At 44.1% G+C, this 117,500-nt stretch overlaps 1 protein-coding gene across 1 annotated transcript; it reads right to left on the bottom strand.

Moving 5' to 3' along the window:
* Positions 1–16,855: 16,855 nt before the first annotated feature.
* On the bottom strand, positions 16,856–93,486 carry LOC128703852 (uncharacterized). Its single transcript, XM_070079953.1, has 4 exons — positions 89,197–93,486; positions 65,900–66,075; positions 24,306–24,453; positions 16,856–17,048 (listed from the first exon to the last, which is right to left on the bottom strand). The coding sequence occupies exons 1-4, from the start codon at positions 91,815–91,817 to the stop codon at positions 16,856–16,858; spliced, it is 3,138 nt and encodes a 1,045-aa protein (XP_069936054.1). The 5' UTR covers positions 91,818–93,486.
* Between the last annotated feature and the right edge of the window lie 24,014 nt (positions 93,487–117,500).

The following is a 117,500-nucleotide window of genomic DNA, read 5'->3' as shown; positions in this document are numbered from 1 at the left end:
TTGCAGCCGTTTCAAGCTTCCTGGCTTAGTTTGTGTGCTAATTGCTTCAATCTCCGAGGGGTTGACCCGGATTTTGCAATTAAGCCAGTCAGTAAGCCAGACTGTGGAAGTGAACGCCAGTCAGCCTATCATCCAGCCTGTCTCCTGTCATCCAACTGCTCCTCCGTGCTTTGTGCATCGTTACACGTCTTCCAGTCATCCATTCTCGTGGGGTAAGACAGTCAGCCAACCCAGCTTCTAACCCAGCTGAGAGAGAGAAGTAAGCCACGCAGTAAGAAGTAAGCTAAGTTCCTCTGAGGTATTGTTTATATCGCTTTGTGCTCCCTGTTGGATGCTAAGAGTGGTTTTCACCATTCCTGTGGCATAGAGTGGGTTAAGCCACCTTCGTGGGTAGGGAGTGGAGTCCGCGCCAGTGAGCGCCAGCAGAGTCACACCCACCACCCCCCCTCTATTCACACCACCACCACCACCACTCTCTCCCACCACTAGACACCTCATCTACCTGTGGTTGTTTGCACCCTTGTACCGGGTCCTAGTACTGTTTTGGCTCACATAATTGGTCAAGAGATTGTAACTGGTTACTACTACTGAGTAGTAACCAGTTACCATTCTCAGTAGTAACCAGTTACTACTACTGAGACACTAACACCCAGGATGCCATGCACACCAGTATATTAACACCCAGGATGCCACGCACACCAGTCCACTAACACCCAGGATGCCACGCACACCAGTATATTAATGCCCAGGATGCCACGCACACCAGTCAACTAACACCCAGCATGCCACGCACACCAGTCCACTAACACCCAGGATGCCACCCACACCAGTCCATTAGCACCCAGGATGCCACCCACACCAGTCCACTAACACCCAGGATGCCACGCACACCAGTCCACTAACACCCAGGATGCCACCCACACCAGTCCACTAACACCCAGGATGCCACGCTCACCAGTCCATTAACACCCAGGATGCCACCCAAACCAGTCCATTAACACCCAGGATGCCACGCACACCAGTCCATTAACAACCAGGATGCCACCCAAACTAGTCCATTAACACACAGGATGCCACCCACACCAGTCCATTAACACCCAGGATGCCACCCACACCAGTCCACTAACACCCAGGATGCCACGCACACCAGTCCACTAACACCCAGGATGCCACCCACACCAGTCCACTAACACCCAGGATGCCACGCTCACCAGTCCATTAACACCCAGGATGCCACCCAAACCAGTCCATTAACACCCAGGATGCCACACACACCAGTCCATTAACAACCAGGATGCCACCCAAACTAGTCCATTAACACACAGGATGCCACCCACACCAGTCCATTAACACCCAGGATGCCACCCACACCAGTCCGTTAACACCCAGGATGCAACCCACACCAGTCCATTAACACCCAGGATGCCACCCACACCAGTCCACTAACACCCAGGATGCCACCCACACCAGTCCATTAACACCCAGGATGCCACCCAAACCAGTCCACTAACACCCAGGATGCCACCCACACCAGTCCACTAACACCCAGGATGCCATCCACACCAGTCCATTAACACCCAGGATGCCATCCACACCAGTCCATTAACTCCCAGGATGCCACCCACACCAGTCCACTAACACCCAGGATGCCACCCTCACCAGTCCACTAACACCCAGGATGCCACCCACGCCAGTCCACTAACACCCAGGATGCCACCCACACCAGTCCATTAACACCCAGGATGCCACCCACACCAGTCCATTAACACTTAGGATGCCACACACACCTGTCCATTAACACCCAGGTGGCATCCACACCAGTCCATTTACACCCAGGATGCCACGCACACCAGTCCATTTACACCCAGTATGCCACGCACACCAGTCCATTAACACCCAGGATGCCACCCACACCAGTCCATTAACACCCAGGATGCCACCCACACCAGTCCATTAACACCCAGGATGCCACCCACACTAGTCCACTAACACCCATGATGCCACACACACCAGTCCATTAACACCCAGGATGCCACCCACACCAGTCCATTAACACCCAGGATGCCACCCACACCAGTCCACTAACACCCAGGATGCCACCCACGCCAGTCCACTAACACCCAGGATGCCACCCACACCAGTCCATTAACACCCAGGATGCCACCCACACCAGTCCATTAACACTTAGGATGCCACACACACCAGTCCATTAACACCCAGGATGCCACCCACACCAGTCCATTTACACCCAGGATGCCACGCACACCAGTCCATTTACACCCAGTATGCCACGCACACCAGTCCATTAACACCCAGGATGCCACCCACACCAGTCCATTAACACCCAGGATGCCACCCACACCAGTCCATTAACACCCAGGATGCCACCCACACTAGTCCACTAACACCCATGATGCCACACACAACAGTCCATTAACACCCAGGATGCCACCCACACCAGTCCATTAACACCCAGGATGCCACCCACACCAGTCCAATAACACCCAGGATGCCACCCACACCAGTCCACTAACACCCAGGATGCCACCCACACCAGTCCACTAACACCCAGGATGCCACGCACACCAGTCGATTAACACCCAGGATGCCACCCACACCAGTCCATTAACACCCAGGATGCCTCCCACACCAGTCCACTAACACCCAGGATGCCATGCACACCAGTCCACTAACACCCAGGATGCCACCCACACCAGTCCACTATCACCCAGGATGCCACGCACACCAGTCCATTTACACCCAGGATGCCACCCACACCAGTCCATTAACACCCAGGATGCCACGCACACCAGTCCATTATCACCCAGGATGCCACCCACACCAGTCCATTAACACCCAGGATGCCACCCACACCAGTTCATTAACACCCAGGATGCCACGCACACCAATCCATTAACACCCAGGATGCCAACCACACCAGTCCATTAACACCCAGGATGCCTCCCACACCAGTCCATTAACACCCAGGATGCCACCCACACCAGTCCATTAACACCCAGGATGCCACGCACACCAGTCCATTAACACCTAGGATGCCACCCACACCAGTCCATTAACCCCTAGGATGCCACCCACACCAGTCCATTAACACCCAGAATGCCACGCACACCAGTCCATTAACACCCAGAATGCCTCCCACACCAGTCCATTAACACCCAGGATGCCACCCACACCAGTCCATTAACACCCAGGATGCCACCCACACCAGTCCATTAACACCCAGGATGCCACCCACACCAGTCGACTCACACCCAGGATGCCACACACACCAGTCAACTAACACCCAGGATGCCACCCACACCAGTCCATTAACACCCAGTATGCCACCCACACCAGTCCATTAACACCCAGGATGCCACCCACACCAGACCATTAACACCCAGGATGCCACCCACACCAGTCCATTAACACCCAGGATGCCACCCACACCAGTCCATTAACACCCAGGATGCCACCCACACCAGTCCATTAACACCCAGGATGCCACCCACACCAGTCCATTAACATCCAGGATGCCACCCACACCAGTCCATTAACACCCAGGATGCCACCCACTCCAGTCCATTAACACCCAGGATGCCACCCACACCAGACCATTAACACCCAGGATGCCACCCACACCAGTCCATTAACACCAAGGATGCCACCCACACCAGTCCATTAACACCCAGGATGCCACCCACACCAGTCCATTAACACCCAGGATGCCACCCACACCAGTCCATTAACATCCAGGATGCCACCCACACCAGTCCATTAACACCCAGGATGCCACCCACACCAGTCCATTAACACCCAGGATGCCACGCACACCAGTCCATTAACACCCAGGATGCCACCCACACCAGTCCATTAACACCCAGGATGCCACCCACACCAGTCCATTAACACCCAGGATGCCACCCACACCAGTCCATTAACACCCAGGATGCCACCCACACCAGTCCATTAACACCCAGGATGCCACCCACACCAGTCCATTAACAACCAGAATGCCACCCACACCTGTCCATTAACACCCAGGATGCCACCCACACCAGTCCATTAACACCCAGGATGCCATCCACACCAGTCCACTAACACCCAGGATGCCACCCACACCAGTCCATTAACACCCAGGATGCCATCCACACCAGTCCACTAACACCCAGGATGCCACGCACACCAGTCCACTAACACCCAGGATGCCACCCACACCAGTCCACTAACACCCAGGATGCCACGCACACAAGTCCACTAACACCCAGGATGCCACCCACACCAGTCCACTAACACCCAGGATGCCACGCACACAAGTCCACTAACACCCAGGATGCCACCCACAACAGTTTACCTGGAGTTTACCTGGAGAGACTTCCGGGGGTCAACGGCCCGGTCTGTGACCAGGCCTCATGGTGGAACAGGGCCTGATCAAGCAGGCTGTTACTGCTGGCTGCACGCAATCCAATGTACGAGCCACAGCCCGGCTGATCAGGTACCGACTTCAGGTGCTCGTCCAGTGCCTGCTTGAAGACAGCCAGGGGTCTATTGGTAATCCCCCTTATGTATGCTGGGAGGCAGTTGAACAGTCTCGTGCCCCTGACACTTATTGTATTGCCTCTTAACGTGCTAGTGACACCCCTGCTTTTCACTGGGGGATGTTGCATCGTCTGCCAAGTCTTTTGCTTTCGCTGTGAGTGATTTTCGTGTGCAAGTTTGGTACTAGTCCCTCTAGGATTTTCCAGATATATATAATCATGTATCTCTCCCGGCTGCATTCCAGGTAATACAGGTTCAGGAACTTAAAACGCTCCCGGTAATTGAGGTGTTTTATTTCCGTTATGCTTGCCGTGAAGCTTCTCTGTACATTTTCTAGGTCAGCAATTTCACCTGCCTTGAAGGGTGCTGTTAGTGTGCAGCAATATTCCAGCCTAGATAGAACAAGCGACCTGAAGAGTGTCATCATGGGCTTGGCATCCTTAGGTTTGAAGGTTCTCATTATCCATCCTGTCATTTTTCTAGCAGATGCGATTGATACAATGTTATGGTCCTTGAAGGTGAGATCCTCCGACATGATCACTCCCAGGTCTTTGACGTTAGTTTTTCGCTCTATTGTGTGGCTGGAATTTGTTTTACAATTTGATAAAGTTTTAATTTACTTTTGTTTACCATATCGGAGTAATTGAAATTTATCATCGTTGAACTTCATATTGTTTTCTGCAGCCCATTGATTGATATCTGCCTGGAGCCTTGCAGTGTCTGCAATGGAAGACACTGTCATGCAGATTCGGGTGTCATCTGCAAAGGAAGACACGGTGCTGTGGCTGACATCCTTGTCTATGTCAGATATGAGGGTGAGGATCAAGATGGGAGCGAGTACTGTACCTTGTGGAACAGAGCTTTTCACCGTAGCTGCCTCGGACTTTACTCTGTTGACTACTACTCTCTGTGTTCTGTTAGTGAAGAAATTATAGATCCATCGACCGACTTTTCCTGTTATTCCTTTAGCACGCATTTTGTGCGCTATTACGCCATGGTCACACTTGTCGAAGGCTTTTGCAAAGTCTGTGTATATTACATCTGCATTCTTTTCGTCTTCTAGTCCATCTAGGACCTTGTCGTAGTGGTCCAATAGTTGGGACAGACAGCAGCGACCTGTTCTAAACCCATGTTGCCCTGGGTTGTGTAATTGATGGGTATCTAGATGGGTGGCGATCTTGCTTCTTAGGACCCTTTCAAAGATTTTTAAGATATGTGATGTTAACGCTATCGGTTTGTAGTTCTTTGGTATTGCTTTACTGCACCCTTTGTGGAGTGGGGCTGTGTCTGTTGTTTTTAGTAACTGTGGGACGACCCCCGTGTTCATGCTCCCTCTCCATAGGATGGAAAAGGCTTGCAGTTCTTGATGAACACAGAGTTCCATGAGTCTGGCCCTGGGGCAGAGCACATTTGGCGTCAGGATAACATCAGATAGGCTTGTGTTAACCAAATTCTGTGGCTCTCTCATAAGAAATTCATTTAGATCTTCGACTTTCAATCTGGTTAGCGGCTTGCTAAAAACTGAGTCATACTGGGACTTGAGTAGCTAACTCATTTCTTTGCTGTCATCTGTGTAGGACCCATCTTGTTTAAGTAGGGGCCCAATACTGGATGTTATTCTCGACTTTGATTTGGCATAAGAAAAGAAATACTTTGGGTTTCTTTCGATTTCATTTATGGCTTTTAGTTGTTCCCAAGATTCCTGACTCCTATAAGATTCCTTTAGCTTAAGTTCGATGTTTGCTAATTCTCTGACCAGTGTTTCCCTACGCATTGTAGATATATTGACCTCTTTTAGCCGCTCTGTTATTCTTTTCCGTCGCCTGTAAAGGGAGCGCCTGTCTCTTTCTACTTTACATCTACTCCTTCTTTTTCTTAGAGGAATAAGCCTTGTGCATACATCGAGTGCCACCGAGTTAATCTGTTCCAGGCATAAGTTGGGGTCTATGTTGCTTAGTATATCTTCCCAGCTTATATCATTTAGGACTTGGTTTACTTGGTCCCTCTTTATGATCTTGTTATTGAAGTAGAATTTGGTGAAGGCTCCCTCGTGACTGATCCCATTTTGTCGGTCCGTGGCTCCGCGCATATATGTCTGAACCTCGATTATGTTGTGATGTACCCCACACCTGTCTACTGACATCCAGGATTTCACCCATACCAGTCTACTAACACCCAGGATGCAACTCACACCAGTCCACTAACACCCAGGATGTACCACACACCAGTCCACTAACATCCAGGATGTGAGCCCCACCAGTCCACTAACACCCACGATGTAACCCACACCGGTCCACTAGCACAGACTTGACCCACACCCGTCCACTAACACCCACTATGAGACCCACACCAGTCCACATAAACCCAGGATGTGACCCACACCAGTCCACTAACACCCAGGATGCCACCCGCTCCAGTCCACTAACAACCAGGATGTCACCCACACCAGTCCACTAACGGCCAGGATGCCACCCAATCCAGTCCACTAACACCCAGGATGTACCCCACACCAGTCCACTAACACCTAGGATGTGAGCCACACCCGTCCACTAACACCCACTATGAGATCCACACCAGTCCACGTAAACCCAGGATGTGACCCACACCAGTCCACTAACACCCAGTATGCCTCCCACACAAATCACTAACAGAAAGGATGTCACCCACACCAGTCCAATAGCACCCAGGATGCCACCCACACCAGTCCACTAACACCCAGGATGTACCCTACACCAGTCCACTATCTCAGAGGATGTGACTCACACCAGTCCACTAACTCAGAGGATGTGACTCACACCAGTCCACTAACTCAGAGGATGTGACTCACACTAGTCCACTAACTCAGAGGATGTGACTGACACCAGTCCACTAACTCAGATAATGTGACTCACACCAGTCCACTAACACCCAGGATGTGACCCACTCTAGTTCTCTAACACATTATGTGACCCCAGACTACTCCACTAACACCCAGTATGTGACCCACACCATTCAATTAACACCCATGATGGCACACTCACTAGTCCAATAACACCCAGTATGTGACCCACACCAATCCACTAACTCCCTGGATGCCACTCTCACTAGTCTACTAACACCCAGGATATGACCTACTCCAGTCACCTAACACCAGGGATGTGACCCACACCAATCCATTTGCACCCTGCAAGTGACCCACACAGACCACTAATACTCAGCATGTGACCAACACTAGTTCGTTAACACCTAGGATGTGACACACACCAGTCCATTAACACCCAGTAGTAAGTATACTGCTAGGTAAACATGGACAGCAGGTGTCTTAAGGAAACACGTCGTAATGTTCTCAGCAGCACCGGGGTCTGAACCGTGGACCTCATAATGCTAGCTGAGTGCGCTTCCAACCCTGGTAAAGATCACCCTGTATTCAGGGTCTGACTTCCACTGCTGGTAAACAAGTCTTGTAACCTGCCCTCTCAACTTCCAATACTGGAAGATAACTCTTGTAACCTGCCATCTCAACTTCCACTGCTGGAAGACAACTCTTGTAACCTGCCATCTTAACTTCCACTACTGGAAGACAACACTTGTAACCTGCCATCTTAACTTCACTGCTGGAAGACAACACTTATAACCTGTCATCTCGACTTCCTCTGCTGGAAGACATCTCTTGAAACCCGCCATCTCAACTTCCACTGCTGGAAGACAATACTTGTAACTTGCCATCTCAACTTCCACTGCTGGAAGACAACTCCTGTAACCTGCCATCTCGGCTTCCACTGCTGGAAGACAACACTTGTAACCTGCCATCTTAACTTCACTGCAGGAAGACAACACTTGTAATCTGCCATCTCAACTTCCATTGCTGGAATACAATACTTGTAACCTGCCATCTCAACTTCCACTGCTGGAAGACAACTCCTGTAACCTGCCATCTCAATTTCCACTGCTGAAAGACAACTCTTGCAACCCGCCATCTCGACTTCCACTGCCGGAAGACAACTCTTGTAACCTGCCATCTCAACTTCCACTGCTGGAAGACAACTCCTGTAACATGCCATCTCAACTTCCACTGCTGGAAGACAACACTTGTAATCTGCCATTTCAACTTCCACTGTTGGAAGACAACACTTGTAACATGCCACCTTAACTTCACTGCTGGAAGACAACTCCTGTAACATGCCATCTCAATTTCCACTGCTGAAAGACAACTCTTGCAACCCGCCATCTCGACTTCCACTGCCGGAAGACAACTCTTGTAACCTGCCATCTCAACTTCCACTGCTGGAAGACAACTCCTGTAACATGCCATCTCAACTTCCACTGCTGGAAGACAACACGTGTAATCTGCCATCTCAACTTACACTGTTGGAAGATAACTCCTATAACCTGCCATCTCAGCTTCCACTGCTGAGAGACAACACTTGTAACCTGCCATCTCAACTTGCACTGCTGGAAGACAACTCTTGTAACTTACCAACTCAACTTCCACTGCTGGAAAACAATGCTTTAACCGGCCATCTCAACTTCCACTGCTGGAAGACAACTCCTGTAACCTGCCATCTCAGCTTCCACTGCTGGAAGACAACACTGTAACCTACCATCTGAACTTCCACTGCTGGAAAACAACTTTTGTAACCTGCCATCTCAACTTCCACTGCTGGAAGACCACACTTGTAACTTGCCATTTCAACTTCCACTGCTGGAAGACAACACTTGTAATCTGCCATCTCAACTTCCACTGCTGGAAGGCAACACTGTAACCTGCTATCTCAACTTCCACTGCTGGAAGACAACTCTTGTAACCTGCCATCTCAACTTCCACTGCTGGAAGATAACACTTGTAACCTGCCATCTCAACTTCAACTGCTGGAATACAACACTGTAACCTGCCATCTCAACTTCGACTGCTGGAAGACAACTCTTGTAACCTGCCATCTTAACTTTCAATGCTGGAAGACAACTCTTGTAACCTGCCATCTCACCTTCCACTGCTGAAAGACATCTGTAACTTGCTGTGGCATGCAAAGAGTACATAACCTTTATTCGGCTCATGTACACGCCCTCATTTACAGGCTATCTCCCCCAACCAGCAAACCAGGGAACTGAGGGTTGACGATGGGGCCCCGTCGTTCAACCGGTACCCAGGTTCCAGCCAATAAGAAGATGGTTTTGGCAATTGCAGAGGTTATGTGGGTACCACTCTCCTGTCTGCCCTTGTCATTCCCATTCTAGAGCTGGTTGAAGCACGGTCTGCTCTCTAGTGGCTTCTATTCTGCCTTGCTTACCGTGGAGTGCACTAATACCTATCGCTGTACATAGTGTATATAGTGTACATACTTCTGTTCTAAATTGGTGAAGGATAATATAAGTCAAAACTTTTCTGCTGTGTTCATTTTGCTCCCTTTACACCCAGGATAACAGGCCATTTGGACTCCTGGGTTGTAATATGGGGGCCTGTCCGGGAGCTGGATCTGGACTTAGAGAAAGGGTTGAGCCTAGGGTGAAGTTGGTAGCAGGAACATTGTGTAGCTTGCTGTCAGGTATTGCATTAGCTTTGCCAATGCTTTACAAACTTTGCATGTCTGTTACTTTGCTATGGTCAGCCTTGCTATTGTGTGATCGTTCAACAGCTCGCTACTAGCTTGTTCAGTGTGCTCACTTCGCTATGGCCAATCTTGTGGAACAGTGTGTAGCTTTGTGTCTGGCATTGCATTAGCTTTGCCAACGCTTTACAAACTTTGCATGTCAGTTGCTTTATCATGGTCAGCCTCGCTATTGTGTGATTGTTTAACAGCTCGCTACTAGCTTGTTTGGTTTGAAGATTTTGCAGTCAGCTTTGCTATTGTGTATCCACCTTATATGCGTATTCTGCAATAGTACTGTGAATAGCTAAGCGTGTTCTGCAAATAACGTGTTATACTGGGGTATTCTGCAATTGTACTGTGCATAGCAAATAACTTATATATTTTGGAGTATGCCACCTAGACGATTCAGACGTCTGGTGTCGGCATATACCTTGTTTAACCTACCTAAATTGTCCCTACAGCATTGTTGGCAAATTGTTCGTTCCATTGGCATTGATTACGAATGCAGTCTCTCAGCTGCACAACTGCGTTCACTGATCACCAACAAACTTCGAGAAGAAGAGATGGCACATCAGACTCCTCCCTCTACGGGAGCTAGGGAAAAATCTCCTATGTTTTCGCAGGAGGAAAATGATATATCAATGGAGAAAAATCGTCAGTATAGTGCAGCAGGGTTGTCTCAAGGTGAATCAGCAGCATTGGCATTTGAGCTGGTAAAAATCAATCTTGAGCAGACTAGGAAACAGAGAGCATTTGCAAAAGAAGAATTTGATAGGGAAAAAGAAAGAAGACAGTTTTCGCATCTTGTAAATGATTTTAGTTTACAGAAAGCAGTACAGCTTGTTCCCTGCTTCAATGAGGCCGAACCAGAACAATTTTTCGAAAGCTTCGAAAATCCAGCTCGAGCCTTGAGGTGGCTGGAACAGCATTGGGCATCATTGGTTCACACAACATTGTTTGGTAAGGCACAGGAATTTATGTCAGTGTTAAATGACACTGATTTTTCCGATTATAAAGTAGTGAAGACCACAGTGTTGGGAGCATATACTTGTATCCCAGCTAAGTATCAGAAGCTTTTCAAGCTAGACAGATGACACCTTGGTCAATCCCTGGTTGATTTTTGTGTGACAGCAGACCAAAGCTTTTACCAGCTGGTATAAAGCAAGTGGTGTTGCTACCTTCGATGATCTTGTGCAGCTTATTCTGGTTGACAACCTGCTGGAGTCTGTGGGACTAGAGGTTCGAGTCTTTCTGCAGGATTGTGACTTAACCACTGCATTGGAGGCAGCCAGGTTGGCTGATACCTTTGAAACTAACTGCTCCTTGTCCGAGCAGTCCCATCCCTCTTTTCAATAGCCTGGCATGAGCAGAGATCGTCAACCTTGGAGGATGAAGTGCCAGCCGGAAGGAGAACGTCTACGTCAGCCAATTAAGTCACCTGGTGAGCCTCGCTTCTCAACTTGTGGTCCACCTGGTGAGAGACAAACCCCTCATCATGGTGCAACTCGACAACAGTATCCAGAGAGACACCAGCCAGAGCGACACCAGTTGCAACGTCAGCAGGGAGTAAAGGGCAAGCCTGTCATCTGCTACATGTGCAACCAAGTAGGTCACATCCGTCCCAACTGCCCCCAAAAACCCCAACCAATTGAGAAAATCTCTAATATCCCTAGTAACATGTCCTTGAAAGAAGTAGAAAAAGGGATGGCCCCTTACTACTGTCAGAGTCTTATTTCCCTTCAGGAAAACTCCAAAACAACTGAAGTCAAAACCTTTAGAGATACTGGAGCATATTGCTCACTTATAAGAGAGGGAATATTACCCCTTTCAAAAAATACCTCCTTAAATTCCTCTGTCTTGTTAGAAGCATTTGGAGGAGCTAAATGTTCTGTCACTTTGCATAAAATTTATGTACAGTGCAAATATTACACTGGGTACTTGACTGTGGGTGTATCCAAAGGATTCCCCATGAAAGATGCCATGTTATTACTGGGTAATAACATTACCACTGCTAGTGTATGTCCTGAACCCATAATGATTAACTCTTCTCCGGTGTTGGCCATAACTCAGGCAACATCCCAAGGGTTGTTTGGCGAGAATGTTGACCTATCCTTGGACAACTCCGATCTCTGAATAGCCACGTTGTTTTACGAGGAAAACCGGCTGGGGCCTCGTAGATTAAGTGAACAGACCCCGATCAAGCCTTCCTATTCAAAGGTTGCAGGATTGCCAGATATCTCTGTTTCCATGCCCGAGGGACTGTCCTTCCAGGAAGAACAACGAAAGGACCCTTCTTTAAATTTCGCTTTTCAGGCAGCCATGGATAAATCCTCTTTGGATCATCTGGCCAGGTATAAACTCAAAAACGACTATTTGATTTGTACTGAGACTGGTAAGGAGATAGAGGGCCGGCAATTGTCTGACAGGAATTACTAAAACATTATATAGAATTACAAAAGAATTTTATTGGCCAAAATTAAAGCAGGATGTGAAGAATCATATCAGGTGTTGCTGAGAATGTCAGCAAGTAGGGAAACCTGGATATTCCATTAAACCTGCACCTCTCCAACCTATACCTGCTGATGGAGAACCTTTTGCAGATTTAATTATAGATTGTGTAGGTCCACTACCTAGGTCAAAGTCGGGAAATCAGCATTTATTTACCATTATAGATGGAGTAACTAGATACCCTGAGGCAATTCCCATGCGCAGTATTAATACTAAAGCTATTCTCAAAGACATTATCCATCCTGTCATTTTTCTAGCAGATGCGATTGATACAATGTTATGGTCCTTGAAGGTGAGATCCTCCGACATAATCACTCCCAGGTCTTTGACGTTGGTGTTTCGCTCTATTTTGTGGCCAGAATTTGTTTTGTACTTTGATGAAGATTTAATTTCCTCATGTTTACCATATCTGAGTAATTGAAATTTCTCATCGTTGAACTTCATATTGTTTTCTGCAGCCCACTGAAAGATTTGGTTGATGTCCGCCTGGAGCTTTGCAGTGTCTGCAATGGAAGACACTGTCATGCAGTGTCTGCAATGGAAGACACTGTCATGCAGATTCGGGTGTCATCTGCAAAGGAAGACACGGTGCTGTGGCTGACATCCTTGTCTATGCGTGCAGCCAGCAGCAACAGCCTGGTTGATCAGGCTCTGATCCACCAGGAGGCCTGGTCACAGACCGGGCCGCGGGGGCGTTGACCCCCGGAACTCTCTCCAGGTAAACTCCAGGTAAAGCTTTAGCAAGATTTATTTCTTGTTTTGGCATTCCTAAAATTGCTCAAAGTGATCAAGGTACTAACTTCACTGCCAAAGCATTTAGAGAAGTATTAACTAGGCTAGGAATAATCCACAACTTATCCACTGCCTATCATCCTCAGTCCCAAGGCGCCTTGGAAAGATTCCATCAGACATTAAAAACCATGATGAGAACTTTTTGCATGCACTTTCCTACAGACTGGGATGAATCACTACCTTTGTTGCTGTTCTCAGTACGAGAGACGGTGCAAGAGTCTACAGGGTATAGTCCGTTTGAGCTGATCTTTGGGCACAATGTACGAGGTCCTCTTCGGGTGCTCAAAGAAGGATGGTTGGGAGAAAACGTTAGCTCAACACTCTACACCCCGTCTTCAAGGTTGCAGGTGGCACGTCAGTTAGCCAAGGCTAACCTAAAGACAGCTCAAAGTAAGATGAAACAGAGGTATGACAGAAGTGCACAATTCCGCTCCTTCCATCCAGGAGACAAGGTGTTGGTGCAGGAACCTATACCTGGCCACACCTTGAAAGCTAGATTTACGGGACCTATGCAGATTGTAAGTAGATTATCTGATGTAAATTATGTGGTAGCTCCCATTGATAAGACCTCAAAAACTAAAACTTACCACATTAATCAATTAAAATCTTTTCATACACCAGATAAAGTCCCAGTAATGACTCTGTCCTCTACCTCTGAGGACGACTCTGATTCTTTGCATTCTATCTCTGAAATTAATGTTAAACTTTCAAATTCTGTCCTCCTCAAGGATCCTAGCCCTTTAATGGAGGGACTATCTGAAACGCAAGCAACAAGTTTAACTGACTTTCTACAGTCATATCCTAATATTTTTTCGGATGTGCCGAAAAAATGTACGTTAGGTTATCATGATGTAGATGTGGGAAACTCTAACCCTATTAAACTCTTACCCCTACAGAGCTAATCCTGAAAAGCAGAAGGTACTTCAGCAGGAAGTAGAATTTGTGTTAGAGCATGGTTTAGTGGAGGAGTCATCTAGTCCATGGGCTTCACCGTGCATCCTTGTTAAGAAGGCTGATGGAGGGTTTCGTATGTGTACAGACTACCGTTAAGTGAACGAGGTCACAATTACAGATGCTTACCCTCTTCCTCGTCTGGATGACGTAATTGACTTTGTGAGTAAGGCTACTTTTGTGTCCAAGTTAGATCTCCTTAAAGGTTACTATCAGGTAACTTTGACGGATAAGGCGAAGGAAATCTCTGCCTTCGTAATTCCAGGCGGTCATTATCAATATACAGTTATTCCTTTGGAATGAAAAACTTCCCCTCTTCATTTCAGAAACTTATCCGTCAGGCTATTAAAGGACTTGAAGGCACGGCAGCGTGCCTGGATGATATTGTTGTGGTGTCTGATACTTGGGATCAACACCTATTTAGACTTAAGGCTCTTTTTGAGACCTTTCAGAATTCCCATTTAACTGTTAATTTATCTAAGTCTTCCTTTGGCCAGGCCACTGTTACTTTTCTAGGCCATGAAGTAGGTAGTGGTAAAGTTGCTCCTAAACTTGCTAAAGTTCTTGCCATTAAAGATTATCCAGTTCCACTTGATAGGAAATCTCTTCAACGTTTCCTAGGCATGAGAGGATTTTATAGAAGATTCTGTAAGAATTTTTCAGATATTGTAGCCCCTCTTACCTCTCTTACCAGTCACAAAGTTCTCTTTATTTGGACTTCAGTTGCTCAGAATGCATTTGACAAAGCAAAAAGATTATTGTGTACTGCACCCATTCTTTTGTCTCCAGACTTTTCCAAACCTTTCTCATTACAGGTTGATGCTTGTGAGTCTGGGGTTGCGGCAGTACTATTGCAAAACGGGGACGAGGAGTTGCAGCCTGTAGCCTACTTCTCTGCCAAGTTCCAGCCGCATCAGAGGGCTTACTCTACCATTGAAAAAGAAGCCATCGCGCTGGTACTGGCTTTGGAGCACTTTGATGAATACGTGGGGCAAACTTCGCAGGTGGTTACTGTCTACAGTAACCACAATCCTCTAGTATATCTCCAAACCATGAAGAACCACAACACAAGGCTCATGAGATGGGCGCTAAGACTGCAACCCTACTTTCTGAGAATTATACATATTGCCGGCAATGAAAATATGTTGGCAGACTCTTTATCTAGAGTCTAACAATATTATTTATAATTATATATTAGGGTTAGGATGTGTTAGGTTACTTGTGGTAACCCCTTCCAAGCTCTTTTTTTTAATCCCCTGGTGTGGGTTTTTTTTTAGTGAGGGGATGCGGGCTACCGTTTGCTGTGTTTATTTTGCTCTCTTTACACCCAGGATAACAGGCCATTTGGACTCCTGGGTTGTAATACCTGCCATCTCAACTTACACTGCTGGAAGACAACACTGCAACCTTCCATCTCAACTTCCACTGCTGGAAGACAACTCTTGTAACCTGCCATCTCAACTTCCTCTGCTGGAAAACAACACTTGTAACCTGCCATCTCAACTTCCACTGCTGGAAAACAACACTTGTAACCTGCCATTTCAACTTCCACTGCTGGAAGACAACTCTTGTAACCTGATGGTAAGTAACTGTTATAGCGTCTACCATGATGGAAGCTACAATGATGGCAGCTATCATGAATGTATTATTTACCATAAAGGTAGCTACCATGATGGTAGCTACCATGAACATAGAAACCACTATGAAAACGGATACCAAGATGGTAGGTATCATGAACATAGCAGCTACCATGGAGGTTGTTACCATGATGGTAGGTATCATGAATGTAGCAGCTACCATGATTTTACGTAAGATGATACTAGCTATCAGTAGTTACTGTGATGGTAGACATGTTGAATAGAGCAGTTACCATAATGGCAGCTATTATCAATATAACAGATACCGTGAAGACAGCTACCATAATGGTATTTATCATGAAGATAACGGCTACCACGAAGGTAATTACCATAATGGTAGCTATTTTGAATATAGCAGCTACCATGATTGTAGCTATCATAAATAAAACAGCTACCATGATGGTAGCGATCATGAATGCTATCATAAAGGTAATTCCCATGGTCATAGATATCATGAATGAAGGCGTTACCATGATGGTAGCTGTTATGAATATATAATTATATTATAATCATGGGGGAGCGCTAAGCCCGTAGGAACATACAGCGCCTGTGGGGGGGATGGAAGGTATTCAGGCTTAATTCAGGGAACTGGAGCACAGATCTAATTCCCTGGATCAAGAGCCCCTCATCAGCGTCAAGAAAAATCCCATGAGGGAGATTATGAATATAATAGCTACCATGAGGGTAGTTACCATAATGGCAGCTATCATTAATATCATTAATGGTAGCTACCATGAATATAGCTGCTACCATGCGATAATGGTAGCCACCATGAATACAGCTGCTACAATGCGATGATGGTAGCTACCATGAATACAGCTGCTACCATTAAGAGGATAGTAACACAAGTAACACAGACACTTACATTAATAAGCGACAGTTGAGTGTTGTCTTAGCCAGGGTGGCCAGTCGGTGATACTGTTGTTGTGTGATGCTGACGCTGGTCTCTACTGACATAATCTTCATCTTAACACTGTGGTGATGCAGGTGATGAATCATGTCTTGGATGCCCACCTCTGTTACTGTGCTGTTGTTACACGTGATCTCCCGGTACCTGTTGATAATGACACAACTGTTGTTGTCTGTTGATGATCTACAACATTACCACCAAAACTGTTGCAAGCACAACCATCTATGCTGCAATCACAGCCATCTATGCTGCAACCACCACCATCATTGCTGCAACTACTATCACTGCTGCAACCACCACCATCACTGTAGCAACCACCACCACTACTATTGCAACCACCACAACCAGCATCACTGCTGCAACCAGCACCATCACTGCGGCAACCACCACCACCACTGTTGCAACCACCACAACCACTATCACTGCTGCAACCACGAAAACCACTGCAGCAACCACCACAGCCACCATAACTGCTGCAACCACCACCATCACTGTTGCAACAACAACCACCATCACTGCTGCAACCACCACAATCTCTGCTACAACCACCACCATCACTGCTGCAACCACCACAATCACTGCTGCAACAACCACAGTCACCATCACTGCTGCAACCGACACAACCACCATCACTGCAACAACCACCACAACCATCACTACTGCAACCACCACAACCACCACCATTGCAGCAGCCACCACCACCACTGTTCCAACCAAAACAACCACCATCACTGCTGCAACCACCACCATAACTGCTGAAACCACCACAACCACCTTCACTACTGCAACCACCACAACAACTACCACTGTTGCAAAGAGAACCTCCACCATCACTGCTGCAACCACTACCATCACTGCTGCAACCACCACCATCACTGCTGCAACCACCACCATCACTGCTGCAACCACTACCACAACAATCAGTCAGGAATCTCACCATCAATACTGAAAGTAACACAATAACAACAGTGATGGACTCACCCTTCTGGTGGCTGTAGCTCCTGGACCATCTCAGTTACCCTCCTGGTGGTTGTAGCTCCTGGACCACTTCACTCACAATACAAGAACAACAGTGATGGACTCACCATCCTGGTGGTTGTAGCTCCTGGACCACTTCACTCACAATACAAGAACAACAGTGATGGACTCACCATCCTGGTGATTGTAGCTCCTGGACCACCTCACTCACAACACAAGAACAACAATGAAGCACTCACCCTCGTGGTGGTTGTAGTTCCTGGACCACCTCACAACACAAGAACAACAGTGATGGACTCACTCTCCTGGTGGTTGTAGCTCCTGGACCACCTCACACACACCACACACACACAGTGGAGTGGAGCAGTCACTCGCGATTGAACTCGTGATTGGCGGTAGTTTCTGACTGTACTATAGGGAATAGAGTGTGGGATATAGGCATGTGCAAGCATAAGAAGGCATATAATCACTTAAACCCCGCAAAAATGAAATATAAGTGATCACATAAGTAAAAACATAGATAATAGTGCCAAGTATTAAGTGCCGGCCTTGATCAAGGAAGGGGAATCGGTTGTGTACCAGGCCTAAATAGTGGTGCCACGCATTACATAGTGGAGTATTTGAAGAATTAGTGCGACTCAAGACTAGGGAGATACGATGTGTCAATAAATACAGTGAGTGCAGTGGAAAAGTTGGATGAGGTTGTGACTACAGTGCCTACTGGAAGGTAGTAAAAAAAATTTACCGAGAAGCATCAAGCATCTTCGACTACGTGGGACCCAGGTACTGGACGACGGACAACGTGACCACTCCACTGTCAGCTGCACGTAATATTCACCTAGTTGAGTTGCATGGGGTCAACAGTATCAGTCTCTAGCTGGAAATTGGAGGTTACTCTCCTGGAGCTATCAGAAATAGAATAAGCAGCATTTACTAGCATTTAATAGAATTTACTGAGGTGTAGGAGAGTAAAGCAGTTAATGAGAGGTAGCTAGTGTGGACACGCGGCTCCCCACACAGGCACACACACACATACATACACACACAGTAGGTGAGGCCTAGAGTTACAGAATTGAACATAATTTTAAGCACACAAGACAGTGCACAGTGGGAACCAAGCGATTCGGTACATATATAGTACCATACATGGATAATAAGGACTCTCTTACATAAACACACACACACACACACGCACAGGAACAAGTGATCAGGCACTTGTAAAAGCTGTAGTACACAAGCGCACACACATACATACACAGGATTTCACACATTCTTGTAAACTGACCTGACAACCCTCCCTTCCTCTAACATTCCACTATCCCTCTCTCTCTCTCTCTCTCTCTCTCTCTCTCTCTCTCTCTCTCTCTCTCTCTCTCTCTCTCTCTCTCTACCTATCTCCTTACCCATCTCTCCCACTACCTATCTCTCTCTCTACCTATCTGTCTCTCTACCTATCTTTCTCTCTACCTATCTCTCTCTCTACCTATCTCTCTCTCCCCTCTCACACCTCTCCCCTCTAACATCTCCCCCCTCTAACATCTCTCCCCATCTAACATCTCTCCCCCTCTCATTATCTCTCCCCTCTCCCATTTCCCATCTCTCTCTCTCCCCTCCTCCCCTCTCCCCCTCTCTCTTTCTTTCCATCTCCCCTCTCTCTCCCCCTCTTCTCTCTCTCTCCTCTCTCTCTTCCATCTCCCCCCTCTCTCCCCCTTCTCCCCTGTCTCTCCCCATGTCTCTTCCCTCTCTTTGCCCCTCTCTCTCTCCCCTTTCTTCTCTCTCTCTCTCTCTCTCTCTCTCTCTCTCTCTCTCTCTCTCTCTCTCTCTCTCTCTCTCTCTCTCTCTCTCTCTCTCTCTCTCCCCTCTTTTCCCTTCTCACTCTCCCCCTCTCTCTCCTTCTACCTTTCCCTTATCTCTCTCTCTCTCTCAGTGGAGAGAGCAGTGGAAAAAGATGGTTCTGGTAGGGAGGAGTGGATGGAAGAGCAGTGGAAAAGGATGGTTCTGGTAGGGAGGAGTGGATGGAGGAGCAGTGGAAAAGGATAGAACAAGAGTGGGAGAGAAATTAGGAGAGCTTTCTGAAAAAATGGAGACAGAGCTTCCTGTGAAATTAGAAAAGAAGTTGGAGAAGGAGAAGAAGAATTGGGAGGCACAAGTCAAAACTGCAGTAGCCAGTTACAGGGGCATTGACCAAAGAAGACACAACATATGAAGCTGAGAGGCCGAGCAGGAAGGAAGGAGATATGAATTATGCTAAGGTCATATCAGCCTGCCAAGAAGGGCCAAGGAGTGAAAGAGGAGAACAGCTGGGTGCAGATGGAGAGGGAGATAGGTCAAATGCTGAGGCACAACCATGCTACCAAGAGCCACTGGAAAAAATCAAGGGAGAAAATGACCACGTGCAGACAGGAACCAGAGTCACAGAGGGAGAGGCAATGGGAGGAGGAAATGGCAAAATCAGTATTTATCCATGGGCTTCAGGAGTGAGAGGAATGGACACACACTGAAAGATGGCAAGTGGAAACAAAGGAGACCGAGAACATCATCACAAAAATAGGTGAAGAAGACATGGATGAGATTGTACATTTTCAGAGAATAGGGGGTACTTGAAGGGGAGACAACGACCAATCAAGCTAATTCTTAGGGCAGAAACAGTGCAGAACAGGATCCTCCAAGAGAAAAAATGGTTGAAGTACTCGGCAGAGTACAAGAGGGTGTTCCTAGACAGAGACAGAACACAAACAGAATGACAGCAGCTGAGGGAGAGGACAAAAAAGCAAAAGGAGCTAGGAAAGGAGACAAGGACGGAGCCAGCAGAGGTCAATCAAAGCAGGACAGAGCAGCAAGGGCAAGCACACACACAACCATCCTCAGAACCCCTCAACCTATCACACCATCCCAACACAAACTACAATCCATACTCACGGCCTCCACCCAACACCCAGATATAGAATCCCATAGTACACTACCAGGTCTCCCACCCTCACAGACCCCCAACCCACAGTGCTGGAGAGGAAACTGAAGGTATGGTACACAAACACAAATGGAATAACAAATAAGTGGGAGGAGTGGCACAAAAGAGTCAAAGAGACATCACCAGACATTATAGCCCTCACAGAAACCAAGCTTACAGGTATGATAACAGATGTCATCTTTCCAACAGGGTACCAGATCCTGAGGAAAGACAGAGAGGAAGAGGGGGATGGAGGAGTGGCACTGCTGATCAAAAACCGATGGAATTTTGATGAGCTGGAGAGAGGAGACAGCAGAGAAACAAGCGATTACATAGCGGGAACGCTTCACTCTGGAGGTCCCAAAGTAGTAATTGCAGTGATGTATAACCTACCACAGAACAGCAGGAGGCCAAGGGAAGAGTATGATGAGAGCAGTAGAGTGATGGTTGATACACTGGCTGCAGTGGCCAGAAGAGTTCATGCATGGGGCAAAGCTCCTGATCATGGGTGACTTTAACCACAAGGAAATCGATTGGGAGAACTTGGAGCCACATGGGGGCCAAGATACATGGAGGGTTAAGATGATGGAGGTGCTACTGGAAAACTTCATGTACCAACACGTAAGGGACACTACAAGAGAGAGAGGAGAGGATGAACCAGCGAGACTGGACCTAGTATTCACCTTGAGTAGTGCAGATATTGAGGACATCACATATGAAACACCCCTTGGGGCCAGCGATCATGTGGTTTTAACGCTTCGAATACACAGTAGAGCTACAAGTGGAGGGGGAAGCAGGAAGGCCAGGGCAAATTAAGCCAAACTACAATAAAGGGGACTACATGGGAATGAGGAACTTCCTGAACAGGGTTCAGTGGGACAGAGAACTGGCAGGGAAGCCAGTTAATGAGATGATGGAATATGTAACAACAATGTGCTAGGAGGCTGAGGAGAGGTTTGTACCCAAGGGTAACAGGAATAATGAAAAGGCCAGGATGAGCCCATGGTTCACCCAAAGGTGCAGGGAGGCTAAAACCAAGTGTGCTAGGAATGAAAGAAATATAGAAGGCAAAGGACCCAGGAGAATAAGGAGAGCAGTCATAGAGCCAGAAAAAAATATGCACAGATAACAAGGGAGGCCCAACGACAATATAAAAACGACATAGCAGCGAAAACCAAATCTGACCCGAAGCAGTTATACAGCCACATCAGGAGGAAAACAACAGCCTAGGACCAGGTAATCAGGCTAAGGAAGGAAGGAGGAGAGACAACAAGAAATGACTGTGAAGCATGTGAGGAACTCAACAAGAGATTCAAAGAAGTGTTCACAGAGGAGACAGAGGGGGCTCCAAAAAGACGGAGAGGTGGGGTACACCACCAAGTGCTGGACACAGTACAAACAACCGAGGAAGAAGTGAAGAGGCTTATGATTGAGCTAGATACCTCAAAGGCAATGGAGCCGGATAACATCTCTCCATGGGTCCTGAAGGAGCAGAGGCGCTATGTGTACCCCTAACAACAATATTCAATACATCTATCGAAACAGGGAGATTGTCTGAGGCATGGAAGACAGCAAATGTAGTCCCAATCTTTAAAAAAGGAGACAGACATGAAGCACTAAACTACAGACCAGTGTCACTGACATGTATAGTATGCAAAGTCATGGAGAAGATTATCAGGAGAAGAGTGGTGGAACACCTAGAAAGGAATGATCTCATCAACAGCAGCCAACATGATTTCAGGGATGGAAAATTTTGTGTCACAAACCTACTGGAGTTCTATGACATGGTGACAGTAGTAAGACAAGAAAGAAAGAGGGGTGGGTGGATTGCATTTTCTTGGACTGCAAGAAGGTTTTTGACACAGTTCCACACAAAAGATTAGTGCAAAAACTGGAGGACCAAGCAGGGATAACAGGGAAGGCACTACAATGGATCAGGAAGATAGCAGCGAGTCATGGTACGTGGTGAGATGTCAGAGTGGGCGCCTGTGACCAGCAGGGTCCCACAGGGGTGAGTCTTAGGACCAGTGCGGTTTCTGGTATTTGTGAACGACATGACAGAAGGAATAGACTCCGAAGTGTCCCTGTTTACAGATGATGTGAAGTTGATGAGAAGAATTCATTCGATGGAAGACCAGGCAGAACTACAAAGGGATCTGGACAGGCTGCAGACCTGGTCCAGCAATTGGCTCCTGGAGTTCAACCCCACCAAGTGCAAAGTCATGAAGATTGGGGAAGGGCAAAGAAGACCGCAGACAGAGTGCAGTCTAGGGGAGCAGAGACTACAAACCTCACTCAAGGAAAAAGATCTTGGGGTGAGTATAACACCAGGCACATCTCCTGAAGCGTACATCAACCAAATAACTACTGCAGCACATGGGCGCCTAGCAAACCTCAGAATAGCATTCCGACATCTTTTAATAAGGAATTGTTCAGGACCTTGTACACCGTGTACGTTAGGCCCATATTGGAGTATGCGGCACCAGTTTGGAACCCACACATAGGCAAGCACGTAATGAAACCAGAGAAAGTGCAAAGGTTTGCAACAAGACTAGTTCCAGAGCTTAGAGGTATGTCCTACGAGGAGAGGTTAAGGGAAATCAACCTGACCACACTGGAGGACAGGAGAGATAGGGGGGATATGATAACGACATACAAAATACTAAGAGGAATTGAAAACGTGGACACACACAGGATCTTCCAGAGATGGGACACAGCAACAAGGGGACAGAGTTGGAAGTTGAAGACACAGATGAATCATAGGGATGTTAGGAAGTATTTCTTCAGCAGAGAGTAGTCAGGAAGTGGAATAATTTGGGAAGCGATGTAGTGGAGGCAGGATCCATACATAGTTTTAAGCAGAGGTATGATAAAGCTCATGGTTCAGGGAGAGTGACCTTATAACAACCAGTGAAGAGGCGGGGCCAGAAGCTAGGACTCAACCACTGCAACCTCAACTAGGTGAGTAAACTAGGTAGGTATTCACAACACTAGAACAACAATGATGAACTTACCCTCCTGGTAGTTGTAGCTCTGGGACCACCTCACTCACAACACAAGAACAACAGTGAAGGACTCACCCTCCTGGTGGTTGTAGCTCCTGGACCACCTCACTCACAACACAAGAACAACAGTGAAGGACTCACCCTCCTGGTGGTTGTAGCTCCTGGACCACCTCACTCACAACACAAGAACAACAGTGAAGGACTCACCCTCCTGGTGGTTGTAGCTCCTGGACCACCTCACTCACAACACAAGAACAACAGTGAAATACTTACCCTCCTGGTGGTTGTAGCTCCTGGACCACCTCACTCACAACACAAGAACACCAGTGATGGACTCACCATCGTGGTGGTTGTAGCTCCTGGACCACCTCACTCAAAACACTAGAACAACAGTGATGGACTCACCATCCTGGTGGTTGTAGCTCCTGGACCACCTCACTCACAACGCAAGAACAACAGTGATGGACTCACCCTCCTTGTGGGTGTAGCTCCTGGACCAGTTTGCAGGCACGACTCACTATATCATCACTCACATCAGTCAGTTCCAGCACTACCCACCGAGCGCTGGGTAGTGACGTCACGGCTGCTGCTGACATTACTGCTGCTGACATTTTCACTCCTGTAGTGATACACCATACTCTCACCATCACTACTGTATTGATACACCATACTGTCACTATCACTACTGTAGTGATACACCATACAGTCACTATCACTACTGTAGTGATACACCATACTGTCACCATCACTACTGTAGTGATACACCATACTGTCACCATCACTACTGTAGTGATACACCATACTGTCACTATCACTACTGTAGTGATACACCATACTGTCACTATCACTACTGTAGTGATACACCATACAGTCACTATCACTACTGTAGTGATACACCATACTGTCACCATCACTACTGTAGTGATACACCATACTGTCACCATCACTACTGTAGTGATACACCATACTGTCACTATCACTACTGTAGTGATACACCATACTGTCACTATCACTACTGTAGTGATACACCATACTGTCACCATCACTACTGTAGTGATACACCATACTGTCACCATCACTACTGTAGTGATACACCATACTGTCACTATCACTACTGTAGTGATACACCATACTGTCACTATCACTACTGTAGTGATACATCACACTGTCACCATCACTACTGTAGTGATACACCATACTGTCACTATCACTACTGTAGTGATACACCATACTGTCACTATCACTACTGTAGTGATACACCATAAGACACATGTGCAACATCTGGGTATCTTTATTGTAGACGTTTCGCCATCCAGTGGCTTTATCAATACAAATTCTAGGACATAACTTGAAGACAGTAGAACTATGTACAGAAGATGAGGTAATCAGTCCCTCAACCTAGGAGTAGGTGCGAACAGCACCATAGTCGTGGAGATTCTGAAGCAGAAGACAAACAACAACAAGCAAACAAGTTTAGGTAAGATCCCAATGGGATGAGCGGGGAAGACGGGACAGATGAAGAATAGCTTTGGAGAGGAGTGTTCTTAGTAAGAGAAATAGAGCCAGGGCTTAACCCAGCAGCTAAGGCGATCGTGGGGCAGACTTGAGAACAGGAATAGCAGGGACTGTTGCATTGAACTTGTGGTAGTTGAAGTCTTGAATCTTGAGTAGCTGGCAGCAGGCTAGGTCACATCAGAGGGTAGAACACATATGGGAGTTATAGGAGTAACTGAGGAGGCAGGTTAGCAATGGAGCCATTTTCGAACTTTTTGAAGCTGCTTCTAGATAGGTGGTATAATTTAGCCTTGTTGCTGAAGGTGAAACGTAGAGGCTTGATGAACTCAAGAACTTGGGTGAGTGTGAAGTGAAGCGGTGATTCACATGCATACTTGACTGTTCCAGCACCGAGGCTTTTGTAGAGTTCAGTACAGGTCATGGTGTCAGTATTTGAAGGAGAAGTGTAAAAGGTAAGGTTTTCCCATGAGGGTTTACTGGAGTCGTCGTTATCTTCCTCTTGAGGAGTGAATTCACTGGGAGAATCTACAATGGTGGTAGCAGGTGACTGAGGTTCGACAGGAGCAGCTGTGAGGTGTAATGGTTGTGTAACTGCAGGCTGGGAGAGGTGGGAGACGGTGGCTGAGGCAACTTGATCAACGTTGTCAGCGGTGGAAGTGGTTATAGAAGTTACAGGAGCAGTTGCTTGGGCAGGAGACAGGTCTGTAGGTGCAGTAAAGTTCAGGACGTTGGGAAGGATCTTGAGGATGTCTTCTGAAGGTGTGGAGTCCGGAAAATTGAAGGCAGGCATGTTGTTCAGACGGAATAGTTCGTTAATAGTGGTGTTGAAAGTGCCTGGGTTTGCTGCGTTTGCAAGGTGTGCATACACCATGCAGTACAACACCTTGGAAGGAGCACCGTCGGGGAGCGGAGAGAGGGAGTTGCTGGGCGATGGTGCCTGTAGATTAGCGTGTAGAGTCTTGATGGTGTCGGTTTGTGGTTTGGTTATTGCAGCATATGTCGGTGAATTGGAGGTCTTCTTCAGAACTTTAGTTTTCTTCAATATGATTTCTTTCCTGAGTGGGCACTTAGCTGCAAGGGTATGATGATTACCCTTGCAGTTAAGACATGTAGGTGCTGTAGTAATGGTGCAGGATCTGAAATCGTGTCCATCATTCCCACATTTTGAACAAAACTTCTTATTCTTGATGGGGCAGTCCTTGGTGGTGTGATTATAGGAGTAGCAGGTCCAGCAGTGGGAGATGTATGTGAAACGTTCTTGTTCTATATGACTTGGGTGAATGTGGTAATATGAGATGGCCAGACCGTCAGAGAGAGCGCTTGGGCAGCCATGGAGATGTCTGAGAATGTAATCTTTAGCATAGATGCGGCGTTGGGGATCTTTGAGATGCTGTCTACCGAGGCCCACGTGTTTTGTTCCTCAATAGATGTCTTCAGTGCTTCAGTAGAGAGAGAGGTGACGATATTGTCAAGTCTTTTCACAAAGACCGAACGTTTCGACTTCAAGAATGGAGACGGGGATAGAGTGAATTGTTGTGTTTGTAGGGTCCTGATTGAAGAGTCGTCCATTAGTTTTAGTGCTTCCGTGTCATCTGTGCAGACGACAATGAAGGAGTCTTTCAGAGAGTGGATTGCCGTAAATTTGACCTGCAGGCAGGTCCTAACGACGGTAGCTAAAGCTAACTTCGAGGAGTCATTTATTGCACCATTCACAGGCTTGATTTTCACACGATTCGACAGCATTGTGAAAAGGATATCACGTTTGTAGAATATAAATTCTACACCCCGACGGGGTCGAAGAGAGGCTTCTTGCGGTGTAGAGCAACTGTATGATCGGACTGTGTGATCAAGCGACAGTGAAGCAGAAGAACGAACGAACGAACGAAAGTTCAGGTAAGATCCCAAATGGGATGAGCGGGGAAGACAGGACAGACGAAGAACAGTGCTGGAGAGGAGTGTTCTTAGTCGTAGAAATAGAGCCAGGGCTTAACCCAGCAGCGAGACGATCGTGGGACAGATATTGAGAAGAGAACTTCAGGCTCTTCTGTTGGGACTCCGGTGGGGTGAGCTGGAAGGAAGGGACATGCGACGTTTAGAGCTAGAGAGGAGTGTAGAACTGAGCCATGTCTTAACTCAAAGGGTAAGGCGAACGTGGATCAGAGAATGGTACCTGTCATAGAAGGTACCTCTCGGAGAATCCAAGGTTTATTTGTAAATAGGGTTAGGAGCAGGATCATGCAAGGAGTAGAAAAGGTTGTGTTGGTTTGTGGGTCTGCGAATGTCTTCGTCAAGGAGAGAGGTCCAGTAGTCATGTCGTGTCACGAGTTTGTCAATCTGTCTGTCACTGAGCGTCTTCCAGTACAGATTCAGCGCAGGGATGCCTAATTGGGCATGGAGAGACTCGCTTGTGGCGAAGTCCTCCCATCTGACATCAAGCACCCAGCGCAGCGCCTTGTTCTGGACACGCTGCAGTTTAAGTAAGTTTGTTTTTGCTGCAAGAGAGAGGGCTAGAGGAGAGTAAGTTATCAGAGGACGTATAAGGGATTTGTAGAGGTGTAGTTTGGTGCGTTGAGAGGCATGTTTCAGCTTGTAGAGGCCCGCAAGGGCCTTACTAGCTATTGCATGCCCTGAGTGAATGTGTCCGTGTAAGCGTAGAAGGTAGTCAAGATTAACGCCAAGGACAGTGACAGATTGTGTCATGGGGATATAAGTGCGGGTGTCAGCTGTTCTGAGCTCGACAGGTAATGGAGGATCACGTTTTCTGTAGTTAAAATATGTAATGCTGGATTTAGCTGCATTGGTTTTGATCCTCCATTTTTGTTCCCAGATGGCTATCCTGTCGACCTCATTTTGTGTTTTGTGTGTGAGTGTATCTATATTGGCATGAGTGATAAGTTGTGTAATGTCGTCTGCATAGGCTAGTGTGATGGAGTTTTGGTATACAGGTGTTGGAATGTCGTTAGTGTATAAAATGTAGAGGGTAGGGGAGAGGACAGATCCCTGGGGTACGCCAGCATTTAGTGTGAAGTAGTCAGAGTAACAGCCTTGGAATTTGATTCTCATGGTACGGCCGTCTAGGAAGTTGCAGAGGAGTTTACGAGTAGTGAGAGGCAGGTTAAAGTTAGTGCAGAGTTTGTACTTGAGCCCTTGGTGCCAGACAGTGTCAAAAGCTTTTTCAACGTCTTTTGCAACCAGGGCTGTCCTGTTTCTTTGTTCTGTGTTTATGTGGATGTAGTTGAGAATGATGTTAATGGCATCTTGTGTGGATCTGTGTGTTCTGAAGCCAAACTGACCATCAGAAAGTAGAGAGTTGTGTTCCAGGTATCTGCGAAGGCGATGGTTGATGAGTTTTTCAAAGAGTTTACCTAAAGTTTCGAGGAGGCTGATAGGGCGATAGTTTCTAGGATCAGAGTGGTCTTTTTTGGGTTTAGGAAGGAGGATAGCAGTAGCAGCTTTGAAGAGGGAAGGGAAGTATCCAGAGGCAATGGAGGCATTGAGGAGGTTTGTGTAGGCAGTAATGATAGAGTCAGGAAGGTGTTTTAGGATAATATGGTTTAGGCCAGAGGCGCCAGGAGCCTTGGGAGGAAGGTGTCTGAGGAGAGTTTTAATGTCTGTGTTGGTGAAAGGAGTGTCGAGTTCTTGGGAGGAGGTAAGAGAGTCTAGATGAATGTGGCTATCTGGTGTTGTATCTTGTGTGTGTGCAGTGTTCCAATGTTCTATGTTCTGAATGTGTTGAATAACGTTAGGGTGAGGTCGGTGAGGGTGGAAGATGTTCTCCCAGATGTGTTTGAAGATGTTGGTAGCAGCCTGCGGGTCTGAGATGTGTGTGTTGTTGTGGGTGATGTGTTTGAATTTGTTGGTAGGAGTAGTGCCTCTTATTTTTTTGATAAAGTTCCAGAAGGCTTTAGTGTTTTTAATACGCTGTTTGTCAGCTTGTTGTATGAGTTGTGACCAGTGATTGTTGTGGTCTTGGTCTAGACTGTGTAGAATGTTGTTTCTAAGGTAAGTGAGATCTAATCGAACTTGATTAAATCTGTGTGTTGTAGAGGAAGCGGTTGTGGTAGCAGATAATTAGTCTTCTTGTTCTGAGTGACGGTTTGAAGGAATAACGAGTGGTGTGAGTTTTCTTTGGTATTGCGTTGTTGGCTGCTTGTGTAATGGTGTCCTGGATGAGATCAAGTTGAGTATCGATGTCAGAGATAGGTTTGTTGTTATAGTCGTAGGTGAGGTTAATATTGTCTATCTGTTGTTTGAAAGCATCCCAGTCAGCATTCTTGTAGGAGAAGGAAGGTGTGGTTGGAATGAGGATAGGGTTGGAGGAGATGTGCAAGATGACTGGGATGTGATCAGAGCCTGTAATAGGGACAGGTGAGATGTAGTGTTGAAATAGAGAACTGGCTCGGTTTGCCAGAATGATGTCTGGTTTGCCTTGGCCCGTGTGATTGAAGAAGGTATTGAAGTCTGGGCCGAGATGAATTAGGTGTTTATGGTTAGTGAAGTTGAGTAATTGGTGACCAAGTTGGTTGTTACTGGTGTGATGAAAGGCGGTGTGTTTGGCATTCATGTCAGCTAGTAGGTATGTTGGTGTGTTGGTGTAGTTGAAGACTAAGGAAAGGTCGTGTATGTTGAGAATAGTGTTTGGGCGAGCATAGGTGGTGAAAAAGATAAAGGGGCCAAGGTGGGTGTGTATTCTGACAGCAAGACAGTGTTGGTGAATAAAAGGGATTGGGAGAGATTCGTGTTTTATGCTGGATTTGACAAGGATGGCAACCCCATCGTGGGGATCATAGGGGGACTGTAGTGCAGTATAACCATAATGGCGGATACGTTGAGGGGCTTTGAGGCAGGCACTGTTTAGCAAAACAATATCTGGTCTCTCTGCTTCAAGGAGCTCGGCCAGTAGGTGTCTAATAGTAAAGTAAGAACGTACGTTGAACTGAATCACTTTAAACATGATTTAATGGTTTCGTCATAGCAAAGTTAATGTCGGAAGAGTTTGGATTAAAACCCGTGATAGTGATGCCATCAGTGGATGCGAGTTTGTAGGTGTTACGGACCCGTTTCCTGGAGGGGGAGGAAGAGATGGATCTGTTTTTATGTTCTTTTGTATGTCTGTCAGAAGTTGGGGCAGGTTTGGGTTTGAGTGGATTTTGTCTGGAGGAGGTGGAGTTGGACCTGGATGAAGTTTTGGTTGTGGTGGAGTGGGCGAAGGTAGATGCAGAGGAAGTGGAAGCTTTGGTAGGGGATGAGGAAGTGGAAGCTATGGTACTGGGTAAGGAAGCGGAAGCTTTGGTTGGGGATGAGGAAGTGGGTAAGGAGGTCGGGGGAGGGGTGGTCGTAGCAGCAGCAGTAGGGGTGTTGGTGGGAGGGGTGGAAGTAGTGAAGAGGGGTAGGGCGGGAGGAGAGCTGGTGGGTGTAGGAAGTGGGAGGGTGGGAGAGAGGGAGGAGGTAGAGGTTGTAGGGGGCTTAGAGGAGAAGCAGGAAGGAGGGATAATTAAAGAGGGAAGATTGTTAGCGGACAAGATTAGGTTAAGGACATGTGAGTAGTCTGATTGGTAGGCTTGAGAGATTACCATCGCAGAGTGGGCAGCAGTGGCGAGTTGGCAGTTAGTTTTGTAGTCTAGTGTGGGTGTAGGTGTAGAAGGAGAGAAGAAGTAGTTTGAATCCAGAGTTGGTTTTAAAGACTTTATACTGAGGAGCGCCAGTGATCTGGTACAGTAAATTTCCAGGACAGATAGTGGCATGATCAGATTTAGAGTATTTGAGGTTAAGCGAGAAAGAATTGGGCTTGGAAGAGGTGGGGGCAGGGTAGGCCTTAGAAGCAGGAGTAGACAGAGTAGAGGCAGGTGCTGGCAGTAGACGAGTGGTAAGGGGAAAGGAGGTGGAAGGCATTGCAGGCATCGTAAATTAGATGTGGGGGCCAATCCTGTGAGAAAAATTGGCTAGGCAAGTACGTGTGAAGTAGACACACGTACTTGCCTGGTTATAACTTTAAAGTTTCTTGTGGAGTCCGTCTCTGGAGGCACAGGACACTGAGGAGGTGAGCTGTAGCTTGGAGCACTGTATGCCCTGAACTGGCTGTAAGGCGTGCAGACCACACGTACAGGCTGAGGCGTGGAGACTTCAGACAGCAACAGGAGTGCAGAGGGAAGCTTCCTGCCCTTGGGTAGGCAGCCACCGACGCACCAATCCTGATGGTGAAGACGAAGGTCCAGTAACCACCACTCGGTGAAGAGAGCAACTCTGGCTGTGAGCGATGAGGAGAGCCAACACTAACTGAATGGCGAGCAGACTTCACAACTGGATGGCAAGGAGACTGGCGCTTATATAGGCGTCAGTGAGTAGGGACGTGTAGCAGACGAGGGCATAGTCACTGGTAGGCGGGATTCCCCAGTGGAAGCAGGTCCTTCCCAAAATGATGGGTTAGTTGTAGTAGCCGTGAAGAAGGTCTTGTAGATGTCCTCTGAACCAAGATTCCATGATGTTGCAGTGTCTGACAAGTTGTGCAAGACAGGTATACAAAACCGACAAGATGAAAGTTAAGACACATGTGCAACATCTGGTTATTTTTATTGAAGACGTTTCGCCAATACAGATTCTTTGGACATAAGAAAACTGAAGAACTATATACAAAAGATGAGGTAATCAGTCCCTCAGCCTTGGAGGTGGTGTTTAGAGCACCGTGGTCGTAGAGATTCTGAAGCAGAGGTGAACGAACGAACGAACGAACGAAAGTTCAGGTAAGATCCCAAATGGGACGAGCGGGGAAGACGGGACAGACGAAGAATAGAGCTGGAGAGGAGTGTTCTTAGTTGTAGAAATAGAGCCAGGGCTTAACCCAGCAGCTAAGTCGATCGTGGGACAGACATTAAGAACACACATAGCAGGCTATTCTGTTGGGACTCGGGTGGGTGAGTGGGGAGGTGTAGACAGACGAAGAATAGTCGGTGAGAGGAAGGTCTTGAGTTGTAGATGAAAGAGCCAGGGCTAAACCCAGCTGCGTGGCACTGCGAGGCAGTGTAGAGAGGGCATGTTGAGGACATAGAGGAGAGAGCAGACTGCAGACAGTGCTCGCTGGCTGATATGCTTCAGGCTGAGATAAAGAGCTGGTTTGGACGTCAGGTGTCGGGTGGCTCACGTTGTGTGTTGCGGAAGTGTGTTGTGTGTTTGGCTACACTTCGCTGGTGATGGAGCCACTCTTGAGTCTTTTGAAGTTTCTCTTGGACATGTGGAATAGTTGCATTCTGAAGTTGGAGCAGTTCAGATTCGTCAAGAGGTAAAATAGTGCGTTTTCAAAAGGAATTTGGTGAGGTTTGGTGCAGGTGTACTTAACAGCTCCTTCTTTCATTAAGTGGAGCATATCAGCTGCGCTCATTTCGGTTGGGAGGTTGGGGGTGGTGTAGAAGGTTAGAGACCCATTAAAGGCTTGGCTTAGGTAACAGTTGCCTGTGGTTTCTTCTTCGGTTACTTCTTCGACTACTACTTCGTCGTCGTCCGAGGTTTGTTCATAATGTTCTGTTTCTATTTCGTCTTCTGTGACTGTGTTGAGAGGAGGCAGGGAGTGTTGGTCGGTTGTGGTTTGTTGGGCTGGTGGTGGATGGTGAAAGGTGGCAGTAGACGGTGGTGTTGGTTCTGGAGCAGAGTCTTGGTCAGAGATACAAGTAGGACCAGGGGTTGAGGTGAAGTTAACAATGTCTGGAATTAGCTTGAGGAGGTCTTGTGATGGTGGCGAGTCTGGAAAGTTGAAGTTTGGCATGTTGTTAAGGCGAAACAGTTCATTGATTGTCTTGCTGAATGAGCCAGGGTTTGCAGCATTAGTAAGGTGTGCATACATCATACAGTATAGCACCTTGGATGGAACAGCGTCAGGAAGGGCAGAGAGGGACTGGCTGGGTGGGGATGACTGTTGTGTAGCTTGAAGGAGTTCGGTGGTATCTGATTGAATTTTTGCAATGGCGGCGTATGTTGGCGATTTAGGGTTGTTCTTGGTTTCTTCAATAATTTTCTTAGGCAGGACTTCTTTACGTAGAGGGCATTTTGCTGCAAGGGTGTGGTGAGTACCCTTGCAGTTGAGGCAGGTAGGAGAGGTAGTGGTAGTAGAACATTCCTTGAAGTCATGGCCGTCTTCCTCAGTTTGTGCAGTACTTCTTCCCTTTCAGAGTACAGCCAGGCGCTGAGTGGTGATAGGAGTAGCAGGTCCAGCATGGCGAGATGTGGGCGAAACGTTCGGGTTCTATGTGACTTGGATAGATATGATAGTAGGAGATAGCTAGGCCGTCAGACAGTGCTCTAGTAGCCATCTCGATGTTGGAGAAGGTTAGCTTGATCATTGCAGAGGCGTTGGGGATTTTTGTGATAAGTTCAATCGACGCCCAGGTATTTTGTTCCTCGATCGAGGTCTTGAGATCCTCAGTCGATAAAGAAGTGACGAGTTTGTCCAGCCGTTTGACGAAAACGGAACGTTTCGCCAGCAAAAAAGGTGAAGGGGAGATGGTGAACTGTCGGTCTCTGAGGGTTTTCATAGAGGTGTCGGCGATCAGCTTTGTGGCTTCATAATCGTCAGTACAGACGACGATGAATGAGTCTTTCGTCGAGTGGATGGCTGTAAATTTAACTTGTAGGCAAGTCTTTACAACGGCAGCAAGGGCAAGTTTAGTAGAGTCATTTATTACTCCACTGTTGGGTTTGATCCTTACACGGTTTGCAAGCATCATGAAGGAGTAAGACAGGCGCTGGTACGATGATTATAGGTTCCCTCCCCGACGGGGATCGAAGGAATACTTCTTAAGGTGAGGAGCGACTGTCTTGATAAGATCGTTAATGATCAATTTGTAGTGTCACTGTAGTGATGAATTAGACACATGTCGGTTCTCTGAACCATTCATCTACAAATACTGTAGTGATACACCATACTGTCACCATCACTACTGTAGTGATACACCATAGTCACTATCACTACTGTAGTGATACACCATACTGTCACCATCACTACAGTAGTGATACACCATAGTCACTATCACTACTGTAGTGATACACCATACTGTCACCATCACTACAGTAGTGATACACCATAGTCACTATCACTACTGTAGTGATACACCATACTGTCACCATCACTACAGTAGTGATACACCATACTGTCACCATCACTACTGTAGTGATACACCATACAGTCACTATCACTACTGTAGTGATACACCATACTGTCACCATCACTTCTGTAGTGATACACCATACAGTCACTATCACTACTGTAGTGATACACCATACTGTCACCATCACTTCTGTAGTGATACACCATACAGTCACTATCACTACTGTAGTGATACATCATGCCGTCACCATAACTACTGTAGTGATACACCATACTGTCACCATCACCACTGTAGTGATACACCATACTGTCACCATCACTACTGTAGTGATAGACCATACTGTCACCATCACTACTGTAGTGATACACCATACTGTCACCATCACTACTGCAGTGATACACCATACTGTCACTATCACTACTGTAGTGATACACCATACTGTCACCATCACTACTGTAGTGATACACCATACTGTCACTATCACTACTGTAGTGATACACCATACTGTCACCATCACTACTGTAGTGATACACCATACTGTCACCATCACTACTGCAGTGATACACCATACTGTCACTATCACTACTGTAGTGATACACTATACTATCGCCATCACTGTAGTGATACACCATGCTGTCACCATCACTACTGCAGTGATACACCATACCGTCACTATCACTACTGCAAAGATACACCATACTGTCACCGTCACTACTGTAGTGATACACCATGCTGTTTACCTGGAGTTTACCTGGAGAGAGTTCCGGGGGTCAACGCAACCGCGGCCCGGTCTGTGACCAGGCCTCCTGGTGGATCAGCGCCTGATCAACCAGGCTGTTGCTGCTGGCTGCACGCAAACCAACGTACGAGCCACAGCCCGGCTGATCAGGAACTGACTTTAGGTGCTTGTCCAGTGCCAGCTTGAAGACTGCCAGGGGTCTGTTGGTAATCCCCCTTATGTGTGCTGGGAGGCAGTTGAACAGTCTCGGGCCCCTGACACTTATTGTATGGTCTCTTAACGTGCTAGTGACACCCCTGCTTTTCATTGGGGGGATGGTGCATCGTCTGCCAAGTCTTTTGCTTTCGTAGTGAGTGATTTTCGTGTGCAAGTTCGGTACTAGTCCCTCTAGGATTTTCCAGGTGTATATAATCATGTATCTCTCCCTCCTGCGTTCCAGGGAATACAGGTTTAGAAACCTCAAGCGCTCCCAGTAATTGAGGTGTTTTATCTCCGTTATGCGCGCCATGAAAGTTCTCTGTACATTTTCTAGGTCGGCAATTTCACCTGCCTTGAAAGGTGCTGTTAGAGTGCAGCAATATTCCAGCCTAGATAGAACAAGTGACCTGAAGAGTGTCATCATGGGCTTGGCCTCCCTAGTTTTGAAGGTTCTCATTATCCATCCTGTCATTTTTCTAGCAGATGCGATTGATACAATGTTATGGTCCTTGAAGGTGAGATCCTCCGACATAATCACTCCCAGGTCTTTGACGTTGGTGTTTCGCTCTATTTTGTGGCCAGAATTTGTTTTGTACTCTGATGAAGATTTAATTTCCTCATGTTTACCATATCTGAGTAATTGAAATTTCTCATCGTTGAACTTCATATTGTTTTCTGCAGCCCACTGAAAGATTTGGTTGATGTCCGCCCGGAGCCTTGCAGTGTCTGCAATGGAAGACACTGTCATGCAGATTCGGGTGTCATCTGCAAAGGAAGACACGGTGCTGTGGCTGACATCCTTGTCTATGTCGGATATGAGGATGAGGAACAAGATGGGAGCTACTTTACCTGGAGTTTACCTGGAGAGAGTTCCGGGGGTCAACGCCCCCGCGGCCCGGTCTGAGACCAGGCCTCCTGGTGGATCAGAGCCTGATCAACCAGGCTGTTGCTGCTGGCTGCACGCAAACCAACATACGAGCTACAGCCCGGCTGATCCGGAACTGACTTTAGGTGCTTGTCCAGTGCCAGCTTGAAGACTGCCAGGGGTCTGTTGGTAATCCCCCTTATGTGTGCTGGGAGGCAGTTGAACAGTCTCGGGCCCCTGACACTTATTGTATGGTCTCTTAACGTGCTAGTGACACCCCTGCTTTTCATTGGGGGGATGGTGCATCGTCTGCCAAGTCTTTTGCTTTCGTAGTGAGTGATTTTCGTGTGCAAGTTCGGTACTAGTCCCTCTAGGATTTTCCAGGTGTATATAATCATGTATCTCTCCCTCCTGCGTTCCAGGGAATACAGGTTTAGGAACCTCAAGCGCTCCCAATAATTGAGGTGTTTTATCTCCGTTATGCGCGCCGTGAAAGTTCTCTGTACATTTTCTAGGTCGGCAATTTCACCTGCCTTGAAAGGTGCTGTTAGTGTGCAGCAATATTCCAGCCTAGATAGAACAAGTGACCTGAAGAGTGTCATCATGGGCTTGGCCTCCCTAGTTTTGAAGGTTCTCATTATCCATCCTGTCATTTTTCTAGCAGATGCGATTGATACAATGTTATGGTCCTTGAAGGTGAGATCCTCCGACATGATCACTCCCAGGTCTTTGACGTTGGTGTTTCGCTCTATTTTGTGGCCAGAATTTGTTTTGTACTCTGATGAAGATTTAATTTTCTCATGTTTACCATATCTGAGTAATTGAAATTTCTCATCGTTGAACTTCATATTGTTTTCTGCAGCCCACTGAAAGATTTGGTTGATGTCTGCCTGGAGCTTTGCAGTGTCTGCAATGGAAGACACTGTCATGCAGATTCGGGTGTCATCTGCAAAGGAAGACACGGTGCTGTGGCTGACATCCTTGTCTATGTCGGATATAAGGATGAGGAACAAGATGGGAGCGAGTACTGTGCCTTGTGGAACAGAGCTTTTCACCGTAGCTGCCTCGGACTTTACTCTGTTGACGACTACTCTCTGTGTTCTGTTAGTGAGGAAATTATAGATCCATCGACCGACTTTTCCTGTTATTCCTTTAGCACGCATTTTGTGCGCTATTACGCCATGGTCACACTTGTCGAAGGCTTTTGCAAAGTCTGTATATATTACATCTGCATTCTTTTTGTCTTCTAGTGCATTTAGGACCTTTTCGTAGTGGTCCAATAGTTGAGACAGACAGGAGCGACCTGTTCTAAACCCATGTTGCCCTGGGTTGTGTAACTGATGGGTTTCTAGATGCGTGGTGATCTTGCTTCTTAGGACCCTTTCAAAGATTTTTATGATATGGGATGTTAGTGCTATTGGTCTGTAGTTCTTTGCTGTTGCTTTACTGCCCCCTTTGTGGAGTGGGGCTATGTCTGTTGTTTTTAGTAACTGTGGGACGACCCCCGTGTCCATGCTCCCTCTCCATAGGATGGAAAAGGCTCGTGATAGGGGCTTCTTGCAGTTCTTGATGAACACAGAGTTCCATGAGTCTGGCCCTGGGGCAGAGTGCATGGGCATGTCATTTATCGCCTGTTCGAAGTCATTTGGCGTCAGGATAACATCGGATAGGCTTGTGTTAATCAAATTTTGTGGCTCTCTCATAAAAAAATCATTTTGATCTTCGACTCTCAGTCTGGTTAGCGGCTTGCTAAAAACTGAGTCATATTGGGACTTGAGTAGCTCACTCATTTCCTTGCTGTCATCTGTGTAGGACCCATCTTGTTTAAGTAGGGGCCCAATACTGGACGTTGTTCTCGATTTTGATTTGGCATAGGAGAAGAAATACTTTGGGTTTCTTTCGATTTCATTTATGGCTTTTAGTTCTTCCCGCGATTCCTGACTCCTAAAGGATTCTTTTAGCTTAAGTTCGATGCTTGCTATTTCTCTGACCAGTGTCTCCCTACGCATTTCAGATATATTGACCTCTTTTAGCTGCTCTGTTATTCTTTTCCGTCGCCTGTAAAGGGAGCGCCTGTCTCTTTCTGTTTTACATCTACTCCTCCTTTTTCTTAGAGGAATAAGCCTTGTGCATACATCGAGTGCCACCGAGTTAATCTGTTCTAGGCATAAGTTGGGGTCTGTGTTGCTTAGTATATCTTCCCAGCTTATATCGGTTAGGACTTGGTTTACTTGGTCCCACTTTATGTTTTTGTTATTGAAGTTGAATTTGGTGAATGCTCCCTCGTGACTAATCTCATTATGTCGGTCTGGGGCTCCGCGCATACATGACTGAACCTCAATTATGTTGTGATCTGAGTATGTTGTTTTTGATATGGTGATATTTCTTATCAGATCATCATTGTTAGTGAAGATGAGGTCTAGTGTATTCTCCAGTCTAGTAGGCTCTATTATTTGCTGGTTTAAATTGAATTTTGTGCAGAGATTTAAAAGCTCGCGTGAGTGTGAGTTTTCATCAGAGCTGCCTCCTGGTGTTATTACTGCAACAATATTATTTGCTATATTCCTCCATTTTATATGCCTTAAGTTGAAATCCCCCAGGAGCAAGATGTTGGGTGCAGGAGCTGGAAGGTTTTCCAGACAGTGGTCAATTTTTAACAGCTGTTCCTGGAATTGCTGGGATGTTGCATCCGGAGGCTTGTAGACTATCACAATGACTAGGTTTTGGTTCTCGACCTTTACTGCTAAAACTTCCACTACATCATTTGAGGCATTTAGCAGTTCTGTGCAAACAAGTGACTCTGCAATGTACAGGCCAACCCCCCCTTTTGCCTGTTCACTCTGTCACATCTGTATAGGTTGTAACCTGGGATCCATATTTCGTTGTTCAAGTGATCCTTTATGTGGGTCTCAGTGAAAGCCGCGAACATTGCCTTTGCCTCTGCAAGCAGTCCACGGATGAAAGGTATTTTGTTGTTTGTTGCTGGCTTTAGACCCTGTATATTTGCAAAGAAGAATGTTATCGGACTGGTGGTATTGTTGGTACTGGGGGGAATTTTTTTTCCGGCATTAGTATCTGTATCTGTTGGTTTGGAGTGGAGGCCATCGACTGTGGTTCCACTCCAGGAATGACTGGATTTGGTGTACGATTTCTGCCATTTCCTGCCAGTTTTTTTTCCTTCCTGGCACTAAAAAACCTCTCCCTCTTGAGTGGCTGTGGCTACCCAGGTTTTCCCATGGCCAGGATGTTTTGTATCTTTTTGTCCCCTTTAGATGGTATGCCTGGCAATTTAAGTTATAGCACAGTCTTTCCTGTACTGAAGAGGTACACAGTTCAGGGTGAAAAAGCTTACAGGAAGGGAGTTTGCATTTTCCTGTTGTCATATGGGCATGGCATTTCCTAGGGTGGTCATAGTTGCACGTCCCATCTGTTTTTCCAGATTTCCCATGCCAGCAGATACCGAGTGCATAGTATGTGCACAGGCTTGGTTTCCGTTTGCCTTGGGTTTCTGTGACTGTATTCCCTGTTGGTGCATGTTTCCCTGTTTTACTTCTATCCTCCCTAGCACCAACAATGGAGCTCCCACCAGTTGTTTTTGGTAATATATCCTCACTATTGCTAGTGGAGTCCTCTTGTTTGCTATTTCCTGCGGTATTTCTAGTTTGCAATATTGGTTTTATCTTATCTTTGACTACACTTGTTTCCCTACTATGGCTCCTGTCCCCTATGAGGTCATTTATATGTATTCCTTCCTGCGTATAATTCCCGACTACCTGGACAAAATCTCCAGCTTCACCATTACTGTCTCCCAGGACAGCATCTCCAGCTTCCCCATTACTGTCTCCCAGGACAGCATCTCCAGCTTCACCATTACTGTCTCCCAGGACAGCACCTCCAGCTTCACCATTACTGTCTCCCAGGACAGCACCTCCAGCTTCCCCATTACTGTCTCCCAGGACAGCACTATCAGCCCCCCATTTACTGACTACCAGGACATCATCTCCAGCCTTACAGTTTCTGACTACATGGCCAGTATCAAGGGCAGTACCATTCAGCCCGGACTTTTTATGTTCCCATCTGTTGTAGAAAGCTTCCAGGTTTTCTATGAAAGCAGCTTTGATGTTGACCTCTTTTAATACCCTTGTGATTTTAGTCCACAGATTTATCTCATTTGGGCATACCCAAAAACACTTCCCTGTTTTAATACTGCTTGTAGCTAGTTCTTGGATATCTGCACAAGGGGCGTGACACCAATTTCCACAGAAATGACAATTTATGCATGTGGAAGCCCGTTTGTTTGACTGACCACAGACTACACACAGCTTCATAATGATTTGAATGGTTGATTTACTGCATTTCTACTAGCAACCTCTTGAATATTCTATTAATAACCTGCTAGGTGGTGCACAACGAAACCGTTTGAAACCAGTCCAGGGTTCGGACCAGTCAAGGGTTCGGACCAGTCAAGGGTTCGGACCAGTCTATCTGATCTGATCAGTGGGTCACTTATTTAAACCATACTGGTCGGTGATTTGAGCTAACACATGAAGGATCTACTGGAAATTATCTACCCGAGTAATATGTGATTTGATTGATATAAAAGTATAACTTGCGTGTTGAAGAGCCGGTGACTGCTGGCACTCCTACAATGACGAACGGTCGAGCCTCCACCCTTGTTTATCAATCGCTGTATCTAGCTTCTCTATTTTTTTTTCCGTCTCCACCACAATAAATGCTATATTATCATTTTGTGATTTTACTAGTAAGCATAGGTCACCTTATGTGATTTTGTTATTTACTATTGTTCGCTTAAACATTAGCTGAATTGATACTTTCTCTGTCCATATTACTAACTCATATTTTTTTTTAAATACTATCAATTGATATTACTTACTAAAATTAATAAATATCATTTTTACTAAAATTTCAATTTACTCTTAACAATTTTGACATTTAATAACCATTACTTGTCTAATTACCTTTACCTGTTTTAATACCACATTTACTATCCTAGATTACTCTTAATTACCTTGTACTGCCATATAACCTCAAGTATAACTACCAGTGCAATATTGAATGAAATAAACATTACTTTTTCACTTTTTTGTAATCATTATTACTTACTAAAATTTTATTAAACACCATATTTACTACCAGTCAATTTTAATTTTGTACATTAAACATTATTTTATACTTCTCATAACATTTTGTAGCCAAATTTTCAAGTTTTTATATTCAACCCCAACCTTTATATTATCCCTTGTACCTGTGTACCTGTCTACCCTCTTACTATCATATTATAATCAAGACATTACCATTGTTATTTTTTTACTATTATTCTTTTGGTACTTTAATTGTGAATTTTATTTTGTCAATTTAAATCTAGGTATAATCTTGATCTTGTCAACAACCTATACCAGACTCTAGTGCAATTGCAAGTACCATTTCAAATTGTATTTTTATATTATAAGTTTATATTATAATTCCTACCATCTGCCCATTTAACTTTGCTTACCATTACTTAATTTTAGTCCCTTATATGTTTTCTCCTTTATTTTAGCTTTATATAACTATCCTAGTTTATATATTCACAATTGTTAAAATAATCAAGGTGCTATTCTTAGGTGCTAAAGTAGAATAAGTTCACAATTTTGCCATTATATTCCAAAGCTCATTTTTTTGATTACCACTTTATTGGTCACCACAACCTATATTAGTCCCTTTTATATTATAATTTTATACTATAATTCTAACTTTAAAAAATTACCTTTATAGTACTACCTACTATCATATTCCCAAGCTCCACTATTTGATCATCACTTTATTTGTATTAGTCACTTAGCTCATTATTTTACATTTGTTAAATAATCCAGGTGCTATTTTTTAGCTTAAGACTATTTACTTTGTTTTATACTTAATTCAAACTATAGATTCACTACAAATCTTATGATTACAAGCATTGATCCTGATACCAACCTCTTATTTAATGACTTAAATGAATCAAACAGTAACTGTAATTACTACACTGCAGAACAATCAAAGGCACTTCTCAGTACCAACAACAACATAACTATATTTAACTACAATATCAGATCTTTAAGCAAGCATTACGATGACCTCATAGCATTACTAAATTCCTTACATGCCAATATGTCCATCATTACACTAACTGAAACCTGGCTAAAGCCTGATAGTACAGATGTCTATGCCATTCCTGGTTACACAGCCACACACAACTGTAGGCCAGATCAACAAGGGGGTGGCACAGCCATATACTACTCAGACCAACTAGAATGTATCACTAATACTTGCACAAGGGATGAACATGGGGAATATATAATAGCTAAATTCAAATCAAAGTACCTACAAAAACCTCTCACATTGATAAACATCTACAGAGTTCCACAGTCAAACATTAGCCAATTTAGTCAAAATCTAGGAAGTATGATAACTGATGCACGCATGAACAAAGATCACTTACTACTCTCAGGTGACTTCAATATAAATCTCCTGCAAGACCAGGACCCACACGTTACTGAATTCACAAACACAATGAGTAACTGTATGTTACTACCAACAGTAACAAAACCTACAAGAGTTACAGAGACTAGTGTTTCCCTACTTGACCACATCTGGACCAACACCATATCCCCTTTAAAATCAGGCATAATTACAGATAATACCACAGACCAATACCCTACTTTCCTCATAACAACTCTTGGTAAACTACCCCAAGACACTACAAAAGTCACCTTCAGACTTCACAATGAGGCAGCCATTAATAACTTCACAACAGCAATAGCAAACATTGATTGGCACACTGAGCTAGAAACCTATACAGATATTGACGAATGTATTAATAATTTTCTAAAAAAAACCCAATACCTCTATAACAAGCACTGCCCTAAAAAAACTAAACAGATGACAGCAAAGAGACTGAACAGTCCCTGGCTAACACCCAGCATTCTCAAATCCATAAATACAAAACACCAATATGAAAAACAGTACAGAATGGGTCACATAACCAGAGACCAAACAAAACGTTACTCGTCAATCCTAACCAGCCTGATAAGAAGGGCAAAAAAATTGTATTATGAGAACAGATTATCCAACTTACGAGGTGATATAAAAAAGACCTGGAAAACCCTATCAGAAATTCTGGGAACAAAAAAGATATCACGAAATAGCGAAATAAAATTAGCAAAATCAGATGAACCCCAACTCCCACCAACAGAAACAGCAAACAGACTCAATGATTTCTAATCCACTATAGGACAAAACCTTGCCAATAAAATCCCAAGCTCAGATACCCCACCAAATGACTACCTCACCGGCAACTACCCGAACACACTGTTCCTAGCTCCGACTAACCCATACGAAGTCTCCCTTATTATCAACGCACTAAAAAACAAGGCAGGAGATTTAAATACCTTACCACCCCTTATATACAAAAAAGTGTCACAAGTGCTATCACCAATCATTGCAACACTCTTTAACAAATCCATTGAATCCTCCACCTTCCCTACAGTACTCAAAATAGCAAGGGTCACCCCGATCCACAAAGGAGGAGACCAAACAGAGTTGAATAACTATAGGCCAATATCCAACTTACACCCTCTCTCAAAAATCTTCGAAAAATTAATTCATAAACGAATCTACTCCTACCTTATCTCCCAAAACATACTCAACCCCTGCCAATTTGGATTCAGGCCTAATAAAAATACTAATGATGCTATTATACACATGCTAGAACATATATACACTGCAATAGAGAAAAAAGAAGTCCCACTGGGGATCTTCATTGACTTACGTAAAGCTTTTGATACAGTTGACCATGACTTGCTCCACGTAAAATTGTCACACTATGGTATAAGAGGGCACTCCCTCAACTACCTCAAGTCTTACCTCAGCAACAGAAGCCAATATGTGTACGCAAATGGGGCAAACTCTTCTGCACAACCAATTACAGTTGGTGTCCCACAGGGAAGTGTCCTTGGCCCTCTTCTCTTTCTCCTATACATAAATGACCTTCCAAATGCTTCGCAATTACTCAAACCCACACTATTTGCAGATGACACTACATACGTCTTCTCTCACCCGAGCCCAGTCACGCTAGCCAATACTGTAAATACCGAATTACAGAAAATATCTACCTGGATGAGGACTAACAAACTTACACTAAACATTGACAAAACCTACTTCATTCAGTTTGGTAACAGAGCTACAGATGTCCCTCTTAACATAATGATAAATGGATCACCTATCACAAAACTAACAGAGGGAAAATTCTTAGGAATCCACCTTGATAATAGACTCAAATTTCATACACATATACATCAAATTTCTAAGAAAATTTCCAAGACTGTAGGCATACTATCGAAGATACGGTACTATGTTCCACAGTCAGCCCTCCTGGCCCTATATCACTCTCTTATTTACCCCTATCTCACCTATGGAATTTGTGCATGGGGCTCAACAACAATTAACCATCTCAGACCACTAATTACCCAACAAAAGGCTGCAGTTAGAATGATAACAAATTCTCACTACAGGCAGCACACTCCACCAATATTCAATACACTAAACCTACTCACCATACAAAACATCCATACTTATTACTGCACCTATTACATACATAGAACACTTAACTCTGATATTAACCCTCCCCTCAAACATCTCCTTGCCAACCTCAACAGAACACATGACCATAACACAAGGCACAGATCACTCTTTGATGTTCCTCGTGTCCATCTCACACTATGCAAAAACTCAATGCACATAAAAGGCCCTAAAATCTGGAATTCATTACCTGTAAATATAAAAGAAACACAACCTGTTTATAAATTCAAGTCTCTTCTCAAAGATTACTTACTCACCCAAAACCAAATAAATACTGAATAACTGAACATTATAAATTGTATATCTTAAATGTTTCTCACAATTATATCACATAAATGTTAAACCTAAAACCCAATCTAACTTTATTATTTTTAAATACACTACCTAACAGAATCACTACCTAACTGAATGCAACCATATGACCTGTCTTTGTAATACTCACTTGTGCTTTATAGTTATCTGTTTACATTAATGTTTTATCACTGATTTCATCATTGCTTAGTAGCAGCGCTGTATAGTCCTTGTGGCTTAGCGCTTCTTTTTGATTATAATAATAATAATAATCATTGCTTAGTTAATCTTAAGTTAATTTTAAGCCAGCCCGTAATGCTATGCATAGTATAAGTGGCTTTGGCATACTGCTCTTATCTGTATTTTTTTTGTACCTCTGTATGTGTGCACAAATTGGAAATAAATAAATAAATAAATAAATAGTTGACTGGTGCAAATTTTGGAGGAAGGGCGCTTTTTCTGTAGTAATAATTGCTTCTCGTTGTGTATATTGCGACCGCTGGTAACTACAGGTTATATGAAATTCACAGTAACGTCTGGTATTTCAAGAAAAAGAAACTAATGAAAGTCACTCCACTCCACTAAGTACCATTATAATACTGGTTAGTTGCTACTACAACACTGTATTCTGCTATTCACTGGTATCACTAGATTATATGCGAGTACACTAGCAGGCCAGGAAGATTATTAAAAACAGCTGACCTGTGGTAAGTTTCTGGCGACTTCTGGCACCTGCCTCTATAGGCTTATCACTTCATTTACAAATTCACCTGTTTTCAAATGACACTTTAGCCTTTATCATCAATATACTAGGGAGCCACTGTAGTATACACTATACACTATGTATACTCAATGCTTTCAGGGAGACTTTCTTTCCTCTGACACAAAGTTCAATTATTATTATTTTTTTCACACGGGACACAGGCCTATGATTCCCCTCTGGCAGTAAACTCTGCTAGGTAGTGCACACAATTCTCCTTTTTTTACTCAGTATATAATGTTTTCCGCCCAAGATTGGTTCCAGGCGCTAGAGGGATGTATCGTATAGGATTGATGACACAAATTAAAGTTCTAGCACGTAAGAGCGACCGTGAAAACACCAGAAAACCGGGAGCACAACGAGGCACGCTGACACAGTAGTAGTAATATTACAAGCATAGTACTGTGCCTTGTGGAATAGAGCTTTTCACCGTAGCTGCCTCGGACTTTACTCTGTTGACGACTACTCTCTGTGTTCTGTTAGTGAGGAAATTATAGATCCATCGACCGACTTTTCCTGTTATTCCTTTAGCACGCATTTTGTGCGCTATTACGCCATGGTCACACTTGTCGAAGGCTTTTGCAAAGTCTGTATATATTACATCTGCATTGTTTTTGTCTTCTAGTGCATTTAGGACCTTGTCGTAGTGATCCAATAGTTGAGACAGACAGGAGCGACCTGTTCTAAACCCATGTTGCCCTGGGTTGTGTAACTGATGGGTTTCTAGATGGGTGGTGATCTTGCTTCTTAGGACCCTTTCAAAGATTTTTATGATATGGGATGTTAGTGCTATTGGTCTGTAGTTCTTTGCTGTTGCTTTACTGCCAACTTTGTGGAGTGGGGCTATGTCTGTTGTTTTTAGTAACTGTGGGACGACCCCCGTGTCCATGCTCCCTCTCCATAGGATGGAAAAGGCTCGTGATAGGGGCTTCTTGCAGTTCTTGATGAACACAGAGTTCCATGAGTCTGGCCCTGGGGCAGAGTGCATGGGCATGTCATTTATCGCCTGTTCGAAGTCATTTGGCGTCAGGATAACATCGGATAGGCTTGTGTTAATCAAATTTTGTGGCTCTCTCATAAAAAAATCATTTTGATCTTCGACTCTCAGTCTGGTTAGCGGCTTGCTAAAAACTGAGTCATATTGGGACTTGAGTAGCTCACTCATTTCCTTGCTGTCATCTGTGTAGGACCCATCTTGTTTAAGTAGGGGCCCAATACTGGGCGTTGTTCTCGACTTGGATTTGGCATAGGAGAAGAAATACTTTGGGTTTCTTTCGATTTCATTTATAGCTTTTAGTTCTTCCCGCGATTCCTGACTCCTAAAGGATTCTTATAGCTTAAGTTCGATGCTTGCTATTTCTCTGACCAGTGTCTCCCTGCGCATTTCAGATATATTGACCTCTTTTAGCCGCTCTGTTATTCTTTTCCGTCGCCTGTAAAGGGAGCGCCTGTCTCTTTCTATTTTACATCTACTCCTCCTTTTTCTTAAGAGGAATAAGCCTTGTGCATACATCGAGTGCCACCGAGTTAATCTGTTCTAGGCATAAGTTTGGGTCTGTGTTGCTTAGTATATCTTCCCAGCTTATATCGGTTAGGACTTGGTTTACTTGGTCCCACTTTATGTTTTTGTTATTGAAGTTGAATTTGGTGAATGCTCCCTCGTGACTAGTCTCATTTTGTCGGTCTGGGGCTCCTCGCATACATGTCTGAACCTCAATTATGTTGTGATCTGTTTTTGATATGGTGACATTTCTTTTCAGATCATCATTGTTAGTGAATATGAGGTCTAGTGTATTCTCCAGTCTAGTAGGCTCTATTATTTGCTGGTTTAAATTGAATTTTGTGCAGAGATTTAAAAGCTCGTGTGAGTGTGAGTTTTCATCAGAGCTGCCTCCTGGTGTTATTACTGCAACAATATTATTTGCTATATTCCTCCATTTTAGGTGCCTTAAGTTGAAATCCCCCAGGAGCAAGATGTTAGGTGCAGGAGCTGGAAGATTTTCCAGACAGTGGTCAATTTTTAACAGCTGTTCCTGGAATTGCTGGGATGTTGCATCCGGAGGCTTGTAGACTACCACAATGACTAGGTTTTGGTTCTCGACCTTTACTGCTAAAACTTCCACTACGTCATTTGAGGCATTAAGCAGTTCTGTGCAAACAAGTGACTCTGCAATGTACAGGCCAACCCCCCCCCCCTTTTGCCTGTTCACTCTGTCACATCTGTATAGGTTGTAACCTGGGATCCATATTTCATTGTCCAAGTGATCCTTTATGTGGGTCTCAGTGAAAGCCGCGAACATTGCCTTTGCCTCTGCAAGCAGTCCACGGATGAAAGGTATTTCGTTGTTTGTTGCTGGCTTTAGACCCTGTATATTTGCAAAGAAGAATGTTATCGGACTGGTGGTATTGTTGGTACTGGGGGGGGATTTTTTTTCCGGCATTAGTATCTGTATCTGTTGGTTTGGAGTGGAGGCCATCGACTGTGGTTCCACTCCAGGAATGACTGGATTTGGTGTACGATTTCTGCCATTTCCTGCCAGTTTTTTTCCCTTCCTGGCACTAAAAAACCTCTCCCTCTTGAGTGGCTGTGGCTACTCAGGTTTTCCCATGGCCTGTCACCATCACTACTGTAGTGATACACCATACAGTCACTATCACTACTGTAGTGATACACCATACTGTCACTATCACTACTGTAGTGATACACCTTACTGTCACTATCACTACTGTAGTGATACACCTTACTGTCACTATCACTACTGTAGTGATACACCTTACTGTCACTATCACTACTGTAGTGATACACCATACTGTAACCATCACTACTGTAGTGACACACCATACAGTCACTATCACTACTGTAGTGATACACCTTACTGTCACTATCACTACTGTAGTGATACACTATTACAACCCAGGATTCCAAATGGCCTGTTACCGCGGGTGTAATGGGAGCAAATAAACACAGTAGAAAAAGTTTAGACTTATATTATCCTTCATCAATTTATAACAGCAATATGTACACTATGTACAGTGATAAGTATAGTGCACTCCACGGTAAGCAAAGCAGAAATAGAAGCCACAAGATAGCAGACCGTGCTTCAACCAGCTCTAGAATGGGAATGACAAGGGCAGACAGGAGAGCGGTACCCACATAACCTCTGCGATTGCCAAAACCATCTTCTTATTGGCTAGAACCTGGTCACTAGTTGAATGACGGGGCCCCATCATCAACTCTTAGCAACCTGGTTCGCTGGTTGGGGGAGATAGCCTGTAAATGAGGGTGTGTACATGCGCCGAATAAAGGTTGCGCACTCTTTGCATGCCACATACACCTTACTGTCACTATCACTACTGTAGTGATACACCATACTGTCACTATCACTACTGTAGTGATACACCATACTGTCACTATCACTACTGTAGTGATACACCATACAGTCACTATCACTACTGTAGTGATACACCATACTGTCACTATCACTACTGTAGTGATACACCTTACTGTCACTATCACTACCGTAGTGATGCACCTTACTGTCACTATCACTACCGTAGTGATACACCTGTCACTATCACTACTGTAGTGATACACCTTACTGTCACTATCATTGCTGTAGTGATACACCTTACTGTCACTATCACTATTGTAGTGATACACCTTACTGTCACTATCACTACTGTAGTGATACACCTTACTGTCACTATCACTACTGTAGTGATACACCTTACTGTCACTATCACTACTGTAGTGATACACCTTACTGTCACTATCACTACTGTAGTGATACACCATACTGTCACTATCACTACTGTAGTGATACACCATACTGTCACTATCACTACCGTAGTGATACACCATACTGTCATCACTACTGTAGTGATACACCATATAGTCACTATCACTACTGTCGCGCCCCTCCTTCACACTCCATTATATACAAAAATAAAAGGCCTGGTTAAAATAAGTTCTGTAATAATATATCTCAAAGCAGTTTATTACTAGCTAGATAAAGCAGGTTTGACTATATTATCTGTTATGGTATAAATCATCAAAGGTACTCTCAAGTAACGTTGTATTCAATGTTATTCGTTATGCATTATTATATTAGGTTAGGTATTACAAATGTGTAACCGCTACTGGAGGGACCAAATGGTGGTTCCAGAACTGAATCCACGAGTCGCCTTCTGACCCAACTGAAGTCAGGCTGTTGAGTAGTTGAGTGAGTCAGCTTCTAGCTCTAACTCCATACGGGTCCTCAACCCGAAGCTCTTAGCTCGATCTAGAACTTTAAACCAAATTCATTGCCTTGCCTTGCCTTTAGTTCCATAAAGTTTGGTAATTCATTTAGTCACCTCAGACCTTCCTAAAACACTGAGTCACCTCAGACCTTCCTAAAACACTGAGTCTCCTCAGACCTTTCTAAAACATTGAGTCACCTCAGACCTTCCTAAAACACTGAGTCACCTCAGACCTTCCTAAAACATTGAGTCACCTCAGACCTTCCTAAAACACTTAGTCACCTCAGACCTTCCTAAAACACTGAGTCACCTCAGACCTTCCTAAAACATTGAGTCACCTCAGACCTTCCTAAAACACTGAGTCACCTCAGACCTTCCTAAAACATTGAGTCACCTCAGACCTTCCTAAAACACTGAGTCACCTCAGACCTTCCTAAAACACTGAGTCTCCTCAGACCTTTCTAAAACATTGAGTCACCTCAGACCTTCCTAAAACACTGAGTCACCTCAGACCTTCCTAAAACATTGAGTCACCTCAGACCTTCCTAAAACACTGAGTCACCTCAGACCTTCCTAAAACATTGAGTCACCTCAGACCTTCCTAAAACACTGAGTCACCTCAGACCTTCCTAAAACATTGAGTCACCTCAGACCTTCCTAAAACACTTAGTCACCTCAGACCTTCCTAAAACACTGAGTCACCTCAGACCTTCCTAAAACACTGAGTCACCTCAGACCTTCCTAAAACACTTAGTCACCTCAGACCTTCCTAAAACACTTAGTCACCTCAGACCTTCCTAAAACACTTAGTCACCTCAGACCTTCCTAAAACATTTAGTCACCTCAGACCTTCCTAAAACATTTAGTCACCTCAGACCTTCCTAAAACACTTAGTCACCTCAGACCTTCCTAAGACATTTAGTCACCTCAGACCTTCCTAAAACATTTAGTCACCTCAGACCTTCCTAAAACATTTAGTCACCTCAGACCTTCCTAAATCACTTAGTCACCTCAGACCTTCCTAAAACACTTAGTCACCTCAGACCTTCCTAAAACACTTAGTCACCTCAGACCTTCCTAAAACACTTAGTCACCTCAGACCTTCCTAAAACAGTCACCTCAGACCTTCCTAAAACACTTAGTCACCTCAGACCTTCCTAAAACACTGAGTCACCTCAGACCTTCCTAAAACACTGAGTCACCTCAGACCTTCCTAAAACACTTAGTCACCTCAGACCTTCCTAAAACACTTAGTCACCTCAGACCTTCCTAAAACACTGAGTCACCTCAGACCTTCCTAAAACACTGAGTCACCTCAGACCTTCCTAAAACACTTAGTCACCTCAGACCTTCCTAAAACACTTAGTCACCTCAGACCTTCCTAAAACACTGAGTCACCTCAGACCTTCCTAAAACACTGAGTCACCTCAGAGCTTCCTAAAACACTGAGTCACCTCAGACCTTCCTAAAACACTGAGTCATCTCAGAGCTTCCTAAAACACTGAGTCACCTCAGACCTTCCTAAAACACTGAGTCACCTCAGACCTTCCTAAAACACTTAGTCACCTCAGACCTTACTAAAACACTTAGTCACCTCAGACCTTCCTAAAACACTTAGTCACCTCAGACCTTCCTAAAACACTGAGTCACCTCAGACCTTCCTAAAACACTGAGTCACCTCAGACCTTCCTAAAACACTGAGTCACCTCAGACCTTCCTAAAACACTTAGTCACCTCAGACCTTCCTAAAACACTTAGTCACCTCAGACCTTCCTAAAACACTGAGTCACCTCAGACCTTCCTAAAACACTGAGTCACCTCAGAGCTTCCTAAAACACTTAGTCACCTCAGACCTTCCTAAAACACTGAGTCACCTCAGACCTTCCTAAAACACTGAGTCACCTCAGACCTTCCTAAAACACTGAGTCACCTCAGAGCTTCCTAAAACACTGAGTCACCTCAGAGCTTCCTAAAACACTGAGTCACCTCAGACCTTCCTAAAACACTGAGTCACCTCAGAGCTTCCTAAAACACTTAGTCACCTCAGACCTTCCTAAAACACTGAGTCACCTCAGAGCTTCCTAAAACACTGAGTCACCTCAGAGCTTCCTAAAACACTTAGTCACCTCAGACCTTCCTAAAACACTTAGTCACCTCAGACCTTCCTAAAACATTTAGTCACCTCTGACCTTCCTAAAACACTGAGTCACCTCAGACCTTCCTAAAACATTTAGTCACCTCAGACCTTCCTAAAACACTGAGTCACCTCAGACCTTCCTAAAACATTTAGTCACCTCAGACCTTCCTAAAACATTTAGTCACCTCAGACCTTCCTAAAACATTTAGTCACCTCAGACCTTCCTAAAACATTTAGTCACCTCAGACCTTCCTAAAACATTTAGTCACCTCAGACCTTCCTAAAACATTTAGTCACCTCAGACCTTCCTAAAACATTTAGTCACCTCAGACCTTCCTAAAACATTTAGTCACCTCAGACCTTCCTAAAACATTTAGTCACCTCAGACCTTCCTAAAACATTTAGTCACCTCAGACCTTCTTAAAACATTTAGTCACCTCAGACCTTCCTAAAACATTTAGTCACCTCAGACCTTCCTAAAACATTGAGTCACCTCAGACCTTCCTAAAACACTTAGTCACCTCAGACCTTCCTAAAACACTTAGTCACCTCAGACCTTCCTAAAACACTTAGTCACCTCAGACCTTCCTAAAACACTTAGTCACCTCAGACCTTCCTAAAACACTTAGTCACCTCAGACCTTCCTAAAACACTTAGTCACCTCAGACCTTCCTAAAACACTGAGTCACCTCAGACCTTCCTAAAACACTTAGTCACCTCAGACCTTCCTAAAACACTGAGTCACCTCAGACCTTCCTAAAACACTTAGTCACCTCAGACCTTCCTAAAACACTTAGTCACCTCAGACCTTCCTAAAACACTTAGTCACCTCAGACCTTCCTAAAACACTTAGTCACCTCAGACCTTCCTAAAACACTGAGTCACCTCAGACCTTCCTAAAACACTTAGTCACCTCAGACCTTCCTAAAACACTGAGTCACCTCAGACCTTCCTAAAACACTGAGTCACCTCAGACCTTCCTAAAACACTTAGTCACCTCAGACCTTCCTAAAACATTGGTGAGATTAATGTATTATCAGTTGAAATTATTGTATTATTCTGTGTTAATAAGAATTTAGAACTTATCATCACATTCCTCGTTGTATAGTATTATTTTATTTATAATTGTAAATGTTTATCTGTATTCACTAATCAGGTATTAGTAACACTAAGTGATTGGTCATAAATAAAACTAACTGATTGGTAATAAATAAAACTGATTGGTCATAAATAAAACTGATTGGTCATAAATAAAACTGATTGGTAATAAATAAAACTGATTGGTAATAAATAAAACTAACTCATTGGCAATAAATAAAACTGATTGGTCATAAATAAAACTGATTGGTCATAAATAAAACTGATTGGTCATAAATAAAACTGATTGGTAATAAATAAAACTAACTCATTGGCAATAAATAAAACTGATTGGTCATAAATAAAACTGATTGGTCATAAATAAAACTGATTGGTCATAAATAAAACTGATTGGTAATAAATAAAACTAACTTAATAATTGGAGAGATAATAATGCCCCTATTGTTACGGTGAAGATTGTTACGGTGAAGATTGTTACGGTGAAGAGTGTTACGGTGAAGATTGTTACGGTGAAGATTGTTACGGTGAAGATTAATACGGTGAAGATTGTTACGGTGAAGATTGTTACGGTGAACATTGTTACAGTGAAGATTGTTACTGTGAAGATTGTTACAGTGAAGATTGTTACTGTGAAGATTGTTACGGTGAAGATTGTTACGGTGAAGATTGTTACAGTGAAGATTGTTACGGTGAAGATTGTACAGTGAAGATTGTTACAGTGAAGATTGTTACGGTGAAGATTGTTACAGTGAAGATTGTTACGGTGAAGATTGTTACAGTGAAGATTGTTACAGTGAAGATTGTTACGGTGAAGATTGTTACAGTGAAGATTGTTACGGTGAAGATTGTTACAGTGAAGATTGTTACGGTGAAGATTGTTACGGTGAAGATTGTTACGGTGAAGATTGTTACGGTGAAGATTGTTACGGTGAAGATTGTTACGGTGAAGATTATGTCGGAACAATCCTCACAACATCAGTGTTGTCAAGGTGGTCAGTGTTGTTAGGTTAGACAGTGTTGTCAGGGTGGAGAGGGATGTCAGGGTGGAGAGTGATGTCAGGGAAGACAGTGTTCTCAGGATGAACAGTGTTGTCAGTGTGAACAGTGTTGTCAGGGTGGACAGATATGTCATAGTGGACAGTGTTGTCAGGGTTAACAGTGTTTTCAGGGAGGACATTGTTTTCAGGGTGGCCAGTGTTGTCAGGGTGGACAGTGTTGTCAGGATGGATAGTGTTGTCTGGGTGGACAGTGTTGTCAGGATGGACAGTGTTGTCAGGATGGACAGTGTTGTCAGGATGGACAGTGTTGTCAGGATGGACAGTGTTGTCAGGATGGACAGTGTTGTCAGGGTGGACAGTATTGTCAGGGTGGACAGTGTTGTCAGGATGGACAGTGTTGTCAGGGTGGACAGTGTTGTCAGGATGGACAGTGTTGTCAGGGTGGACAGTGTTGTCAGGATGGACAGTGTTGTCAGGGTGGACAGTGTTGTCAGGATGGACAGTGTTGTCAGGGTGTGAAGTGTTGTCAGGGTGGACAGTGTTGTCAGGGTGTGCAGTGTTGTCAGGGAGGACAGTGTTGTCAGAGAGGACAGTGTTGTCAGGGAGGATAATGTTGTCTGGGTGGACAGTGTTGTCAGGGAAGACAGTGTTCTCAGGGTGGCCAGTGTTGTCAGGGTGGACAGTGTTGTCAGGATGGACAGTGTTGTCAGGGTGGACAGTGTTGTCAGGATGGACAGTGTTGTCAGGGTGGACAGTGTTGTCAGGATGGACAGTGTTGTCAGGGTGTGAAGTGTTGTCAGGGTGGACAGTGTTGTCAGGGTGTGCATTGTTGTCAGGGAGGACAGTGTTGTCAGGGAGGATAGTGTTGTCAGGGTGGACAGTGTTATCAGGGAAGACAGTGTTCTCAGGGTGGACAGTGTTGTCAGAGTGGACGGTGTTGTCAGGGAGGACAATGTTGACAGGTGGACAGTGTTGTCATGGTGGCCAGTGTTGTCAGGGTGTGAAGTGTTGTCAGACTGGACAGAGTTATCAGGGAGGAAAGTGTTGTCAGGGTGGACAGCGTTGTCATGGTGGACAGTGTTATCAGGGTGGACAGTGTAGTCATGGTGGACAGTGTTGTCAGAGTGGACAGTGTTGCTAGGGTGGACAGTGTTGTTAGGGTGGACAGTGTTGTCAGGGTGGACAGTGTAGTCATGGTGGACAGTGTTGTCGGGGTGGACAGTGTTGTCAGGGTGTGCAGTGTTGTCAGAGTGGACAATGTTGTCAGGGATGACAATGCTGATAGGTGTACAGTGTTGTCAGGGTGGACAGTGTTGTCAGGGTGGACAGTGTTGCCAGGGTGGAAAGTGTTTTCAGGGAGGACACTGTTGTCAGGGTGGACAGTGTTGTCAGGGTGTGCAATGTTATCAGGGAGGACAGTGTTGTCAGGGTGGACAGTGTTTTCAGGGTGAACAGTGTTGTCAGGGTGGACAGTGTTGTCAGTGTGGACTGTGTTTCAGGGAAGACAGTGTTGTCAGGGTGGACTGTGCTGTCAGGGTGGACAGTGTTGTCAGAGTGGACAGTGTTGTCAGGGAGGAGAGTGATGACATGTGGGCAATGTTGTCAGGGTGGATAGTGTTGTCAGTGAAGACAGTGTTGTCAGGAAGGATTGTGTTTTCAGTGTGGACAGTGTTGACAGTGAGGACAGTGTTGTCAGGGTGGGCAGTGTTGCCACGGTGGAGAGTGTTATCAGGGAGGACAGTGTTGTCAGGGTTAACAGTATTGCCAGGGTGGACAGTGTTGACAGAGAGGACAGAGTTGTCTGGGTGGAATGGTTTTTTCAGGGAGGACAGTGTTGTCAGTGAGGACAGTGTTGTCAGATAGGACAGTCTTGTTAGGGAGGACAGTGTTGTCAGGGAGGACAGTGTTGTCAGGGAGGACAGTTTTGTCAAGGGTGTAGACAGCCCATACTGTCTGCACAGACAGCCTGTGCTGTCTGCCAGTTGAGTTCATATTTCGTGCCATGCTCGTGCTGCCACCTATAGGCCTACCACTTCAGTATGCTCACAACTGCCTCTGCCTCACTCAGACAACAGGCCTTACTCCTCTCTCCCTCGTGGGCATGGTCCTCCCGGGCCATGGGCACTTAACACACTGCCTGTGTACTCCACGATACTACAAATAAAGTAAGAAGCCTCCAAAGCCCTTTATCATTACCAGTCGACCCAATAAACTCATTCAGCTTTGGTGGAAGCGGTGGTCACAGCAAGTGTGTTTGCCCGGAGAGAGGAAGGATGAGGGATGAAGCCGTCTTCACTTCATCACCCCACACAAGAAGCATCCATCTCTCAACGAGTTATCCTGATGTTGTGTCTGCATGTTTCAGCATCCAGACACTGGTACAAGCAGGATTTGGCCCAAATTTACCGTATTCCTTCGAGACTTGTAAGTGGCCTCCCTGTGACTCCACGCCACAGCGTCCCACACTGTTTCTCAAGTCACATGTTCAGCATCACTTGTATGTTGCTGTTGTTTTTTGGCTCGGCACAGCTATTTCAGCAAGTCAGAGGTGAGTTTGTGGTGATTTCTGCGTCCAGCGTGAGTATCACACCATGTTTTAGGTGGGAGAGGAGGAAGTGGCCAGATCCTCCCTCGCCCTACAATCACCCATGCTCCTCGCCACCACACTACCATACACCACCATGCCATCACTTCCTCTGTTGTGTTTTCTGCTGTTTTTCGTGTGAATTCATTGACAGAGCTGTGTATCTGAGTGCCCGAGGCCTCTCGAAGCCACGTGGATCACTAAGCCAAGTGCGGACGAAGCCCTATGGCTCACCAAGCTATGTGGATCACCAAGCCACGTAGATCACCAAGCCACGTGGAGGAAGCCAAATGGAGTGTCGACGATGTCACGTGGATCTACAAGCCACGTGGGTTACCAAGCCAGACGTCCCAGGCCACATGCTGTGGTCTGCTGCTGCATCACACTGACGTCACCTTATGACGTCACCCACGATGCTGCCCGACTTCACACCACCAACGATGCTGCCCAACTTCATGACATCACCCACAATGCTGCCCGACTTCATGACGTCACAATGTCTGCCTGACGCCTCCTCGAGACGTCTGCTGACATCACCATGCTGCTGATGTCACCTTGCAATGTCACCCCATGACATCACCTCATGACGTCACGCCTGATCGGCAGTGTTAGTTTCACAGTGAGCAATATGTTGTGTTGTCGAGAAGACTGAGAGAAGATATATGTCATGTGTTAATTAATTTCTCTCAGTCAGTATTCTCACATGTTCATGTATAGCTTAGCGTCGATTTTTGCAGAGAAAAGTGTAATTTGCTAGTGTAAGCCATGTAGTACCGCATGTGCAGTGTGGGTGTGTGCAGTTTTCTGTGTGTCCTGTGTGGTCTTGAACCCAGCTGTGTGTGGACCACAGGTCTGCACCCAGACCACTGTGTAGCACCTCCTATTACTTGTCACCCGGTGTGACCTGCATGCTTGACAGCTGATATTAGTCAGCCCTGAGCGTCTGAGCCTCTAGTTCCGAAAGCTTTTTATGTTTGCCACTCGTGATGCCCTGCAGAATCATACCTGCTACGATTCTCATCGAGATTTGTTTCACTTCGCCTCCTGACCTTCAGAGTGCAGTTATATGTAGAGAAACAAGTCTGGGGATGCTTAAACTAACCTTTTCTATAACTCCAACTGACGAGAGAATGACACTCGTCAAGCCGCAGTTAGACCCTGACAGCAGGCGGTGTGTCAGCCTCGTGTCACAAGCTTCAGTGAGCTCCTGCACAAAGATGATGTCACTTTGACTGCTAGCCCGCTCACTGCAGTATGGTGTATGATGTTACAACTCCCAGATGTTTCGCCGAATCGTCTCTGCCACGACTCACTCTACGCTCGCTGGCAGTGACAGCCCCAGCGACAGTACCAGTCGAGAAATGTCCTCCTGAGTCTCTTGCCAGAAGAAGTCCTGCCCAGTTGCCGAATACTGACGATGCCTCTCTCCAGGGCACCAGCAGGTTGTGCCCCAGGTTGAGTGGAACCTGCAGTGACTCCTACAATGACTGCTTCACCATTCCGCAGGAGACCATACCCTGTTATGCCACAGCTCAGCTGCAGTGATGTCCCCTGTGTTGCAGTATCTGTCCAGATGCAGGAAGGCATGCAGTGATGCCCCTCAATGCTCACTGCCTATGACCACGATGTTTAGCACACTCTACCTGTTTTTTCCTACCCTCCCTGTACGAAGTTTTTTTTTTCCATGTCCATATGCATATATATATGTTTTTATTCTGTGTTCTGTGCCCTGTTCCTACACGAGAGAGAGACTGAGTTTTTTTTACCGCCAGTCATGGTCAGGGATGACCATGTGGTAGGTGGCCGAGCGAATTTAGATAGCCTGAACTGTTGGCACAGACAGCCTATGCTGTCTGCCAACTAAGTTCATATTTTGCGCCATGCTTGTGCTGCCACCTATAGGCCTACCACTTCAGTATGCCCACACTTGCCTCTGCCTCACTCTCTCAGTGGCCTTCACTCAGACAACAGGCCTTACTCCTCTCTCCCTCGTAGGCATGGCCCACCAGGGCCATGGGCACTTAACACAGCCTGTGTACTCCACGACATTGCAAATAAAGTAATAAGCCTCACAAGCCTTATCACTGAACCTCGCTCTGAAGGAACAACCAATAAACCCGTAAACAGGGAGGACAGTGTTGTCAGGGAGGACAGTGTTGTCATGGAGGACAGTGTTGTCAGGGAGAGCAGTGTTGTCCGGGAGGACAGTCTTGTCAGGGTGGAAAGTGTTGTCAATGAGAACAGTTTTGTCAGGGAGGACAGTATTGTCAGGAAAGACAGTGTTGTCAGGGAGGATGGTGTTGTCAGGGAGGACAGTATTGTCTGGGAGGACAGTGTTGTCAGGGAGGACAGTGTTGTCAGGGAGGACAGTATTGTCCGGGAGGACAGTGTTGTCAGGGAGGACAGTGTTGTCAGGGAGAGCAGTGTAGTCAAGGAGGACAGTGTTGTCAGGGAGGAGAGTGTTGTCACTGTGGACAGTGTTGTCAAGGAAGACATTGTTGACAGGGAGTAGATTGTTGTCGGGGAGAACATGTCATGCTGGAGAGTGTTGTCAGGGAGGAGAATGTTGTCAGGGAAGAAAGTGTTGTCTGGGGGGACGGTGTTGTACTGGAAAAGAATGTTGCTAGCATCGACTGTGCTGTCACGCAATCCAGTGTTGTCATTGAAAGTGTTGTCAGTGAAACTGTTGCCACCGTGGACATTGTTGTCAGGAACGACAGTGTTGTCAGTGAGGACAGTGTTCTCAGGGAAGACAGTGTTGTCAGGGTGGAGAGCGTTGGCAGAGTGGACAGTGTTGTCAAGGTTGATAGTGTTGTCAGCGAGGACAGTGTTGTCAGGGAGGACTATGTTTTCAGGGTGGACAGTGTTGCCAGTGAGGACAGTGTTGTCAGGGTGGACAGTGTTGTCAGGGTGGACAGTGTTGTCAGGGTGGACAGTGAGGACAGTATTATCACTGAGGACAGTGTTGTCAGGGAGGATAGTGCTGTCAGGGACGAAAGTGTTGTCAAGGTGTACAGTGTTGTCAGGCCGGACAGTGTTGTCAGGGTGAACAGTGTTGCCAGAGAGGGCAGTGTTGTCAGTGAGGACATTGTTGTCAGATATGACAGTGTTGTAAGGGTATACATTGTTAACAGGGAGGACAGTGTTGTCAGGGTGGACAGTGTCGTTAGGGTGGACAGTGTTGTCAGGGTGGACAGTGTTGTCAGATAGGATAGAGTTGTCAGTGAGGACAGTGTTGTTAGGGAGGACAGTGTTCTCAGGGAGGATAGTGTTGTCAGGGTGGAAAGTGATGTCAGTGAAGACAGTGTTGTCAGAGAGAAGAATGTTGTCAGAGGACAGTGTTGTGAGGGAGGACAGTGTTCTCAGGATTGACAGTGTTGTCAGCGTGGGTATTGTTGTCAAGGAATACAGTGCTGTCAGCATTAACGGTGCTGTGAGGGTCAATAGTAGTGTCAGGGAGGACAATGTTGTCAGCGTGGACAGTGTTCTCATAGTGAACAGTGTTGTCAGGGAGGACAGTGTTGTCACGATGGACATTGTTGTCAGGGTGGACAGTGTTGTCAGGGTGGAAATTGTAGATGAATGGTTCAGAGAACCGACATGTTGATAAATTAGACACATGTGCAACTCTTGGGTATCTTTATTGAGGAAACGTTTCGCCACACAGTGGCTTCATCAGTCCATACAAAGGAGAATCTTGAAGAACAGGAGGAGAATGAGGTAATCAGTCCCTCAACCTTGATGGACTGAACACATCGACTCAAGGTTGAGGAACTGATTACCTCATTCTCCTCCTGTTCTTCAAGTTTCTCCTACGTATGGACTGATGAAGCCACTGTGTGGCGAAACGTTTCCTCAATAAAGATACCCAAAAGTTGCACATGTGTCTAATTTATCAGGGTGGAAAATGTTGTCAAGGAGGACAGTGTTGTCAGTGGGTAGAGTGTTGTCAGGGAGGACAGTGTTGTCAGGGATGACAGTGTTGTCAAGGAGAACAGTATTGTCAAGAAGGACAGTGTTGTTAGGAAGGACAGTGTTGTCAGGGAGGACAGTGTTGTCAGGGAGGACAGTGTTGTCTGGGAGGACAGTGTTGTCAGCGTGGAAAGTGTTGTCACTGACAAGAGTGTTGCCAGGGAGGAGAGAGATATCAGGGAGGACAGTGTTGTCATGGAGGACAGTGTTGTCAGGGAGGACAGTGTTTTCAGGGAGGACAGTGTTGTCAGAGAGGGCAGTGTTGTCAGCGTGGAAAGTTTGTCACTGACAAGAGTGTTGTCAGGGAGGAGAGAGATATCAGGGAGGACAGTGTTGTCAGGGAGGACAGTGTTCTCTGGGAGGACAGTGTTGTCAGCGTGGAAAGTGTTGTGACTGACAAGAGTGTTGCCAGGGAGCAGAGAGATATCAGGGAGGACAGTGTTGTCAGGTTGGAGAATGTTGTCAGGGGGGACAGTGTTGTCAGGGAAGGCAGAGTTTTTAGTGTGGACATTGATGTCAGGGTGAATAATTTTCTCAGGGTGGAGTGTGTTGTCAGGGTGGACAGTGTTGTCAGAGTGAACAATGCTGTCAGGGTGGACAGTGTTGTCAGAGTGAACAATGTTGTCAGGGTGGATAGTGTTGTCAGGGTGGACAATGTTGTCCGGGAGGACAATGTTGTCAGGGTGGAAAATGTTGTCAGGGTGGACAGTGTTGTCAGCGTGGACAATGTTGTCAGGGTGGACAATATTGTCAGGGTGGACAGTGTTGTCAGGGTGAACAGTGTTGTCAGTGTGGACAGAGTTATCAAGAAGGAGAGTGTTGTCAGCGGAGACAGTGTTGTCAGGGTGGACAGTGTTGTCAGTGTGGACAGAGTTATCAAGGAAGGCAGTGTTGTCAGTGGAGACAGTGTTGTCAGTGTGGACAGTTTTGTCAGGGTGGACCGTGATGTCAGGCACTCCAGTGATATCACTGAAAATGTTGTCAGAGAAAAGCGTTGTCACAGTGGACATTGTTGTCAGGAACGACAGCGTTGTCAGTGAGGACAGTAATATCAGGGAGGACAGTGTTGTCAGCATGGAAAGTGTTGTCACTGACGAAAGTGTTGTCAGGGAGGAGAGAGATATCATGGAGGACAGTGTTGTCTGGGAGGAAAGTGTTGTCTGGGAGGGCAGTGTTGTCAGGGAGGGCAGTGTTGTCAGGGAGGGCAGTGTTGTCAGGGAGGGCAGTGTTGTCTGGGAGGAAAGTGTTGTCTGGGAGGGCAGTGTTGTCAGGGAGGGCAGTGTTGTCAGGGAGGGCAGTGTTGTCAGGGAGGGCAGTGTTGTCAGAGAGAGCAGTGTTGTCAGGGAGGGCAGTGTTGTCAGAGAGAGCAGTGTTGTCAGGGAGGGCAGTGTTGTCAGGGAGAGCAGTGTTGTCAGGGAGGGCAGTGTTGTCAGGGAGAGCAGTGTTGTCAGGGAGGGCAGTGTTGTCAGGGAGGGCAGTGTTGTCAGGGAGGGCAGTGTTGTCAGGGAGAGCAGTGTTGTCAGGGAGGGCAGTGTTGTCAGGGAGGGCAGTGTTGTCAGGGAGGGCAGTGTTGTCAGAGAGAGCAGTGTTGTCAGGGAGGGCAGTGTTGTCAGGGAGAGCAGTGTTGTCAGGGAGGGCAGTGTTGTCAGGGAGAGCAGTGTTGTCAGGGAGGGCAGTGTTGTCAGGGAGGGCAGTGTTGTCAGGAGGACAGAATTGTCAGGGATGACAGTGTTGTCAGGGAAGCTAGATTTGTCAGGGTGAACAGTGCTATTACCTCAGATAGAGATGTCAGCGTGAACAGTGTTGTCAGGGACAACAGTGTTTTCAGGGTGGATAGTGTTGTCGGGTAGGACAGTGTTGTCAGGTAGGACAGTGTTGTCAGGTAGGACAATGTTGTCAGGTAGGACAGTGTTGTCAGGTAGGACAGTGTTGTCATGGTGGATGATGATGTCAGAGTGGACTATGTTGTCAGGGTGGACAGTGTTGTCAGGGTGGACAGTTTTGTCAGGGTGGGCAGTGCTGTCAGGATGGACAGTGTTGTCAGGGTGGCCAGTGCTGTTAGGGTGGACAGTGTTGTCTGGGTGGACAGTGTTGTCAGGGTGGATAGTGTTGTCAGCGTGGATAGTTTAGTCAGGGTAGACAGTGTTGTCAGTTTGGATAGTGTTCTCAAGGTGGACAGTGATGCCAGGGTGAACAATGTTGTCAGGTTGGGCAGTGTTTTCAGTGTGGATAGTGCTGTCAGAGTAGACAGTGTTGGAAGGAAGGAGAGCGTTTTCAGTTTGGACAGTGTTGTCAGAGTGGACAGTGTTGACAGGGTGGACAGAGTTTTCGGGATGGACAGTGTTGTCAGGGTGGACAGTGTTCTCAGGGTGGACAGTGTTGTCAGCGTGGATAGTGTTGTCAGGGGAGACAGTGTTGTCACGGTGGACAGTGATGTCAGGGCATATACAGTGTTGTCAGGGTGGACAGTGTTATCAATGTGGATAGGGTTGTTAGTGAGGACAATGTTGTCAGGGTAGACAGAGTTGTCAAGGTGGATAGTGTTGATAGGGTGGACAGTACCCAACTAGCATCATCACACACAGTAAGACACAGTACACAACTAGCACCATCACTCACAGTACGACACAGTACACAACTAGCACCATCACACACAGTACGACACAGTACACAGCTAGCAACATCACTCACAGTACGACACAGTACACAACTAGCATCATCACACACAGTAAGACACAGTACACAACTAGCATCATCACACACAGTAAGACACAGTACACAACTAGCATCATCACACACAATAAGACACAGTACACAACTAGCATCATCACACACAGTAAGACACAGTACACAACTAGTATCATCACACACAGTAAGACACAGTACACAACTAGCATCATCACACACAGTAAGACACAGTACACAACTAGCAACATCACTCACAGTACGACACAGTACACAACTAGCACCATCACACACAGTACGACACAGTACACAACTAGCACCATCACACACAGTACGACACAGTACACAACTAGCACCATCACACACAGTACGACACAGTACACAACTAGCATCATCACTCACAGTAAGACACAGTACACAACTAGCATCATCACACACAGTAAGACACAGTACACAACTAGCATCATCACACACAGTAAGACACAGTACACAACTAGCATCATCACACACAGTAAGACACAGTACACAACTAGCATCATCACACACAATAAGACACAGTACACAACTAGCATCATCGCACACAGTAAGACACAGTACACAACTAGCATCATCGCACACAGTAAGACACAGTACACAACTAGCATCATCGCACACAGTAAGACACAGTACACAACTATCATCATCACACACAGTACGACACAGTGCACAACTAGCATCATCACACACAGTAAGACACAGTACACAACTAGCAACATCACACACAGTAAAACACAGTACACAACTAGCGTCATCACACACAGTAAGACACAGTACACAACTAGCATCATAGCACACAGTAAGACACGGTACACAGCTAGCATCATCACACACAGTAAGATACAGTACACAACTAGCATCATCACACACAGTAAGATACAGTACACAACTAGCATCATCACACACAGTATGACACAGTACACAGCTAGCATCATCACACACAGTAAGATACAGTACACAACTAGCATCATCACACACAGTAAGATACAGTACACAACTAGCATCATCACACACAGTATGACACAGTACACAGCTAGCATCATCACACACAGTATGACACAGTACACAACTAGCATCATCACACACAGTAAGATACAGTACACAACTAGCATCATCACACACAGTATGACACAGTACACAGCTAGCATTATTACACACAGTAAGATACAGTACACAACTAGCACCATCACAAACGGTAAGACACAGTACACAACTAGCACCATCACACACAGTAAGACTTAGTACACAACTAGCACATCACACACAGTAAGACACAGTACACAACTAGCACCATCACACACAGTAAGACTTAGTACACAACTAGCACATCACACACAGTAAGACACGGTACAAAACTAGCATCATCACACAGAGTAAGACACGGTACAAAACTAGCACAATCACACAGAGTAAGACACGGTACAAAACTAGCATCATCACACACAGTAAGACACCGTACACATCTAGCATCATCACACACAGTAAGACACGGTACACAACTAGCACCATCACACAGAGTAAGACACGGTACACAACTAGCACCATCACACAGATTAAGACACGGTACACAACTAGCACCATCACACAGAGTAAGACACGGTACACAACTAGCACCATCACACAGAGTAAGACACGGTACACAACTAGCACCATCACACAGAGTAAGACACGGTACACAACTAGCACCATCACACAGAGTAAGACACGGTACTCAACTAGCACCATCACACAGAGTAAGACACGGTACTCAACTAGCACCATCACACAGAGTAAGACACGGTACTCAACTAGCACCATCACACAGAGTAAGACACGGTACACAACTAGCACCATCACACAGAGTAAGACACGGTACACAACTAGCACCATCACACAGAGTAAGACACGGTACACAACTAGCACCATCACACATAGTAAGACACGGTACACAACTAGCACCATCACACAGATTAAGACACGGTACTCAACTAGCACCATCACACAGAGTAAGACACGGTACTCAACTAGCACCATCACACAGAGTAAGACACGGTACACAACTAGCACCATCACACAGAGTAAGACACGGTACTCAACTAGCACCATCACACAGAGTAAGACACGGTACACAACTAGCACCATCACACAGAGTAAGACACGGTACACAACTAGCACCATCACACAGAGTAAGACACGGTACTCAACTAGCACCATCACACACAGTAAGACACAGTACAGAGTGAAACACTTACTGAGCCGCTTAAGTTGAGGTAGTGTGGAGGTCACAGTGTGGTGTAGTTGTGGCAGAAGACAGCCAGCATGGTAGTCACTCACCACAGCCAGGTGAAAGTCCCTCAGCTTATTACACTCCTCCAACAGTCTCACTCCTCCACCAGTAAGACAACCCATGAAGTCCTCCAGGTGTCTCCTGTACCAGGATAAAACACTGATGAACACCTTACACTTACCGACTCATCACTTACACTGTATATTACACCAAGTGGTAGTGAACAATGTTACACTGTATATTACACCAAGTGGTAGTGAACAATGTTACACTGTATATTACACCAAGTGGTAGTGAACAATGTTACACTGTATATTTCACCAAGTGGTAGTGAACAATGTTACACTGTATATTACACCAAGTGGTAGTGAACAATGTTACACTGTATATTACACCAAGTGGTAGTGAACAACACTACACTGTATATTACACCAAGTGGTAGTGAACAACACTACACTGTATATTACACCTAGTGGTAGTGAACAACGTTACACTGTATATTACACCAAGTGGTAGTGAACAATGTTACACTGTATATTACACCAAGTGGTAGTGAACAATGTTACACTGTATATTACACCAAGTGGTAGTGAACAATGTTACACTGTATATTACACCAAGTGGTAGTGAACAATGCTACACTGTATATTACACCAAGTGGTAGTGAACAATGCTACACTGTATATTACACCAAGTGGTAGTGAACAATGTTACACTGTATATTACACCAAGTGGAAGTGAACAATGTTACACTGTATATTACACCAAGTGGAAGTGAACAATGTTACACTGTATATTACACCAAGTGGTAGTGAACAATGTTACACTGTATATTACACCAAGTGGTAGTGAACAATGTTACACTGTATATTACACCAAGTGGAAGTGAACAATGTTACACTGTATATTACACCAAGTGGTAGTGAACAATGTTACACTGTATATTACACCAAGTGGTAGTGAAAAATGTTACACTGTATATTACACCAAGTGGTAGTGAACAATGTTACACTGTATATTACACCAAGTGGTAGTGAACAATGTTACACTGTATATTACACCAAGTGGTAGTGAACAATGTTACACTGTATATTACACCAAGTGGTAGTGAACAATGTTACACTGTATATTACACCAAGTGGTAGTGAACAATGTTACACTGTATATTACACCAAGTGGTAGTGAACAATGTTACACTGTATATTACACCAAGTGGTAGTGAACAATGTTACACTGTATATTACACCAAGTGGTAGTGAACAATGTTACACTGTATATTACACCAAGTGGTAGTGAACAATGTTACACTGTATATTACACCAAGTGGAAGTGAACAATGTTACACTGTATATTACACCAAGTGGTAGTGAACAATGTTACACTGTATATTACACCAAGTGGTAGTGAACAACGTTACACATTATTATACCCATGAAACATCACTTATACTATTATACATGGGTATAATGTAAGTGATGTTTCATGGGTATAATATAAGTGAGCTTATATGGGTATTATATAAGTGATCTTATTTGGATATTACATTAGTGATCTTACATGGGTATAATATAAGTGATCTTAATCTTCAACTTGTCGGTTTTTCAAACCATTCATCACAACTGTCAGACACTGCAGCATCATGGGATCTTCTTACAAAGAATTCTTCAACACTTGTTCAACCTTTGGACAAAGACCTACTTCGACTAGTGGATGGTACCACTATGACCCCGCCTCCGCCTGCTTCATCTCACCAGCATAAAGTACATAAGCCACGTCTACGGCCCTATGCTGTACATGCTTCAAGATTGATGGACTGAACACATCGACTCCAGGCTGAGGGACTGATTACCTCAAACTCCTCCTCTCCTTACACCTTCCAGCTTTGTATTGGACTGATGAAGCCACTGTGTGGCGAAACGTTTGCTGAATAAAGATTCCCATATGCTGCATAAGTGTCTCAATCTTCAACTTGTCGGTTTTTCAAACCAGTCATCACTTCCATCATGTCTCCCCTTATTCTTCGTCTAACAGGTGAATGTAATTTAAGGGTCTTCAATCTTTCTTCATAAGGAAGATTTCTAATGCTATGTATTAATTTAGTCATCCTACGCTGAATGTTTTCTAACAAATTTATGCCCATTCTGTAATATGGAGACCAGAATTGAGCTGCATAATCTAGGTGAGGCCTTACTAATGATGTATAAAGCTGCAGTATAACCTCTGGACTTCTGTTGCTTACATTTCTTGATATAAATCCCAGTAACCTGTTTGCCTTATTACGTACGATTAGGCATTGCTGTCTTGGTTTAAGATTACTGCTTACCATAACCCCCAAGTCCTTTTCACAATCTGTATGGCTAAGCTCTACATTATTTAGCTTATAAGTGCTAGGGTTGTAGACACTCACGAGCTTCAGAACCTTACATTTATCCACATTAAACTGCATCTGCCACTTTTCTGACCAGGTATTGAGTTTGTCTAAACCGTCCTGGAGTTCCCTGATATCTACGTTTGAATCAATTATCCTACCTATCTGTGTGTCATCGGCGAATTTGCTCATATCACTAGTAATTCCCTCATCAAGATCATTGATATATATTACAAACAACAACGGGCCCAAGATTGATCCCTGTGTGAACGTCACTTGTTACAGATCCCCACTCGGATTTAACCCCATTTATGGACACTCTCTGCTTCCTGTCTGTGAGCCATGATTCGATCCATGACAGCACTTTTCCCTCAATGCCATGAGCAACCACTTTCTTTAACAGTCTCTGGTGCGAAACTCTATCAAAAGCCTTACTAAAATCAAAGTAAATAATATCAAATTCTTTATCGTGATCAACGGCCTCAAAAGCTTTACTGAAGAAAGTTAATAAATTAGTTAGACAAGACCGGCCTCTTGTGAATCCATGCTGAGTATCATTAACCAGATTATGCTTATCCAGATGGCTTCTTATAGTCTCAGCTATAATTGGCTCTAGTAATTTGCCTACAATTGAGGCCAGGCTTATTGGGCGGTAATTTGACAGTAACGACTTGTCCCCTGATTTAAAAATAGGAATTACATTAGCCATCTTCCACATATCAGACACTACACCTGTTTGAAGAGATAAATTAAAAATATTAGTTAATGGTTCACAGAGTTCCATTTTGCATTACTTAAAAACCCTTGAAAAAAGTTCATCAGGTCCCGGTGACTTATTTTGTTTCAGACGATCTGTTTGTTTCTTAACCATTTCACTAGTGACTGTGATGTTACATAATTTATCTTCTTCAGGCCCACTATAAACACTAATTACTGGAATATTGTTAGTGTCTTCCTGTGTAAAAACCGAGAGAAAATAATTATTTAAAATCGAGCAAATTTCATTCTCCTTGTCAGTAAGATGTCCAGAGTTACTTTTAAGGGGACCTATCTTATCTCTAACTTTTGTTCTTTAAACCTGGAAAAAACTTTTTGGGTTAGTTTTAGAATCCCTAGCAACTTTAATTTCGTAGTCCCGTTTAGCTTTTCTTATCCCCTTTTTAACGTCCCTCTTAATGTCAATATTCTGATTCGTAGGATGACTCTCACCTCTTTTGATACGCCTGTAAATTCCTTTCTTATTGCCCTAAAAGATATTTGAGCCTATTATTCATCCATTTTGAATCATTTCCGTTTGATCTAATTTCCTTATAAGGGATAAACGTTCTTTGAGCAGCATGTATTGTGTTCAGAAAACTGTCATATTGATAGCTCTCTTCGTTACCCCAGTCAACAGATGATAAGTGTTCTCTAAGCCCATCGTAATCTGCTAAGCGAAAATCTGGGACTGTTACTGAGTTATCCCTACTATCGTACTTCCATTCAATGCTAAATGTAATTGATTTGTGGTCGCTAGCACCCAGTTCCTCTGAAACTTCTAAATTATTAACAAGGGACTCCTTGTTTGCCAGAACTAAGTCAAGCAGGATATTTCCCCTTGTAGGTTCTTTCACAAACTGCCTCAAAAAAACAATCCTGAACTACTTCTAAAAAGTCGTTAGATTCTAAATTCCCAGTTAGAAAATTCCTATCAATATTACTAAAGTTAAAGTCCCCTAGAATTACAATGTTATCGTGCCTTGTGGCCTTAACAATTTCCTCCCAGAGTAGTCTTCCTCGGTCTCTATCCAAGTTTGGTGGATGGTATATCACACCTAAAATCAATTTTTCATGCCCCTCTGTTTTCTCTTCTGTACCAGGATGCCATTGTGTTGCAGTGTGTGACAGAGTGAATATCAAAATAGTATACAATACCGACAGGTTGGCAGGTAAGACACTGCTACTACTCTGCACCTCTTCTTCCGACAGTATTTAAGTCTCAAGACTGTCACTTGATCTTCAGTTAGTTCCAGTCTTTGGAACAGAACTTCTCCAGGCTGAGGGACTGACAACCTCAAATCTACGACTTCAAAGGTGATGGACTGATTACATCCTCTTCACCTCTCTACTGCTCCTGCGTACTTTCTGTACTCGACTGAAGAAGCCTATTGTGTAGGCGAAACGTTTCGGAATAAAGTTGCCTAAATGTTTCCTACATAGGCAGCATGTATAGTGTTCAGAAAATTCTCGTATTGATAGCTCTCTTCGTTACTCCAGTCCACAGATGACAAGTGTTCTCTAAGCCCATTGTAATCTGCTAAGCGAAAATCTGGGACGATTACTGAATTATCCCTACTATCATACTTCCATTCAATGCTAAAGGAAATTGATTTATGATCACTTGTGCCGAGTTCCTCTGTAATTTCTATATTATTAACAAGAGTTTCCTTGTTTGCCAGAACCAAATCAAGCAGGTTATTTCCTCTTGTAGGCTCTGTCACAAACTGCTTCAAAAAACAATCCTGAACTATTTCTAAGAAATCCTTTGATTCTAAATTCCCAGTCATGAAATTCCAATAAATCTGACCAAAGTTGAAGTCTCCTAGAATTACTACGTTATCGTGCCTTGTGGCCCTAACAATTTCCTCCCATAGTAGTCTCCCTTGATTCCTATCGAAGTTTGAGGGACGGTATATCACACCTGAAATAAATTTTTTCATGTCCCTCTGAAAATTCTATCCCAACAGACTCTGTATGTGTTATTTCAGATTTTATACCCGTTTTTATGCAACAGTTCAAGCGATCTCGGACATACAATGCCACCCCACCCCCCATCCCAATACTTCTATCTACTTGGAACAATTTGAAACCCTGAATGTGACATTCTGCAGGTATGTCCCGACTTTTTGAATTAAACCACGTCTAAGTTATGGCAAATACATCAATGTTACCTACACTAGCAACTAATCTCAACTCGTCCATCTTATTCCTAGCACTACAGCTCTTAGCATAATGTACATTGAAAGACACTCCTTTCTCTTTATCCTTCCTGCTCATTTCACCTAGTGTCACTGGTTCTCCAATATGTACCTCGTTCTGATTATTACTAGTTCCCCGCCAAAACCCATACCGCTAACTATTCCTAGTTTAAAGTCCTAACAGCTCCCTCCACTGCAGTTGTCAGGGCCCCCACCAGAGACCTAGATAAGTGTACCCCATCCCTGGCATACATGTCATTTCTGCCGTAGAAGAGGTCACAGTTGTTAATGAATATTACCGCATTTTCCTTATAGTATTTGTCCAGCCAGCAATTGACACCAATTGATGGATCTATAATTTCCTCACTAACAGAACTCAGAGAGTAGTAGCCAACAGAGTAAAGTCCGAGGCAGCCACGGTGAAAAGCTCTGTTCCACAAGGCACAGTACTCGCTCCCATCTTGTTCCTCATCCTCATATCTGACATAGACAAGGATGTCAGCCACAGCACCGTGTCTTCCTTTGCAGATGACACCCGAATCTGCATGACAGTGTCTTCCATTGCAGACACTGCAAAGCTCCAGGCGGACATCAACCAAATCTTTCAGTGGGCTGCAGAAAACAATATGAAGTTCAACGATGAGAAATTTCAATTACTCAGATATGGTAAACACGAGGAAATTAAATCTTCATCAGAGTACAAAACAAATTCTGGCCACAAAATAGAGCGAAACACCAACGTCAAAGACCTGGGAGTGATCATGTCGGAGGATCTCACCTTCAAGGAACATAACATTGTATCAATCGCATCTGCTAGAAAAATGACAGAATGGATAATGAGAGCCTTCAAAACTAGGGATGCCAAGCCCATGATGACACTCTTCAGGTCACTTGTTCTATCTAGGCTAGAATATTGCTGCACTCTAACAGCACCTTTCAAGGCAGATGAAATTGCTGACCTAGAAAATGTACAGAGAACCTTTACGGCTCGCATAACGGAGATAAAACACCTCAATTACTGGGAGCACTTGAGGTTCCTGAACCTGTATTCCCTGGAATGCAGGCGGGAGAGATACATGATTATATACACCTGGAAAATCCTAGAGGGACTAGTACCGAACTTGCACACGAAGATCACTCACTACGAAAGCAAAAGACTTGGCAGACGATGCAACATCCCCCCCCCCAATGAAAAGCAGGGGTGTCACTAGCACGTTAAGAGACCATACAATTAGTGTCAGGGGCCCGAGACTGTTCAACTGCCTCCCAGCATACATAAGGGGGATTACCAACAGACCCCTGGCAGTCTTCAAGCTGGCACTGGACAAGCACCTAAAGTCGGTTCCTGATCAGCCGGGCTGTGGCTCGTACATTGGTTTGAGTGCAGCCAGCAGTAACAGCCTGGTTGATCAGGCTCTGATCCACCAGGAGGCCTGGTCACAGACCGGGCTGCGGGGGCGTTAACCCCCGGAACTCTCTCCAGGTAAACTCCAGTTAATTGCCCTGGACAACCATTAGTTTCCAACTCCTCTCCTTGGCAAAATACCACATGTGACAGGGTTCCCACCCTTCTTCTTAATTATTTCTATTGCTGACCTATACCTGCTAATCAGATCCTCACTCCTACATCTGCCAACGTCGTTGCCACATGCACTGAGGCAGATAATAGGATTGCTCCCATTACCTTTCATGATGTCGTCCAGACGGCTAACAATATCCCCCATCCCAGTTCCAGGAAAAAATACCCTCTGCCTCCTCTGCCTGTCCCTAAGACAAAAGGCCCTATCCATAAGCTAAACCTGACTGTCTCCAACTAAAATGATGCTCTTACCTTCACTTGTGGAATTCGTTGTGACATTCTTCATGGTCTTCGCTGGGGTTCCTAGGGATGTTTCACTAACGTCTGCCAATTCTTCCTTGGTGCTCGTTGTGACGTTCCCAGTGGAAAACTTGCATTCGTCAGGTAGCACTGAAAATGGGTTGGAAGTTTCCACAGCAGTCTTCTGGTTCTTCGTTGTTTCTGCCTCTCCAACAGTCTTCTTGATCCTCAGCTTGGTTCCATGTTGTGCAGCCACTGACCAAGTTCCTCTCTTAACCTGAGGACTCACAACAGGATTAATACAAATCCTGTTGTTCTCCTCAGTTAATCGCCATATCTCCAGCTTAGTAACCATAAGCTCCTCTTTTAGCTGCCGGTAGAGTTGCTCAAGAGAGGGCATCCTGGTTCAGATTCACAGAGAGCACACAAACAAGTCTTCACAGAGCTAAGTACACGTCACTGCTCGAGCTAAGTACATGTCACCACTGCTTATTTGCTCATGTCAATCATAATCCCTTCATCATAAGAACATAAGAAAGGAGGAACACTGCAGCAGGCCTGTTGGCCAATACTAAAGAGAGGGCCTAAAACTGATCCTTGTGGAATGCCACTAGTGACTAATACCCATTTAGATTTGACCCCATTCATTGAAACTCTCTGCTTTCTATTGGTAAGTCATGCCTCTATCCATGCTAGAACTTTACGTCCTATACCATTAGCTGCCACTTTTCTTAAGTCTCTTGTGAGGTACTCTATCGAAGGCTTTACTAAAATCCAAATAAACAATATCATATTCTTTATCACTGTCTAGTGCCTCAAATGTTCTACTGAAGAACGTCAGTAAGTTTGTCAGGCAGGAACGACCTCTCGTGAACCCATGCTGAGATTCATTTATCAAGTTATGCTCTTCAAGGTGACTTCTGATAATGTCAGCTATAACTGATTCTAGTAACTTGCCCACTATAGATGTCAAGCTTATTGGACGGTAATTTGAAGGAGTGGACTTATCCCCTGATTTGAATATGGGAACCACATTAGCCAGCTTCCACAACTCTGGCACAACACCAATAAGGATGGACGCATTAAACACACCCATTAATGGCTGACTAAGTTCCATCTTGCATTCCTTAAGTACCATGGAAAAAACCTAGTCGGGCCTCGGGGATTTATCTATTTGATAATCATGTCCCTCGTGACAGTAATATTAGTTAATTTGAATTCATCAGGAACTGAATAATTGTTAATTTCTGGAATCCCATTTATGTCTTCCTGTGTAAAAACTGACAAAAAATTATCAGTAAATAAGGAATACATTTCCAGTTCGTTATACGTCAGCTGTATATTCCCAATTTTCAGAGGTCCTACGTTTTCCTTCGCCTTCGTCCTATACACTTGAAAGAACCCCTTTGGATTAGTCTTTGATTCATTAGCAACTCTAATTTCATAGTCACGTTTAGCCTTTCTAATCCCCCTTTTTTACTTCTCTTTTAAGCTGAACATATTGGTCAGTAAGGTTAACCTCTCCTCTTCTGATGCGCCTATAAGTTCCCATTTTCTCCCCTAATAGATGCTTTAGCCTCCTGTTAATCCATTTGGGATCGTTATTATTAGTCTTAATTTCTCTCTGGGGAATGTATATACTCTGAGCACGGTGTACATTATTAAGAAAAAAAGTCACAAGTGGAGATCCCTTCGTAATCATATATATCATCATTATCAATAGAATCATTAGCTAGATAACCCCAGTCGAGATTTGACAGGTGTTCCCTAAGTCCATTATAATCGGCAGAACGAAAATCAGGGATTTTTGCCGTATTATCATTATTCCTGTATTCCCAGTTAATGCTAAAAGTGATGGATTTGTGATCACTTGCACCAAGCTCTTCAGTGATCTCCAGATTATTCACGAGTGTTTCCTTATTTGATACGTCTAGGTCTAGCAGATTATTACCCCTGGTAGGCTCTGTTACACACTGCTTCAGAAAACAGTCCTGAATTGTTTCTGTAAAGTCACTGGATTCCAGATTACCGGTCAAAGAATTCCAGTCAATTTGACTGAAGTTAAAAATCCCCTACTATCACTATGTTATTGTGTCTAGAAGCCCTAACAATTTTGTCCCAAAGAAGTCTCCCTCTATCGTGATCCAAGCCTGGAGGTCGGTATATTACACCTACAAATAGTTTTTCTTGACCTTCTACAAACTCTACCCAAACAGATTCTGTTTCTATTCTGTATATTTTTATACCTGTTTTTATACGACAATTAACATTTTCTCTTCGGTGGCAAAATCTTAACATTTTCTCGAACATATAATGCAACTCCTCCCACCTTCCCATTACATCTATCCACATGGAACAACTTAAACCCTTGAATATTACACTCAGCAATTATACCCCGATGTTTCAGTTAATGCAATGATATCAAAGTTCCCAGCACATGCTACAAAACGTAGTTCATTAATCATATTTCTTGCACTTCGACTGTTAGCATAGAATACAATCATATGTTTTTTTTCTGCACATTTTTTTCTATTCACCTTTGTTTTTTCACAATTTCTGAAGTTATCATTACCCAGAGTTACTCCATAACAGTTACTATTAAAATTCTTAATATCAGAGCATAAGTCAATATATCCATACTCATTATTTACCATTTGTAAACCCATACCTCTAACTAATCCTAGTTTAAAGTCCTAACAACCCTGTTCAACTGAGCTAGCAAGAAAACCCACACCTGCCCTGGATAAGTGAACCCCATCCCTGGCATACATGATATTCCAGCCACGGAAGTTGTCCCAGTTGCCAATGAATGGTACTGCATTATCCTTACACTGTTCATCCAGCCAACAATTAATACCAATTGTTCTGGACAACCATTCATTTCCAACACTCCTTCTCGGCAAAATGCCACATATAACAGGGTGCCCCCCCCTTCTTCCTAATTATGTCTATTGCTATCCAGAACCTTCTAAATCCTCACTTCTGCGCTTACCTACATCATTGCCTCCAGCACTGAGGCAGATAACAGAACTGATCCCATTACCGTTAATGATGTTGTCAAGACGGCTAACAATGTCCTCCATCCCAGCCCCAGGAAAACAAACCCTCTGTCTCCTACTCCTGTCCTTCAAGCAGAAGGCCCTATCCATGTACCTAACCTGGCTGTCCCCAACAACAACAATATTCTTACCTTCCTTTGTGTCGTTCGTCGTGACGTTCCCAATATTCAACTCACATTCGTTGGGTAACATGGAGAATGCATTAGAAGTTTCCACAACAGTTTCCACAGCAGTCACTTTCTTCTTCATCGTTTCTACCTTTCCATTCCTTTTCTTGATCGTCAACTTCGTTCCATGCTGTCCAGCCACTGTCCAGGTTCCCTTCTTGACCTGAGGACTCAAAACAGGAGGACAACTACGAATCCTCTTGTTTTCCTCAGTCAATCGCTCTATCTCCGTCTTCGCCATCCTCAATTCTTCCTTAAGCTGCTGGTAAAGTTGCTCGATGGAGGGCATCTTGGTTCAGTCCAAGGAGAGTACACTAACGTCCTTACTGAGATTATCAAGGAATAATCAAGGAGCAATCCCCACAATGATCAGGACAAGACTGTGCAGGTGGCACAACATTCCCACAATGATCAGCACAAGACTGTGCAGGTGGTGCAACATTCCCACAATGATCAGTACAAGACTGTGTAGCACAAGACTGTGTAGCACAAGACTGTGTAGCACAAGACTGTGCAGCACAAGACTGTGCAGCACAAGACTGTGTAGCACAAGACTGTGTAGCACAAGACTGTGCAGCACAAGACTGTGCAGCACAAGACTGTGCAGCACAAGACTGTGCAGCACAAGACTGTGCAGCACAAGACTGTGTAGCACAAGACTGTGCAGCACAAGACTGTGCAGCACAAGACTGTGCAGCACAAGACTGTGCAGCACAAGACTGTGCAGCACAAGACTGTGTAGCACAAGACTGTGTAGCACAAGACTGTGTAGCACAAGACTGTGCAGCACAAGACTGTGTAGCACAAGACTGTGCAGCACAAGACTGTGCAGCACAAGACTGTGCAGCACAAGACTGTGCAGCACAAGACTGTGTAGCACAAGACTGTGTAGCACAAGACTGTGCAGCACAAGACTGTGCAGCACAAGACTGTGTAGCACAAGACTGTGCAGCACAAGACTGTGTAGCACAAGACTGTGCAGCACAAGACTGTGCAGCACAAGACTGTGTAGCACAAGACTGTGCAGCACAAGACTGTGCAGCACAAGACTGTGCAGCACAAGACTGTGCAGCACAAGACTGTGCAGCACAAGACTGTGTAGCACAAGACTGTGTAGCACAAGACTGTGTAGCACAAGACTGTGCAACACAAGACTGTGCAGCACAAGACTGTGTAGCACAAGACTGTGCAGCACAAGACTGTGCAGCACAAGACTGTGCAGCACAAGACTGTGCAGCACAAGACTGTGCAGCACAAGACTGTGCAGCACAAGACTGTGCAGCACAAGACTGTGTAGCACAAGACTGTGCAGCACAAGACTGTGTAGCACAAGACTGTGCAGCACAAGACTGTGCAGCACAAGACTGTGTAGCACAAGACTGTGCAGCACAAGACTGTGCAGCACAAGACTGTGCAGCACAAGACTGTGCAGCACAAGACTGTGCAGCACAAGACTGTGTAGCACAAGACTGTGTAGCACAAGACTGTGTAGCACAAGACTGTGCAGCACAAGACTGTGTAGCACAAGACTGTGCAGCACAAGACTGTGCAGCACAAGACTGAGGGACAACACAATAAGTGTCAGGGGAACAAGACTGTTCAACTGCCTCCCAGAATACATGAAAGGGATTACACAGAGACCACTGGCTGTCTCTAACACCTACAACGATATTAACACTAACAACAATGTTAACACCAACAACAATGTTAACACCAACAACAATGTTAACACCAACAGCAATGTTAACACCAAAAACGATATTAACGTCAACAACAATGTTAACACCAACAACAATGTTAACGCCAATAACAGTGTTAACACCAGCAACAATGTTAACACTAACAACAATGTTAACACCAACAACGATATTAACACCAACAACAATGTTAACGCCAACAACTATGTTAACACCAACAGCAATGTTAACACCAACAACAATGTTAACACCAACAACAATGTTAACACCAACAACATGTTAACACCAACAACAATGTTAACACAAACAACGATATTAACACTAACAACAATGTTAACACCAACAACAATGTTAACACCAATAGTGTTAACACCAACAATGTTAACAACTACAATGTTAACACCAACAACAATGTTAACACCAAAAACAATGTTAACTCCAACAATGTTTAAACCAACAATGTTAACACCAACAATGTTAACAACAACAACAATTTTAACACCAACGTTGTTAACGCCAACAATGTTAACAAAAACAACAATGTTAACACCAACAATGTTAATACCAAGAATGTTCACACCAACAATGTTAACAACAACAACAATGTTAACACCAAAAACGTTAACACAGACAACAATGTTAACAACAAAGATGTTAACACCATCAATGTTAACACCAACAATGTTAACAACGACAACAATGTTAACACAACAACAATATTAACAGCAACAACATTGTTAACATTAACAACAATATTAACACCAATGATGTTCACACCAACAATATTAACACCTGCATTGTTAACACAAACAACGAAGTTAACACCAACAACATTATTGTTGCATTTAACACCAGCAACAATGCTAACTCCAGCAAACTTAACACCAGCTGCAATGTTAACACCAACAATGTTAACACCAACAATGTTAACACCAACCACAATGTTAACACCAGCAATGGTAACACCAGCAATGTTAACAACAACAACAATTTTAACAACAACAATGTTAACACCAACAATATTAACACCAACAACAATGTTAACACCAACGATGTTAACACCAACAATGTTAATACCAACAATGTTAACAACAACAACAATGATGTTAACACAACAGCAATATTAACAGCAACAACATTGTTAACACCAACAACAATATTAACACCAACGATGTTAACACCAATGTGAGGGAAAAGTTCAATAGATAGGAGTAGTGAGGGAGTATATAGTAACAATAGTTTCAGTGCCGGCTACTTGTTAAGGTAGGGTAAGTCAAGCTCCAGCTATTCCCGCCTTTTTCCCCCACCCCGAAAGTGATAGTTTGACTGCCGGCTGCTTGTTAAGGTAGGGTCAGTCTAGCTCCCGCTATCCCTTCCCCTCCTCCTTCCCCCCCCCCCAAAAAAAGGTGATGTGTGGGGCTCTGGTCCAAACAGTAATCACTACACTCACAGCTCCCAGCACTACTGTAAGTACATGCCTGCCTTGTATTCTAGTGGATTTATGGGTTGAAAGCTTCACTTTTGACCAATAATAAACTTAGTCTTTTCAGTCTTGCTCTATGTTGACTGTTGTAATAATCACCACATCTTTTAGGTATTGTACTTATCATGGAGAGTGATTATTTAAGCAGTGGGTAACCTGTCTATCTTTTCAGCTTGGATGACAGAGAGGGTCACCTGTCAATCAACGAGAAGAACTGGTGGAGATGGACTAACATCCTGAGACTTCCCCTTTTTGGATTGAATTACCTGTGCAAATGTATGAAATTGCAGGACGTAACCCCTCATCATTGCAGCGGTGAAGAACCTGCTTTCCTGTCATCGGGATAGAATACTCAAGGCTATACTGTGAAGAACTAGCCAGTGGGTCGTAACAAAGACCTGCGACTCCCCCCCCCATCATCAGCAACGGCTACGATTTCAACAACACAGTGTCACCAACACCAGACACCCCTATATATATTAGCGTTGAATTCAGTTATCATTTATATTTTTCATTTTTCATTTTCTTTAATGTAGGATTAATATTTCATATTTAAGTGTTTTATATTTTATTTTCTATATAATAAAGTGTTTATGTTTGTCTGTTATTATTTATTTTTCTATTCATTAATTTTCCTGAGGAGGAGCCAGCCTTGGTAATACTGTCTGAAGTTATTACAGGGCTGAGTAAGCCTTCATAAGTGGCGACCTTGCCAGGATACAACACGAAAGAATCAAGATTCAATTCCATCTCGAATCTACCATTGGAACTTCAACGCTGCATACCACAGACGGTTACCACCAGCCATGAGTAATCATTCTCTATGGTAGGACTACGGTACAGGTATTTAAAAGATTTGGTGATTGTTATAGTCTCAATTTATTGTAAGTCAAGTCAGGCAGGATATAATAGTCAATTCTGCCACCTTTCTTGTGAGCTTGAAACACTTTGGAGGATTAGACTCTAGGGACCCAAGATTTTCCAGTGACAATTTGTTTCATTGAGCTCTTTATTTTATCAAGGGAACTGTCGTTGGACACTCTTGATTTGTTGGTGAGAAGATTGGATGGTCAAGGGACCCCATTCTACTTACAGTTTGCTCGGAGCCAGCATAGAACCCTTCGTTTTAATTAATACATGTTGTTTAATTGAAGCAGGGATCGAGCCCTCTGGTTTATTTACAGTTTGAACGGAGCAGGAATTGAACCCTCCGTTTTCTTTAATACCCGTTTCATTTCCCCTGATAGTTTAAGTTATTCTTGCAAGCATGGAGGAATACCAGTTTTGGATGAACGCTGGAAGTAAGTTAGGAATAACAGGGAAAAATTTAGAATCTTTCATTAGTGCTAAGATCCAGGAAAGACTTGAAAGAGAGAGAATTGAGAGAGAAGAGAGACAGTTAGAAAGGGAAAGAGAAGAAGAAAAGGAGAGAGAGAGAATCAAAAGAGAAGAGAAAAGGAGAGAGAGAGAATTGAGAGAGAAATCCAAGAAAGACAGTTAGAAAGAGAAAGAGAAGACAAAAAGGAGCGTGATAGACTTGACCGTGAAGAAAGAGCTAGAGAACGTGAGGAACAGGCTAAAATACGTGAGGAACAGGCTAAAATACGTGAGGAACAGGCTAAAATAAGAGAACTTGAGGAAAGAGCAAAGGATAGAGAAGTTGAGGAAAAAGCCAGAGAACATGAGGAAAAAGCTTGAGAGCTTGAGTTAATAGAGAGGGAAAAGGATCGCGAGCTCGAGAAATCTCACCTTGAATTAGAGAATAAAAAGTTAACTCTTACACAACAATTAGAGGAAGGAGTAATGGAACTACATGCAGTCAGTGCACATATTCCAACACCTAATTTACCTCCCTTCACAGAGGGGGAATACATAACTTCATACATTATCAGATTTGAAAATACCGCTACCCTCTGTGAATGGCCTGCTGACACCTGGGCTACCAGGTTAGGAATGTTATTTTCTGGTACAGCCTTGAATATCTATGCAACTTTGTCGCAGGATATCATATGTAATTATAACCTACTGAAGAAGGCAATCCTTAAAGCATATCAAAAAACCACTAATTCTTACAGGAAAGATTTCAGGTATGCCACCTTACAGCCTGGCCAGAACTTTCAGCAGTTACAGGTAACACTCTTTCCTTTGTTCGACTTTTGGATAGAGAGTTCAGGAATTGATCACAGTTATGAATCTCTTAGAGACTTCATGGTTGCTGACCAGTTCCTGACAGCTCTTCCCCATCAGATACGAACATTCATCAGAGAACGTAACCTGATTAAAGCTGAGGAAGTTGCTGAGGCTGCTGACCTGTATGCTGAGGCTCACAATTCCTATAAAGACCTAAAGGGATCGAACCCTAAGGGCAAGGGTTCATCAGACCTTAAGAAATCAAAGCCTCTAATGGAAAGTAAAATGACTTCTTTTATTCCTGTTTGTCATTTGTGTGGTGTTAAGGGACATAAACGTCCAGATTGTCCTTCTAAGAAGGTCCAAAAAGTTGGAAGATGTTTTAAAGACTGTAATGACCAAACACCCTTCTGTTCACCTGGAGTTTACCTGGACAGTTAATGGACTTAATGTATCTATCATTTTACGAGACACTGGATGCACATGTATAGTCATTTCTGATAAGCTGTTCTCTAACCTTAAAGAAACTCATTCCTCTTCTATACTTTCAGACTACTTGGGCTGTACGGACACTTTTCCTACCATCCGTTGTTACATTAGGTCTAAATGGTTCACAGGTTGGTCTGAAGCCATACTAGCTCCCATCACTTCTTGCTCCATACTAATAAGTAATGTAAAAGGTGCCATTCTTCCTTCTGAGGTTGATCTTTCATCGTCAAAGGTGGACATAAGCTTTTCAGATCCTCTTCCTGTAGAGTCAGAGAAGCCCCTTGAAAGTTCAGATGAGACAATGTCTCGTGAGATTCATGTAGGATTAAAAACCAGTGATGCTACTCTCGAAAGCGAGGTAGTAGGATCACCGATTCACTTGTTAGATGAAAGTAAAGATATCACCTCCGATACCATAAATGTCTTGACTAGGACTCAGACCAAAGCCCAGGCTTCTCCTACTGTCCATCCTTTGATTTTCCCTGACTTTAAGCCTTTAGATATATCGAAGGACTCCTTTTTCAAGTAATAACATAATTGCCCTTCTCTTCAGAATTGCCATAATGCTGCTAAACAAAATCAAGTGATCCAAAGGAAAAACTTTTTATATGAATTTGAATATATAAAAGGTATCTTGTACAAGTCAGTATTCAAATTAAATTCAGATGAGATAGACTATTCCATCTTAGTTGTTCCAAGTCAATGCAGAGAGACTGTTCTTAAAATGGCTCATGACCTGCCAGTGGCCGGACATTTCTTGCATCGTAAAACCTTAAATAAAATTAGGGAAACCTATTTTTGGCCAAAAATGTCCTCAGATGTCACTACCTATTGTAGATCGTGTAAAGTTTGCCAACTGTCATCCTCCCGAGGTACCAGGCGAGTACCTATGGTCAAAATGCCTATCTTTATGGTACAGTTTGAAAGAGTAGCTATTGACATCGTTGGTCCTTTATCACCACTTTCATCTGGGGGACATAGATATATATTAACATTAGTTGATTATGCTTCGAGTTTCCCTGAAGCCACACCCTTAAAGACCATAACGACTACAGAGGTGGCTGAAGCCCTTTTGTTCATCTTCTCCAGAGTGGGCATCCTTAGAGAAATTTTGTCTGACCGTGGGACACAATTCACATCTGACTTAATGCAACATCTATACCAACTTCTGGGAGTGAAGCCTCTCTTCACCACACCCTATCATCCCAGCTGTAATGGGAGGATTGAACGCCAGCATTCGATTCTCAAGTCCATTTTAAGGAAACTTTGCTCCCTTAAACCTAAGGAGTGGCATCGTTACCTACCCTGTGCTTTGTTTGCCATGAGGGAAATTCCCAGTGACTCTTTGGGGTTTTCACCTTTTGAACTTCTCTATGGTAGACAGGCCAGAGGCCCATTGTCCATCCTTCATGACTTATGGACTAATGAGGAGGTAAATGCTGAGGTTCAGTCTTCTTATCAGTTTCTCCTTGACCTTAGATCCAAACTTGAGGAGACCTCTGACATAGTTTCGAAAAACTTAAGTTTGTCAATGCACCAGTACAAAACCTATTTTGATTCCAAAAGTCAGAGGAGAAGTTTTAAAGTAGGGGATGAAGTTCTTGTACTTTTGCCTATCAAGTCAAATAAATTATTAGTAGCATGGAAAGGTCCATATAAAGTATTAAAAATTTGTGGGGAAAGTTGATTACCTCATAGAAGTCAAGGGGAAACCTAAGCTTTATCATATCAACATCCTTAAGAAATATTACCGAAGAAATTCGGTCAACTGTTTGAATGACTTTGACTTAGTTTTTCCACACGAACTTGATAAGACAACTGAAGAATGTAAAGTGTGCGTAATTGACACCTCTAACTTAGACTATGATGAAGAACTACATGACTTGGTGACTCTTGACCACTCGGGGGCAACAAACATTAATATTAATGAATCTTTGGATGACCATAAGAGACATGAACTACTTCAATGTGTGAGTAACTTTTCAGACGTCTTTACTGATATTCCAGGTGTTACCTCCACGGTAGTCCATAAGATTGACTTATTGACGGACAATCCTATCAAACGAAAATTATACCCAGTTCCAGTTCACCTTAGGGATGCATTTGACCGCGAGGTAGACAAATTATTAAAACTAAAGATCATTGAACCTTCAGTATCTTCATGTTGTTCACCAGTAGTCATGGTTAAGGAGGATTATTCATATAGACTTGCTATTGACTTCAGAGGCCTTAATGCTATAACTCGGTGGGATGCTGAGCCTATGCCCTTAATAGATAGCGATCTACACAAATTTTATGACGCTTCCTTCTTTTCAGAGATTGATATTGCACAGGCATATCATCAAGTAATGTTAGATCCTTCTTCTAAGCAGTACACTGCTTTTCCTACACACCAAGGACTGATGCAATATAGAACTATGCCCTTCGGTTTGGTAACTGCCTGTGCTACCTACGTGAGACTGATGAGAAAGGTCTTGGGTAATGTGCCAAATGTTTCAGTTTATTTTGATAACATTTACGTAATGACATCTACGTGGGGCGAACATATCCAAACATTAACATCAGTTTTGCGTAGGTTATGCTCACATGGCCTCACTGCCAAGCCGAAGAAATGCTTCCTTGGGTATAACAAGATTAGATATCTTGGACTGATACTTTCTAATAACTCTCTGCAGCCTCTCCCCAGTAAGATCAAAGCTTTATTAGAATTTAAATTCCCCAAAACCAAGAAGCTCATGCGTAGCTTTCTTGGTTCTGTAAATTTTTATGCAAGGTTTATCACGAACCTTATTGATCTTACAGGCATCTTATCCGACTTCCTTAAAAAGTCTGTGAAGGAACCTCTTGAACTTTCCGACGTAGCTCGGGAAAAGTTTAATGAGATTAAAAGTATCTTTTCGAAAGACCCTATACTTAAGATTCCAGATATTAATAAAACATTTTGCTTAAGAACTGATGCCTCCAATACTGGCTTAGGTGCGGTGTTACTACAATACCATGATGGTACTCCCTTCCCTGTATGCTTCCTAAGCCGGAAACTTCTTCCCGCAGAAACAAGATACTCCACAATAGAAAAGGAATGTTTAGCCCTTGTGTGGGGTATCTCCAAACTTAAATTTTATTTACTGGGAAAAGAATTCATTTTAGAAACAGACCACCAACCTTTGATATACCTAGAAACTTTTAAGGGAACCAACAGTCGCCTCTTGAGGTGGACATTGGCACTCCAGGATTTTAAGTTCCATATTGTGTATATCAATGGTTCATCCAATTATTTCTCTGACTGGTTAAGTCGGGACAGTCAGTAGAAGATTTGTTGCCTTACGCGACTTCCACATGTTAGAACTTTTTCCTCGCCTATTCTTCTTACACTCCTTGACTATAAGTCTTAGTAAGGGGGAGTGTGAGGGAAAAGTTCAATAGATAGGAGTAGCGAGGGAGTATATAGTAACAATAGTTTCATTGCCAGCTACTTGTTAAGGTAGGGTAAGTCAAGCTCCCGCTGTTCCTGCCTTTTTCCCCCACCCTGAAAGTGATAGTTTGACTGCCGGCTGCTTGTTAAGGTAGGGTCAGTCCAGCTCCCGCTATCCCGTCCCCACCTCCTCCCCCCCCCCCCCCGAAAGGTGACGTGTGGGGCTCTGGTCCAAACTGTAATCACTAGACTCACAGCTCCCAGCTCTACTGTAAGTACATGCCTGCCTTGTATTCTAGTGGATTTATGGGTTGAAAGCTCCACTTTTGACCAATAATAAACTTAGTCTTTTCAGCCTTGCTCTGTGTTGACTGTTGTAATAATCACCACATCTTTTAGGTATTGTACTTATAATGGAGAGTGATTATTTAAGCAGTGGGTAACCTGTCTATCTTTTCAGCTTGGATGACAGAGAGGGTCACCTGTCAATCAACGAGAAGAACTGGTGGAGATGGGCTAACGTCCTGAGACTTCCCCTTTTTGGATTTAATTACCTGTGCACCTGTATGAAATTGCAGGACGTAACCCCTCATCATTGCAGCGGTAAAGAACCTGCTTTCCTGTCATCGGGATATAATACTCAAGGCTATACTGTGAAGAACTAGCCAGTGGGTCGTAACAAAGACCTGCGACTCCCCCCCCCATCATCAGCAACTGCTACGATTTCAACAACACAGTGTCACCAACACCAGACACCCCTATATATATTAGCGTTGAATTCAGTTATCATTTATATTTTTCATTTTTCATTTTCTTTAATGTAAGATTAATATTTCATATTTAAGTGTTTTATATTTTATATTTTCTATATAATAAAGTGTTTATGTTTGTCTGTTATTATTTCTTTTTCTATTCATAAATTTTCCTGAGGAGGAGCCAGTCTTGGTAATACTGTCTGAAGTTGTTACAGGGCTGAGTAAGCCTTCACAACCAACAATATTAACACCAACAACAATGTTAACACCAACAACAATGTTAACACCAACAATAATGTTGCTGCTATTAACACCAACAACAATGTTAACTCCAACAAAGTTAACACCAACCACAATGTTAACACCAACAATGTTAACAACAACAACAATGTTAACACCAACGATGTTAACACCAACAATGTTAACACAAACAATGTTAACAACAAAAACAATGTTAACACAAGAACAATATTAACAGCAACAACATTGTTAACACCATCAGCAATGTTAACTCCAACAATGTTAACACCAACCACAATGTTACCTGGAGTTTACCTGGAGAGAGTTCCGGGGGTCAACGCCCCCGCGGCCCGGTCTGTGACCAGGCCTCCTGGTGGATCAGAGCCTGATCAACCAGGCTGTTGCTGCTGGCTGCACGCAAACCAACGTACGAGCCACAGCCCGGCTGCTCAGGAACCGACTTTAGGTGCTTGTCCAGTGCCAGCTTGAAGACTGCCAGGGGTCTGTTGGTAATCCCCATTATGTATGCTGGGAGGCAGTTGAACAGTCTCGGGCCCCTGACACTTATTGTATGGTCTCTTAACGTGCTAGTGACCCCCCTGCTTTTCATTGGGGGGATGTTGCATTGTCTGCCAAGTCTTTTGCTTTCGTAGTGAGTGATTTTCGTGTGCAAGTTCGGTACTAGTCCCTCTAGGATTTTCCAGGTGTATATAATCATGTATCTCTCCTGCCTGCATTCCAGGGAATACAGGTTCAGGAACCTCAAGCGCTCCCAGTAATTGAGGTGTTTTATCTCCGTTATGCGCGCCGTGAAGGTTCTCTGTACATTTTCTAGGTCAGCAATTTCACCTGTTAGTGTGCAGCAATATTCCAGCCTAGATAGAACAAGTGACCTGAAGAGTGTCATCATGGGCTTGGCCTCCCTAGTTTTGAAGGTTCTCATTATCCATCCTGTCATTTTTCTAGCAGATGCGATTGATACAATGTTATGGTCCTTGAAGGTGAGATCCTCCGACATAATCACTCCCAGGTCTTTGACGTTGGTGTTTCGCTCTATTTTGTGGCCAGAATTTGTTTTGTACTCTGATGAAGATTTAATTTCCTCATGTTTACCATATCTGAGTAATTGAAATTTCTCATCGTTGAACTTCATATTGTTTTCTGCAGCCCACTGAAAGATTTGGTTGATGTCCGCCTGGAGCCTTGCAGTGTTAACACAATGTTAACAATAACAACAATGTTAACCCAAGAACAATATTAACAGCAACAACATTGTTAACACCAACAACAATGTTAACTCCAGCTATGTTAACACCAACAATGTTAACACCAACAATGTTAACACCAACAATGTTGACACCAACAATGTTAACAACAACAACAATGTTAACACAAGAATAGTATTTACAGCAACAACATTGATAACACCAACAACAATGTTAACACTAATGATGTTAACATGAACAATATTAACACCAACAATAATGTTGTTGCTGTTTACACCAACAACAATGATAACACCAACAACAGTGTTAACTCCCACAATGTTAACACCAACCACAATGTTAACGCCAACAATGTTAAGACCAACAATGTTAACAACAACAACAATATTAACCACAACAGTGTTAACACCAACAATGTTACCACCTTCAATGTTAACAACAACGAAAATGTTAACACCAACAATGTTAACACCAACGATGTTGACACCAACAATGTTAACACCAACAACAATGTTAACACCAACAACAATGTTAACACCATCAACAGTGTTAACACCAACAACAATATTAACACCAACAATGTTAAAACCAACAACAATGTTAACACCAACAACAATGTTAACACCAACAATGTTAAAACCAACAACAATGTTAACATCAACAACAATGTTAACACCAACAACAATGTTAACACCAACAATGTTAAAACCAACAACAATGTTAACACCATCAACAGTGTTAACACCAACAACAATGTTAACACCATCAACAGTGTTAACACCAACAACAATATTAACACCAACAACAATGCTAACACCAACAAAGTTAACACCAACAATAATGTTAACAACCTCAACAATGTTAACACCAACAACAATGTTAACACCAACAACAATGTTAACACCAACAATTTTAACACCAGCAACAATGTTAACAACCGCCACAATGTTAACACCAACAGCAATGTTAACACCAACAACAATGTTAACACTAATAACAATGTTAACACCAACAACAATCTTAACACCAACAACAATGTTAATGCCAACAATGTTAACACATCTTTGTTGCACCAACAACAATGTTAACACCAACAACAATGTTATCACCAACAATGTTAACACCAACAATGATGTTAACACCAACAATGTTGAAACTAACAAGTTTGTTACACCAACAACAATTTTAAAACCAACAATGTTAACATTTCAGCAATATTAGCATCTGCAACAATATTAACACCAACAAGATGTTAACACCATCAACACTGTTAACACCAGAAACAACACTGTTAACACCTTCAATGTTAAAAGAAAGTTAATGTAATGATGAACATTTAGAATAATGTTAGGATAAAGATCGTTTTGTCAAATATGTATAGTAACATTGTTAACATTAACATTAATGTTAAGATAATGTTATCATGAGCAGTAACATTATTAACAATAATAACAACTTACCGATCTTGTAGAAGCTCCAGCAAGTTGTCGGAAGTGGTGGTTGTGTCAGCATTATAGTAGTGGTGCCACAGTAGCAGTTGTGTACAGTGGTGGTGGGTGAGGGCAGCCAGCAGGTCAGGCAGGTGAGGCAGGTCACCTGGGTCATCCAGGATGTTAATCTCCACCTTGCAGGAGCTGAGGTGAGGCAGGAGAGCAACGCAGCTTCTCACACGTTCATCACTTACTTCAATTGTTTTTTCAGTATTGAGTAAGTGCGATATTTGTTTGACAATTACTGGAGACATGTTAGTGTTGTCAAGGAGTTCGAGCCACTGGTCGTTGTCTCTCATACCAGACTCTTGTAGGAGTTGAACCACCTCCCGTGCAGGTGTCTCAGGGATCTGGTCTAGTACCAGGTGCAACAGCCCAGCCACATGTATCAAAACATTCTGGTACTTGTTCATGTCTGCCACACCTGACCTGATGCTCTTTTCTAACACTCCCTTGACACTGACAGGTGAGGCAGTTGTAGATGAGGCAGGTGTAGCTGAGGCAGGTGTAGCTGAGGCAGGTGTAGCTGAGGCAGGTGTAGCTGAGGCAGGTGTAGCTGAGGCAGGTGTAGCTAAGGCAGGTGTAGCTGAGGCAGGTGTAGCTGAGGCAGGTGTAGCTGAGGCAGGTGTAGCTGAGGCAGGTGCAGCTGAGGCAGGTGTAGCTAAGGCAGGTGTAGCTGAGGCAGGTGTACCTGAGGCAGGTGTAGCTGAGGCAGATGTAAGTGTAGAATACTGTGGGTTATTAAGCATGTTGACAATATAGAGAGCAGCGAAGTAGTCTTGTATACCCTTGTGAGGAGCTGAGTACCGCTCCTTGATCCCCAGCATCGTCCATGTTGGTCTCAAACAAAGGAACGCTGACAACACTTCTTTATAAGGTAAACACAGTTCATCACAGGTAGTTAGCAGTTTATCTACAGTTTCTTCCTCAAGGTTTAACTGATCAACTGAAAGACTTTCTAGCGCTATCTTGTATATTGTTATCAAAACATTGTTAATGTTAACTTTTAATTTCCTGTCATCCATATTCTTTGTATCTTGATGGTTGATCAGTCTGTGTATTAACTTGTGTTTACACAGTTGATGAATATTATAATATAGCTCCGTGTGAGTGACAGATGTTAAGTTTAGCTGGTCAGGCTCTTGGTCCCAGATGTATATCATGAGAATCAAATTCATTGGTAGTCTTAAGTGTTCGTGAAGTCTTTCTAACTTCCTCAACTTTGTTACAAGTTCTTCAGTATTTGTGTTATTCCCTGTTTGTTTGGTTATTTCCTGGTGGTTCAGACGCACGAATTGTTCCACATTTGTCTTAGATATACCATGTAGTGTTGCATGTTGCACAGTATACTCTGCAGGGATTGTTCTCCTAAAGTTCTCAACTTTTTCTGGTCGTGAAGTGCACAGAAAAGCAATATTAGAACAGTACTTAAATTCTTGTAATAGACTCTGGACTAGTGTTCTAGAACTTTCATTGTCTTCATCAAGGCCGTCAATTATAATTAAGATCTTGCTAAGCTTCATCAGTTTCTTAAGAATATCCTTGAATTTTATAGCAACTTCTGGCATCAGTCTGTCCAGGAGTTGCTGGTAGCAGGTCATTGTTGGGTCCCGGCACTGTACCCACAGTAGAAGCTCGTAATTATCTAAGTCACTAATATTACCTTGACCTCCCTGAGTCCATTCATCTATTACTAGTGTCACTAGAGTAGTCTTGCCACTGCCAGCAACACCTTCAACCAATATTATATGTGGGGGAGTAGATGTACCTTGTTGTTGTGAGACACTTCTTGTAGAAGTTGGTACTGCTGTAGTCTGAGCAAGGTTAAGAAGGTGTTGATAACTTATATGTTGACCTTGACCTCCACGTTGTCCATGTTTGACCTCAATATCTATAAAGGTTTTGTCTACTTTAAGTTTCAAGTCACTAGTGATAAAAGACACCGGGTTGACGTAGCTGATACTTTGGAAGATCTTCTTAAGTTTGTCACGACTGTCATTAATCATAAGATGTTTGAGCTTGTCGCCACCATACATCAGTATGTCTTCCTCTCCAAGAATCTCATTCATAATGTGGTCCAGGACATCATTCATCTGTGTGACCTCCTGCTTCACTTCATCCTGGTCTCTCCCATACTTCTCTCCAGATGTCTTAAGACAACTATTTAACAACTCCCGTAGTTCTCTTATATTTTCATAATATTTTTCATCAGTAACTGCAAGTTGACCATGAAGAACATTGTTCCTCATGTTCTTTATTGCAGTAATGTGATACTTCATTACGTTGCCTTTAGTGAACCATTTTTCATCATTGAATGGAGCTACATGCTTACAGGCGAGTTTGATGCTAAGATACAACAGTGACACATCAAACTCTGATCCATCTGGACTCTTGTTAATCATCTCTTTTTGTGTTTTTTCAAAGGTTTTTGATGTTACTGGAACATTTATATGTTTTAAGTAATGATCCAGCGTCATACTGGCAGGTTTGTCTGGGGTTCCCCAGACAAATGTCTTATACAAGACATTTCTGGCACAGATCTTAACAGCCTTGACAAGTCTACATCCATTAAACACTTGATGATCAGCCATAGTGTATTATGACACTTGTACTGTGATGTTAGGAGCTTGATGGAGACCCAGCTGTTGCTACTGCTGTTGCTGCTGCTGTTACTGATGCTGTTGCTACTGCTGTTGCTGCTGTTACTGATGCTGTTGCTACTGCTGTTGCTGCTGTTACTGTTGCTGCTACTGTTGTTGTTGTTGCTGCTGCTGTTACTGTTGCAACTGCTGTTGCTGCTGTTACTGTTGCTGCTACTGTTGCTGCTGCTGCTGCTGCTGTTACTGTTGCTACTGCTGTTGCTGCTGTTACTGTTGCTGCTGCTGTTGTTGCTGCTGTTCTTGTTGTTGCTGCTGCCGTTGTTGTTGCTGCTGCTGTTACTGCTGCTGCTGCTGTTGTTGTTGCTGCTGTTGTTATTGATGCTGCTGTTGTTGTTGTTGCTGCTGCTGTTCCTACTGCTGCTACTTTTGTTGATGTTGCTGCTAAAGCTGCTGCTGGTGTTACTGTTACTGCTGCTGTTGTTGCTGCTGGTGCTGCTGCTGTTGCTGCTGCTGTTGCTACTGCTGTTACTGACGCTGCTGTTACTGTTGCTGCTGCTGTTGTTGTTGTTGCTGCTTTAATTACTGTTGCGGCTGTTCCTGCTGTTAAAGTTCTTGCTGTTGCTGTTGCTGCTCTTACTGTTGTTGTTGTTGCTGTTGCTGTTGCTGTTAGTGTTGCTGTTGCTGCTGCTGTTAGTGTTGCTGTTGCTGCTGCTGTTAACAGTAGCAAGAAGTGACGGTCATCACTGACTCACTTTCTTCTCCTCCATCATCTGAAAAAATAATATAAAGTATTATAATTATATTATAAGTGTCAGACTGTAACATGTGTAATATTACAAGTGTCAGACTGTAACATGTATAATATTACAAGTGTCAGACTGTAACATGTGTAATATTACAAGTGTCAGACTGTAACATGTATAATATTACAAGTGTCAGACTGTAACATGTATAATATTACAAGTGTTAGACTGTAACATGTATAATATTACAAGTGTTAGACTGTAACATGTATAATATTACAAGTGTCAGACTGTAACATGTATAATATTACAAGTGTTAGACTGTAACATGTATAATATTACAAGTGTCAGACTGTAACATGTATAATATTACAAGTGTCAGACTGTAACATGTATAATATTACAAGTGTCAGACCGTAACATGTATAATATTACAAGTGTCAGACTGTAACATGTATAATATTACAAGTGTCAGACTGTAACATGTATAATATTACAAGTGTCAGACTGTAACATGTATAATATTACAAGTGTCAGACTGTAACATGTATAATATTACAAGTGTCAGACTGTAACATGTATAATATTACAAGTGTCAGCCTGTAACATGTATAATATTACAAGTGTCAGACCGTAACATGTATAATATTACAAGTGTCAGACTGTAACATGTATAATATTACAAGTGTCAGACTGTAACATGTATAATATTACAAGTGTCAGACTGTAACATGTATAATATTACAAGTGTCAGACTGTAACATGTATAATATTACAAGTGTCAGACTGTAACATGTATAATATTACAAGTGTCAGACTGTAACATGTATAATATTACAAGTGTCAGACTGTAACATGTATAATATTACAAGTGTCAGACTGTAACATGTATAATATTACAAGTGTCAGACTGTAACATGTATGTTATGCAGGGTTCTGCATGACATCGTAATGTACATATAGTGGAGAAGTGTGCCATAATAATGTGAATATTATAGTTGTAAAGAATAATTTTATAATTGCTAATGTGCATTTGGAGGTACTGTAAAGTACTCTAACTGTAATTATAAAGAAATTCTGTTAATGATTTATTTTCCAAGGATGTTTGGGTATGCGGAGTAAGCGTGACAGTGTAGTGCCTAACCAAGTGTACAATGACAGAGTGTGGTGCCTCACCTAGTGTAGAGTGACACTGTAGTGCCTCTACACACGTCACGTGTGTAGAGGCTGGCGTCGGAGATGCTGTGTATTTAAGATAAGTTTGTAGTTGTGCACTCATTTTGTTTATCCAACTCAAGCCATAGGCTCTCATATGGCTTACCTGTATGTTCACCCAGGCTCTGACATGGTCAGGGTGCTGTGGGAGGAGTGAGGAAATAAGAAATGAAGTTGGGAGTTGAGTAGTGTGGGCCTGGCACTGACGAGGCATAGTGGTTATGCCAAGCTGTTGCTTGTGTACCCTCATTTGGGCGTTTAGGATTAAGGTTTTTCTGTTATGTTATGTTATGGTGACTAAATAGATATATTTTCCTAATTGGGATATTTACCTAATCCTCTGGTACCCAACCCCTTTAAGTACACATACCAGTTTAGCGCTTTCTGTTTTGTCTGGGATAGTCCGGGGTGGCCGGTTTGGGCTTGAGCTGTGTGTAACTTTTACCTTTGCCCTTAGACCAGCCTCAAGCCCCCAGCTATCCCACATTTTTGCGTAACACTGTACAATGGTTGAGGCACCACACTGTGTCACTGCACACTGGGTGAGGCACCGCACTGTGTGACTGCACACTGGGTGAGGCACAGCACTGTCACTACACTGGGTGAGGCACAACACTGTGTGACTGTACACTGGATGAGGCACCACACTGTGTCACTGTACACTGGGTGAGGCACCACACTGTGTCACTGTACACTGGGTGAGGCACCGCACTGTGTGACTGCACACTGGGTGAGGCACAGCACTCTCACTACACTGGGTGAGGCACAACACTTTGTGACTGTACACTGGATGAGGCACCACACTGTGTCACTGTACACTGGGTGAGGCACCACACTGTGTCACTGTACACTGGGTGAGACACCACACTGTGTCACTGTACACCGGGTGAGGCAGCACAATGTGTCACTGTACACTGGGTGAGGCACCTCACTGTGTGACTCTACACTGGGTGAGGCACCACACTGTGTCACTGTACACTGGGTGAGGCACCGCACTGTGTGACTGCACACTGGGTGAGGCACAGCACTGTCACTACACTGGGTGAGGCACAACACTATGTGACTGTACACTGGATGAGGCACCACACTGTGTCACTGTACACTGGGTGAGGCACCACACTGTGTCGCTGTACGCTGGGTGAGGCACCAAACTGTGTCACTGTACACTGGGTGAGGCACCGCACTGTCACTGTACATTGTGTGGGGCACCACACTGTCACTGTACATTGTGTGAGGCACCACACTGTATCACTGAACACGGGGTCAGGAACCACACTGTGTCACTTTACACTGGGTGAGGCACCACACTGTTACTATACACTGGGTGAGGCTCCACACTGTGCCACTGTACACTGGGTGAGGCACCACACTACGTCACTGTACAATAGTTGAGGCACCACACTGTGTCACTGTACACTGGGTGAAGCACCACACTGTGTCACTGTACACTGGGTGCGGCACCACGCTGTGTCACTGTACACTGTGTGAAGCACCACACTGTGTCACTGTACACTGGGTGAAGCACCACACTGTGTCACTGTACACTGGGTGAGGCATCACACTGTCACTGTACACAAGATGAGGCACCCCACTGTGTCACTGTACACTGTGTGAGGCACCACACTGTGTCACTGCACACGGGATCAGGAACCACACTGTCACTGTACACTGGGTGAGGCACCACACTGTGTCACTGTACACTGGGTGAGGTACCACACTGTGTGACTGTACACTGGATTAGGCACCACACTGTGTGACTGTACATTGGGTGAGGCACCACACTGTGTCACTATACACTTGGTGAGGCACAACACTGCGTCACTGTACACTGGGTGAGGCACCACACTGTTTCAATGTACACTGGGTGAGGCACCACACTGTGTCGCTGTACACTGGGTGAGGCACCACACTGTGTCACTGTACACCGGGTGAGGCAACAATGTGTCACTGTACACTGGGTGAGGCACCTCACTGTGTGACTGTACACTGGGTGAGGCACCACACTGTGTCACTGTACACTGGGTGAGGCACCACACTGTGTCACTGTACACTGGGTGAGGCACCACACTGTGTCACTGTACACTGGGTGAGACACCACACTCTCACTGTACACCGGGTGATGCACCACACTGTCACTGTACACTGGGTGAGGCACCACACTGTGTCACTGTACACTGGGTGAGGCACCGCACTGTCACTGTACATTGTGTGGGGCACCACACTGTCACTGTACATTGTGTGAGGCACCACACTGTATCACTGAACACGGGGTCAGGAACCACACTGTGTCACTTTACACTGGGTGAGGCACCACACTGTTACTATACACTGGGTGAGGCTCCACACTGTGCCACTGTACACTGGGTGAGGCACCACACTACGTCACTGTACAATAGTTGAGGCACCACACTGTGTCACTGTACACTGGGTGAAGCACCACACTGTGTCACTGTACACTGGGTGCGGCACCACGCTGTGTCACTGTACACTGTGTGAAGCACCACACTGTGTCACTGTACATTGGGTGAAGCACCACACTGTGTCACTGTACACTGGGTGAGGCATCACACTGTCACTGTACACAAGATGAGGCACCCCACTGTGTCACTGTACACTGTGTGAGGCACCACACTGTGTCACTGCACACGGGATCAGGAACCACACTGTCACTGTACACTGGGTGAGGCACCACACTGTGTCACTGTACACTGGGTGAGGTACCACACTGTGTGACTGTACACTGGATTAGGCACCACACTGTGTGACTGTACACTGGGTGAGGCACCACACTGTGTCACTGTACACTTGGTGAGGCACAACACTGCGTCACTGTACACTGGGTGAGGCACCACACTGTTTCAATGTACACTGGGTGAGGCACCACACTGTGTCACTGTACACTGGATGAGGCACCACACTGTGCCACTGTACACTGGGTGAGGCACGACACTGTTACTCTACACTAGGTGAGGCACCACACTGTGTCACTGTACACTGGATGAGGCACCACACTGTTTCAATGTACACTGGGTGAGGCACAACACTGTGTCACTGTACACTTGGTGAGGCACAACACTGTGTCACTGTACACTGGGTGAGGCACCACACTGTGTCACTGTACACTGGGTGAAGCACCACACTGTGTGACTGTACACTGGGTGAGGCGCCACACTGTGTCACTGTACACTGGGTTAAGCACCACACTGTGTGACTGTACACCGGGTGAGGCACCACAGTGTCACTGTACACTGGGTGAGGCACCACACTGTGTCACTGTACACTGGGTGAGGCACCACACTGTGTCACTGATAATGTTCACAAAACTTTTTGGGTTTGAAAGACACGTAAGCAAACACTATGACCTTGATCACTTCTAACATACAGAGATAGAAAGACATTATATATAGGCGGAGAGTTATGTGTGAGTAACGCATGGTGACCTGAAGTGAGGTGTGAGTAACGCATGGTGACCTGAAGTGAGGTGTGAGTAATGCATGGTGACCTGAAGTGAGGTGTGAGTAACGCATGGTGACCTGAATTCAGTGAGGTGTAAGTAACACATGGTGACCTGAAGAATGACCTGTTGGGATGAGGATGGCTAGACGATGAGATCATGTGACTCCTGTGTTGTTAGGTTGGTGGTGCTCAGCCTTTAGGCCTTAAGTATCAAGTATGCTAATGCTTTTCAAATTTTGTGGTTTCCAGTGTTACGTTCTATTGTGTCGGTGACGGCGATTAATTAGACTTCTAGGCACCGTCGGCGTCCGAGATCTGGTTCGGTGAGAATGAGTTGTGCCTCATTCCAGTTCATCAAATGCCCCGTGGAGTCTCTGTGGAGGACACAGGCGTACCTTAAATCGTCTCTGTTACAGGAACTTCGATGCTCGTTCAGGCGGACCGCAAGATCTCTACCTCTTTCGCCTACATATTTCTTGGGACAGAATCCACAAGGGATGATGTAGACGCCTGCTTTAGAAGTTAGAGTTGTGGTGCTGCGTTTCGCACTGAGGTCTTTGATAGAAGATGTGTTTACCGTGGAAACGTTGATGTTACTCATAGCAAGTTCCCGGCGAGTATTTGTGGCAACATCACCACATGGGAGCACTATGGATTGCTTTGAGGGCTGTTCCATGGGCGGTTTGTTGAGGATAGCTTCTGCCTTGAGTCTGCAATCTCGGATGTAGAAAGATGGGAACTGAAGACGTGTAAAGGCTTGTGTTATGTAAGTGCATTCTTCTTCGAGAAAACAAGGGCTGAGATGCGCAGAGCTCTCAAGAAGAAGCCAATGAGGAATTCTCTTTCCGTGCGGGTGTCTTGGTTTTTCTAATGAATATGTCATAGTGTTTGCTTACGTGACTTTCTAAACCAACTTGTCAGTGTTTATTACCAAGGTTTATGCCACAAAACTTTATAAACAGTAATTCAATCATGTTTTAATCACAAGTTACACTTTATGTTACAATTGTTCACAGATTGAACACTGTGTTGTCAGTGTGGTGTTGAGAGAGTGTTGTTGGTGTAACTAACACTGTGTTGTCAGTGTGATGTTGAGAGATTGTTGTTGGTGTAACTAACACTGTGTTGTCAGTGTGGTGTTGAGAGAGTGTTGTTGGTGTAACTAACACTGTGTTGTCAGTGTGGTGTTGAGAGAGTGTTGTTGGTGTAACTAACACTGTGTTGTCAGTGTGGTGTTGAGAGATTGTTGTTGGTGTAACTAACACTGTGTTGTCAGTGTGATGTTGAGAGAGTGTTGTTGGTGTAACTAACACTGCGTTGACCTTGATACTGCCACCACCAAAACTGTGTTGATCTTGATACTGCCGCCACCAACACTGTGTTGACCTTGATACTACCACCACCAACACTGTGTTGACCGTGATACTACCACCACCAACACTGTGTTGACCGTGATACTGCCGCCACCAACACTGTGTTGACCTTGATACTGCCGCCACCAACACTGTGTTGACCTTGATACTGCCGCCACCAACACTGTGTTGACCGTGATACTACCACCACCAACACTGTGTTGACCTTGATACTGCCACCATCAACACTGCGCTGACCTTGATACTGCCACCACCAACACTGTGTTGACCTTGATACTGCCACCACCAACACTGTGTTGACCTTGATACTGCCACCACCAACACTGTGTTGACCGTGATACTACCAACACCAACACTGTGTTGACCTTGATACTACCAACACCAACACTGTGTTGACCTTGATACTGCCACCACCAACACTGTGTTGACCGTGATACTACCAACACCAACACTGTGTTGACCTTGATACTACCACCACCAACACTGTGTTGACCTTGATACTGCCACCATCAACACTGCGCTGATCTTGATACTACCACCACCAACACTGTGTTGACCTTGATACTGCCACCATCAACACTGCGCTGATCTTGATACTACCAACACCATCACTGTGTTGACCTTGATACCAATGTTAACGTACCGCTACATCACATTATATACAATAACATTTAACTACCGACAAATAACTTATCTTAGGTAGAATATTTTACAGACATAATTTAGTGTAAGTGTTCAGAGAGATATGTTTAATATACATGTGTATGTTCGAGGCTTGGTTGATAACCTTCACAGCTTACACTCTCAGAGTCCGGGTTCGATCCCACTACCTGGCAAACACTGCTATATTTTCTTAAACCTGCTGCTCCTGATCACCTAGCAATATATAGGTTCCTTGGAGCTAGCAGATTGTTGTGGTTGGCATTCTGGTGGACAACATTAACCTAAGTTGTGGGAAATGTTGTGAATAACCCGGGAATTTCTATATTGTGTCAATAATGTCAGCTATGATCTCTTGTATTGTACTTGTAGAAATAAACATTTATTATTATTATTATTAGCGTGTCAGCGTGTCAGCGTGCCTCGTTGTGCTCCGGGTTTTCTCGTGTTTTCACGGTCGCTCTTACGTGCTAGAACTTTAATTTGTGTCATCAATCCTATACGATACATCCCTCTAGCGCCTGGAACCAATCTTGGGCGGAAAACATTATATACTGAGTCAAAAAAGGAGAATTAGTGTGCACTACCTAGCAGAGTTTACTGCCAGAGGGGAATCATAGGCCTGTGTCCCGTGTGGAAAAAAAAAATAATAATAATTGAACTTTTCGTGTCAGAGGAAAGAAAGTCTCCCTGATAACATTGAGTATACATAGTGTATAGTGTATACTACAGTGGCTCCCTAGTATATTGATGATAAAGGCTAAAGTGTCATTTGAAAACAGGTGAATTTGTAAATGAAGTGATAAGCCTATAGAGGCAGGTGCCAGAAGTCGCCAGAAACTTACCACAGGTCAGCTGTTTTTAATAATCTTCCTGGCCTGCTAGTGTACTCGCATATAATCTAGTGATACCAGTGAATAGCAGAATACAGTGTTGTAGTAGCAACTAACCAGTATTATAATGGTACTTAGTGGAGTGGAGTGACTTTCATTAGTTTCTTTTTCTTGAAATACCAGACGTTACTGTGAATTTCATATAACCTGTAGTTACCAGCGGTCGCAATATACACAACGAGAAGCAATTATTACTACAGAAAAAGCGTCCTTCCTCCAAAATTTGCACCAGTCAACTATAGTGATAATATAGCATTTATTGTGGTGGAGACGGAAAAAAAAAAAAAAAAAAAAAAATAGAAAAGCCAGATACAGCGATTGATAAACAAGGAGGTCGACCGTTCGTTATTGTAGGAGCTGCCAGATATCACCAGCTCTTCAACACGCAAGTTATACTTTTGTATCAGTCAAATCACATATTACTCGGGTAGATAATTTCCAGTAGATTCTTCATGTGTTAGCTCAAATCACCGACCAGTATGTTTTAAATAAGTGACCCACTGATCAGAGCAGATCGACTGGTCTGAACCCTTGACTGGTCCGAACCCTTGACTGGTCCGAACCCGGGACTGGTTTCAAACAGTTTCGTTTACCTGGAGTTTACCTGGAGAGAGTTCCGGGGGTCAACGCCCCCGCGGCCCGGTCTGAGACCAGGCCTCCTGGTGGATCAGAGCCAGATCAACCAGGCTGTTGCTGCTGGCTGCACGCAAACCAACATACGAGCCACAGCCCGGTTGATCCGGAACTGACTTTAGGTGCTTGTCCAGTGCCAGCTTGAAGACTGCCAGGGGTCTGTTGGTAATCCCCCTTATGTGTGCTGGGAGGCAGTTGAACAGTCTCGGGCCCCTGACACTTATTGTATGGTCTCTTAACGTGCTAGTGACACCCCTGCTTTTCATTGGGGGGATGGTGCATCGTCTGCCAAGTCTTTTGCTTTCGTAATGAGTGATTTTCGTGTGCAAGTTCGGTACTAGTCCCTCTAGTATTTTCCAGGTGTATATAATCATGTATCTCTCCCGCCTGCATTCCAGGGAATACAGGTTCAGGAACCTCAAACGCTCCCAGTAATTGAGGTGTTTTATCTCTGTTATGCGCGCCGTGAAGGTTCTCTGTTGGACAATAAAGCAGACTGTAAACGGATGGGGTTGTAGGCGCCCTTATAAACACAAACATTAAAAATCAGGAACGTGACGTTATGCTGTCCAATATACAAAAAGAGTTAGAAACAGAAATACAAATAGCTAGAGCTTCATTTAAGGTTATTAATATAATATTCAAGAGGTTGCTAGTAGAATTGCAGTAAATCAACCATTCAAATCATTATGAAGCTGTGTGTAGTCTGTGGTCAGTCAAACAAACGGGCTTCCACATGGATAAATTGTCATTTTTGTGGAAATTGGTGTCACGCCCCTTGTGCAGATATCCCAGAACTAGCTACAAGCAGTATTAAAACAGAGAAGTGTTTTTGGGTATGCCCAAATGAGGAAAATCTGTGGACTAAAATCACAAGGGTATTAAAAGAGGACAACATCAAAGCTGCTTTCATAGAAAACCTGGAAACTTTCTACATCAGATGGGAACATAAAAAGTCTGGGCTGAATGGTACTCCCCTTGATACTGGCCATGTAGTCACAAACTGTAAGGCTGGAGGTGATGTCCTGGTAGTCAGTAAATGTGGGGCTGATAGTGCTGTCCTGGGAGACAGTAATGGTGAAGCTGGAGGTGCTGTCCTGGGAGACAGAAATGGTGAAGCTGGAGATACTGTCCTGGGAGACAGTAATGGTGAAGCTGGAGATTTTGTCCAGGTAGTCGGGAATTATACGCAGGAAGGAATACATATAAATGACCTCACAGGGGACAGGAGCCATAGTAGGGAAAGAAGTGTAGTCAAAGATAAGATAAAACCAATATTGCAAACTAGAAATACCGCAGGAAATATCAAACAAGAGGACTCCAATAGCAATAGTGAGGATAAATTACCAAAAAAAAACTGGTGGGAGCTCCATTGTTGGTGCTAGGGAGGATAGAAGTAAGACAGGGAAACATGCACCAACAGGGAATACAGTCACAGAAACCCAAGCCAAGCGGAAACCAAGCCTGTGCACATACTATGCACTTGGTATCTGCTGGCATGGGAAATCTGGAAAAACAGATGGGACATGCAACTATGACCACCCTAGAAAATGCCATGCCCATATGACAACAGGAAAATGCAAACTCCCTTCCTGTAAACTTTTTCACCCTGAAATGTGTACCTCTTCAGTACAGGAAAGACTGTGCTATAACTTAAATTGCCAGGCATACCATCTAAAGGGGACAAAAAGATACAAAACATCCAGGCCATGGGAAAACCTGGGTAGCCACAGCCACTCAAGAGGGAGAGGTTTTTTAGTGCCAGGAAGGAAAAAAACTGGCAGGAAATGGCAGAAATCGTACACCAAATCCAGTCATTCCTGGAGTGGAACCACAGTCGATGGCCTCCACTCCAAACCAACAGATACAGATACTAATGCCGGAAAAAAAATCCCCCCCCAGTACCAACAATACCACCAGTCCGATAACATTCTTCTTTGCAAATATACAGGGTCTAAAGCCAGCAACAAACAACAAAATACCTTTCATCCGTGGACTGCTTGCAGAGGCAAAAGCAATGTTCGTGGCTTTCACTGAGACCCACATAAAGGATCACTTGGACAACGAAATATGGATCCCAGGTTACAACCTATACAGATGTGACAAAGTGAACAGGCAAAAGGGGGGGGTTGGCCTGTACATTGCAGAGTCACTTGTTTGCACAGAACTGCTTAATGCCTCAAATGACGTAGTGGAAGTTTTAGCAGTAAAGGTCGAGAACCAAAACCTAGTCATTGTGGTAGTCTACAAGCCTCTGGATGCAACATCCCAGCAATTCCAGGAACAGCTGTTAAAAATTGACCACTGTCTGGAAAATCTTCCAGCTCCTGCACCCAACATCTTGCTCCTGGGGGATTTCAACTTAAGGCACCTAAAATGGAGGAATATAGCAAATAATATTGTTGCAGTAATAACACCAGGAGGCAGCTCTGATGAAAACTCACACTCACACGAGCTTTTAAATCTCTGCACAAAATTCAATTTAAACCAGCAAATAATAGAGCCTACTAGACTGGAGAATACACTAGACCTCATCTTCACTAACAATGATGATCTGATAAGAAATGTCACCATATCAAAAACAATATACTCAGATCACAACATAATTGAGGTTCAGACATGTATGCGTGGAGCCCCAGACCGACAAAATGAGACTAGTCACGAGGGAGCATTCACCAAATTCAACTTCAATAACAAAAACATAAAGTGGGACCAAGTAAACCAAGTCCTAACCGATATAAGCTGGGAAGATATACTAAGCAACACAGACCCAAACTTATGCCTAGAACATATTAACTCGGTGGCACTCGATGTATGCACAAGGCTTATTCCTCTAAGAAAAAGGAGGAGTAGATGTAAAATAGAAAGAGACAGGCGCTCCCTTTACAGGCGACGGAAAAGAATAACAGAGCGGCTAAAAGAGGTCAATATATCTGAAATGCGCAGGGAGACACTGGTCAGAGAAATAGCAAGCATTGAACTTAAGCTAAAAGAATCCTTTAGGAGTCAGGAATCGCGGGAAGAACTAAAAGCCATAAATGAAATCGAAAGAAACCCAAAGTATTTCTTCTCCTATGCCAAATCAAAATCGAGAACAACGTCCAGTATTGGGCCCCTACTTAAACAAGATGGGTCCTACACAGATGACAGCAAGGAAATGAGTGAGCTACTCAAGTCCCAATATGACTCAGTTTTTAGCAACCGCTAACCAGACTGAGAGTCGAAGATCAAAATGAATTTTTTATGAGAGAGCCACAAAATTTGATTAACACAAGCCTATCCGATGTTATCCTGACGCCAAATGACTTCGAACAGGCGATAAATGACATGCCCATGCACTCTGCCCCAGGGCCAGACTCATGGAACTCTGTGTTCATCAAGAACTGCAAGAAGCCCCTATCACGAGCCTTTTCCATCCTATGGAGAGGGAGCATGGACACGGGGGTCGTCCCTCAGTTACTAAAAACAACAGACATAGCCCCACTCCACAAAGGGGGTAGTAAAGCAACAGCAAAGAACTACAGACCAATAGCACTAACATCCCATATCATAAAAATCTTTGAAAGGGTCCTAAGAAGCAAGATCACCACCCATCTAGAAACCCATCAGTTACACAACCCAGGGCAACATGGGTTTAGAACAGGTCGCTCCTGTCTGTCTCAACTACTGGATCACTACGACAAGGTCCTAAATGCACTAGAAGACAAAAAGAATGCAGATGTAATATATACAGACTTTGCAAAAGCCTTCGACAAGTGTGACCATGGCGTAATAGCGCACAAAATGCGCGCTAAAGGAATAACAGGAAAAGTCGGTCGATGGATCTATAATTTCCTCACTAACAGAACACAGAGAGTAGTCGTCAACAGAGTAAAGTCCGAGGCAGCTACGGTGAAAAGCTCTGTTCCACAAGGCACAGTACTCGCTCCCATCTTGTTCCTCATCCTCATATCCGACATAGACAAGGATGTCAGACACAGCACTGTGTCTTCCTTTGCAGATGACACCCGAATCTGCATGACAGTGTCTTCCATTGCAGACACTGCAAGGCTCCAGGCGGACATCAACCAAATCTTTCAGTGGGCTGCAGAAAACAATATGAAGTTCGACGATGAGAAATTTCAATTACTCAGATATGGTAAACATGAGGAAATTAAATCTTCATCAGAGTACAAAACAAATTCTGGCTACAAAATAGAGCGAAACACCAACGTCAAAGACCTGGGAGTGATTATGTCGGAGGATCTCACCTTCAAGGACCATAACATTGTATCAATCGCATCTGCTAGAAAAATGACAGGATGGATAATGAGAACCTTCAAAACTAGGGAGGCCAAGCCCATGATGACACTCTTCAGGTCACTTGTTCTATCTAGGCTGGAATATTGCTTCACTCTAACAGCACCTTTCAAGGCAGGTGAAATTGCCGACCTAGAAAATGTACAGAGAACTTTCACGGCGCGCATAACGGAGATAAAACACCTCAATTACTGGGAGCGCTTGAGGTTTCTAAACCTGTATTCCCTGGAACGCAGGAGGGAGAGATACATGATTATATACACCTGGAAAATCCTAGAGGGACTAGTACCGAACTTGCACACGAAAATCACTCACTACGAAAGCGAAAGACTTGGCAGACGATGCACCATCCCCCCAATGAAAAGCAGGGGTGTCACTAGCACGTTAAGAGACCATACAATAAGTGTCAGGGGCCCGAGACTGTTCAACTGCCTCCCAGCACACATAAGGGGGATTACCAACAGACCCCTGGCAGTCTTCAAGCTGGCACTGGACAAGCACCTTAAGTCTGTTCCTGATCAGCCGGGCTGTGGCTCGTACGTTGGTTTGCGTGCAGCCAGCAGCAACAGCCTGGTTGATCAGGCGCTGATCCACCAGGAGGCCTGGTCACAGACCGGGCCGCGGGGGCGTTGACCCCCGAAACTCTCTCCAGGTAAACTCCAGGTATTACCATAATTATTTGTACTAATATCACTATCTCAGTTCACAGGACGTACACATATAACTGAGGCTGCACCAGAGCTCAGTGTGAAGACAACATGGGAGAACACCTAACAACAGAACACCAGTGCTCAGTGTGAGGACAACATGGTAGAACACCTAACAACAGAACACCAGTGCTCAGTGTGAAGACAACATGGTAGAACACCTAACAACAGAACACCAGTGCTCAGTGTGATTGCAACATGGTAGAACACCTAACAACAGAACACCAGTGCTCAATGTGAAGACAACATGGTAGAACACCTAACAGAACACCAGTGCTCAGTGTGAAGACAACAGGTGTTACAAAAAATGCGATTCTAAAAGCTTAGAGATCTCCAGTGAATACTAGAAAGGACTGCCCTTCTAGCATCCAGCCTGTTACTGGGTTTTCATAACAAGTAGTCAGTATCCTTGTCCAATTATCCATTATAATTCAGTATGATTCAGTAGTGCATCAGAATTACAACTGGTAGGCTACTAACTAGATAAATTAAAATTTGATAAATTTATAAAGTATCGTCTAGAGGTATATCATCAAATTAAATTAAATTAATCACAATCAAAATAATATTAATCACTTCTCTCGTGTGCAATAGTATTGTGCTGTAGGCATATATCACATTTATAAGTCTCAAGTACCGTCTGGTACATTAACATTTAATAAGATATTACAAATATGTACAAGTTTGTGTGTATGTGTGTAAGTGCTCTAAGTAGTTCACTATGTCTCACGACTCGACTAGACTTAAACAAGTGACTGACAAAGTCCACAAATAAACTAACTTCTTGACCAACTGGCAATCAGAACAGTCTGCTTGAACAATAAAAACGACTGATAAGCCTAACAGCAATATAACAAGCAACTGCGACATAGAACCAGGAACAAGGACATAACATAATGACACTAAGTAGGGACCATCTGCAGATCCTCCACAAAAGTCACAAAACTCCCATACTACTGAATCTACGTTCAGCATAAGAGAATCCCCGACTGTGATAATACACAGATACAAGTACAAGTTAGGTCAGAAGCTACAGCTCAGGACCTGAATTGCTCAGAGTGTCTATGCAACACACAACCTCAGTACAACGTCGAAAATCACTAAGTCTATACAATGTTCTGTGAACAGAGTCTCCAGAACTAACAACAATAATTATGAGACAGAGACGATCTTCCAACAAGGGCCAATAAGGGAGAGTTAGGCACTTGTCAGGAATATGTCCAACCACAAAGAGAGTCTAGACAAGACTGAATACTTCAGGTGAGGCGTGAACACCCCCCCTCCTCGATCACGTGATAGCTCCGTGGACAGTTACTGACTAGCAACAGAAGCCGGCAGGGAAACGAGCAAAGAGCAATAATTACAGTAATTAGACAATCAAGACTTGAACTGAGCACATAATATGTTACATCCTACCTAACAACATAACTAAGTCAAATAATATAAAGCAATACATTTACGATTTAGCTATTATCGCAAATATAAACAATATAAAATTGTATGAAAAAGTAATAATCATATATTATTTTTTTTTATCACACTGGCCGATTCCCACCAAGGCAAGGTGGCCCGAAAAAGAAAAACTTTCACCATCATTCACTCCATCACTGTCTTGCCAGACGGGTGCTTTACACTATAGTTTTTAAACTGCAACATTAACACCCCTCCTTCAGAGTGCAGGCACTGTACTTCCCATCTAATATATACATATTAGTCATTACAACCCATCCAGGGGTTGCAACACCCCCCCAACACGACAAACGGTCGCACTAGGAGTTGCATTAATGTCTTTCACATTACTGATTACTCAGGTTACATTACTAACAGTTTAATATGAAAAAAATAATGAGAGTCAATCTTGTGCCAAGCACTTCTATAATGTCAGTGTCTATACACTAGTTATGCCCCTAGTACTAGGGCAGTACACAGTATCGTATCTCTGCATACTCATGGTTATGTACATCAGTGTAGAGACAGGATAGCGTAGACAAGCATGACACGTTGAGGCTCGATCATAGTAGTGGATATGAACAATAGTCTTGTGCTATAGACAGGAGACAGCATTCCTCTCTTAAGTAGTGGTTGTGGAATGTTATACAGTATAGACATCTGAGTATTAAACAGCTTAAGGTGTGTAGTGAGGGGGTCTGCAGCAGGACAGTGTTCCGTCCCGCAGTACATCGCCCACACCACACTATCCACTCATCACTCAGCTTCTGTCTCCAACTCACACACATATCATCACTACTGTGAATATATAAATAGATTAATTAGACATGAGGATATATAGTTAATATGGGCTGGAGGGATTAAGTTTACTGAATTTGACATAGCAAGTAACAAAAGGTATTTGGGCATAAAATTACTTTAATTTTAAATGGGGAAGTGCCCAAATACACGTCAAAATGTTCAAAGGACATCACAAGAGCTAGAGCCTCTTTCTCAATAGTGCAATAATTTTTCTGGTGTTGTTTAAGCTTAGATGAATAGTAACATATAGGATGGAGAATGTCAGTGGATGTTGACTGTTGTAGCAGCACAGCTCCCACTGCATAACCACTCACACCTATATGTAAAAAGAAGGGAAGATTGAAATTAGGACTCTTCAACACTGGAGCAGTGGAAAGCAGATGCTTTAACCTTTTGAACAAATCTGAACAATCACTAGTCCAGATGAACTCAACTTTGCTACTAGTGAACATAGTGAGAGGTGTAGGTGGAGGTGTGTGAGCTGGCTTGCCTGTCACTTGACACACGTGGCAACGTCACACATGATCAGCTACTGTTTCCTTCATTTTTGGCCAAGTAAAATGTTTTGCCAGTTTACTGAGTGTCTTCTTGACACCCAAATGTCCTCCTATGGGACTATTGAGAGCAAAATCAATGGCTTGTTCACGAAATGTAACTGGTAACACTACAAGATGTTTGACTGTGGTGGAAACACTATCAGCTGACAACTTACATGTATTTTTCTCCATCAGTACACCGTGTGGAAAATTTTATAGGGTTCTTACCTGTATGTACCTCAACATTATATACATACAAGTAATCTCATTGGGAGACAACCATATTGTTTACCGTAGTCACCCCGTGTAGACATGTGAGAAAACTTAACCACCTCTGGTCACTACAGGTGGCCCCTCGACCCTCACAATCTTGTCCACATCTATCCGAGACCAGTATAAATTGGGTAGCACCTTCAAGCACGGCGCTATTAATTAATTGTGGACTGTAAAGATTATATTAGTTTAACTGAATGAAGGGGGGGGTAGGATACACATGGATACATCCATCAAGGAAAAACATTTGTACATAATCCCACCACTTACCAGATATCCCCTGGTGGTCACTTGATGTGGCTGGATCACCCTTAACCTATCCAATTAAAACATACCTAACTGGCCAGCATCAGTCTGTTATAACTAGAAGGGTTACTTAACTGGGGGTGATTGATGCTCCTTATTTCCTCCATTCACCATCTCATTTCGACGTCCCACCACACCGACACGGTTCTTATTCCAGCAGGACGAGGTATCCGTTGGTTTGTCCCGGTTTAGAAGTCGTGATACCATAAAACTTCACTATCCTCGATACGATAATCACACGTTCACTTGGAGCAGGGCGATCTATTTCACATCCCGCATTCTCTTAACTTAATGTTATTATCACTGATTACATTACCATTCACAAGACGATTTAACGTCTCATAATCATTAAACACATTAGAGGTCACTCCATTAAGATCAGAGGCCGATGAATAAGGATTAACTCACGGGTATTTCCCCTGGACACACACCATGGCGTCGCACCAGTCAGCACCGGTCCTATCATTATTCACTAATTTTACCATTTTATTACGGTGGTCCCGCAAATCACGTTCCTCACTCTTCACTAGGGACAGTCACGACACTTCCTATTATGAATTGAGGCCTATATTAATCCTTAGGCCGCCGTGAACACCCGTTTCCTCATCCCCAGTTTTCAAAGCCTCCTCACCCATTCAAAACACTGCCCCCCCTCATGCCCCAGTTCGACCTATACCCCCGCACATCTGTGCAGGCGCAGCGGGAACCCAGTTGGCTCCATTCAAAATACAAATACATTTTGACCCAAATCAACACATTAAACACTTATTAGGCATTATAGCTTCGGAAATTAAATAATTTCCACACTGCGGCCGGGCGGAAGTCGTTGTTACCTGGAGTTTACCTAGAGAGAGTTCCGGGGGTCAACGCCCCCGCGGCCCGGTCTGTGACCAGGCCTCCTGGTGGATCGGAGCCTGATCAACCAGGCTGTTGCTGCTGGCTGCACGCAAACCAACGTACGAGCCACAGCCCGGCTGATCCGGAACTGACTTTAGGTGCTTGTCCAGTGCCAGCTTGAAGACTGCCAGGGGTCTGTTGATAATCCCCCTTATGTGTGCTGGGAGGCAGTTGAACAGTCTTGGGCCCCTGACACTTATTGTATGGTCTCTTAACGTGCTAGTGACACCCCTGCTTTTCATTGGGGGGATGGTGCATCGTCTGCCAAGTCTTTTGCTTTCGTAGTGAGTGATTTTCGAGTGCAAGTTCAGTACTAGTCCCTCTAGGATTTTCCAGGTGTATATAATCATGTATCTCTCCCTCCTGCGTTCCAGGGAATACAGGTTTAGGAACCTCAAGCGCTCCCAATAATTGAGGTGTTTTATCTCCGTTATGAGTGCCGTGAAAGTTCTCTGTACATTTTCTAGGTCGGCAATTTCACCTGCCTTGAAAGGTGCTGTTAGTGTGCAGCAATATTCCAGCCTAGATAGAACAAGTGACCTGAAGAGTGTCATCATGGGCTTGGCCTCCCTAGTTTTGAAGGTTCTCATTATCCATCCTGTCATTTTTCTAGCAGATGCGATTGATACAATGTTATGGTCCTTGAAGGTGAGATCCTCCGACATGATCACTCCCAGGTCTTTGACGTTGGTGTTTCGCTCTATTTTGTGGCCAGAATTTGTTTTGTACTCTGATGAAGATTTAATTACCTCATGTTTACCATATCTGAGTAATTGAAATTTCTCATCGTTGAACTTCATATTGTTTTCTGCAGCCCACTGAAAGATTTGGTTGATGTCCGCCTGGAGCTTTGCAGTGTCTGCAATGGAAGACACTGTCATGCAGATTCGGGTGTCATCTGCAAAGGAAGACACGGTGCTGTGGCTGACATCCTTGTCTATGTCGGATATGAGGATGAGGAACAAGATGGGAGCGAGTACTGTGCCTTGTGGAACAGAGCTTTTCACCGTAGCTGCCTCGGACTTTACTCTGTTGACGACTACTCTCTGTGTTCTGTTAGTGAGAAAATTATAGATCCATCGACCGACTTTTCCTGTTATTCCTTTAGCACGCATTTTGTGCGCTATTACGTCATGGTCACACTTGTCGAAGGCTTTTGCAAAGTCTGTATATATTACATCTGCATTCTTTTTGTCTTCTAGTGCATTTAGGACCTTGTCGTAGTGATCCAATAGTTGAGACAGACAGGAGCGACCTGTTCTAAACCCATGTTGCCCTGGGTTGTGTAACTGACGACTTAAATTGCGTCTTCCTCCAGGAGACGATTCCAGCCCTCTCTAGATTGCGCTGCTGTTTTCCTAGTGGGTCTTACTACAATTTCTTCTTGCATTACCCGGTCAGTGTCTTCAATATCACTCGTGTCACTTTCCCTTAGATTTCCATCTGCACTGGATTGAACACCATTTAATTCTAGGAGAATTAATTTATTAATGGTATGCAAACTTTCCTGACCACAACACAACACTTTGACGTTTCTGACAACACCTTGTGCATCTGGGTATAATGTAACTACCTTGCCCAGAGGCCACAATGTTCGATGTTGTTCAGTATCAATTAACACAATGTCACCTGGTTGAATGTTCTGTCGGTTTACTGCCTCTGGCGCACCATAAAAGTGTTCACGTAGTGTAAGAAGATATTCTTTACGCCACACATCAGACCAATGAGTAATTACCTTATTTAACATCTTGAACTTATCACTCAACACGGTCACGTTATTGTAATCCTCATCACTTCCCTCGGGATTATCTCTATAGATAGGTGCAGCTTCTAACCTTTGTCCACATATTAGGTGAGAGGGAGTCAGTATCTCCGCATCAGGAGTGTCGCTCATGTATGACAGAGGGCGATTGTTTACCCGATTCTCTGCCTCCACCAACACTGCACGGAATTCCTCCAAATTAATTCTCTTCCTGTGTAGCACCTTACGAAGACATCTTTTCACTGTACCTATCATTCTTTCGTACAGTCCTCCCTGCCAAGGGGCTCTGGGAGTAATAAATTTCCAGACACACCCTCGCTGGGTCAACAAAGACTGTACATCATCACTCTTATTTAATTCCATCAAGTGTTGAGCACCCGCTACAAAATTGGTGGCATTATCTCAGATCGTCAATCTTGGACAGGATCTCCTAGCTGCAAATTTCCGGAACAGCTGTATGAACTGTTCTGCAGACAAGTCCTGAGCCACTTCTAGATGAACAGCCCTAGTAGCTGTACAAGTAAATAGACATACATACACCTTCAAGGGAACACCATCTGAAGTACCTGTTAAAATGATTGGCCCACTATAGTCCACTCCGGTCACATCAAATGGTTTTACCAACTGCACGCGTTCCTTGGGCAATGGTGGAGGACCTGGGTACATGTAGGTTCTGGCATCCACCCGGCGACATATTACACACGACTTGATAACCCTTTTTACACTTTGCCGTCCTTGTGGAATCCAGAAGGTTTCCCGAATACAGTTTAAGGTATCCTGTACCCCACCGTGCATCACGTTATTATGGGCATTAAAGACAATCAAGGTTGTCAGGTGATGAGTTTTGGGCAGCAAGATAGGATGCTTAGCATATTCCCCCAATTCAGCCTTTTGTAACCTGCCTCTGCACCTAATTACATCATCCTCTAAATACAGCCCCAGCTTTTCTATTATTGAGCCTTTCACAATTTTTCCGTCCATCATTAATTTAATCTCATCCCTGTAGGTTTCTTCTTGTACCCTCTGTAGCCAGTATTTCAGGGGATGGGGAAAATTATATGAGATATTCATCTTACTTATAAATTTAAACACTAACCTTGTCACACTAATCAGCTTAGGTAAGGAAGAATACCTATTCATATCAATGGCTAAGGAGGGACTACTGACTGGAGCGGTGCTCACCGTAATTTCGACAGGAGCAATATGTGCCTTTTGCACCGGCCAGTTAATTTTGTCCACCAGCCAACTTGGCCCTTTAAACCACGATAAAGCACTCACAAATTTTTCATAAGTCAAGCCTCGAGACAAGAAGTCAGCTGGATTCTCGTCACCAGGAATGTGATTAAAGGTTAACATATGCTGACCCAAACTGTTATATTTCTCCTGCATTTGATTGATTTCAGCGACTCTGTTTTGTACATACACAATCTTACTGTTATCATTACGAATCCATTGTAAGGATACCTCGTTATCAGACCAAATTACGGTGTCGCTAATATTTATCTCTCGCAATTTATTTCTTATATAATTGGCTAATTTGACACCTACATAAATGGCCGTTAATTCCAACTGAGGTAAGGTACGTAATTTGATTGGAGCCACCCTAGCCTTAGACATAACAAGAGAAATGGCACTATTACATTGAAGGTAAGCGACTGCTCCATATGCTAATTTCGAAGCATCGCAAAAAATGTGGAGTACATTTTCTCCATCTTGGCTGGCCACATTACGTGGGAACTCCAACATTGGTAATTTTACATATTCACCTATTAGTTCTTCCCACCTTTCAACAAATTCCTCAGGTAGGGTTTCATCCCAAGCACACTTAAGCTTCCATGCTTCTTGTATCAACAATTTTCCTCTTATGGTAAGTGGGGACACTAAGCCTAGTGGATCGAAGCATTTGGAAACTTCCGCAAGTAGGACTCTCTTGGTTAATTTATTGGGCATGCTGTAGTTATTAGACTTTAACGATAACAAGTCTCCCTCTGTGTCCCAAGTCAGTCCCAGCACATTACTATATTTGGACACTTCAACTCCAGGGTTGTCTTTATTTATTTGAACCCTTAAACTGGACGAATTACTGTTCCATTCCCTCAGGGGCATATTTGCACCTTGCATAATTTCATTAGCCCCTGCGTATATGCTCATTAGTTCCTCTTCAGTAGACGTCACCCCCAGGAAATTGTCCACATAAAATTGTTTACCCATTACTCCACTCAGTGGACCACCCGTATGCTTAAGGTGTGCATTTATCATTGCCTGGAGTAGGAACGGACTGGAGGTAGCACCAAACAATACACTCCTGAAGCGAAATGTCTTCAGGGGACTAAGCGGGTCACTAGGATTCTTGGGCCATAAGAACCTAGTGCAATCCCGGTCAGCCTCCTGCAGACCCACTCTCAGGAAAGCTTTATTTATGTCCGCCGTAAAGGCATAATTCTTAACCCTGAAGTTTAATAATATGTCTCCCAGTTTTTCCGTCAACGACGGACCTGTCATCAAACAGTCATTCAAACTAGGTACATTTTTATTACTCCTGGCACTACAATTAAACACAATCCTCAGAGGAGTGGTCTTAGAATCCTTCTTCACTCCGTGGTGTGGCAAATAGTGACCATAAATCTGGGCTTGCTCGGGAGGTACGTCCTCTATGAATTTATTATTTAACTGCTCATTAATTATATCATCGTAAGCAGTCAACAGTTCTGGTGTCTTGCTCAGTTCGTGGAGCTCAGCCTTTAATTGTCCATACGCCATCCGGTAATTAGTTGGTAGGTCTGGATGGTTCAGCTTCCACGGAAGTCTCACCCAGTATTGTCCAGATTCAAATTTAACATCCTTCTCGTATTGTTCTTGAGTAAAGGAATCATCTGGACTTTCTTCATTTACATTGATCCCTATGCTGTCCAATTCCCATAATTTATACACAGGTTCAACTTCATCCTCTATTGAAGTATATTTATACTGGGGTGATACTTCATGAGTAAGACACACCGTAACTGTATTTATGGCTTCCTCCAGTCATTCATTATCAGTACGAGGAAGCCTGCCATACATCACGTGACCTCCTGCGGTCCTTAGAAGGGTGACTCCGCATTTCTTTGTCATACCCTTTACAAAGGTGGCATAATGGTCACTACCTATCAAAATATCTATTGGCCCCACAGAATCATTATTTATACCAGAAGGTGCCAAATTTAACTTACTTGAAAGCCTTTCAGTAGCGTTACCAAGCCCTATTGTAGATATTTTCTCTGGGAGCCTATCCACAATTACGGCATTAATACGTTTTCTCTCATTACCCAGCCTGACAGTTACATAAACAGTGTCGTATGACTGGGCCTTCTTATTCGAGAGAAAGCCAGATAACTTGAGTATAGCAGGATCTCCCATTTGTACCTTCATCCCATTAAGGCAGTTACGTTTTATGAAGGTACGTTGTGATCCCTGATCCAGTAATGCTGTTACAGTTTTGGATTTATGCCGTTTATCATTAATCACCACATCCAACACAGGCAAAGCTACCTCAGCTAGGCCATCATTACCGACGTTAGCTGCAATCTTTACGTTGGCTACTGTTGTGTCCGGGTTATTATCACTATCAGTACTATTGTTACCATCATTACTATTAGATCCGCCCTTACACATAGCTATGTGGTGTCTTCCCTTGTTACACTGATAACAATAGTGCAAGTTAGCACGGCAATCCCTTACATTATGATTTCCTAGACACCTGATACATCTAGCAAGCTCTTCCAATCTTTCCACTTTAACATCCCATGAATTATAGGCATTACAGTTCTTAGAGAAATGAGTACCGTTGCAGAAGATACAATCTCTCCTTTCTTTGCCTGACCTCTTATCAACTGGGCTACCCTTATTGTGGTACTTCCTCCTCTTGCTTTGATGTGGAGAACCACTATTACCGGCCCCTGTCACTTGATACGTGCCTACGTAACCCCATTTAGTAGGTGACTTAGGATTATTGATATTAGGATAAAGTTTCCCTTTGTGGAACTTGACAGGTGCACTGGGGTCTGTAGACGTGGTATTCCTAGAGGTAATGGGTTGGCTGGTCTGCAGTTGGACAATTAGCTCCTGCAGTCCCACTCTTATTTCTTCCAACCCGAAGTAACCCTTGTGATATCTGTTAGATAACCACTCTACTGTCTTGTGGTTCAATTTATTCTGAATCAAGGCACTCAACAACCACTCTGCTCCCTCCAGATCATATTTATTACTCAAGGTCTTAAGAGTGCTTTCTAGTTTGATCCTAAATTGCTGTAAGCTGTTGCAGTTGTGATCTGGAGTCTTCAAACTAGCCAAATTAGCTACTAGATCCAGCCTACTTTGCTCCAAGTTACCGTAAGTGACCTCCAACAAGTCAACTGCCTCACTATAGGAGTCATCTACATTTGGGAATGCTTGTATGAGAACATGCGCATCTCCCCTTACTTGTCCCTTTAAATAGCATAATTTGGTAACACTTGCAAGATCACTCCTATCATGTATGACTGCTTTAAAGATAGACCAAAACTCCTCCCAGTTTTCTCCCGGATTAAACACAGGCATGCATAATTTTGGGAGTTTTGGTAGACACCTCTGACTTTCCTTACTAGGTTGACCAACAACATTGTTTACACCCTTTACCTTCTCCAAAGCCTTAGTTTTGCAGGACACAATGTTGTCCTCCACTTCATAATATTGATCCAGCAGCCGCTCCCTTTCAGCATCATCTGCACAATTCTCTAGCAGATCTCTTTCACAGTCTTTAAACCACAATCTATATGACTCATGTCTATTTTCTAAGGCATCTAGGTGTAGCTTTAATTCATCAGGGTTTACCGTTTCTTGTCTCATTAACTCCATACACTTGTTGTATGATTTAGTAACATGACCCTTCCGAGCTTGTAGTGACGCTTTCTTTGCTTTGGCATCCATGGACTTGCCAGCCACACTAACTTCCTCAGACCCAGCCATGGTTAGGGAATTAATAATCACCAATTATACAACTTAAGTAGACACCTTGTGAGAGTAATTCTTGCACTTTACTCTTGCATAAATCCTAGCCACCCATGTGTTAGTAATTATTTTATTTATTTATTATCACACCGGCCGATTCCCACCAAGGCAGGGTGGCCCGAAAAAGAAAAACTTTCACCATCATTCACTCCATCACTGTCTTGCCAGAAGGGTGCTTTACACTACAGTTTTTAAACTGCAACATTAACACCCCTCCTTCAGAGTGCAGGCACTGTACTTCCCATCTCCAGGACTCAAGTCCGGCCTGCCGGTTTCCCTGAACCCCTTCATAAATGTTACTTTGCTCACACTCCAACAGCACGTCAAGTATTAAAAACCATTTGTCTCCATTCACTCCTATCAAACACGCTCACGCATGCCTGCTGGAAGTCCAAGCCCCTCGCACACAAAACCTCCTTTACCCCCTCCCTCCAACCCTTCCTAGGCCGACCCCTACCCCGCCTTCCTTCCACTACAGACTGATACACTCTTGAAGTCATTCTGTTTCGCTCCATTCTCTCTACATGTCCGAACCACCTCAACAACCCTTCCTCAGCCCTCTGGACAACAGTTTTGGTAATCCCGCACCTCCTCCTAACTTCCAAACTACGAATTCTCTGCATTATATTCACACCACACATTGCCC

The sequence above is a fragment of the Cherax quadricarinatus genome, unplaced genomic scaffold, assembly GCF_038502225.1.
Source record: "Cherax quadricarinatus isolate ZL_2023a unplaced genomic scaffold, ASM3850222v1 Contig56, whole genome shotgun sequence".
NCBI classification, from domain to species: domain Eukaryota; kingdom Metazoa; phylum Arthropoda; class Malacostraca; order Decapoda; family Parastacidae; genus Cherax; species Cherax quadricarinatus.
Note: the sequence above shows the minus strand (reverse complement) of the source record. Positions and strands in the feature narration are given on the sequence as shown.

Coding starts and splice junctions, on each gene's coding strand:
- LOC128703852 (XM_070079953.1), bottom strand. CDS start 91,817: ATGGCTGATCATCAAGTGTTTAATGGATGTAGACTTGTCAAGGCTGTT. Junction 66,076..89,196: donor CTGGAGCTTCTACAAGATCG/GTAAGTTGTTAT, acceptor ATCCTGGTACAG/GAGACACCTGGAGGACTTCA. Junction 17,049..24,305: donor GAGCTACACCCACAAGGAGG/GTGAGTCCATCA, acceptor CATTATCAACAG/GTACCGGGAGATCACGTGTA.